The sequence below is a fragment of the Patiria miniata genome, unplaced genomic scaffold (assembly GCF_015706575.1).
Source record: "Patiria miniata isolate m_02_andy unplaced genomic scaffold, ASM1570657v1 HiC_scaffold_1, whole genome shotgun sequence".
Lineage (NCBI taxonomy): Eukaryota > Metazoa > Echinodermata > Asteroidea > Valvatida > Asterinidae > Patiria > Patiria miniata.
Window position 1 is genome coordinate 18,583,007 of NW_024037047.1, and position 141,679 is coordinate 18,724,685.

The window sequence follows — 141,679 nt, forward strand, 5'->3', positions numbered from 1 at the left end:
CTCGGGTACAAGAGCAATTAGAGCGTTCCGTGTCAAGCCTGATGTCCTTTTTGGGGTCTTTCTTGATTTTGTTTTCAACAGCATCTTTCATGGTTTGATGAAGGACTTTCATATTGCCGTCAACGTCACATTGCTGACGAAGTAGTTCCACGGCGTGGTCGAGGATAAGCTCTGCCTTAGTCTGATATTCCTTGATCGGTAATTCCCGTTTTGTAGACTCCTGAGGAAAACACATACAAAATGTATTCACTAATGAGAAAGTGGAAAACGAACAATTCGAAAACACATGCTTTGACGTTATTTATGATTTCGTCTTTTTTTTTTTATATTCTTCTTACACATTGCTTTCATCGTAAATCCATTTTTTAACGATCGCATCTCTATACTAACTTGAAATTTGAGCTGATGCGTTTTGGTTTTGACTGAAGGCAATCGGCTTCGAAATTAAGTGTTATGTTCTAACGATTTATGCATGATTTATGGGTACACATCGACACAAGGGAAAGCGTCCTTAAAAAGCATTCGTGAGATCCAGATTACTTTGTTTTTCATTTTAAAACAAAATTTACATTTTTTTTTGTAAATATCATTAGTAAAGTATAATACAACAACCCCAACTGCCTCTGACAGCCTTGAACAGTTAACACTTTCGTGTGCTATTCGCGATGTAAAGAACTTTCTCATGAAAATATTTATATCAAAACCTGAGTCAAACGGTGCGACACGAAAAAGTGGCTGTAACTTAATTAATTGTCAATTGTAATTTGTCACAATTCCTCTCCGACACTTACGGTTAAATGATGGTCTGATCACTTTATTCAGTATTTAGAACCAAAACCTACCTTTTTAAAAATTGTCTACTGCTTTCCGTATTTGTCTTGCTTGTTTATCGAGTGGATCGGAGCCTTTAAGACCATGTAATGTATTTAAGGGGCCATTCAGAATTTTCAATGTTTTAAAATTTCGACTTTTTTTCCAAATTATGTTGACCCACCCACCCACCCCTCATTTAGATTAATAAAAAACTGAACATGTACATGTACATGCATTTGCATGTACATGTACTTGAACACCATGTTCATGTGTGTCTAGTTCAGTGACGGCGTGAGGTTGTCGGTCTTCCTCTTTTGCACTTGTGACCTTCAGTATTCTTGTGTTTTGCCAGCTGATGAAACCTTGTGCCCCCCCCCCACTGAGACTTTGAGTTTCTAAAAAAAATAACATTGATCTACATGACGCCCCCCCCCCCCCATGAAATGTTCCAGCCCCCCCCCCCCTGAAAAATTCCTGGCTACGCCACTGGCTCCGGTTGACCATGCACACCATGGCTCGAACTATAGTGTGATCCGGTACACTCGCTGGCCCCGTCCAGCTGTTGCTTCCCCGTCACTGTAGCGGTCCGCTCCCGCTTCAGTCCGGCCGTCTCTGCGAAGCGAAAGCTCGTACCGTGCCCACTCGGTTCAGCTAGAATCTTTGGCATACTTGGTTCCCCCCTGCAGTTAGTGTTGTGAGACTCCGACACCGGTGTTGAAACCAAGGAAAAGCCTGACGTTAGAGGAATCCCCACGAAGTTAAATAAACCAGTAAAGTCCCTGTGAAAAAGCTCTGTTTCCCGCCAAATTCGTTATCATAGATAATAATGTTGATTCTAATATAAAGTTAATGAACTAATAGGGAATGCAACAATAATTCCAGGAATGAATTGCAGGGCAGCTCCGTCGCACAGCCTTTAACGTTTCACCACTTGAAACTTAGAACTGATAGACACATGGATTACAAGATAAGAGAACTGTTCAATTGCCTCATTGATGTTCTCCGAAGTCACCGTGTTAAAATTAGAAAAAGTTTTAACTATGGAGGGTTGTGAATCTTTTCTTTCAAAACTGAGGGAGGAATTATTGCAGTCATATTTATTTTATCATCAATGTAAAATTGTGTCTTATTTCATTTTTTTCTCGGGTATTTTCTTGTTATTTCTTTAGTGTGTGTATTTAATGTGAGTGTAGACCTATGTATGTCAACGAGGTTGTTTGTTTATGGTTTGCATTTTTCTCTCTGGGCAATGGGATTGCTTTTGTTTCTCGGTTTTGTTTTGTTTCGTTTGTAATAATCTTTTTAGCCCGTTTGGCATTCATTCCCGTTATTGAGTCGGGTTGTTTGTTTTGTTTGTTTGTTTGGTTGGTTGGTTGTAAGAGTATTTATTTATTAGTTCGTATTTATTTATTACATCTTGAAGGCTCATGTCACGGAATGTCCCATTAAATTGTTTAGAAATTATGTTGAAAATAACATCTTCATGGATTCCCAGCACAACTCCTCACAATAAGCCCAGTGTAAACAATATTTCTCGTTGTGGGTCTGAAAATGAAAATTGTCGGTTTGTGTATTATGAATATGATAAAGTGAAATTATATATGCACTATTTTGCCCATTTCCCTCAAAATTGCATATTGCAATATTGTACATTTTTATCAATTTGCTAGAATATGTGATACCTCACCAACAAGTATCTTTTAACGAAATTCAATCAGAATATTTATCAATTTTTTTAAACATTTTTAGTTGTGTAACTTGTTGGTGTCCATGCCACACTGTACGATGGTGTAGCCGTGCGTTATGCACGTTGATTACTTTCGTTTTGACGGGGACTTTACTGAATAGAGTCTGTTGACTGTACATAGAAATTTCTTTGAATAAAAGTCGAATCGTTCATTCATGTGCACTTGTTATGCAAAGCAGGGGCAGTGGTTCAAGGATATCTATGTCGACTTGCAGAAAGTGTGCAAGAACGCGACTTGAATGCTTTTATGTGTTCACAATACAACGACTCTGTTTAGTTATTTCACTGTGTGACACAGTGACAAATTTTGGAATCATAATGGCGTCAGCTACACTTGCTGGGGAGCTCTTGCGTACGACTTTCTGTACTTTGGTACTGTTGTTTCCAGGACAATTGTTTGTACGGTAACCCGATGTACCCAGATTTTTAAAGACGAAATTGCCGACCTCAAACTTGTTAGTGCCATATTTGGCAACTATATGTGCGTTATTAGTTTAATTAAACAAATGAGCAGGTTAATTAAACATAGTACCATTGAAGGTACCTTAAAGTAAACATTACAGCATAGAAGACCGACAGACGAACATAAAATGTTACAAAATAAACATATTTGTCTGAATGATTTTTTAGGGCGTTACCGGCAAGTTAACACAAACTTGGTGTCAAATAGATCACGGGAGTTACTTTTCTTTGACTTTTCATGCAAGTTTACATAAACTTTAACTGTATGACCTGCAGTGGCGTAGCCACGGGGGGGGGGGGGCGTGGGGGGCGACAGCCCCCATGAAACCTTGTCGCCCCCCCCCCCCCAGTCGCCTCCCCTACAGAGATTTTGAGTTTCTAAAAAAATTATCATTGATGTACAAGACCCCCCCCCCCCATGAAATGTTCCAGCCCCTCGACAGGTCAAGTGATTAAAATGGCTACCAGTACCACTGCGGTGATGCTGCAAATTAGGTTGTATGTGGACATTGTGAATGAGCGGCGTTCGCAAAAATGTCTAAATGATTTCTCCAACATCGGAAACGTTTTCACGCCCTAATTTTCTAAACGGTATCGCATTTTTCACTAAACTGAGTTAAAATAATGGTTTTATGATGTTCGAAATGCTGAACTCCACGACAATCATGACACACCTGCGGATTGTCATCTATTTCCAGTATTGAAACTGCGCTTGCGTTTTAAAGTAGGTCATGTGACATTTGGGTTGAAACATATTAAACACCGACCTCTATCAGTCTTTAATTTTAATTTCAACTTTAACTTATTTATTCTCATCACGTAAAACGTGAAATTGGTCTCCTCGTTCTGTACATTCACATTACAAACTTCACATAACCGAATTTATGCTAAGCAGGGACCTCTGTACATGACTCCGAATGACATTTGACCTCAGTGATCATTGTGCGGTAAGAATACACCTGAAATTGGTCTGAAGGGACTTTCCACACCTTCCTTTTTTAGTTGAGGAAAAACCTACGATTTAATAAACAGCACGATCGATTCCAAGTATCACGCTTGCTCTTTTTCGTGTTAATTTTAGAAATCAACCCAGTATATGTAATTTTTACTTAAAGTAATGCTGGAATTAAGTAAATATATTTTTATCTAATAATCGGCAGTCAAATTGTATTTATATAACAGGCTTTGTTGTTTGCAACTTGTAATGGGTCTGACATTAGAACCTCGGTATTAAAGCAGGTGTGAACTATAGGGATCTTGTGGATTGTGTTCGGTTGATTTCGGCACAACCCACACATGTATGTATGTGTTATTCACTGCAGACTAAAAAGGGCCTATACGTTCACAATTTGGGTATGAATCAACATTTCGTTGAACTTATAGAACCCGGCCGTGTGTCTTTCAATGGCCCTGTGCTATAGAGCAACTGATAAAGTGTTCGCGAACTCTTGTCATGTCGCCGGTGTGTTATTTTTATTTATGAATCTCTTATTGTACTAGGCCTATATATACCTACATAATGTACACCATGTACTGCTATACAATTTCAAACTGAAATACACTTTAAAGAGAGAACTCGAATGGGTACTGTACCTGACTTTTGTTGTGTTCAACGTTCCTTTGTATTTTTTTTGCGATGAAGTCAAATGCTATCAGATCACCTGTCCTCGAGATTCCCTCTATTTCGTTGTATACTTCAAGGGAAGAAGGAAAAATTGACGTGTCACAATACCTCACCGACACAACCATGGGCCGTTGTTCTTTCTTGATTTTCACCATAAGTGTCATATCAGTTTCAAAGTCATTCATGCCATCGTTGACGAAGGCATCGGTGACAATCAAGACGACGGTCCAGGAGTTTAGTATGAGCGATGTGCGAGATTTCAGCTTGCTTTGGCCGGCTATGAACTCTCCATACGATTGGACCTTCATGTTCCGTTTCTCAAGTTCGCTTCTGATGCCATTGGCTTTGTCTTCATCAGCCTCATTGTAAAACAAACACACGTCGTTTTCTTTGCTGCCAGGCATGATACTAGTCTGTACTTCCGCGAGTGATTCTGCTGTAATTCGCACGGGCAATTATAATGAACTCAACGGCGAATGATGATGAGCAGCACGACGAAAATCTAGATTGTAATGCCTTCTCAAATCGGTATCTTCAGATATGCCACCTGTGATTCTTCACGAAACACGAACAGGAAATACGGGCACGCCTTAATACCATACCATCAGTTGCAAGTCGGGAATGATAGGTGCGTACATGCGCAATTCAAAGTTCAAAGTTAAACGGTTGTACGCCGTGTCGGAAACGGGCTGCGGTGTTTTTATTGCAGCACACATTGTCAATGGATCATGATTATTCAGCTAGTTCGATATTTATTCATCAGAAAATAACAAAGACGTCACACCATTGCTATACTCAGTCATGCATGTACATTATTAAAGCATTTCAACTTGACGGCTTTCGTTGAGCAGCCACAGTGGCATGGTGGAATGAACTTTGGATCGCAAGATCTGTGGTTCGTGCCATGCACCTATGCATTTTCATTGAATATTTTTGTTCGTTAGAGTATAAGTTTATTTGAAGGGAAAACACCACGATAACCTTAATGTCTTCCTTCCACACTGCGTGATAATCTTTCATGTAAGGTTGCGTGATGTGATTGGTTAAAATACGATGCATGCCACAAAAACCAAAAACAACATACGCAAGCGGGCTTCAGAGCTACGGCCACGTACGTTTACTGCCAGCCTGTTCCCTCTGCATTAAATATAAAATATAAAAGTTGTTTTTTAAGAGGAAAAAAGTGATGATGGGAAGGGCTGGCGAAGCAAGACTTATTTTTTGTATATTCACAAACGTAACAAACAAACGAGACATGTTCGTCGTCGAAATCATGATTCATAGACAATTCAATTGTGTTTGTCAATGCGTTTCGTCGAAATTAGTGCAATAAACGAGCATTGTAATCTCATTGATCTAAACTATAATGTGTAGGCCTAATGTGCGCAGAGGAATACAAAAAAACCTGTTAAGTTTTGTGGCTTTGGGTATGGAGCTTAAAGATGTGTGCTCTATTCAAAAATATACATTGTTTCCTCATGAAGTTTTAATTTGATTTTTTTAGTTTTAATGTCACAAATGTATAATTTCCTTTGATTTTTCACGTCTGCGTCCCTCTGAAAAGGGCATGATGCGAGCCGAATTATTTTATGGTAGCCATTAATGTAAAGAAATCAATACCTAATCTCATACAAATGGAATGAATAATGACTAGTAAAACAGAAATTGAAAACACAATTCGAGATGAAACTCGAAATAGCATGGAGAATGCATTTTTAAAGTGATCATCCGCTTTCCGCGAATTATCAGGGAACGTCCAACTGAGACGACTTTCCAATAAAATAAACGAAATCTGAATCGACGAAGGAAGGACTGCAGACTATCACAGCTATAGTTGCGAGTCAGTACATTGCACTCTATATTTGTCAGATATGCGCGCAGATTTGTCTGCGGATGTGAAGGTCACTCGGTCCAATTTCATCAAAATTTATTCATAACCAAATTATGTAGCCCCTATCAATTATTGAATTATTGAATAGAATATGGATGTGTTGGTTTATGCGCTTAATCAACCGAGCACAATGATGACGTCACAAGTCACATTTGCCCTATATCAAGGGAACTTGGGCAGGATTTTGTGAACTTGGGAAATTTATTCACGAAGTACCCAAATCAAAATACCGTCTTTTTTCTCTCGAATTATTGAATTCGATTTCTTTGTGTGTATACATAATTTCGTTGTACATAGTTTGTCTATTTCGTGTCCAGTAATTAAATATATTTTCATCATCCTTAAGTTTTCTACAAGGTCCTTTTCATCATGGTTCATTTTCAATTAAAAAATAAATAAATTAACTAAAATACATTTAAGGAACAAGTCAAAGCTCAATCTTAAGTTAACAGTAGTTATAGACCCCTATAAATTGAACTTCTCGGTTTTATTGAAGCATGCTACCAGAATGTAGTCTGTGATCCATAATATTTGAACAGATTCACTGATTAATTATGCAAGACAGCCACATCTTGACCTCTAGATTTTGACCAATCAGTGGGCGCTTTCTATGTCGGGTATTCGGTCATTCGCCCGTTGTCGCATCATCAACTCGTAGGCATCCGTCAATCCCGGGGGATTATGGGGTTCTGCCCTGAATGTCTGGTTGGTGAACAGCGTCTGCTGTGGCTGTAAAGTCCAATGCGGGAATGACAGTCCCGGCCACAGTGAGCGCAGAGGAACACTGAGGTGGGTCTGTCTGCCGGTCGCTGTGCCTCTCTATGTTGTTTTTTCTCCTCCGCCTGCCGCATCACCTCACTCTCGAGCTGCTGGATCCCCTTGTTCACTTTGTGCCTCCAGGCGCATCTATCTGCTGCTACTGTCTCCCAGGTGTTGGTATTGATGGCGAGTGCCTTGAGGTCACGTTTGCAGGTGTCCTTAAAGCGCAACAGGGGTCGCCCAGCATGCCTCTTGCCCGATGCCAGCTCTCCGTAGAGAAGGTCTTTTGGGATGCAGCCGTCCTCCATTCGTACGACGTGTCCCAGCCAGCGCAGGCGTCTCTGTTTCAGGAGAGTGAGCATGGAAGAGACTCCTGCTCTCTCAAGCACCGCTCTGTTGGTCTCATCTCCATGAGATGCCTAAGATGCGCCTCAGGCAGCGCATGTGGAAGGCACTGAGCCGTCTTTCCTGACGAGCGCGAAGGGTCCATGACTCGCATCCATAAAGGAGCGTACTCACTACGCACGCCATGAAGATCTTGGCCTTGGTGTGCTCTGTCAGCTTGCTGTTTGTCCATGCACGCTTTGTAAGCCTGGCCATTGTTGTTGCAGCCTTTCCAATGCGCCTGTTAAGCTCGGTGTCAAGGGAGAGAGTGTCAGAGATTGTAGAGCCCAAGTACACAAAATCGTGGACTGCCTCTAGCTCGTAGTCTGTGATGGTTACGGAGGGCGGCTCATCGACATCATGTCCCATCACCTGGGTTTTCTTCAGGCTGATCGTGAGGCCGAAAGCGTTGCAGGCTTCGGCGAAGCGATTCAGTAGCTGCTGCAGGTCTTCTGCTGTGTGGGTGGTAATCGCTGCGTCGTCAGCGTACAGGAAATCCCTGACAAAGCACTAGACAAAGCAACAAAGGCTGTATCACGCGCTCTGTATTATGCTACACGATACGCGATCCTGATTGGTCGATCCATGGCAACAAGCCGTGCTACATATAACTATGTAGCACGGCCACGGTCCATACCGCACTCCGCGTATTACGTAGTCTGGTTCCCAGACCAACAGATTCCAATATTCCTGATGAATCTTAGGTCAGGTAGCCTCCGGTAATACAATGTATTACAATTTACATCACGTGACTAAAACGGGAGGAATTCCTCCTTTTTCCGAAACTGTCCGAAGTTTGCCGAATTCATTTCGTCGACAATCGGATAGTGTCCGAGTATTTCCGAATATAATATAGGTTTCATTAACTGCTAATTGCTTATTAAAAACTTTAAAAAACTAGTTGATAATTAATATCCATTGCTTTTATTTAGAAAACTTGAAATTCAACGACGATTTTGCACTCGGATCGTATACGAGGGACGAACTTTTTGCTGCGTCATGCACTAGTTTGAATTTGACGACCGTTACCGGCATTTTCCAAAACGCGGCGTGGTCTCAATTCGGCTCCGCCTGCTAACAGTGCTGTTTGGGTGTCCAACTTTAAAGATTCCAGGTTAAAATTAGTCAATGTTTTTTACAGAAGTATTAAACTGTTTATCATAACTGTATGATATATGAAGCAAGTGATTTATTTTTTAAAAAATATCGGAACGTTAAAAGCTTTATGTGATAAAGCGAATTCGGAAACGGAGTCGAGCTTTGAAAAAGGGCCGTCAATGTCGTCATGTTTATTTTTAGCCACGGAGGCTGCCTGACCTACAATTTAGACGTGTAGACGTCGGGGGAAATTGTCAGGTCGGGGAACCAGACTACGTATTGCGCTATTCCAAGATGCGCACGCCATTACACGCACGTGTAATAGGATAACCGCTGAAAATCTTTTTAGTGCATCAAGTTTGCTTGAAGATAAATTGTGGTATGTGGAACACAGACGCACTACATTATTCCGTGTTCCACTCGCGCTCGCGGGATAACTAATAGTATTCGAATTGACAAATCAAACATTTAGTCCTGATTTGGGAATGAAATGACGTCACGATTTAGTAAAGTCGGCTCCGATTGGCTGAGGCGCGAGATCGCATAAATCTGCGTGTTTTGATGTATCAGACGTTAGACAGGGGACTGGGCTCTGTGGATAACGGGTGATACTCAGACTACCAGAGGTGATGGTTAGTTAAGGAATATTTTAGGAGCATTTTCGTTTGAAATAACAATTCTTTTATTGGCGCTGCCTTTATATAAAACTACAAAATCTGCAAATTCCTCAAACAATATTGTCCAAAGTAAAATTTCGGGAGATGATTGGTGTACAATGATTCATTTTTACTACAAACATTAAAAGTAGAAATTGGTTGGCATGTAAATTTAGTTCTTTTTGTAGATATTCTACAAGCATGGTAGTTTTTTCAAATTAAATATGAAATTATAGTTGTTCAAGATTTTGAAGAAAAGGAAACTAATCAACATCAGGTTGTTAAAAACCTACTCATGTTATTCGACCACGCTCTCTATATTACCACGCACGAAGGTTCTTTATGTGACTACGAGTGCTGCTTTCAAAGCTCACTCATATCTGAAAGAGCGGAGTCGGAATTACTCTTTATTTATTCAATTTCTTTACCCAGGGTATGCCCAAACAGTTTAAAAACTAGTTTCCATTTGGGCCCTGTATACATTAAACATTACAAATTATTCAATAACGTTAAGTAAAGTTAAACTTTTAAGGACAAGTGCATATGGTTTATATACAATGAAAAAATAACAAATAGTTTACAAGTACAATATTTCAGAAATCTTACAGAAATAAAGCTATATGCACCACACTAGTTCATCTTAAACATTCCAGTATAATTAAGACATGATTTACTGATCACGGGATGGGCGAAAACCCCGCACAAACCCTTTGGGGAAAAAAAACACGGGGAAATTCCCAATCCGGCTCCAAATTTATAAAGTCAAGTTGGCAACCAAGTGTATAACTCCGTAGATCAGCGCATTTTGAACATGTGTGGTTTTTATTGGCAGTAATATCAGTTTTGTCGGAGGTGATTACGGTTAGAAATCATTCTGTCAAAAATTACAGCATGAGAAGGGCACCCGTGTAAAATGCCCGTAGAAGGGTCGCGGAGGGGTCCGGAAGCTTAAAGACAAAATGGCGGACTTTCAGGCTCTACTTGGTCCATTCCTGGCTTCGATATTGTGTTGGGGAGTGGGTGTCGGTAGCTGATTGAGATTGGTTGGATGCTGATTCGGATACGGGTAGTACAGATGGGATATCCGGAAAACCGTCGCTCTGAACCGTCGGAAAACCGTTCTCTGACAAGGGATGCAATCATGCAATGTGAAGTCGTGCCTCTAGTGTTCTTCGGTGAACCCGCGAAGTGTTATATAATGTTCGTGGCAAGTAGACGTACTCCTGCTGAGTTGAGATGTAGCGTGCACGCTGTCCGGGACGACGTGGGATGAGTTTAATTTTCCATTGTCGATGGTGACACGATGGACATCCTCCGTCGCCAATAATGCAGCGAAGCGGTTGGTTGTTGACACCGCTGGACTGGCTTGGCCCGGTAATTGATAAAAGAGCTTATCGATAGATATAAAAATACACGCACATTAATAAAAAGCTTGTTTTAAAAAGGTGAGTCTTCAGCACTGATTTGTGCACTATACCACAACCTTAACACAACCTACACGGTAGTCCAGGAAAATACCATCACCAGTCCTGCGAAGGCTAGGGCCGTCCCAGTCTTGTTAATACTGCTTTCGCAGTTGTGGTGAAACAAGCCGACTTAAATACGGACGTCCACGTTGACCATCCAGTGCGTGAACGGGTCCAGCAAAAAAACACCCCATTTGTCTATTTAACAGATTTTCGAACTTTTCATTGGATGATGGGATTGATGGCTGGCACTTAGGAGAGGGGGATCGGAAGAGGCTTCTTTTTTTTTTTCTTCTTTTTTTTACGTATTTTTATTTAAGTCTCGAAGACGTGGGCGAAGTGGCGCGTGGGCGAGCAAGGCGAAGTGGAAAATGGGCGAAGTAAAGGGAGTAACAAGTGACTGTATTATTATTATTATTATTATTATTTATTGGCGGCCAAGATTTGCAACAAACATATACAGAGAATATGACAATGTAACTCCAGAGGAGACAAGATTACAAGTATAAGAAGTCATGAAACAATACGAAATAAGTGTAAACAAAAGCAAGGAGCTATGATTAAAGGCAGCAATGATAAAAGGCAAGGTTGTTACAGAATAAGACAAAACAAGAACAGAACAAAACCCAAATTAAGATGGCCAGGATTAATAAAAGTGAACTTAAACAATATGACTCGAAAGCCTATCAATCCAATCCTAAAAGGGAACACGGAATAAATATAATGAAATCTGTGAACAGAGCAATAGTTAATAAAAACAACACACATTCATAAAAACATAAAGTTAATATTGTTCTTGCAGAATTTTCTATTAGGCCAAAAAAAAAAGTCTCCGGTTTCTGGTATGCGCGCGCGTCGCCGTAGCCATGCGCGTCGGCAAAATGAAAAAGTTTTTTTTTTTCAATGAAAGATGACGTCTCAAAACCGCCAAACTCACTGGTTTGACTGGAATCCTGCTGCTGCACAATTTTAACGTGTTTTTAGATTGGGTTATGGTCGAGAATAAGCTTTATGTGGCCTCTCTGGACTCCCATATATTTGCACTAAGTTTAGTCGGGCACCATTTGCAGTCATCAGCCGACATTTGATGCAAAAAAAATCAGGTAAAAAAAAAAAAAATCCGCGTCGCCGCACGACTTTTTGGGCAAGCTCCATACCAGAAACCGGAGACTTTTTTTTTGGCCTTATGTTTGGTTATAATATTTATGACCCAGACCTTTTTGTTAACTATGTAATTATCTTGGGTAAACAGTACGTTTATAAATGTAAGTATGAAGAGAAGCCTCCTCAAATCAACCATTTTATGAATTTAGTAAGAATGATGGAGAGAATTGAACTTTATATTGCTACTAGAAGGGATAAATTAGCTACCCATCAAAGAAAATGGTATCTATTGATGTAAGTCAATGTTTTTTCTTGCTCTGTCACCAATATCTCATTTATTTCTGCCATTTCTTAATTGTATGATCATAATATCAATTTATTTGTTTGTAATTATTGATGCACTGATGAATTAAAAAAAAAAAGGAAACTTAGCTTTTTTTATGGAGTCGCCATCTTGCTGGATCACGTCATGGTGCTTCTCCTTTGCAGACTCGAAGATCAAATACAGATCAATGGCAAATAGGGACAAGGGCGGATCCGGGGGGGGGAGGCCAAAGGGGGCCATGCCCCCCCCCCCAAAAAAAAAAAAAACGAAACCAATTTTTTTTTTTTTTGTGACATCACAATAAAGGCAGGCAATGAGTACACCACCATCTTTTCTTCAAAAAAACATTGGTTAAAGTGGTCAGAAATCGCCTCAGATCGCACCACAGAGCATCTAGAATCCAAAAATTTTTCGGGGCCCCGAACCCCACGCCGTATTTTTTTGACCCACTTTTTGGGGGGACCAAATTTGTTTTGGCCCCAAAAAAATTGTGTTCTGGATCCGCCCTTGAACAGGGACAGGCGGTGAACTCTTAAGTTTTAGGATGATTGTCCTATCTTAGGGTCAATTTCTGTGCCTCCTCCGGTGGCTCAAGTGACTGCCTGATGAATAAGTGTCGTTTATGTTGTGAAGCGACGATTTCTAACTTTGAGGGGCCTGTGGCTGGGGTACGGTCTGGGGTAGTGTCTCAATGGCTCCTGTATGAGAGATGAATCAGTATTGTGAGTTATTCAGTGTAAGCCTATCATCCCTTTTTGCCTATAGTAACAAATGAGCACGTTAATTCATAGTGGTACCTTAGCTATGTTGAAGCATGGAGCTAGCTCTATGGTTGAAGCCTGGACTCAAAAAAGTATGACATTGATTTGCCACGGTTTATACATGAGAAAAATAATAATCTTCTTTCTAATGTTATTTTTTATAAATTATCTTTTGGGCCCGGGGCAACGGATGGCTTGAAATAACAGACTTTATCCACAAGAGCATCAAAACGTTAACACTACAACTTCAAACCCTTATGTTGAGAAATAAAAATGGTAAAATATTGCTTAACAAAATCGAGTCACGCCCATTCGGGGTCAACATGCTGTTGTAAGTGTAGGGTCAACGCGCACCGACGACTCTGACGAAGAGTCACGAAAACTCCAAACATTATGAGAGTCAAGCGCGGTGTATAAAGAGTCGCTTGACACCGCTAGAGTCGGGCGCCAGTGTACTCTGTGTATAAGGAGTCGCTTGACTCCGATATTCTGGCTTTAGTTTGGGGTGTAGTATTTTCATAATCCTCCGGCATTAAGTGGTTAGGATATTCCACTTCTAGTTCCAAAAAATGTCAGTTGGCAATAATGTATTTCTTACTTTGCCTGCAGTAAAGAATGGCCAAAAAAAAATGAATACAAATTTGCTACCCGGATTTCCTTTTTCCATCTGCTATATACTCGACGGTCACTTTTGCCCCCATCACCTAAAAAGGCAAAACAGGGAGATTAAGGAAAAAAAACATATTGATTATCAACCAAGAATGTCCATGTCGGGTCAAATTCTACATCAACAAATTGAAAAAAGTCAAAAATTTCCGCAAAGATCATCATAGAGGAGAAACAGAACTCAAGAACAAGTGGACGTGACAACTTTCATAATATACCTGTTTCTCCTAACGAAAGCATTTCATGCTTTGTTTGAACAGGGACTTTCCCCTCATTCAAAAGTGAAAACTTTGCTAGGAAAATAAGAGCAATTTAAAAAAGCAATATATTTTTCGAGGTGGAACTCGAGATACCACGGGGAACGCCACGATGAAACCCTTCTCCCAAACATTAGGCCTATTCAATCGCCAATAACAAGCGGTAATGAATTGAGGCTACCACTCCGAAAAAAACTACTAAATGAACATTATTTTGCAAGCAAACAGATACATTGCCCGCACCGAGGATGGGTGTTCAGAATAAGTGTCAATGAAATAACACTGCTTAACTTTGATTTGGTCATTTTAAGATTATGCGCCTATTGTTCCCCCTCCCCCCCCCCCCCCCGGGCTGCCCCACCCAAGACGTGGGGATTGTCACTTTAAAGTGGCAAAATCCCCACCCCTCGGGCAAAATTTAAGTGACAATCCCCGAACATGCCCCTACCACATATGTTGGGCGTACTAGTGATTGTCTTTCCATGTATATAGTGCGCCAATGGTAATGTAATTTAAGTGACCAAAATCCCCACCCTGGGGCATGAAAATGTACGTGATATCCCACAGGGAGTGTGCTATTAACACGTGATCGTTATAGGGCAATGAAAATACAGTATTCAAGACCGTACAATCTCGGTTGAGAACCGACATGAAAGCTGTTGATTGGTCGCTGGTTGTCAGATGACCCGGCTGCGGCCGGGTCATCTGAAACAAAATGTATGATAACATGCCTGATAACAAAATATACTGACTAGTAGCTAGGCCTATACCTACCTTGTCAATACTTTTTGTCAGGTCCTCGTAGAGTTCAGATGGCAGTAATGTGTGCAGGGCACTCTTTACCCTGTCGGCAACAGAATGGAGTAGTTTCTTCTGCTTTGCCACCGTCGACAGAAGGGGAATATGGGCCAACTCGTTGCGAATATCACGCACCTAAGTAAAAAAAAATGGCGATTGTGTATACGGTTACTGGCCCCGTTGAGAACGATTATAGACCACTTAGGCTTCTGGACTAAAAGAAGGGTTTGATTTTTTTTCTGACGTCGGATGTGTTGGTGAGTAAATTTGACAAATTAATGATAAATTACTGAGCGAAACTGACAAATAAATATAATCTAACTTCATACTGTAACGGACAGTCTATGCACACTTTTGTTGTCATTGCTTTCTAGCACTAGTGCTCCGGCGGAGGGCCAGGGGCTCCGGCGGCGCGCACCTGACCTGGATTTTGGTCTGGCTAGCGCGCGCTCCGGAAATAGGCTCTACACATAAGTGGGGTTCTTTTGTTCAATTGCGCGGGAAGAACTTGGCTGGATTCCAGGGTTGTGTAAAGTTGCTACATTTGTATACATTTGTTCAGATTGTGTGCATGTCTATGCTGGGAATTGATCAGTTGCAGTTCTGGTAGCGGTGCGGCAAGTTGCCCGCAGAGTCCGCTTGGCGAAATAAATGAGATCTTTTTTCAGAGTTAGAAATCCCGTCTGTCTGTCCCCTTTTCTTGCGTTTGGCCGGATTTGGCGGACAAGAGCCCAGTAGGATCCCGCTACAAATGGTGGCAGCGGTGGGATATTGACGGGATTTTTTGACTAATCACTGGAAATGACGGAAAGCCGAGCCGTAGTTGAGATCGTGGACGCCATCAACGATGTCATCATTGACGTTCGGAAGGTGGGAGACTCCTTGGAGCGGCAGATTTGTGGATCAGCCCATTCCTCGGACAGACGTAATCCACAGGCAACTGGTTCAGCGGTAGGTGTGTTGCAGAGGATCAATAAAATGATCGCCGAATTGGAAGCGATGTACATACTGCAGCTCCAATGATTCTACCAGTGCGGATCAGGATGAAGATGAACGACGAGCAAGCCTGTTCAGCGGTCCTGGGGCAGAAGTTGATGTTCGGCCGGGTTGTCTCGTGAATGGGGAAACCACGAGTAGGGAGGCCGCTGCGAGCGATGATAGCCCTGCTGTTGACGTGGAGCCCCGTCCCGTGATACTGGCGAGCATGGCGGCTGTCCATCGGATCGAGGTTCGTGGATGCACCGACTTTTCCAGTCCTGATCCAACTGCTGCGGAGAACTTTAGCTGCACATCGATAGCTCAATCGTTGCGGACATCTCCATCGATGCACACTGATCCACCGTTGTGGACAGCTCCGCTGGTGCATGCCGATCAGCCGGAGCACGCTGAACTCATCGACCGCCGTACTGCCGGGACAGCAACTCAGACCACGGACAATCGACCACAAGACACTGACCTTCATGTTCAGGTGACGGCAACCGAGCCGGAGCGGCACTATCCCCCGGCGAAAGCAGCCCCGCTGGAGCAAGCAACGACATTGACTTTCAGACCGCAGGTGCACGTGACAGGGACAAGAACGGTAAGCCAACAGACTACGGATCCGGCGATGCAGGACGCATCAAAGAAGACGAGGCCGAAGGTACAGGGAGTACCACAGAAGACAGGATACCCGTTGATGCAGAGAGCATCAAAGGCTGGGAATCCGCCGGTGCAGGGTGCACCACAGAAGATGAGGCCGCCGAAGAAGACATGGAATCCGCCGGTACGGGGTGCACCACAGAAGACGAGGCCGCCGGAGACGACAACAGTGCGTGGACAGACACCACGGAAGACAACGGGGCCAAAGCAAGGTTGGGGAGTCAACGACCAGGTGGCAAGAGTACAGCGATGTGACCTGTGTACTTGGCTGAAGACACTCAAGCTTGTGAAGTGCAACACAGACGGAGACTGGAGAGAAGTTCTTTCTTGGATGGACATTGTTTTGTGAAATAGTGAGGACATAAAGGACAGTTTCCAAGTGAAGTGAACAAGAAAAAAGGAGAAAAAAAACTGTAAAAGAAGTGTTGAAATTGTTGTAAGGTAGTCGTCACGGTTTGTTGTATCATTGTTTGATTCTGTGCACCAGTCTGGGGACTAGAATCAACACTGATCAACTTCCATTGAGGACACCCATTGATAAACAAAGTAAAGTGTTTGATTTCTCATGTTGTTTCTAAAATGTTTCCCTGTTGAAGAGGTTGTCATCATGGATTGCTGGATTAATGTTTGATCTGAGTAACCATTTTGGGGACCAGATCAACGTTGCTCCACATCCTTTGAGGACACCCAATGTTGGGTTAAAGAAAAAAAAGAATCATGTAAAATGTGTTGTATATGTGCCCCTATTCAGGAGAATAGGCCCAATTTAAGGAGGGGGTAGTGTAACGGACAGTCTATGCACACTTTTGTTGTCATTGCTTTCTAGCACTAGTGCTCCGGCGGAGGGCCAGGGGCTCCGGCGGCGCGCACCTGACCTGGATTTTGGTCTGGCTAGCGCGCGCTCCGGAAATAGGCTCTACAAATAAGTGGGGTTCTTTTGTTCAATTGCGCGGGAAGAACTTGGCTGGAATCCAGGGTTGTGTAAAGTTGCTACATTTGTATACATTTGTTCAGATTGTGTGCATGTCTATGCTGGGAATTGATCAGTTGCAGTTCTGGTAGCGGTGCGGCAAGTTGCCCACAGAGTCCGCTTGGCGAAATAAATGAGATCTTTTTTCAGAGTTAGAAATCCCGTCTGTCTGTCCCCTTTTCTTGCGTTTGGCCGGATTTGGCGGACAAGAGCCCAGTAGGATCCCACTACAATACCTTACGTATGTTTGCGCTGAAGGTCTCTGGTTGTTCTCCTGTTTGGAACACCTTGCATCTGACAAGAAGCTGTAGAATTCCATCTAGATCCAGACATTCTAAGATGTTCTGAATTTGCGATAGATCTCCTGATTGAAGCTTTTTGAACAGGAACGCAGAGGTGAGTTTGATATACCCACCTACCCTGTAAAGCTGGTGGATATCATCCATGTGCGTGTTACTGTTCGGTTTTATTTTCTTTTTGTGAATACCAGCGAATGGGTGCGGAGGTACTACTGCCCAATACTCCTGTTTACTGATTTCTTTATTCCAGAGTTCACCTCTGCGACACGAGCATCCGCTGTCGGTCTCCTGATCAGGGGAGTCGTCGGAGATTTGCGAGTCAACGACACATTGCATTTTCTGCTGAAGATCCCTCATTTTGTCGTCAATTTTATAATGCTTATCGAGTGACGTCGTGGCCAGGTGGAGAATTTGCAGAGCTTTTATCACATACTCATTGACTTCCATTCGCACAGAGGCATCCTCAGAGAACCTCTCCTACAACAGCAGAGATAAGCGAAAACAAACAAATTCTCTAAAACGTCTTAAATTAAAAAAAAAACACCAACTAAATATGTTTGAAAACTTTGGACCTGTTGCATAGGCCATTCGAAAAGCGGGACCCTCATTTTCCACTTCTTTCTTTCTTTTCACGAATCTGCGGACGAAAAGGGGAACTTGAGGAACTCCAAAGGATCGATTAAAAAAATCGTCTTTACTCCTTTTATTTCAAACAAAGCAAATCTCTCTTTGCCCACAAACCAGATCAACAAATGATTCTAGGGGGCGGGGGTCCTCTTACCAATGATGCCAAGTGTATGATTTGAAATCATATCAATATTGACAGCTTTTAACACTTTCATTAGTCAGCAATCAGAGTTGTAATGACTCGAGTCAATGACTCGACTCAAGTCCGACTCGAGTCATAATCTTTACTCCTCTGATAATTCAAACAAAACAAATCTCTCTTTGCCCCTAAACAGGATCCACGGATGATTCTGCTGATTTTTTTTGGGGGGGGGAGACCTCTTACCAATGACGTCACGTATAATTTAAAATCATGTCGATACTGACAGCTGTTAACACTGTGATTAGTCAAAAGTAATCGCTGGTCATGGATTTTTTTTTAACCAAACTTACCTGTTTGATTCTTTGTTCACCGTGGTATATTTTTGCAGCTTGATCTTCAGGGCGTGGCATTTTGCTGCCGTCTATCTTCTCTAATTCTAATCCATCAGGCAGCTTCTTTTCTTTAAGATAATCGACCAGGAAGATTTGATGGAGACCGGTTTTGGTGCTGCTTTTGAGGGCAGTGTAAAGCTCACGCACTTTGTCTGCGTCTTCGAGAAAGCAATCCGTCAGGATCACCACCGCACACCAACTTCGTTTGATGAGCTCCGTAATACTCTTCTGACGATACTGCCCTAACTTCGAATCGTCGTAGCATTGGACTGTCAAATTGTGATTGTTCTCTAAAGCTTCTCGCAACATCTTCGCTCTCGTACTTTCGTCATGTTTTTCATCGTGGTAAAGCAACGCTACATCATTTTTGTCAGCCATTGTCATGGTGATGTCGTATCCGTATGGTATCGAAAACCAAAGTGGTAAAATATGTCTCCCGCTGTGGTATTGTATACGGAAATATGCTACGGTGGCTCAGACTGGAAATACACACGTTAATTGTGATTGTTTTCATGTTATCGCAAATCGTTCAAGACATTGTCATTTTGTTTCCTGCCAACGCACATTTCAAGACATAGCGAACACTTTTACTTGATCCCATTTTCTTCTCTCAGAACTGCAATTTTTACGTGAGAAAAAAACTCAATGTCGTAAAATGACGTGTAGGCCTAAGTATGTTTCTTTAGATCCACCATACAATACACTGCCAAAAATTACTAACTTGCCCCCTGCATAATGTGACTGTCGCGACATTTCACACAATTTCTCTGCGCGCAAAGACGCAGTGACCGTAGACCTACAATCAATCAGGTGCCGTCTTCTCGCAGAAGGTTGGCTGCAATGGATTTCCCTCTGTCTCTGTCCTGAGATGCCCTTGCACATTCCATGTAGCTAAGGCTAGTCCAGTCTCTCACATTATCAAACCACGATGTTCTTCTTCTTCCTCTTGGTCTTTCCCCCTCTATTTTGCCTTCCAAAAGAGTCTTCTGCAGCATTTGGTTTCTCATCATGTGTCCAAAGTAGTTTGTCTTCCTGTATGTTACTGTTTTTATGAGGGATTTCTTTGTCAGTGCTATTTGAAGGACTTGTTTGTTGGTCATTTTAAATATCCAGGGAATGCTCAGCATTCTTCTGTATGTCCACATTTTGAATGCTTCGAGTCGGTTGATTGAATCTTTCGTCAATGTCCATGTTTCTGGACCTACAGCGCCGCGTATATAGCGTCATCATTGCCACATAAAATCTCTGATTCTAGCATGAATGGGTGTGCACACTAGGTTCGGTTTTTAAGTCATGCAAATGTTTCCGCCTCCCAACCATTTTTTGATTGAAATATAAAAAACAACACAATAGGCTGAAGGTGTTTTTTAAGGGATACAAAACGCGTTTTAAACGAAATGATGTTAATTGGAAAGAGCATTTAAAATTAGGATATACGTCGACACAGCCACCTTTAAAAACTGGGCGGTTTGGGGGAGTTATTCTTGCGAGAACGAATTTCGAGGGTCAAAATTTTGACTCTCAAAATTCGAGCTGTGGAGTGCTAGTTTTGAATCCTGCCGCACATGGGAGTGCATCGCATTCTGCGGACGTGCGACAAGCAACATTTGTGTATTGGTGCTGTGTGTATTATGTGGGATATGACACAAACACGTGCACGATACATTGAATGGGCACGCCTGGAAATACGTATGCGTGTGCCACAAAATGTCCGCCGCGTCCGATGTAAAGGACCGGGTTTTCTTTTCGCTTTTTTTTTCTCGAGAGCGGTAAGACATTAGACTTGTTTCCTTTCACCCAGACCTTTGAAATAGGATATGTAAACAATCCGAAACATGAAATTTTTAGGGGATTTCAGGCCATAATGCCCCTTTAAGTGATGTTGTTGAATTAAAATTGTTTTTAGAATTACAAACAACAGTCAAATTATATACCAGAGACTTTGTAACTTGCATTTGGAAGTAATCGTGTCTGCACTGTACTGACTGGAAAACCTCGTGTGAGGTCTGCATATTGTGTTCGGGTAGTGTATAACGCAGATACGTACCATTCAATTCATGCGAATGATTTGTGTATTGATTTTTCTTTTTGTTAAATTTTGGACCCGTGTGTCCTTCACATCCCCACATGACCCTACATAGCAACTGACAAAACAGCAGTAAGTAGTTGCCATGGCACCGACTCGCAACTATTGTTGTCTCCGGTGAGCTATAGACTCTCTCTCAGTGTATGCCGTCTCAATTATTTCCAATCCGACTAGACTAGTTCCCAGTCCTTCCATCGTCGACTCAGACTTTGAATATCATTGGTTGGCGGAAACGTATACCAGAAAAAAAATGTTGGTGTTCTAAAATTAGTAAATTAATAATGTTGATGGTCTTCATCTGGGAATTTCCATTTTCCGCGCAATATTGGCCCCACGGCTAGCACAGCCATTTACTGACTGTTGGTTTGTGCACAGTCGGGACAGCGGGTGCATAATTTTGGAAACCTGAATTCTCAGTGAGTTCAGGTTTTGCTAGAGGCATTTATAGGCAAAAGTTTTCTACGGTGCATACAGTGATTTATCTTGAAAAACACATCTTGTGCAACTTGCTACTCCTCTGAAATGTATGGAAACTGTTTGACATCCCTTTTTGGTTAATTTCATTGAAAAGTGCACTTCTTTAGTTCCATGCTTTTTAAGTTCTGACGATTGAGGGCGCTGTTGCTGTAATATCATTTCAAGAAGACACTGTTCAGTTTAGGGGTTTTTTTTGTTCAAATAGCTATTCAAAAATTTGCTCATTGAAAAAAATTTAGAAGGGGTTGCTCATCGGCTTACTGTCATTTTTTACACGACAACGAATCACCAAAGAAAAGGAAATTCATGACAGCAAAATATCCAAAATTCTAGCAACAGTTTTTTTCTGAAATAGCTGTAACATTGAGGTTTCTGCCCAGAATGACATCACGATGCTCATTAACAAGTAAATTTTCATTAGCATAAAAAACCAAAAAAATTAAGCACGCAATTTAGTCACTCGATTTTCTATGTGACAAACATGGTAGGTTTTCAAATTCGTTATAAAAGTACAGATGCTCATCATTTTAATCGTTATAAAAGTACAATAAATTGCTTATGATCCTCAAGCAATATACTTTGTAAAATAAATTTCAGGAGCTCATTTATTTACAATGATTTACTTTTTACTAAAAATGTAAAAATAGATAATGGTAAGCACGTAAATTTAGTTACTTTTTCTGTATATGTAGAGCTCTATATTTACAAGCATGGTAGTTTTTCAAATTAAGCATAAAAGTAAAAATTGTTCAAGATTTGATTTGCCTGAAAATATGCAAATTGTTCTAAGGGCATTATTAGTACTGGTATATTTGCATTGTTGACGCCTCAAATGTGAATTACGTTTTTAACTACCAACCTAAAAAATTAAGTATGAAAGTAAAAAATTGTTCAAGATTTGATTAATCTGAAAATATGCAAATTGTTTTAAGGGCATTATTAGTACTGGTATATTTGCATTATTGAAGCCAGAGATGTGAATAACGTTTTAAACTACCAACCTAACCTAAGGGATTTCCGGTTAATTAAGTTAAAATATGCATTCATTTGATGGGCCAGTCCATAAAATAATCCACCCTATGGTGTTTTGGGCCAATCACAGACACGTGTCCGACACGCAACATTTGCATATGACGCGCGCGTCTGGAACATGGCTTTCTTGGGTCACTTTATTTGCAACCTCGTTTCAAATAGCATCTCTAGGTGGGAAACGCGCTTCCTGTATCCTAGTTTTGTAGTTATTTGACAAACATGGTAGGTTTTTAAATTCGTTATAAAAGTACAGATGCTCATCATTTGAATCGTTATAAAAGTACAATAAATTGCTTATGATCCTCAAGCAATATACATTGTAAAATAAATTTCAGGAGCTCAGCTATTTACAATGATTTACTTTTTACTAAAAATGTAAAAATAGAAAATTGGTAAGCACGTAAATTTAGTTATTTTTTTCTGTATATGTAGAGCTCTATTTACAAGCATGGTAGTTTTTCAAATTAAGTATGAAAGTTAAAATTGTTCAAGATTTGATTTGCCTGAAAATATGCAAATTGTTCTAAGGGCGCAATTAGTACTGGTACATTTGCATTGTTGAAGCCAGAAATGTGAATTACGTTTTTAACTACCAACCTAACCTAAGGGATTTCCGGTTAATTAAGTTAAAATATGCATTCATTTGATGGGCCGATCCTTAAAATAATCCACCCTATGGTGTGTTGGACCAATCACAGGCACGGTGTCCGACACGCAACATTTGCATATAACGCGCGCGTCTGGAACATGGCTTTCTTGCATGGGTTACTTTATTTGCAACCTCGTTTCAAATAGCATCCCTAGGTGGGAAACGCGCTTCCTGTATCCTAATTCCACACAGCAATAGCAAGTCATGGATTTATAACGTGTAACTCGTGATATTATTTCCAAAGTGTTTTACGTGTTTAAACGTTCATAACCGGGCAAGCACACATTTACTCTCATTCATAAATACCTTTTCGGTCAAAAAAATCAAAACTTTTCGGTCCAAAAGTCAAAACAAGTCAAGAATTAAAAATTTCCAACAATTTTGTTCAACAATTTTACTTTATGTTTTCGAAACACATTGCCCATGCCTAACCGAGGATTGTGAACGTTCAACCAATAAAGGGGTAAAAGGCACCGGCTTTCATATAGGGGTCCAAAATTCATGCGACACTGGAAAAGTGTTCAAGACCTGCCAGCTGGTTTTTATCAACCATTTAAAACCGGTCACGTGACGGGCTCTCGACTATAAGGAATGGGCAAACTGTCTTATATATTTTTGAATGTGAATTGTAACATCACTCCTAAAAAAAAATCCCACTGCAATTATGCATATGGGATAGACTGCAACATTTTAACTTTGAAAATAAGTCATGTTTTCGGTCCTCCTCACGCGGCGACGACTTGATCTCGTCTGTAACCCAGACACCACACACCAGAGGTGGGTTTGCGTTACCAGAACAAAACATGACATATAAATGTAACAGACAAACAAAAACATAAGAAACCCGCTTCGTTTGGGAAAAGAAAACTCGCGTACGGGTCAATATAAACCACTGCATATAAACCCTCATCAATTACTTGGGATGACCGTCACCATTGCTCCCAGCAACTCCGTCTCCTATGTTGAGACCCTCGAGTCTTGTGAGAACATCGTTGAAGGCTCCTTCATCTGGACTGTCCCGCTGTCTTCCTTCACTGGTTACTTTGACCGTGGTATCCTGATCCCTCACCTAATTATTAATTAAGAAGGGTAAAACAAATTTGCTCATTTCAAATGTGACTTATAAAGTTGTTAAGTTAATCACTTTGGATGGAAACATTTCTTCTTCTTTTTACAGAGGCTGAAACATTAATCTGGCTTGTTTTTTTTATATAGCCTATTTGTACTCTGTAATTGCTGTAAAGGTTCGAATTCGTCGACTTATATTTGTAGGATGTTTTGGAAACATGTTAGTTTTGGGATTAGGGCTAGGGTTAAGATAAAATTAATATGCGTATATAAGCAAATAAACAAAATACATCATTTTGCTCCAATGTTCCTTTTTCAGAGCTGAAAAAAATGATTTTGACGTAAAGTTTCACAAACTTGGGAGAATTTTATAAAATTTCATTATAGCATTGTTATTCCAAACACTAAATTCTAAGTCGTTCAGTATTTGAGGTTATACGGAAACAATCAAGGCACGTGTTGTGCATATAGTTTTACAAATTGGCATGACTGATCTTTGGCTGAGGCAGTTTTGGCAGTAACGTGATTGAAGTCGAGTTTTTCACCTCTCTGATTTTTTGAAGTAGTGACTCCCACTTCTCTAAAGTGAGTAAGCCATAGCAACCTCGCACCACCTTCTCGACAACCTCAGCAACAAACTTCTCCTGCTGTTCAGCAGTCTTCAGTTCCACTGGAATATGGGCCACCTTGTTGCGAGCCTCGCGTAGCTTAATGAATTGAAGAAGAAAATAAAAACTTAAGTTGGAAAGGAGATAGTGCTGGCCCTCCCTATACCTAAACAAACGATACGTTTGACATTTTCCTCAAAACGTTATGCTGCTGTTTGCACTTGTATACTCTTTTTCTTTTTGTTTGTTTCTGTTGTTATTGTGGAGCGAATACATGCTGAAAATGGAACCTATGAAATGTACCATTATGTTGAATATGTTCTATATATATTGCCATTTCTATATAAGACGTTTAAATTTTATGTTAATATTTTTCATATCCATGATCAAACAGTGATACAAGTATAGACACTGATTTACTTCAGTTTTGCTTGTGCTACAACATCATCCTTGCCACAATCGGGAAAGTTTTTCTTCGTTTATTCTCTGTTCTGCGGCTTTCTTTGTAGAAAAAGTACACAAATGATGACAGTCTGCCAATGAACAATAATGCAACAAGGATTGTTTTTCAAAGAGCTTCCGCAAGTTTCGTCATGTCGTTTGTACAAACAGTGTGCCTATCACATCAGCTGTTACTACAGCAACACTCTGCCTTGATTGGCGGGAAATATTACGGACATATTCGGACACTTCAATTGAATTGAATATTTGGCACAAAATCCATGTCTGAGTAAAATTCATGTCTCTAGAAGATCAATCGTTTATCTTACTGTTTCATCTTCAGTCACAAAGGTTGCAGACCAATAAACAAACTGCCATATGCCCCGGTACCCCCACTTCCAAACTTCATGAAAAATACAATATGTTTGAGACACACAATTAAGCTTATGTCATCAGCTTTTGTTGTCTGCAAAATTTGAATGCAAGCTCACACCCCCGTTCACGGCTTCCACCCTTGTTTTTGTTTTTACAAAACTTCAAAATCATGGCAGCGCACACAAAATGTTCTAAAAGAAAAGAATTTGGGGGCAAATCGTGATTTGCCCGCCTAGTTAATATTGGGCCTAATTATATACTAGCCTCATTGCCACATAAAAAAAGATGTGTCTTTTATGACATACGTTTTCAATCGATGGTCTTTTCTCAGCAGGGATGTCGAACACACTGCATCTGTGTAGCAGCCTAAGAAGTGCTTCTCGGTCCAGATATCCACACAAGCTGGGTATCTGGGAGCCGGAGAGGTCCACTGTTGGCATCGGTTTCTTGAACAAGAACACCCAGGCGAGTTTGATGAACCCACCGGGCTCGTACAGCTGATGAATGTCATCCGAGTGTTGGTGTCTTGAGCCTCTGTCAATGTTATTGAAAGGTTCTGGATCGGCGACGGCCCAATACTTTTTTTGCCTGATTTCCGTCATCCATAATTTGCCTCGGAGACAAGAGCATTCCGTGTCAAGCCTGATGTCCTTTTTTGGGTTTTTCTCGAATCTGTTTTCAACAGCATCTTTCATGGTTTGATGAAGGACTTTCATATTGCCGTCAACGTCACATTGCTGACGAAGTAGTTCCACGGCGCGGTCGAGGATAAGCTCTGCCTTAATTTGATATTTCTTGATCGGTAATTCCCGTTTTTTAGACTCCTGAGGAAAACACATACAAAATGTATTCACTAATGAGAAAGTGGAAAACGAACAATTCGAAAACACATGCTTTGACGTTATTTATTATTTCGTCTTTTTTTTTTTTTAATTCTTCTTACACATTGCTTTCATCGTAAATCCATTTTTAACGATCGCATCTTTATACTAATTTGAAATTTGAGCTGATGCGTTTTGGTTTTGACTGAAGGCAATCGGCTTCGAAATTAAGTGTTATGTTCTAGCGATTCATGCATGATTTATGGGTACACATCGACGCAAGGGAAAGCGTCCTTTAAAAGCATTCGTGTGATCCAGATTACTTTGTGTTTCATTTTAAAACAAAATTTACATTTGTTTTGTAAATATCATTTAGTCAATTATTAATACAATATCCCCACGGGCAACTGCCTCTGACAGCCTTGAATAGCTCACACTTTCGTGTGCTATTCTCGACGTAAAGAAATTTCCTATGAAAATATACAAAACCTGCGTCAAATGGTGCGAAAAAGTGGCTGTAACTTAATTCATTGTCAATTGTAATTTGTCACAATTCCTCTCCGACACTTAAGGTTAAAGGATGGTCCGATCACTTTATTCAGTATTTAGAACCATAACCTACCTTTTTCAAATTGTCTACTGCTTTCCGTATTTTTCCTGCTTGTTTATCGAGTGGATCGGAGCCTTTAACACCTTGTATTGCATTCAAGGCGATATTACCCTTCGAATATTTCACTGGAATAACCTTATACTTGCATTCGTCTATGCTATGCTGTAGGGAAGCATAAGTCTCGAACTTGTTAGTCTCATCCTTGACAAAACGATCAGTGACTATCAGCACCACACACCAGGAGTGTTCTATGAGGTCGATCTGATTGTCAATCGTGTACGTTCCCGCTGGGAAATCATCGCAAGATTTAACTGTGAAGGTACGCTCCTGCGGCTTCTCTAAAGCTCCTCGTAGCTCCTTCGCTTTATCCTCATCGCTGTCGTGGTAGAACAACGCAACATCCACTTTTTCTCCTTTCGAACTCGCCGTGGCCATGTTGTAAAAATACTGTTTGGAACCAGGGTCGACAGGTCAAGTGATTAAAATGGCTACCAGTACCACTGCGGCGATGCTGCAAATTATGTTGTCTATGTGGACATTGTGAATGAGCGGCGTTCGCGAAAATGTCTAAATGATTTCTCCAACATCGGAAACGTTTTCACGCCCTAATTTTCTAAACAGTATCGCAGTTTTCACTAAACTAAGTTGAAATAATGGTTTTATGATGTTCGAAATGGTGAACTCCACGACAATCATGACACACCTGCGGATTGTCATCTATTTCCGGTATTGAAACTGCGCATGCGTTTTATAGCAGGTCATGTGACATTTGGGTTGAAACATATTAAACACCGACCTCTATCAGTCTTTAATTTTAATTTCAACTTTAACTTATTTATTCTCATCACGTAAAACATGAAATTGGTCTCCTCGTTCTGCAAATTCACATTACAAACTTCACATAACCGAATTTATGCTAAGCAGGGACCTTTGGACATGACTCCGAATGACATTTGACCTCAGTGATCATTGCGCGGAAAGAATACACCTGAAATTGGTCTGAAGGGACTTTCCACACTTTCTTTTTAGTCGAGGAAAAACCTACTCCGATTTATTAAACAACACGATGGATCCAAGAATCACGCTTCCCCTTTTTCGTGTTAATTTTAGAAATCAACCCAGTATATGTAATTTTTACTTAAAGTAATGCTGGAATTGAGTAACTATATTTTTATCTAATAATCGGCAGTAAAATTGTATTTATATAACAGGCTTTGTTGTTTGCAACTTGTAATGGGTCTGACATTAGAACCTCGGTATTAAAGCAGGTGTGAACTATAGGGATCTTGTGGATTGTGTTCGGTTGATTTCGGCACAACCAACACATGTATGTATGTGTTATTCACTGCAGACTAAATAGGGCCTATTCGTTCACAATTTGGGTATGAATCAAAATTTCGTTGAACTTATGGAACCCGGCCGTGTGTCTTTCAATGGCCCTGTGCTATAGAGCAACTGATAAAGTGCTCGCGAACTCTTGTCATGTCGCCGGTGTGTTAGACTAGTTCTAGTCCCTCCGTCGTCGGTTGTGGTTGGCGGGAATTACGTCGTACTGGACAATAATCAGTTTTATGAAAAGTACTAATTGTTGATGTTCGTTTGTCTTTGAAGTTTCATTTTCCAAGCGACATAATGCCTACAACAAAGCCATATTATTCAAATCAACGATTTTTTATGGGGGGGGGGTGGGGATTCACGAGGGGCAGCTATTTCAACACCGTGGGGACGAGGTTGAAACCCTAGAGCAGTACACAATGAAAGTCACTAGTAACTGAAGGGAGATCTTCTTATAATACATACCGTCTCCAGTCCCCAATCGTTGATTCCCCTCCCCTCGATTCCCTCGCGACATAATAGGGAACGGACCAGTAAAATGGCCAAAACTGCCTAAACCGATCATACCAATGCACGATTTATATTCTGTCGATTTCTCTCTTGTATTGTGGTCCCTGTACTTGAGGGGTTAAAGCCTTATACGCACAGTCTTAATGTGTTGTAAGCGCGCCAGTGTGGGCCAAGTTTGGGCAAGGACCATTAGTCGACTAGTGGTTGATTTGTGACGTACCTTACGCCTGCGCACTGATAGCAAAGTGCGAACGTCTCCAGTCAACGCTGGTCAAAATGTCATCGCAAAACTTCTGGATCCTGGCTCTCTGCTAGCGTTATGAATGCGAGCGGCTATTAGTTACCAGCGAAGCAACCAACCCCAGTAGGCTGGTTCTAAATAGTCGACTAGCGTAGTCAACCACCGTCGACTAGACAGAGTTCGGGCAAACGTTAGTTAACCATTGGTCAACTATAGTCCTTGCGCGGACTTGGCCTAGTATTTAGATGCTCATTAACAGCGCCCTCTAGTGCCATGAGGTGCCCACCCCACCCCCACCCCCACCCCCACTCTCCGGTTTTCGAATTTCCACCACCGGGTAAGTTTAGGATTTTGGTCACACCCCCCCCCCCCCCTCCCCACTACCAGCGTGGATTAACGCCATGGTCCCACCTCTAAAACGGTCCATATCTGAGTATTTTGGGATGATATCAGACACGAATTAAAGTTGCTCTGTTTTCCCTAATCAGTGAAGCGATCATTTTTTAATATAGCCATTGGCTTGAGGACTATTTCTATAGGGATGATCATCTTGGATGGGACCAAGGACCCGCCCACCCCCACCCCCCCCCCCCAAATGAATTGACTCGACAGTATAAATGAGGTTGGATCTAGCTTTAATTTGATGTACGTCTGGAACACCATTCAGCCTGTGAGAGGATTTTTTTCTCTCAAATATGGGAACGTATTTACCGTTCTGCACCCATTAAATCTGAATCGCCCGACAGCAGGGCCACCCATGCGTCTATCAATTTCCTAGCCCCACCCCCTTCAAACTTTTTTACCATCCAACATTACAAGAAGACAGTGCCACACTGAATAATAGAAGGAACTTTTATTAGACTAGCATGAACGCAGAATGATTTACAGCATCCAAAGTGACTTACAATATAATCCGTAAGATTTGAAACTTTGCAAGGCGGTATTACAAAAGCGAGGTTTGCGATAACACGTACTATGTGGAAGCTCTAGAATCTCTTGTGGGTTTCACAACCAACCAGATCGTTTTTTAACCACATTTCTTTTGAAAAAAAAAGAGAAGAAGGGATTATTCCACATGGTGTTACCACAAAACCTCACTAGACAATCAGAATAAAGCTAAAAGCATATAAGTAAACCACGTTCAGTGTTTAAAATGAAATTGCAGTTGCATAAAAAAATCCATCAAAAAAGAAACCGTTATCCTTTGCTGACCCGTTACATATTAAAAGAGTAAAATATAAGGACGACATGCTTTGTTTACATGTGCGCTTTCCTATGGCAGCCAGATGGAGGCGAGATTCACTCATCTCCCATAGGAAAGAGCACATGTAAAAAAAAAATGACGTCATGTCTTACGCACTGGAGGGCTTCACGAACAGTATACGTTATCAGTATAGGAATACGTTCGAAGAGATAAACTTTAATAACTATTTTTTCTATGATTTTTTTATAGGCCTATATTTCTCTGATCTCTTTCAGAGGCAGTCTATGTGAATTCACTGACGCCATATTTTGGTCACTCAAAAAGCCTCACGTGGTATAGGTACGCACAAGCTGCATACGGCATAGGACTGAACAACGTGTACGCAAGCACGATATCTGCTTGGGAAACCAAGATGGCCGCTTGGCAGCATCAAGCCCAATGGGCCAATAAGCTAGTAAGCAGCGATCGCCGCATATCCTCGTCAGTAATACAGAACTATGGCTTTGTACAGCGACTAAAATGTATTTGGAGTCTCGTAATACACTTACCATACTATTAGGCCCTATATGTATAAATATTACATAAGGTATATAACTTATACGGCCTAGTATACAGCTGGGCCTAAAACTCACAAACCTATATACATGTATGCATCTAGCTCTGTGATGAGGACGTCACATTTTGTTTACACGTGTGTTTTCTTATGGGAGCCTGGTGCTCGAGGACCATGGTTTCGTAGCCCCATAGAAAAGCACCGTAAACAAAGTGTGACGTAATCAGTACAGAGGCTTTTTTCAGTCGATTTAGAATGGCTATATAATATTTTACTCTTTTCATACATTCTGGTTTACACAATGGGGCTATTTAGCCCATGGCATCCATTGCCATTACTAGTTAAACCTATTTCGGGTTAGACTCTTGGACAGAGTGAGGCTTAGGCAAGTTTAATTCACAAGACAGTGACAGTCGGTGAGGCAGTGAGTTAGTCGGGTGCAAAGAGGATTGTTAGTCTATTTTTAGCGCTGGGTACAAAAGACTTTACCCAAATCAAACAGCGCCCTCTATTGTGTCTGCCAAACCTCAAATAGGCTACTAGGCTGGCACCTCTTGGACTAACATAAATAACTAGGCTGTGTCCGAATTACTTGGCTGCGGCTTGAAATAACACACGAGTCTATTCCAACTGCCAGTGTGAAAATGCCAACTGCAAGTATCTCCCATAATGCACTGCCTCTCCATGGTAACATCTTGGCAGAGCGCACTGAACTGTAAATCGATGTCATAAAAACCTGTACATTATCCATTGACGCCCTCAGGTACTTAACAAATTTGAAATTAGCAATAAAAACGAGGGCCCAGTGCTCTCTCTTGTTGAGAGGATAAAAAAAGAGAGACTCGAGGGACCAAGCTTCGCTTCAAAAAGATTTGAAACAACACTGCAATCACGCCTGTGTACGTCACAACGCTATCCAGAAAAATATATAAATGTTTGATTGAAGAGAACGGTCATAACATTTTGATCCCCACCCTCGAAAAATATCTTCGCCACGCCACACTGCTGACAATATTTTTCTAAATATCCCAACTTATCTCTGACCAAGTTAGTTAACTGAAATCAGTGCCTTACTGGTAAACGAACTTGCTCAACAATTGTACTCAGTGTCGAAGATGAGGAAAATGAAGATGAAAACTTGATAAATGACAACAACAAAAATGAAGAAATAACGAGATTAATCACTGTAAGGACGAATCAAGTTTAGGCTTCTTGCGTTGCCTCGGTTCATATTTAGTTATGTTAGTCTTTTCTTCCAAGGTGTTCGATCTGCAAAATCTTGCCAACTGCTCAAGCACCTGTCCGAAGTTTCTCATTTCAGTCTGACCTCTCTGAAAGATTTCTCTCAAACGTGCCTTGACTGGCGATGGTAAGTTCTGGACAAATGTTACGCAATCACCGACCCATGAGAAGAATCTAAATGTAGCTACTACCTTATCAGGGCGGTCAATGTTGTTCCTAGTTGCAGATTCTGTCTCAAGAATAGCAGGTTTCACAGACTTGTCAGCGTTCTCGATTCTGATCCAATGCGGTCGGGACGAAACAACCACGAAGACCACTGTATTCATCAGGTTAGTCTCTGACAGGTCGGTTGAACCACACAATTCATCACGAGGACTACCATCCATGGTATTCTGATGACAGGTACGAAGATTAGAAAAGCGAAAAACGGTAAAATCAGTAAGATGAGAAAGCAACTCAAAGACGAAAACATCAATTTTGCTTATCAAACGAACTCTGTCGATGTGGGTCACCAATTTTTCTCTTTCGCCTCTTCCGTTCTTCAACTCGAGGTGTTGTTCCTCAACATCTTCGACACTTTCATTTCTAACTTGGATCAGTACATCTTTAGTATCGATTATTTCTTCTTGCTCTGCGATCAGTTCATCTCCAATTGTGATTTGTTTATCAGCAATATCGATTATTTCTCCAGTTGGGATCTGTTCGTTGACAGTATCGATTACCGGCATTTCTCTTTTATCTGTTATCTCTTCCTCACTAGTGTCGATTCTTTCTTGTTCATTTGTGTTCTCTTCATCGTCATCAGTTTCGATTCTTTCTCTTTCACTATTGAATTCGACTGCTTCTTCTGTTGACCCAGTCTTCCCCGCCGCGGCTTGAGTTGTTTCCGAGTCATCCTCCCCCGTCTCATCTAGTGCTTTCTTATTATCACTAACATCTTCGTCGCCACACCCACCAAGAACAGACTCATCAACGACAGAAAAATCGTGGATGTGTGATGTGATCATACCACCATCCTCCACTCCTGCCAAATCTTCAAAGAGCAAGTTCTGATAGCCGGAATCATTTTTGTCGGAATCAGTTTCATCGTGCTCATTAATAACCTGCAGAACAAACTTTTTACGAACTCGCGCTAACCACAGATCGTTTGATCGGGCCACCTTCCTGATACATTCAGTTTCTGCTTCCCCAAAATTTTCATCATCGCCGCCATCTTGTTCTTCGTCAATTGCATGAATTCCAGCTTTCACTGCTTGCCCTTCACTTGCAGTGACGTCACACAAAATGACGTCATCACTATCATGGACATCAATACATACTTCGTGTTGAGCAGGCGAATGTACTGAGACTTCAACAAGATATCCGCCCTCATTTCCATCGCTTGCCCCTCCCCCAATCTCTGCCCCTCCCTTTCCCCCATGTTGCCCCAGTTCAACCTCCAAATCGTCACCACTAGAACCCATTTCAGAATCGTAATCCAAGATATCCCCGTCACTATCCACAACACTCATCCATTCATCGCTTTCCTCGTCTCCAGTCGAGCGGACGCTGCAAACTCGGCAAGTATTTGCAAACGGGTCATTCGCAATCGGGTGATATTTCACGGTTTGGACGCTGCTCGGTTTATTCGGGCTTAATATTCGTACAACTGTCGATGTCGGTGGCGCGCTGGCTCTGACTCTGGGAATGCCTGCCTCAGCTCGAATCACTGGGATTGAGGGCGCCCTCATCCAATCTATACAAACCAAAAACAAAAGTAGCAACAATAACATGTTTGTTTGACAAATATTCAGCAAGAAATCTAACACGCTCATTTGGACATTTTCTTCAACCAGTGCGTCAAATAAAATTCATCCCCTGTATTACATAATTATTTATACACATTTGCCTTTATTCAGAAAATTGTAACTTATGAACTTGTTTTGTGTAGCACTGACAAATTGAGGAACTGCGCATGTCTTAGCAAACAGGAAATAGAGACCTGGATTCACAGGGGTCACAATATCATATAGCACCGGCGCAGTTTCCTTTGAAAACAGTTATGCCACATTGTTCCTCTTTAAGAACGTAAACAAAGGCTGCATTGTGCTGTAGTGAACAAACAAGGAAATAAAGTACTCTCTGTTACTCTATAAAACACACGGTATGCATGCAAAATCATACCAGCAAAATGAAAGATATTTCTTGTTCTGAAGTAAGCACGAAATTTCAAATCAAAACAAGGCTTGGAGAGCGACGTGTAATGTGCCAACGTTTGTGCGAACGAAAATTTCCATCGTGTTTTTGATTGCATGTAAGATTGCAGATTGCAGATTTGGTTACCACGTCCCCCATATGCTTTAATATTGTGCATTATTTGATGCATTTATTATATGATACGCTTATCCTGATGTAAAAAATCTGGTTAATAATATTTAATGAAGATGTGAAATTGGAATGCTAATTATTTTCAGACAATTGGGTTTTTTTTCAAACACCGGCGTAATGTTGTAAATTACTATGTGCTAAAATTTAAGGATCTCTGCAATTTTGCGAGGAAAAACATTACACCCCTGTGAAGTTCTAGTGTTTGGGTGTCAATTTGGGTTACTAGTTACAAATATCAATATAATAAGATTTGGAATCATTTTACGTAAAAGCAAACTGTTCTTGTCCTCACCTCGCCTTCTGAACCACTGTGGTCGAAACCTTTGAATGGCGACATATACATAGGTCATGGCAACGATCACAAAGAGAGTCCCTGAGGCGATGAGCAGCAGGTCTTGATATCCCCAACCGTCGTCAAGGTTTGCCTCGACCGGGAACACCTCTCTTGTTTCTCCTGATGGCTTTTTTTCTGAAGACATCCAGCTGATTGTGCCGGTGTTCTGATCCTCTGAATCATCTTTTTCATATAGCGATGCTTTTACTGGCATAAGCATATCTGGTCTTACTGACTCCTCGGTAGCGCGCGTCGACAACACCTTACCAGAAGCACTGGTGCGAGACGTCCGTGTAAATCCAGGCCTCTGAGTGGATCCCACTTCTGACACCAAATCGCTAGCGCGCGTACGCGCCTCCTTTGCATCCTGCTCGGCCAACCACTGCCGCAGCTCCTCGTGATTGTAGCCTTCGTCAAGGACCTTCTCGTGTTGACATGACTGGGTCCCTTCGTCAAATCGGTACCCCGGCTGTTGGCAATTTCTACTACAAATTATGTCGTGGTACTGAGAGCACTTTCTTTTGACCTGTCCACAAAGATTACAAGATAGATAATCAGCAAGCTACTTTAAAAATTGTGCAATATTCTGATTTCTGCTGGTTCCAGAGAGGACCAGCGTTATAGTCCTTTGTATTATAAATAGTTGAGTGGGTCATTCTTGACCAACTGACTGACACCCCCCCCCCCCCCCCCCCCAGTACCTGCATGTATGGATACGCAACTGGGATCATCCAGCTAATAAACACTCAAACTGTTACAAAAACCTAGATTTTATATTCAGATTACAGTAAAGGTTCAGTCCATGGTAATTGTTGCTCAGGTCATGATCACTTGCAGTCGCGACCATTTAGTCATAATGACGTCATAAACAAGCAGCCACTGATCCCGTAAAGTTTCAGACGCTAGGTGGCGCTGTATACATTACATTACGATTCTAGTTCTGCCATTACATAATTACTTTTCCCACCTCCTTTTTCCTTTCTTACCTCCGCCCGTCCTAGCTCACTTCTGGTGCATCTCTGACCCAATGACCTCTTAAACATTGACTGATCCCATCATAAAGGTTCAGACGCTAGGTGGCGCTATACATGTTTATTACGATTCCATGTTTAACCATTACGTAATCATTTTTTTCAACGACCTATTTTCATTCTTACCTCCACTCCGTCGTCACATCTCGTGCATCTGAGACACAACTCCGCCGTCTCCTCCGTGATATCCCTGCCATTCGGAAGGTAGAATTCTCCAGGTGCAAGCTTATGGAGGAAGTAATTCTCTGGACACTCGTGTTGTTGGATAACGATCTCGAAGGTGTCATTGTCTCTGCTTACCATGGTAAAGACAGTGCGCTGCGACGGTTTCTCATCAGAAGAACGAACGCTGAGAAAGAACACAATTAGAAACCGAAAATGAATTTTGAGAAACATGGTCCCGACTGCAGAAGGCTCGGTGAAAATCCCAACATATGGCATCCTATACTACATGCGTACATGTACGTTACTTCCTGGTATAAATTTATGCATCTTTGCTGAGGAAATTCAGTGTTTTGTTTGCGCAATACTTGTGTAACTTTATTGAGTCTGCCTAGAGTGCAGTAGTTTTTGTGATATAGGTGTAGCTTTGACGACAAAGACCACGGCTATTTGTTGTCGGAGGTGCCGCCAAAAATATACGGGATTTTCCCACATCACGCAATTGCCCAATGTTGCAGTGAGTGTATAGGCCTACATGCATTAAAATAGCGTGGGCAAAGGCCAACGGTCACAGTGTATGCGCACTACAGTGATTATTGCATGGCCATTGCTCAAAGGGGAAAATTGAAATCCACACAATAATACGGGTGGCATTTATCCTGGACTCTTTTTCCTGGTTTCTTTTTTTCGCTGCAGGATTTTCTATTTATCCCGTAGTATTATAAATAAATTATACATTCAATTCCAATTTTATCAGTCCATGCATGGACGTGCTTATGTGGAAAACGACTTATTATTAGTGCAATTATTAGTGTTATTTTAAGAGGTTCCCCAGAAATACTGTGGCAGAAAATTATGTCTAAATTATTTCTCAACTGCATTGGAGCCTTGGTAGAAAATCAAGCTTTTTTGGTCAATATGTAGGCCTAAGTGGAATTTTTAGTCAATAATTTAAATAAAGTGCTCGGCATCGAATCATATTCGTCATAAAATACACTAAATTATATACTGGATTACAACCGTTACATTATGAACTTTTTAAAAAGATGAGCAGCACCAAAATATCGGGATTAACCTTCGATCCTTATGAAATGTGTGTTTGCATACAATGCAAATAAACTCAGCCTATTATGACTCGACATGGCGTGAACGCGAATCATAATGCATGCAACGTCGACAATTTTTATCAAAACAATCTTCAACCTTTGACATGATCACGGGATCACGGGTAGACTTGTCCCACTCCCATCAGTATCTTTCTAGACTGAATGCAGAGAACTGGGGTTAAGTCGATCCTGCAGAACAGGGTTCATTGGTGCAAACAAATCATCCCCGTTAACAAGAGCAGAAACAGTTTCAAGTTGAGAAACAATTATCATAAAAATCTTGAACCTTTGGATTTAATCACATGCTGATCACGGGTATAGACCTGTCCCGTTAATCGTTTTGATCATTGAATGTAGATCGAGGGTCGTGGGTGAAAACACAAAAGTACAAGGGGGTATTTATACCTCCCCAATATTTGCTAAGGACTGAACTTTTCTACAGATGTGCCCCTTTTCACCAGCGTTTATCTCCCCTCCAATTTTTTTAGAGACGAGTGCCCTTTTTTAAACATTATTAAGAGCCCTTTGAAGGAGAAAAAAACAAGTGCCTTTCTTTTTAATTTTACCAGCTGCCTTTTCTTGTACGAGCCCTTTTTGGGAATTTCGCGCGACCGTCGGCAATAGAGCCTGAAAGTACGTAGGCCTATGCACCATTTTGTCTTTGAGCATCCGGACCCCTCCGCGACCTTTCTATGGGCATTTTACACGGGGTTGCCCTTTCTCTTGCTATAAATTTTGACAGAATTATTTCTAACCGTAGGCCTAATCACCCCAAGAAACATTCATTTCATCTTGACATTCCACAAGAAAAAAATGATGAGAAATCAGTTGGAGATGGGTAAAAACGAATTTTACTTACGACCTTTCACATCCGGATTTTCGTATGCCTATATAGGTCTCCTTGTTCGATCACGTTTGTATTCACATTGCGTAATTGCGTGAGAACGAAAAGGATAACGACGCGAAGATTTACCTACCTACATCCGATGGATTCCAGATTGATTATCATGCTTTAATGCAGTTCTTATCAACAACTTATTATACATTATTTGTAAATGAGAATTAGTCCTTCAAGTTTATTCAAACCAATTGCTTTGTCCCAAGAGACATTTTATAAAGACTCCTATTGAAGTTTCAGTTTTTACCCATTTACCGCCACAAAATTAGTTTCATAAATGTTCGTCTTTGTACGAGTGCTCCGGGTTCCACTTGTTCACATATATTTTAGATTTTCGGAAGTGAGAGGTCAAGTTCTGGCACACTATTTCTCTTTTACGTCATGCGATTTTTCAATTTCCATAGATTGAGATGTAAGTAACGATTTCATATAGGCCTTTTTTTCTGAGGGTGATTTTCGTAAGAAATCAATGTACCAAAAATAATTTCAAAAACTCTGACTTTTACACGCTAATTTTCCTATTCGAAGGGTCACCTATGGTCATTTGGTTTGAACAGCGCCCCAGTTGGAAGATGGTACCATCAGCCCCCCCCCCTTTTTTTTTACAGCGGCCAAGTGTCATGGGAAAAAACCTGTCGACATTTCAGCACCGATGTGCAAATGTCCTTTTTCACGAACCCCTTCCCATAAAAATGGCATTGCTCATGTGTACCAGCAAAGATATATTTTCTGTCCCGATTACACCAACTGCCTACTTAATTACACCGACTGATTGTCAAATTGCATTGATTATGATTTTATTAGGGTCACAAAATATTTTTTTATCAGAAAACAAGATTGGTACGGACCAATACAAAGGCACCCACATACAATACGAGAACAACTAATGATCTATATTTTTATTATGAATCTTAATATCATAAAACAACACTAATTAGCCACATCATAAATCTTACTGCCAATACATAAACGCGCACGGCACGTTAATGTGAGGGTCTATAGACCAAGTTTCTGAGCAATTTAGGCCTACGTTTCGTATTCAGTCTAGGCCTACTATCCTATAAGATACGAACAAAAAGTAGTTGGTGTTTTCATATTTGCAGTGTTATATGCGTACTATCCTATTGTGTCTTTTTGCAAGGGTACTTTTCCATAGGCCATAAGGTACTTTTCCATAATATTGCCCTCGATGTACTTTGTATACCGTATGCAAAATATGCGCATGTGCAGATGTGTCTCAACGTGATTTGGTGGGCGATGCTTTGCAGCTTGATCTATGATTGGCCTAATAGTTTCATTCATATTTTTTTTCACTGACAAAAGAAGTACAACTGCGCGCCGGCCAGGTGGCTCAGCTCGCCCATGGTCAACCCGAGTTCACCCACACATGTGGACGAGACACGAACCACGCATTCATAATACGGCACCAGAACTGCTCGTAAAACTATTCAGTCAACACGGCGGGACTTTAAATTTCAGGCAAAGATGCTCGTTTGCGCATAATTATTGTGTCTTCTGCGGTAAAAATAATCTCCTTTTTAAACACTTTATTGGCACGAATTTATCATTCGCCGTTATAATTCCTGCGACACGAGTCACACAGATGAACGGTAAGTCCAGCTATATGATAAATGTGGTCCTCTGTTTTTTTTCTGTCTGTCTGTCTGTCTAGAAATGTTCACAAGGATGTTCGTTTATTAATTTGATAATTCGTTTCTCCTAATATACTGCTTTATATACGTATCCAAGAGATCAACGTGCGAAAATGGCTGTGTGAGGGGTTGCATTTTTCTTTGGAAATATCCTATCAAAAAAGTGGCATAACTTGATACAGTTTTATAATGATATCCTGTCATTTTTGTCGTTTGCTTACACACGAGCAAATCACGAGGTTCATTAAAAAAATTAATAATTAATGTCCTTGACGTTTAGTTATGATAACAAGGTGCATTTTTTTTTCACCTGCGCGAACGCGTATGATCAGGCGGGCCTACGTAGAAATCCGCGAACTCTGTACCTTCGCTGAACGAGTACTGTACATGTACATGTACATGTACATGTTTGTACATGTACATGTACATGTACATTTCCACCAGAGCGCGTGCATTCAGAAGCCCGTGGACGATTCCATTTGCCCTAGAGGTATCCAGAACAAATCATTGTCGCAGATGGGGGATTTGACCCTTGTAAATTATCTGAAACGCAGCAGGATGATTTGACATTTTTCACGGTTTCAACATTTCTTCGTATTTATATACATGCGACCTGGGCTATATTTGGCACCGGTCCAATTTTTTCCCCCATGGCGTAAGTAGACGCGACACGATCATTCTACGGTCTGTGAATTTATTATGCAAATAGCCTAACCGCACTGACACGTGATCAAAACAGTGACGTACCTACACGTCCATTCATACTTTTACATGTGCTATCGCAGTGTTTACAACGACACATCAGTTCCCTTTGCATCATTGAATAAGACATGCACGTGTGTTTTCTTGTTAAAAGCTCCGGAAGAAATTTGGCATTGATCCTCTCTACTTCAGTCAAGAAAAGTGTGATCTATGCCAAGTGCCTACAATAATCACATGCCTTTATCTGCAACATTTTTTTTTACAGTCGTGTATAGCGATCTTTGACGTTTCTCCTGGACGCGGTATCTGTACTTAAACACGTGGACTGCGGCGTTTTGGTAAGTCCAATATTTTTTCTCAATGAAAACAGAGTGTGTTTTGTATTTGTATTTGGGGGGGGGGGGTCTTGTCAGATTGTAATTTTATAATACTTAATTGTGTATTTAGTTAGAGAGCCGACCCCTAAAAAAATGGGTGCATGCTGTTACCGATACCATTAATTATGATGGTTTACGTTTTTGCTCAGTATTTTCCAGACAACTTTCTCACCAACTCTGCAGGCACGGTCGCAATGTGTGGTTCATTTAAAAAAAAATACCCTTTCTAAATTCTAGACACAAACCCTAGCTCATTAAATTTACTTTGAATGTGAATAAGTGGCATATATAAAATAAAAATTCCCTTCCCGACCGATTTTGTTTTCAATCTTGAGTGATAAACCTAAAAATTGATGTTGAGTGGCCTTATACTTGGACTGTGGCGTTTTGGTAAGTCCATTTTCTCAATGAAAAACCGTGTCAATTGTATTTTTTTTTATTTGGGGGTGGGGGGTGGGGGAGAGGTTTTTGTCAGAATGTCATTTTATAATTTTTTAAAATTGTGTTCTCAGTTAGAGAGTCATCCTATTCCAACCCCATTCCCCCCCCCCACCCCAGCCCCCCCCCCCCAAAAAAAACACCCACCAGGATGCATGCTGTTAAATATACCATCAATTACATTCTATAACCTCTTTAATTATTTTGCAACTGCTCTTTTGAACCATGCACTGAATGTAATTATATTATCTTTTTTATCCACAATCAATAGACTAGCTTACTTATCGAATACTGAAATTGACATTGGGTCATTATCAAAGCACTGCATTATAAAACTTCACTGCAGCTGGACACCACCTGCTATCTTAATTTGTAGCCACAGATGTCATGTTCATTTTACGCCACGGGTTGTGGAGCATTTGTTGCCAGGTTTTCAGTCTGTCCATAGCTCCATGGTCTGTCTAAATTGTTCGTCAAGTTTCCTGTGCAGTTTTTATAATTCAGTTTGAGGTGTTTTTGTTTCTTTTTTGCTGAAATAGTCTTGTGGTAATTCTGTATTTTTCCACCGTTTATTTTTCCACGAAAGCACTATGCCTATACGTGTGTGTTTTTTTCTAAGCAAATTATTATGAACACGAAATCACGAGTCTTGTTTTTACATTTAATTCCTTTTTAAATGGCCTTTGACGTGCTGATCGCGGCACGAAGGGAACGCATGTTCGTTGTTATTGTTTATATCCGGTTGCCGAACACAAACTTTGGGGCAACATTCCATGGCATTTCATCTGAACCTTTAAACTCTTTTTCTTTACTCAAAACTCGTGACTCTGACTAGACGGTATAATCCCATCCACGCAGACTATAGACATTCTATATAAGGTCAATTATGTTAATACGCACACACCATGCACGCGCAAGGGACATGCCTCCAGTTCAAGACGGGCATGCGTGTTCTTTCTGAATACTGTACATGTACGTATAACTAGCCGCGGAGTAATGAAATGACAATAATCGCGGTTGGTAGTGTGCCAGAACTGATACATGTACTGGCAAGAAAAGGAACAGCTGGCTAGCCAGGCACAAAGGAAAAGGCGGTATTGTTATTATTCCGAAAAACCAAAACTTCTACCCATATGTATTCTGTGTCAAAATTGATGCACTTGTTTTTGTTAATTGATTCCATTTTTCTTCTTTTTGACTATATGAGTTTTTGGTATCAATCAGAGATAGTTATAGTGAGAAGCAAATAATATGAGAAATCGTACCTATTTATGAGGAAAATATATGAGAAAATGTGCTCAAAACTATTCATTTACTATTGAAAGGTTTATTGTAGTCTTTTTTGCAGAAGATGCATTTTGCACAGCTCTGTTGAAGGAAATGTATATGTCTACAAGTAGTTTATTCTTTTAATTAATTTTCTTCGACTTTTAGTTCTTCTGTTAATTATTTTTTTTAAAGGACACAAAGAAACACAATTCTTCTGATGCGAAGTGGATCGAAATTTGGCTGTCCGTTTCCTTACCCAAATCTTACACTATTAAATACCCCAAAAATCACGTGCACGCATAGGAATTTTCTGTTAAAGTACCACTAGACTCTGTACCAGTGTTTAACTTCCAGGGCACAAAACAAAGTCGGGTGTTGTTTTTTTTCAGGTAAAACCGCAGGTACAATATGTGTGCTCGCCCACGCGCAGGGGAGATTGTGCAATGGATTTAAGGGGATTCCCCTTGTACAATTTGCGTTAGACTTAAGGACAAGTCGTTAGACAGTCGTGTTTTGTCCGACCAGCCCCCATATAAACTAGCACAGCGCTCACTTACGCTATGTATTGTGTTTTACATCGGCATGTCTAAATGGAATCGACATATGCGCATAATAGGCCCGAGGATAGGAAGAAACCTGGCATCGACAGTAGTCCACTGGCTTCGGTAGTACGGTGCAGAACGCGGTATACTGAAGCGGTGGCGCATGCGGACTAAACCCGGTCAATTACCGACTTAATCCAAGTCTCAATTTGCCTGATTGCGAAATCCTTCATCGTTGTATAAAACACTTGCGTCAGCTCAACACGAAGTGTCTAGGAAAGTCAACGGACTTTCAGAAATTCTTGCTGACTCAAAAATGAATACATAAAAGGTATATTCTGGGAAACTGTAGGTTTTATTCAGGGAAAAAAAGTATTAGATATCCATCCAGAATATTTAATGTAAATTCGTTTACGTGATTATGAAACTCGCTATATAGGGCAGTAAATTTAGCTCACCACTGCCGATTGATTGAACGCAGTGAAATACGTTTTGCTAATGTAAAAAAAATACAGTGTGAAGTTCATTGATACTCAGTTCAAAAGAAAATCTTGGCTTACATTGGCTATTTATCGTTGTAAACTTCGAGCGCCATTTTCGATGCCAGCTACACTTAAAGCTGTCGACTTTGGCACGCAACAGATCATGGGGGGGAGGGTAAAAAAAGTTGATAATTATTATGTCATTATGTAAGAGAGAGGCTTTTTTATTCTTTTGAACGGTTTGATGGTATATATTTTGTATTTTCAACAATCCAATGTTAAAAAACATTAAAAACGAAATGTATTCTTTTTTGCGATGTTGACCTTCCATAGTTTGCAACCCATTGTCGGCAAAAGCATATACATGTAGTGCCAAACAAGTTGGCAAACAAAGGTCTATCTGTGATTCCGGTCAGTAAAAGTATTTTAACTCCATGTGTACTCACTTCTGTGTATACAATGTCAGATGCTGTATAATCTTTTTTTCTTGGTCATTTGAAGAAAACCATGGGATCAGAAATCATGAAGCTGCTTCCTCTGTTCGCCATCGTCTTTCTAATTTCATGGAACGTCATGGGCGTCCAGGCTGGTGAAAGGCCCGCCATTTTCAAAAAATGGCCTGCGTGCAAAAGAGACATCGAATACGTCTTGGTCGTGAAGGCGTCGGACCGCAGACCTGGCGAGCAATACAACGAACGCCACAAAAACAACAAAACCTGGTAAGTAGAAATTTTTGTTTGCCATATACGCTATCTGATCGAATTCTACGATAGGGTCAGACAACGTGGGCGCGACATGACAGTTTCTTGTTCTCATGAACTCTGGGACTGGGTTGACGTAATTTGAATATCCGCGCGAAGTGCCTTCCGCGCGTCCACGCGCACTTGATGACTAAATAACCCATTTTCATAACTACAAAATTCTTAGGTCGTACGTGGTTACATTATGCCTTTACAGCCTAGAAAACAGATTTCTTTTTTACAGAATCCTCCAACAGGTAGCGGCCAACACAGTTTTGGCCGCTATCTGCTTTTGCTGGGCAACTGTGCAGCTTCTGATTATCAAAATTGCTGTCTCCGTGCTTGTGCCCGTATTTATTGCGCAATGTAAAGATGATAATAGAGTTGCTCTGCTAAAAAAAGGCAAAATGTCGTAAAGTGATTAACACTTTAGAGCTTTTAATACACCTCTCTTGTGTTTATAGGCTGTACGTCTGCCTGCCCTGCACGCAGTGCGCATCAGGAGTGCGTCAGCTCCAACCATGCACGACGTACCAGGATACAAACTGTTCAGCCACGGAATGTGCCGTACCTGGATGCGTTCTAGACGACATGTTGCACGCCTGTAGACTGCCAGGCGACCCTAACGACTTCGCCGGTATCGCCGCCATGATGGACCCGTGTGATCCCACCAAAGCCCCGGTCAACCCGACTCCAGTCCCGTCAGAAGGTCAGAAACACCAACGTTTTGACGGTCATTCAGACTGATCCATGAAACCGTACTATATATACTCACTGCACTGCGCACAGAATGGACATGGCAAGAATACGTGAGTCTCTCCAATGCAAAATGCATGAGCTAGACGCGCGCGTCATATGCAAATACACGCATGTCAGGCAGTTTTGCGCACGCATGTCAACCATTAATCACGTTTGTGATTGGTCAAAACGTCTAGGGCGGGACTCAGTGGATCGGTATATTAAGGCAATGCCACAAGTCGTCATTACATCTTTTAATAGTGGGCAATTCCTCAATTAAGAAAGTGTACTGAGTCATGTTGGTAAAGTGACCTACTCTTATCGCCCTCTCACACCTTTCCCCATTGAGTCTCGGGTTTTCCTCCCCATTTTAAAACTGAACAATTAAGTCTTCTTCATCTTCATCTCTGGGTTTCTTCAAGCTTGCAAACCACAACAACATGGCCTTTTTAAAAAAAATGTTAGTTTCGATGCAAAACAAATAGAACATTACCGATGATTATTTTATTTTTCGTTTATTTACAGAAGATACCTCTAATAGACCGCCTCAACTTGTACAATCCACCGCATCGACCCCAAGCACAGACCCCTATGTTCCCACCGAGCCGCCCGCCACCAAATCGCCGTCCCTGCGCAAGGAGTGGGGAATACTGGAAACGGTCCTAACCGTTTCCTTGGCCTTGCTTAGCCTCATTCTTGCGGTAGGAATCTTCGTCCACTATCGTAGACCCAGGCGCCAGCTCGAGAAGGTGGCTCAAAGTGGGCGGGGCGACGATCTCAGTTTGAGTGGGATGCCGATAAAGGAAACACCTGTATAGTATAAGGATAATAATCAAACCTTGTATAATAGCTTCCACAAATATAAGCTAATAATGAGGTGCTATCAATTAAATTAAAAGTGAGGCTTAACCTTGGAACGAATAAATAGTATGGCACCATCCCATTCAACAGCTTACAATTTCGAAAATACATTCAGGATGATTCAGGGAACACGACCAAAATGGCTTCCTCGTGAATATCGTCAAGGCCGTGAGTGAACACTGAGTCTGTGCCATGATTTTTGGTTTTCATAGCCTTCCTTAAGCCTTCTTCTAGCCTTGCTCTATCCATGCTCTTTAAGCTCCATGTTTCTCCGAACGGATGTTCGATTTGTATGTTTTATCCAAACTGGAAAAAAAATTGTCTTTTGTTTTTCGATTTTGCACGTGTTCTATCCTCTGAAAAAAAACCCATTTTTTTTGGGGGGGGGGGTGGCTTTTGCGCCATTATGCACAAATAGTTGCGCCTTAAGTATATTGTATGTCAACATATTTAGAAAGTAAATATTCCACAGCTTAATATGGGTTGAGTTTGTTGTTTTCGATGCCTCAATCAGAAATGACTGTACATTTTGTATTTAACTTGACATATCACAGGGAGAGTATGCTTAAACGTAATGCAATGTACATAATAATTATTATTATTATTAACTGCCTATCAATGCAAGTTTTGGTATACATATTTATATACTTTTCTAATGTATTTATTCAGTATATTTAAAAGTTTAAAAAGACAAGAAGATAATTGTTTTGGAATCATGATAGAGCCAGAATGAACTGAGTCGCGCATAAATTTGATTTCTGTCGCTTATCAGTGGAACGGAATTCTTGTGTAATTCAAACACCACATTTTGTATGCGCAACTTTGTTACACAAGAGTCTAGCAGGTGTTATATAATAAGTGGATATATTAAGCAGATTGCTTTGTACATAGCCATATTCAGAATTTTCCATGTAACCAAAGATGAACAATTAAGTTAAAGTAAATCAACTCAGAAAAAAGGTATTTAAGTGATCCATGAGAGGTCTATCAACGAGCTCCCAATATGCAACGCGGTCATTACGTTATTAGGTCAGTACTGTTTATGCATTATTATTTAAATGAGCATTATTGGGCTACGTTCTGTACAAATTTTTTGCCATACTGCCTGCCTTGTGTTTTGCTCTGTATTATTTTGAAATATTTAAACAATTTTTCATGTTTAACAGCTTCAATTTTTTTTCATTTGGCTTGAAATGTCGGACTGTATAAATTTTGTATTTGTACATTTTGATTATTATTTATAAAAAAAATAATGCCTCTTCACTCTATCCTTTTTTTTTGCGTTTCAGTCCAATTGGTATCAAGCCCTTAATTAATTATTCTCATATAAGTTAAAGGCCCAATTACACAACGAGCACAAAACAGTTTGAAAACGCACGCACATTTTTTTTTCTTACAAATGTTTGGAAGGTGGCTTAAAGACGATGCAGCCGACATCCCAACTTAACAAGATTTTTGGAATTTCGGGTCCAATAAAGTGTAAAGTGTAACAGTCATTGCCGCTGTTGTTCGCTTGGGTAGTGTGCAATGCCAAAGGGACAATGGTATAAGTGGTTATCAAAGGGGACTTCCTGGTAAATCATGGCTAAATAAAATTAATTTGCAAGTTCAAAATATGACTTTCTTGGTATCCTGTTCGTCATACACACGCGCCGCGCGCACCACTGATTACAAGCACCCATTAATTGGCTGAACACACAAGTTGCGTTAACTTCCGTTTCCGACGGTTCCAATACTATTAAGAAATCTCTTTTTTTTACTTGACACGAAGCTATATCGCCCACTGTCGCCATTTACGGTCATAACACTCAAAGTCAACCGCGACACGAGTACAAAGAAATAAACGGTGAGTCCTTCATCTATTTTTGCCAGTCTGTCCAATGTCCTCAGGGTTTTTCAGTAGTAAAAACTGAAATAAAAAAAAAAAAATCGGACTTATGGAAATTGATCCAGACATGTTGCAATTGTTTTAGGAAGTAGAAGATGCCTGTTTTAATTCAGTACATTTGTAATTTTATAGTCCTATTCTGTCAGTTTGTCTTTCTTTCTATCTATCTGCATGGCAATGTCCACACGATTTTTTGAATTATTCGTTTCTGCTGAAAACTTCTGTTTCCAATTAGAAGACAATTTGCAAAAAATCGCATCCGGCCAGGGGTGGATGGGCCATTTGAAAATTCCAATCAAAAGTGACATGTATCTTAACACAATCATATCTTGTAATGTGGTCGGTTGCAAACACTCGATCAAATCACGAGATTCATAATTGGTATTTAAAGTCCGGCTATGCATTGTGGTGCGGCGGAACGTGTGTTTTACTGTTGACATAATCCGTGATTCACTCGCTGAATAAATGGAATTGAACCAGTACATTTCCACTAGCACGTAAATATAGAGTCAAACGTCATTCGATTTAGTCGTGGGCGAGATCATTTAGCTCTCAAGGCAACAACATTGTCGCGGATGGGGGGGTGGGGGGTGGGTACTACTGCTTATTTTGATCCCTGACTAGACTTTTTTTCAGTTCAAGTTCGAGATTTCATCATCCCGGCCGAAGCCGAAGTTCGCGGCGCTCCAATTTGTTTCTCCATAACATAGGTCACAGTACGCACAATCATTCTCCATAGTGTCTGCCTGTTGTGCAGATGGTCTGCATAATTAGCCTCGTACCTGGTTCATTCATACTTCCACAGCACTTCCTTTTGGCTTCGTATAATGCACACACGTGTGTTTTCTTGTTAATTGGCTCCGGAACAAATACGGGATGATTATATCCTCATTTTCAGTCCAAAGAATTGTGATCTTTTCCAAGTGTCTACAATATTCACGTCTTAATCTGCGATATTTTTTTCACAGTCGTCCATTTAGTGATCGTTGACTAAAACGTGGTATCTAGGCCTACACTTCACACGTGGACTGCGGCGTTTTGGTAAGTCCAGTATTTCCCTCAGTAAATCCGTGTTTTGTATTTTGTTGTCTTGCCATCTAGGCCTGATCCTGTCATTTTAGTTTTCGTAATTTTGATTTCAGTTCGAGAGCCATCCCACTTCAAACCCCACCCTCCCAACCCCCCCCCCCCAAAAAAAACCCACCCACCCCCCAAAAAAACCCACTGCTGAGACCGATAACATTAATAATAATGGGTGAAAACAAACCATTTTATTAACTAACAACTGTTCTTTTGACCCATGCACTGAATATATTTCTTTCTTTTTTATCCATAATCAGTATATAGGCTAGTTTACATGTCAGAATGATTATTGATATTCGGGTCACAATGCTCACAACACAAGTAAATACTGCATTATAAAACTGCACTGTAGTTATCCACGTGGTATATTCATTTGCAGCCACACATTCCTTCATGTTAGAGGAGATTATTTCTAGGTTTTCATTCACTTTGGTCGGCCGGTTTGTCAGTCTGTTTATCTGAAATATTCGTAAAGTTTCCTGTGCAGTTTTTTTTGTTAAATGTATACTGATTTTTCTTTTCTTTAAGTTTTGGTGAAATAGCCTTGTGACAGTTCTGTATTTTTCTAGCTTATACTTTTCCACGCAAGCGCCATCATGATTCCTATAATTTTTATATTATTTGACAATATCTGAACAATCACGTGTGCCCTTTTTTCTAAGCCTTTTTATAAACACGAAGTCACAAGTCTTGTTTTAAAATTCCGTTTTAAATGGCCTTTTGCCTTCGATGATCGAAGTACGAAGGAGCACATGTAGGCCCTGCGTGTTTGTTATTGTTTACATTCAGTAACAGAACGCATACCTTTAGAGGGGCAATTTTCCATCACGTCATCTGACCTTGGTTTAAACTCTTTTGTTCGATTCTCGTGACTATGAGTCAACACCGACCGAACAATCAACTGAGTACGAGTCCCAGGCACTTTGCTCGGTCGGTGTTGACACAACACGCGCACGCACAAATAAAAGGACACAATCAGTACACGGTGCATGACCCCCCAAAAGTTTGGCAAGCAGATACCTTTCAATTTCAAAGTATCCAACATCAGCATTTCATTTTCATTTGTTTGTACTCTTGTGTATGGGCATAATCACAGCGAAAATTTGTTGAAAATCCATTCATGCAAACCAGACATAGAATTGGCAATGTGTTTTTTTCACACGTTCCAATGTGATCTGAAAAGACCCAATGCAGATCGAGTGCCGTTTGAGCGAATTCCAATGCCATTGTAATTCCCATGGAATAGGTGGAGTTTGAGAATAAGCAGCTGAAATAGATGCAAAAAAATCATCAGAAACTCTATTAGTCAAAAAAGAAGAAAATACATGGAATCGAAATAATATAACTAAGTGAAGTACATCAATTGTAACAAAATTAGATACACATGTTACAGCTCTGGTTTGCATGAATGGTTTTCCATGACATTTTCACTGATTAAACACAAAAGTAAAATTAATATGCTCCATCAAAATGAAATACTCATGTTAGGTACTTTTCAGAAATTTAATGATATCTGCTTGCACAACTTTTTTTTGGGGGGGGGGTGACCCTGTATATTGTATTCAGTTATGGTATATGATACGGGTCCGTGACGTGACACGTTTATTCTCACCACTGACTGACGGAGCTTAAATCACAATTTCAGTTGGTATTTTAGTGAGCCAATTAAACCTAAATCGCATGGAAATACTGACAAGAAAAGAGGTACAACAATTACGTCGTAAGATACAATTCCAACAAAAACCCAAAACTTCCACTCACGCATCTCATTTTGTTACAATTAATGTTCTTCACTTTCGTGATATTATTTGATCCCTGGTATTTTTTTAATTTTTGAGACTAATTGAGTTCCTGGTGAGATTGTATCAATTTACTCAAAACTATTCATTTATCATTTGAACGGAATTACTGTATTCTAGTCTTCCTTGCAGGAAATGCAATGCATTTTTGCACCGTTCTGTTGAAAGAAACTTGTATCATGTCTTTACAGTACTTTGTTCTTTTAATTAATTTTTGAAAAAATTTAAAGAGAAATTACACATGAACCCAGTGAACTGGTTCGCTTCCGTTCCTATGACAACCCTAATACCTCACCATTCCACGACCCAAGAATCACGTGCACGCGCGATGGTAATTTCGAGAATTTGTTCTGCAGTACATGTAGTACCACCCTGTACCGAACTTGGCACAACACCAAGTCTGTTGGATGCGCTCATCCACATTGTGCAATGAATTACAGGGAATTCCCCTTGTACGTGATTGCGAAATTCCTCACCGTTGCTCTGCACTGTGAGTCGAGGCGTACGCGTACAAAGCATGCGGTGCAAGGTTGAGCCCGTGTTAGACTTGCTGACAAGTCGTTAGATATAGCCGTATCTTGTCCGTGAACTTCAGTCGAACTCCATCGGTACAGCTGGTATAAGACTAGTACGTAATCGGCCGGGTTGGGAGTGGACATACATTGTACATTTTGCCTGCGTGGAGCCTGTTGTAACCGGTACCGTATGCGCAAACAATTACCGACTTGGCACCAAGTCTATGCCCGTGTAGGCCTCCCGTACAACATTTCGCCATCATGCAAATTGTAAAAGGGGAATGAATTAAATTACTTGTGGGGTTATTTTTCCAGCGTGTGGGCGAGCGCATAATTATTTAACCTGCCATTTTTTAACCAAATGAATAATAAACTTGGTTGCCAAGTTCAACCGGAGAAGTACATACAAGAGTGTTTGAGAAGTCACCGGACTTTCAGGAATTTTTGCTGACTAAAAAATGCATACATTTAAATTGTACTAGGTTTGATATTAATAGAAACAGAACAAATATAGAGGATTTTAAAGGTCGTTCTTTTTAGAGACTTTTTTTTACATGATTATAAATCTCGCTGCACGACATCGACAGCTCACAAAAATAGCTCACAAAATAGCTAATATAAGAACGTTTTATTTACGCAGTTTTGCTACTTAGTAAAACATCAGTAAAATGCATTGCAGTGTGCATAAAGTTAGCCATTTTGCCTGCCACTCAAATTTGTTATAGCAATAATGTTTTCTGCTAAAGTTGCATGAAGCGGACAATAAATATCACCAAGTGTGTTTGAGTGATACTTAACAACTTCTTTTGGTCTTGTGTATTTGAAGAAAAACTTGGTACCAATGAAACTACTTCCCGTACTCGCCATCCTCCTGATTTCCTGCGATGTGCTGAGCGTCCAGGCTGGGAGCGAAAAACCGGCAATTTTCAAGAAATGGTCCGCTTGCAAGAAATACACCGAGTACGTCATGGTTGTGAAGGACTCCGATCGCAGTCCTGGCGAGAAATACTACGAACGGGAGATGAAAAAAGGAAAAACGATGTGAGTTTCAGCTTTCTCGATCCGTACACGTCATGACCCATTTTCTGCCTTTTTGCAGGCTAGTAAAGTCAATTACCTTAATATGCATGTGTGACACATGTCACGTGATTGCATTCAAATACATTTATCTTGTGTTTTGAAATAATGTTACTTTCCGTCGGAGATCATGGCAGAATTGTGGACTTCTATACGTAGGCTAGAACACTGGGCACAATGTTGCAATGTTGTCTGTGACACGATTCAGTTCCAGGAATTGTACATTTTTATTGTTTTCCCCGATAAGTAAAGTTTCTTTCCTTATTGTGTGTAATCAAATTCCGTACTGATCGATGAAGTGAATTTAACTTTTTAGTTACTCTTGGCTTTGGAAGATTTTTTTTTCAAAAAGGGAATTCCGAGAACCATTCCTTTACCAACTTACGCATGCGCACTATGGTAATTGACCATAGTCACCATACGTGGTTAAAAAAAAGTAATTGCTGCCCAGTTTGATCTAGACTGTTCCCGGCCCTCCTATTTTTGAAATCCAAAGGATTATATAGGGTCAGGGAACCAGACTAAGTTTGATCCACCTTCAATGAACTTTGGGTCAAGTTTAAGATTGTCACGCGTACCTGATGGCATGACCAATCAGATTTAAGGGAGGAAGCACTGTGATTGATATTCATAATGTGCTATTGAGCTAACCCAATTTCATACCTTTGTTGTCGAGCTTTGTTGTCAGTGACAGTTTTGGCCGCCACCTTTTTTGCTGGTCAACTGCGATCTTCTGTGCTTATCAAATTGCCCATTTGTAAGTCTCTGTAGAGCCATGGGCAAAAAAAGGCCAAGTATTAAAGATGATATTTTTTTCTTACTCATGAATTAGTCTCTGTGGTCCCTTGTGATTACAGTCAGTACTACGTCTGCCTGCCTTGCACGCAGTGCGCATCAGGCGTTCGTCAGCTCCAACCGTGCATGAAGTACCACGACACCAACTGTTCGGCCACTGAGTGTGCCGTAGCTGGATGCGTTCTAGACGAGATGTTGCACGACTGTAGACTGCCAGGCGACCCTGATGAGTTCCCCAGTATCTCCGCCATGATGGACCCGTGTGATCCCACCAAAGCCCCGGTCAACCCGACTCCAATCCCGCCAGGTTAGCGATACCAAAGCTTTGTCGGGTACAGACCACAGACGTAGACCAGACTGCTTAAACCCCGCCCACGTGCGTCACAATGCAGGTGTTTTGTGAAAATCCGACTCCTATTAAAATCGGCCCCCTTTTCCCTATTATTGGTTAATCCCTCGCACGTGACAAGTAACTCTCCTATTATAATCTTAAAAATTGCATATATCGTACTTACGCATGCGCAATACTACCAATGAGTTCACATTTCACGGAGTCGGATATTCACGCTACACATGCATTAGGTAGCCTGACGCGCGTGTCCAGCCTCGACTCCAGGGTCGCGGTCGCGTTCCTGCGTTCCTTACACTAACGATCGCGCAAGGCATGATGGGAAACAACATGGCGCAGCAAGATCGTACAACTCTATGGGGCACGAGGTTGGTGCGTGTCATGCTAATACACGTATGTCAGACATTCTGCGCACGCATGCCATGCATGTCATACATTAATCACGGTTGTAATTGGTCAAAACATCAAAGGGCAGGACTAACTGAAGAGGCACAGGTCGTCATCGTCGTCAAAAATTATAAGGTTGGTAGCCTTTAACTCTACTACCGGTTCGAATCCCACCCAAGTAACTATTGCTCCCATTGTGGTCTCATCTCGATCTCCTCCCTACTACTATAGTAAAAACTGAACCGTTGAGCCTCCATCGACTTCATAGGTTTCTTCAGCCTTGCGAGCTGCAGCGACACTTTTGAAGAATCGTCACAGTTTCGGTACAAAAATAGAATAACACTGACCATTTTTATTATCTCTTAATGTTTTACAGAAAATCCCTCGATCGGATCGCCTCAGCTCACAAAATGGAAGAAATCTAGCACTCCTCTGCCCGAAGAAGGAACGAACGGGGCGGCAGGTGGCAGTCAAAAAGTTCCCAACGAGCCGAAGTTGGTCGAGTCGTCAGGGGGCAAGCATGGTGGCGGATGGGGAACACTGGAGACAGTAGTCAGTGTTATCGTGGTCGCGTTGACCGTGAACGTCACGGTCGTGGGGATGTTCGTCTACTACCGCAGATCCAAGAACGTGAGGCTTCAGAGTGGGCGGGGACGTGGCACTGGTAGCTCGAGTGGGGGGATACTGGAGACGACTGTCTAGAGTCTATAGCTTCAGGCTATTGTCTTTCCGTATTGAAGTTAAGAGAGACGAGGTATGATGACGTCACTGTTTTTTTTTAACTTGTTCACTTCCCTTTGGAAGCTTGGTGGTTTTGGCTCCCATCAGGAAGCGCACATGTAAACAAAGCATGACGTCATTATTAGGCCCAGCATCCTTGAGATGATGGAGGACGCAATAGGAAGGCGTTTTAATTTTTAATTTGAGTAAATGCCAAACGTGTTTATCAACTATAGCGCCCTCCTATTTCGACCAGCATATACTGACTATTATGTCTGAGGATTTTGCAAATAGTCAGGAGAGTATGGTCTGGACGACAGACAAACTCTTTACTATGCAACAAAAACAAATGCCAAACAATGCAAACGAGTGTACATAATTACTTTTGTAAATATGAGGCATGTGGAATGTATTTATTTACAACAGTGAATATTTCGTATTTTAATCAAATTTGTTACACGAAGAGGAATATTTTCTTAAACCACCAAATGAAATTGTGTGTGAAATTGCAGAAATTCCTTGTTTACACTCTAAAAACTGTGTTTAGCAATTAAACACAATCTTGCTATCACTTTGTAAACATGTTTAGAAGCTAAACATTATGTGTCCAATTCCTAAACATCAATGTTAAATTACTTAACACTTTCCATCCTTAATACTCTAACATGCCTATCAAAAATGTTAACAAACTGATAGCAAGAAAGTGTTTAATTACTTATTAATAACACAATTTTTGCAGTGTACGGCTTCGGCGTTTTCTGCCAAGCTCAGCTCGGTGCGACGGACGTTTTCTCGGAAATATTCGGCGCACATGTACAGTTAAAATGATTTGAACGCAGCATTGTTATGCCCGACTAACGTTGTTTCAAGAGAGTGTTGGATTAGGTGTAATACATGCATGTAACGATTGTATTGTATGCTATACAAACCATGTATGACGATTGTACACATATTTGTTTTCAGCATATTTTTTACGTAACCAAAGAATGTGCAACAGGACAATCGTTGTATTTGCGATGTTTTCAACTCAGCAAAAGTATTCTGTTGCAATTGTATAATGCTTTATGAGGTAACGATCACGTCACACCCTCTTCACCGCGTTTGAGCTAAAGATTCAACTTTGAACCGTGATTCCCCCCAAGCTCATGATTTAATTCTTCTGTTAACAAAAGCAAGATATTTTCCATTTTGTATTCAAGAAAATTAGACCCTTTAACCGGCCTTAATCTTGTGAATCAAACATCTTCAAACTTCGACCCTTTTACGGATAGATAGAAAGAACTGTGAAAATGGACCGATCCAGTAAGCACCGCCCCATGGTGTTCTGACCAATCACAGCCGTGATTTATGTCCAACATGCGCGCACAAAAGTCCGACATGCGCGCACAAAAGTCCGACATGCGTGCACGCGCGTATGATGCGCGCGGAAGAAAAATGCAGCGTGGCATTGGAGAGGAACACGTGTTAATTTGCCCACGTGCGCAGTGGGAGGGGCTTACTGGATCGGTCCATTGCAGGGATTAATTGTTTGCACTGCAAACTGTCCCACAATGCAATGCAACATCATGCCGTCACTGCACATTTTCGGTCTGGTAACTATCCGTAAAAAGTTCGGCCACCTTGCTCCCACTATTCTGCAAGGTGGTCATTCACGTTTGACTTGTCAGTACCATTTATTAATTTTTATTTTACATAACTGTTGCAACGAAAGCTGTTCATTTTAGGCCCCGTTTTGCCATGGCGCATGTAAGCCTATATACTCTGTATTTTGCTACTTTTTTGCAAACTTTAAACAACATCAACTTTTGACTATTATAGTAGCATTGTTTATCTGTGCCAAACTCTATTTTGCTTCAGCTGAAACCATACAGTTAGTGCTTTCACAGACTTGTTGACGTGAAGATGATGACGGTGCGACTGTTAATAAAAATGTTGTAAATAACATTGAAGCTGCATTAACTTACAGATTCACTGCAATTTTTTTTTTCGAAAAGCCTCGTGATGACTTTATTAGTGATTTACAATCACCTGACCCATATTACGTGTTTTCATATACGGTTGGTAGATACCATTTTCGAAGAGCCCTTGAGCAAGTTTTAATTGAGGTTGCTATTTTTTGTAATGCATAGGGCGAGTAAAAAAAACATACGAAACCCAAATGATATGTCAGGACCAATTTTAATGAAATTTTGCCCTTAGCACTAAAAAAAAAAGACTAGTTAACTTAACCAATCATTGGTTGAAATAGCAACAATTGGTATATATATCCAACCAATCGATTGGTTGAACAAATATTAACCAATTAATTGTTGGTTATTTCAACCAATTGGTTATGTTAACCAAAGTTGTTTTTAGGACATGAAAGCACAGCCATTAAAGCTTTCTATTAGTGCAAGAATCTAATCACTATACTTTTCAAGAATCTAATCACTATACTTTTCAAGTTACGGAATTTTAAACACAAATACTGATTAAAAGTTTCACAAAAAGGTAAAAGTGTTCTTTCAGCAAAACGAAAACAATATACATCCCTATAAATGTGTGCAACATTTCGTATTTTGAAAAGTACATAAGTGATTCGAATGATTCTTAAACTGAAAGAAAGTTTAAAGACCGTGGCTTTATATCCTAGATTTTGAAAGTGGTGGAGGCAAAACTTCATTCAAAGATTGGTCCTGACATTTGGGTTTGGGTTTTTTATTACTCGCCCTGTCCGGGTGGCAGGAGAAGTTTTTGTTTCACCAATATACTGTGATCAGTGTTTTTAATGATAGCCAACATGTAAAGCTTCAGTATATGCCTACTTAAAAGCGCCACTCACTTTGCTATAGATGGTAAAGCCAAAGAAAAAGTGGGTGTCCCTTGTTTATCCGGGGATTGCAAGTTTGGCAATAGTGGTGACTGTTATCAGGATCACAGTACCTCATATTCGGAGTCTGTGGCCAAATGTCATTACTTAATTAATTTTACTCGTATTCATCTATGCAAACCATGTATGTTAGTTGGTTATAATTACTAACAGAGGAATTGCGAACACCGCCAGTGCCGCGGTGTACGTCAACTTAAGCTGCTCTGCATTGTTACTATATTTGTGTTTACTCTTTATGGGCAAAGAGACATGATTAATCCGCACTATATCCATCGACTCATTGCCTTTGTGTACTGAATTTTGTATGTGTGTATTTTTCCAACTTTATCAATACTTGTTGTCATTCGTATTTTTGGATGAGATTGTATGGTGTTATACCTAATGCCTTTTAGAATTTTGTGTATCGCATATTTTACTTTAAAAACAACTTAGTCAAAATATTGACTGGTTTTCCTGTGTATTAAAACTTGATTGATTAAAATTTGGTTGAGCAATAATTAAAGTTTCATACTATGACTGGAAAAAGTAGTTGGATTTGACTACAATTTCAGTTATTTGCATAACTGTTTTTCTAAATTAAATAATACAGACTGGAAAAATCAATTCAGATTGACTGATTTTTGACCGGCTGGTCAAATTTTACTGGTTTCTTGTCAAATCTGAATAATGTTTTTGTTTGTACGGATAGAGCATGTATACGTTCATTTTGCATCATGACTTATCTTTATAGTTGCATGTTTAAGCAGATGCTTTTATTCGGGTTTTTCAAGGCAGCTGGTTCATGGAGACTGTTGGTGGTATTTCCACTAATTTGTATAATTCTCTTTGATTGATTTTATAAGGGATGGGAACTTGTGTGTCTTTTTTGCAGTTCCAAATTTCTTCACTAAAAACGTTTAGTAACGGGATTGTAGGTTCCAATATTAGTGTAGCTGCTAAGTGGAATATTGTCAGCAACTTTGTTTGGTGTATTCCAATATTAATTGTTTGTATTCACCGATGTATGGAACATTTGGAGTGAGGTTGTTTTTGTCTGGTTTACGTTCGAAGGAATTAGGCTTCGCCACCACTGGGTGACGAGGCCAGCAATAAAGGGGAAATTTTTAAGGTTATATATTTCGGAAGTTTGTCATTGTTGTGCAGTGTCGTTTGTGACTAAGGAATGTGTTTCTCACACAAAGCGTCCCCTTAATTCTGACCCATACATAATTCAGTAGATTTTAAGATGTCGAATATTTTGTTGAATTCACAAAAACGCCATAGGCACTGTAGTTTGCAAAAGCAGAAGAGAGGGGACAATGAGAAGAAATCACAGCTTTAGCGGTGGGAGGGAAAAAAACCAAAATAATATTCAGGCAGGGGTAACCCACGCAGGGGCGGAACCAGGAATTTTCACCGGGGGGGGGGGGTTCATCAGCAAAAAAAATCTGAAAATGTACACAGTTTTTTTTTTCTCCGGACGCTTGGCATCCGTAAAATCAAAAACTGGGGGGGGGGGGGGGGTACCACATTTCAATGGGGGGCGCTGCGCTGTTCAAATTCGACGATTATTAACACTAGATTGCAGAATGGTGTGCTGGATTTTGAACAGGCGGACATTATACCAGTATAATTTTTAGGGGTGTCACAGCAGGGGGGGGGTCGAATTATTTTTTAGGAATTTGTTTGATTTTTTTTTTTGGATAGAACCTGCCACGGAATCAGGCAGGGACTTCCGTCGGAAACTCATTCCACAAAAATAGTGGCCCGGCCAGGTCGGATTCGAACCCGGATAACAGCGGTGGAAAGCAAGAAAAACGCTAGGCTGCCTCCTGACTCCTAGCCGGACTCCTTTAAGGACGACTTAATTCTCATTAATTTAGTGGCACGTCGAAGTAAAGTAGAATTGGTTTGTCCACCCAAGACTTCTAAAAATGTAGAGCCTGAGACGAATTAAGCCAAAAGCTAGAGAAGAAAGAACTGAGACAACGTCTACTTCACTTGCAAATAGAGGATCCTCTTTTAAATTTAAAGAAAAAAATACCCGTCTTCAATATAATCCTTTTCTCTACGTTCAATAAACAACGATGGCCTGGCTTCATCAACCTTTCCAATCCTTCAAATCGCAGCTTCACACACATGCTTTTATTTCAAATGGAAATCCCTGCTATTCAAAAGCGTATTTTTTTTTCTAAACTGTTTTGTTTTAACAAAAACTACTTTATTCCGATTTTGGGCGTTTGCAACTCTCTAAAAAAGGGACTTTCATTTTGTTTTTGCGAACCAAATTTAATGAACCTGGGCCCGCCTATGATACTTTTACGAGAGCTGAATGACTGGCAGCCAGGTTTCGTTTTTCCTTTTCCTGTTACCCTTTTTCGTGTTTGTTTTGGCAAAGAAAATGTTGTCTTAGCTTTTAGTTGTTTGTGTTTCAGTGGAATAAAATGAAACAAACATGAGTGTGCTGCGTTTATTTACATAATGTTAACTGTATACAAAGGAAAACGATTGATGATTTTGTTTTATACGCATCAAAAACGGAATGCTGTAACTCGATGCGTTGTCTCTTTTTCTAAACACAGACTCCAAAACGGTGTGCGGTAGAGGGTTTGCTTTTCCTTTTTTTCTCTTTAAAATAAAAAAAAAACGGTAACTGGTAAAGGGTTTGCTTTTTCTTTTCTTTTTGGTTTAAAAATTTCAAAACAAATACGGGGAAAGGGTTTGCTTTTTCTTTTTTTGGTTCAAAAATTTCAAAACAAAAACTGGTAAAGGGGTTGCTTTTTCTTTTTTCTTTTCAAAAATTCAAAAACAAAAATTGGTAAAGGGTTGGCTTTTTCTTTTTTCTTTTCAAAAATTCAAATACGGAAATTGGTAAAGGGTTGTCTTTTTCTTTTTTCTTTTCAAAAATTCAAAACCAAAAATTGATAAGGGGTTGGTTTTTTCTTTTTTCTTTTCAAAAACTCGAAAACAAAAATGGGTTAAGGGTTTGCTTTTTCATTTTTCTGTTTAAAAATTCAAAACGAAAAATTAATAAAGCATTTGCTTTTTCATTTTTCTGTTCAAAAATTGGAAAAGGGTTTGCTTTTTTTATTTTTCTATTTACAGATTCAAAAATGGTAAAAGGTAAAACAATTTTGTTTATTCTGTTTTCGTTTTTTAGACGCATAAACGAAAACTGGAAACGATTTCCGTTTTCTGTAGTAAAAGTGTATGCATAACTTCTGGTGAATAAAAGTGTACACGGTACTATCCTTTTGTGTCTTTGCCAGGGTACTCTTTCATAGGCCATACGGCACTTTTCCATAATGCCCTCGAAGGTTGTACAAATGTACTTCAGCTCATGCGCAGGTGCAGATGTGTCTGAATCTGAGTCGGTGGGCGGAGCCGGTGTTTATTCATAAGAAAATAACTATGACGTCACACCATTGCTATCACTCAGTCATGCACATTTCAGTAAAGCATTTAAATAACGGCTTTCATCGAGCTGCCACAGTGGCCTAGTGGATATAGTGGAATGAACTATGGATCGCAAGAGATGTGAATCGAAACCACCTATCTCCATTTTCATACAAGATCTGTGTTGGTTGGGATCAGTTTAATTGAAGGGAGAACCTAAGTCTCACATATCAACACAGCGTGATAAATATTCATGTTAGGGCGCGTGATGTGATTGGTTAAAATACGATGTATGCTGCAGGAAAAAATACGCGGTGCTGTAGTTCGATCTCTGATTGGCCAGCGCCAATCGGTGCATATTTCATTCATTTTTTTTGTCCCACAAACGGCGCGCCGGCGCGCAGTAATCAGTTCAACCCGAGTTCACGACCACACACACATGTCGACACAGTCGCTGCTGAAACACGGACTTTAAATTTCGGGCAAGAAAAGCGCGTTAGCTCAAAATATACCAACTATTGTGTCTTCCTCGATTAAAAATATTGTTTTTAACACTAAGTCTTGGCCCAAATTTAGCGGTCGCCTTCATCCTTCACACTCAACGTTAACGACACGATTCGCACAGAAAGAACGGTAAGTCCAGTCAAAATAAAACGATACATGTAGGCCTCTTTTCCTTTTTTTTTTTTAATTTGTCGATGCTTTGTCCGTTATTTTTTTCGATATTATACTATAATTAATTTATATTTTTCAGAAGGCCTATAGTAACAACTGCTACGAACAAATAAAATTTAGGTCTTAATACGGGAATTTATCCACTCGTGTTCTGCAAAGCTTTCGTTTACTGATATCTGTTTTAATTCAGTAAAAGTGTAATTTTGTAGTCCTGTTCTGTCAGGTGGTCTTTAAGCTATCTGTCTATCCGGCAATGTTCACAAGAATTTCTTTGTCATTCGTTTTCCTTGAATATACTGTATAAATATCCCAGAGGCAGTTAATTTGACAATGTGCGAAAATGGCAGAAGACTGTTATGACTGTATTTTTCCATTGGAAATCTCCTATCACAATTAAGTGCAATTTCATAATCATAACTTGTGATGTTTGTCTTCAGCAAATATTTGTCCACATCCCAGGCTGCACTGGTATTTAATGTCCTTGGCGTTGACGTTGATAACACGGTGCACCGTGAAGTGTAGCTGTGTAGTGTTTACATCACAAACCGTGAACTTTGCAGCTTTGTAGCTTCGCTGAACTTGGATATTTCCAATGAATAAAAGGTCTTTTGTGGACGATTCCATTTGCTCTCCAGGTATCCATCAGAACAAACCATTGTCGCACATGGGGGGTCGGGTCGTGGGCTTTATTTGACCCCTGTAAATTATTTTTTTCAGCAGCCGAGGATGATTTGACATTTTTCACCGTTTCAAGTTCGAGATTTCATCATGACCGAAGATATTTCATCATATACATTGTGACTAAAGATATTTGGCATGGATCCAATTTCTTTGTTCGATATATGGCATTAGTCTGGTTCCCAGACCAAAAGATTCTGACTATTCCTGATGAATCTAGATCAGGTAGCCGTCAATAATACATTATTTTACAAATATCGTCACGTGACTAAAACGGGAGGAATTCCTCCTTTTTCCGAAAATGTCCGAGGTTTGCCGACTTCATTTCGTCGACAATCGGATAGCGTTCGATTATTTCCGAGTATAATATAGGTTTTATTAACTGCTAATTGCTTATTACAAACTTTAAAGAACGAGATGATAATTAATATTCAGCGCTTTTATTTAGAACACTTGAAATTCAACGACGAGTTGGTACTGCGTCATGTACTGTTTTGAATTTGACGACCATCACCGGCATTTTGCAAACTCGGCGTGGTCCTCTTCGGCTCCGCCTGCTAACAGTGCTATTCGTGTGCCTAACTTTGAAGATTCCAGTTCAACATAAGTCAATGTTTTCTTTCAGAAATATCAAACTGTATTATGATATTTTAAAGCGAGTGATTTATTTTAAAATTTGATCGGAACATTAAAAGCTATACGTGTAAAGCGAATTCGGAAACGAAGCCGAGTTTTCAAAAAGGACCGTCAATTTCGTCATGTTTATTTTTAACCACGGAGGCTGCCTGACCTACAATTCAGATACGTGTAATAATTGTCAGGTCTGGGAACCAGACTAACAGCATCACTGCACGATCACCTTCCATACACGTCTGTGAATTATGCAAATAATGCTACCACCCTGGCACGTGATCAAAACAGTGTCGCACGTATTTTATTCATTCATACTTTTCATGCAACGCAATTTTTACTACGACACACGCAGCAGTTGTCTGTTTTCACCGCAGAAGGCATGCACATGTGCATTCTTGTCAAAGCTCCGGAAGCAATTATGGGCTGATTATCCTCTTTTCAGTCAAGAATAACTGTGATCTATGCCAAGTGCCTACAATAATCACGTCTTAATCTGCAATATTTTTACAGTCGTACGTGTATAGCGATCTTTGGCGTTTCCCGGCGGTATCTGTACTTAGACACGTGGACTACGGCCTTTTGGTAAGTCCATTGCTTTTTTTCCAGTGACAATCGTGTTTCGTATATTTTGTCTTGCCATGTCATTTTAGTTTTCGTAATACTTGTGTTTTCAGTTTATAGAGAGCCACTCCAACCCCCACCCCCCCCCCCCAACGGCCGACACCCCCCCCCAAAAAAAAAAACCCTGGTGGGTGTTGTTATCGATATCATTAATTATAGTGAGCGAAAATCTTTTTATTAATTGACAACTGTTCTTTTGACCCATGCACTGAATCTGAATGTATTTCTTTTTTTTCTTTCTTTTTTTAAATCCGTAATCAATAATCACAATCATCAAATTGATATTAGGATCATTATCAATGATCAAAACACTGCATTATATATTAACTCATTTTCATATACTGCTTATTTGATCCCTGAAGATATCTGCGAAATTATTCAGTAGGGTGATTTCTTTTTTTTTTTTAACTCAAGTTCGAGATTTCCATCATGCAGCCGAAACTATTTTGGCGCCGATCCAATTTTTTTTCCGATGTCATGATCTCCACACTGTATATGAAAAATGCAAAACAGCCTACCACGCACTTGGCAAGTGATCAAAACTGTTTTACGTTTCACGGTCGGAGTGTGCATTATGCAGATAGCCTCGTACCTATATTTCATTCAGGCTTTTAGATGTAACGCAATTTCTACGTAAGTTCTCTGTTTTCTTCCGGCATGTACATGTGTTTTCTCAAGTGTTAAATCTTAGAGCAAGTATATGGGCTGTTTCATCCTCTAATTGCCTACACTAATCACGTCTTAATCTACAATTTTTTTTCAGTCTTGCGTAAAGCGATATCTTTGACGTCTCTCATAGACACGGTATCTATACTTACTTGTTTTGGTAAGTCAAGTGTTTTTCTCAATGAAAAATATGTTGTTTCTTTCTTTTTTGGGGGGCGGTGTCTTGTCAGATTGTAACATTTTATTATTTTTAAATGGCATTTTCAGTTAGAGAGCCCCACGCTAAACCCCCCCCCCCCCGCAAATGGTGCATGCTGTTACAGAAACAGTGTGAGATAACATTAATATTAATTATTGACAACCCTTCTTTAGATCCATGTACTATACGAACATGTACTCCTATTATTATTCAGAATCAATGTAGGTTAGTTTAAATGTCAAATGATCAAATTGATATTTAGGTCATTACAGAAAAACACGTGCATTATAAAACTGCACTGCAGCTCGACACCACTCGCAGTCTTGAATTGCAGCCAAAAGAATTTCATGTTCCTTTAATTTACCATGGATTGTGGAGCGTTTTCGTTCTCTTTGGTGGGTTTGTCAGTTTGTCCATCTACAAATTTTCATTTGCAGTTTTTGCAATGCATTTTGTTAAGTGAAATAGTCTCAGTGTTGCAAATCTGTATTTTTCCACTGTTTTTTATTTGACAATATAGAACAATCACGTGTGGAATGTTTTTTTCTAAGCCAATAATTATACACACCAAATGAAATCACAGGTCTGTTTCAGAGATCCGTTTAAATGGGCTTGATTTGCTGCTCGATGTAGGAAGGGAGCACATGTGTGGGTTTTTCGTCTGTTTGTTATTATTTACAAAGTTACCGAGCGCGTGACTTTAGCACAAAGGACCCATGACGTTTATCTGAACTTTAAACTCTTTTTGTTCCCTCCTTCTCGTGACTCTGACTAGACGGAATATTCCCAGGCACGCAGTCCGATTTCTATAAAGGTCATTATGCGGGCAAGCCATGCACGCGCAAAGTGCCTGGGTGTCTATGACGTCACTTTAGTTTCTCACTACACTGTAAACATGTAAAATGGGTTGACATGTAGACCAACGTTGGTCGATGATATCAACAGGTTAAACTCTTGGACAAATTCTTCTCAATTGTTTGAAACATTTTACCCAAATTGGGTAATTTCAAACCAGTGTTGGGTAAAATTATATTGCCAAACAGTCTTTTTACCCACTATTTTTTATAGTGTATAAATACACCTCATACCTTGCTGAATGATGAACAATAATCGGTTGGAAGTGTGCCCTTGAAACTGACAATTAGGAAAGAAAAAAATCCAAGTCACAAAAATTTGGTATGTACTACAGGGTAAGTCAAAAGGAAAATGAACCGGGTGACAGTTTTTCCCTTTATACGCTATCAAATTTGATACATCAGTGAGTTACATGTCTTAAAAAATGTTCTTCCACTCATCTTAAAAAAAATAAAAAATTACTGAAATTGATCAACGCCATCATAAGTTTATGCGTGTTTTACTAAAGGAACCGATTTAATAGCTGTCCATGCAATGCCATTCAAATTCAAATGAGATTTTTATTTAAATCAAGACTCGAACATTAGTTTTGCCTTCAGATTTTGTATTTGGTAAGGAACAAGTCAAAAGAAATCTGAAATGATGATGGCGATTTGTGCATGTTTCCCCGTTTGGATATTCATCCGTTCGTCGAACGATAATATATTAGTAATGGACAGCTGAGATCTTTTTATTGAAACTTGGGAATAGAGTATGCAAATCATGTGAAACTTTCACAATTAAAAGTCAATAAGATGTATTTTATCCCTATATGTGTTTTTTTTAACGAAATGGAGCAAGCCAAATATTTTAAAAATGTTTTTCATATCCGGTCACTTTCTTTTCGACTCAGGTCCATGGTTATTCGGTCACAAAATTGATGTATACTTATTTTGGTGATGTTGATTTTGTTTCCCCCCTTTTTTCGATTTGGAGTTCTTGGTGAGATATTTTTTGTACCAATTTGAGCTGCCTATATCAGAAGCAAATGATGAGAAACCATCTCGATACTAATCACCGAATATACAGGGGGAGTAAAAAAAAAGAAGGAAACCCAAATGGCAGGAGGCTATCGAAGCCCAATTAATAAGCTTTTTTTAGTACAAGAATCAGTCAAATCACTCATGTACTTTTTCAAGTTAAGGAATTTTAAACACAACCACTGTTTCAAAGTTTTGTCCACGGATCACTTTTCAGCAAAACGAAAACAATTCACACATCCCTATGAGAATTGTTTTCGTTTTGCTGAAAGAACATGGTTTTTTTTGTGATCCGTGGACAAGGTTAAAAACAAACTGGTGCTGGTGTGTAATATTCCGTAAATTGATTGAAAAGTACATGATGTGAGTACATGATATGAGTGATTTGAATGGTTCTTGTACTTGGGCTTTCATATCCGAGAATTTGGTAATGCGACATGCAGAACTTCACCAAAAAAATTGGTCCTGCCATTTGGGTTTCCTTTTGTTTTTAACTCAACCCCCCCCCCCCAAGTTTTGGCTAGCCCCCCAAAAATAAATTCCGTAAAAAAAAAAGAAGGATTGTGATGTACATGCGAACGGTCTCCCCCTAAAGAAGAAATAGCCGTGACAAGGGTGCATTAGTTAATATAGTGTAAATGATTTTAGGATTTTATTGGCGCTCCCCATTGAAAATATGGCATGAGCCCCCACTTCCCCCCCCCCCCCCCCCCCCACCCCCCACCTATTGATTTTCGGAGGCCTAAGTGTCTGGAAGAAATAACCGGTCTACATTTCAGCACGCCTCCCTGAAAAAATTCTGGATCCACCGCGCTAGCCCCCCCCCCCCCCCCCCCCCCAAAAAATGTTGGTTCTAGAACCGCGCCTGCACCCTGTGTATATATAGTGAATTCTTAATAGTAGTCAATTCTTGCAGAACTCAGTTTTTCACCGTTCTGTTGAAGGAAATAATCTACACTAGTTTATTTCATGACGTCACATTAATTATCTTACAGTAAAACTATAGAGACCGTGTTTATTCGACTGTTAGCGCTTGCGTGGCGTGCAACAAATTCAGTACAACACAAGGAAAAACACAATTCATCTGGTACAAAATTGAAATGAGTGAACTTCGACCCTAACCCAGTAACCGTACAGTAACGATCACGTGCATGCACGCAGATAGTTTTGGGGTTTTTTTTATCGTAGTAGGTACCACTTCGTACCGGTTGTATAAAAGTTGGCACAAAACCAATTTTGTTTTCTTTGCAGATGAAATTGTATATAAAATGTACTCGCGATCGCCCACTCGCGTGCGCAGCGGAGATTGTGCAATGAATGTCGGGGGATTCCCCGTTTACGTACGTGTACACAAGTTGCGCGATTGCTCAATCGTTCATCGTTACACAGTAGAAACCTGGCACGACCTTGCGCGACATTTACAGGGGATGCCGTGCGTACCACCGTGTCCCAAGTCAACGGACTTTCAGGAATTGTTGCTGACTCCTAAATGAATACATGCAAACGTGCCAGGTTTGATTTAGAAAAACCGATATTGAGTTTTAAAAGGTCGCTAATTTTTTTAGAGATTTTTTTTGTGGTTATATGAAATCTCGCTGCATTGCAGTTAAAGCTCGCAGCTAATGAGAATGCATTTTACTGAGTTTTTTAAGGTAAAATAAAAAATAAAATACAGTGTGAAGTGCATTACCCCATTAGCCTAGCTACTTTCAGCCATTTGAATTTTTGTTAAGGCACTGAATTTGCTATAGCAGGGTTTTGTCTGCTCATTGTGTACATAATTGCGTGAAAATGGGCACAAAACAATTACTCTGTTGTTTTATAACTTTTTGATTTCTTGTTCAGTTGAAGAAAAGAACAAGTGGAGCTATGGATGCCATGCAACTACTTCTTCCAGTCGCCATCTTGCTCATTTCCTGTGCTTCTATGGGCGTCAAGGCTGGGAAAAAGCCCGTCATTTACAAGAAATGGCCTGCCTGCAAGAGAGGCAGTGACTTCGTCTACATAGTGAAGTCCGACCGTGTACCAGGCGAGGTTCACGAACGAACCAACAGGAATGGCAAGACCATGTACGTCAGATAACTATTTGCCTCCAACTATAATATTTTATGCATTTTGTTCACGGCTCACAAAATTGCTAATAGATAATATTTCACAAGTCAATCACAAGTTGAGGTCTGACTTGTGATTGACTTAATAATAATAATATTACTAATAACGGGGTTTTATATAGCGCTTTTAACTGAGATCAGAGCATGTTACATTATTATTACCCCTGATCATTGGGCCAATTAATCATTCCAAATACCATCTCAGCTCCCTGGGGAGTACTACAGCTCGACGCTGCCTGTTATATAGGCGCAAGGAAGCTATTCAATCACAATAACTGCCCTAATGCAGGTACCCGTTTCCTGGGTGGGGAAAAACAATGCATAGAGTGACAATACAAATTGCCTTGCCCAAGGGCACACGCAACATGCATAATAACCCCAGGCTCGATCGACTTGTGATTGACTTATGACTGATAATAATTTGCTCCCCCCCCAAAAAAAAGTCACTACCTAAAATGTCACAAAGTGTGATTTTGTTGTCAGCTGCCTTGCTTTGCATCTCTGTGTTGTCTCTATTGTGTTTGCAGTTGGTACATATGCCTGCCTTGCACGCAATGTGCATCAGGCGTTCGTCAGCTTCACCCCTGCTCGACTTACAACGACACCAAATGTTCGGCCACTGAGTGTGCCGTACCTGGATGCGTTCTAGACGAGATGTTTCACGCCTGTAGACTGCCAGGCGACCCTAACGACTTTGCCAGTACCGCCGCCATGATGGACCCGTGCGACCCCACCAAAGCCCCGGTCAACCCGACTCCGATCCCGTCAGAAGGTCAGAAACACCAAAGTTTATCGGGTGTATACCGCCTTCCATCTCTGTAACCCGAGTTCGAATCCCACCCAGGCACACAACATTGTAATTGAATTTCCATTACATAAAATCATACCGATTTTCCGTTAAACTTCTTGTTATACCCTAAAGTTGCGCGCATTTACCTCGTCTCCGGATATCATCAAGTAGTCTTGCCAAACCTTGGTATTGATGAGCTTCAAATTCACCATGCTGACTGGTACAGTTATTCTATTAAACCTTATGGAAAATAAGGTTATGTTTTATTTCGTCACTTATAATGCTTTAGAAAGGAAGTAAGGAAGTGTTAAGTAGACTCTCTAAAATAAACTTGTTAAAAATATATATACGATGTATATATACTCAAATATAGAAACAAAACGACAAGTATCAAAGATTTATGCAAATTAGGCATTATTTCCACTAATGTTCATCAGTTTGGGATTCAGCACCCTCGAATTAAGGAAACCTTACCAACTGCTACTCAAAAAGTCCTCTTCTTGCCCTCAATGACCCTTTTTGAAATACCGCCTATACTTTGAAACTCAAAGATTAAGTCTTCATCATCTGCACCTCTAGGTTCAATCTAGTCTATGGAATATCCCCTTGCATGAGCAAGGTCTAATTATGATGCGATGAGAACATGAGATTCGGCGATTATTATGAAAAACAATGCTGCGTTGGGATCCCCAGATTATGACCACTGTGGCAGGTGCCTTCTAATTCTATCGGGCCTTCCGTAATCCGTTGTTGTAATACAAAACATGGTAGCCAAATTGACCAATCAACAGCTTAGTCTGCATTTCGAAATGACGTCACATTTTCCGAAAAATCGACTCAAATTGGCTGGCGCATGTGGTCGCATAAAATTTGCTTGCTTATAGACATCGGACGTTCGTTCGTGTGGCTCAGCACACGTGAATGTTTGATACACTATGTTTCTTTAAGCTTGCGAGCTACAATACATGACCATTTTTAAGAATCGTAAGTTTCGGTACAAGAACTAAAATAAAACTGACCATTTTCATGTCTCTTACTGTTTCACAGGAGACCTTTCTAACGGAGACCTTTCTAACGGACCACCTCATCATATACAGTTGAAGAACTCCAGCTCATCGCTATCCAAGAAGGATAAGAACGAAGCTGGTGACGCACAGAATGGTCCCAACAAGCCGAATTCGGCCTACTCGTCGGGGCGGAGGGACGGCTACGGATGGGGAACATTGGAGGTGGTACTTATTGTGGTCTTACTAAGTGTGGTCTTAATCATGTCAAGCGTGATTGGGGTGATGGTTTTCATCTTTTGTCGTAGGTCCGAAGGGAAAGCTCAAAGTGGGCGGGGCACTAGCAGCTCGAATGAGGGGAGGACAACTGGGGAGACGGCCATCTAGCATTAGGTTATCCCACCTCAGTTGAGGTAGGGTGCGCGTTGCATCCTGGGACAGGTTGCGCAACGAATGGGATTGTGTGTAGCGCAGCCTGTCCCATGCAGTGCAACGCATACCTCCGCTGCACATTTCCGGTCCGGCACCTATCCGTAAGTGTCCGGTCCATGATCTAGAGTTGCGTATCAATATGACATCCCATCATGCTCTATTAAACATAATATCCGAGTTACCGCAGTGTTCAATGAATGGGAGGTTTGCGGTAACACCTTGTGAATGATATCTCGTAGTGAGTTGTGTGGTTCTGAGAAGAACCAGTTGGTTTAACTCGACGTTTTCGAACAGTTTGCTATGTTCGTCATTGGATACTCTCCGATAAAATCAGTCTCGACGACCAAAGAATACTGTTCGAAACGTCGAGTCAAACCAACTGGTTCTTTCTCATAACGACACAATTCACTTGTTGCCATTTGGCGAAGTATCTATACAATAGCTAGCACAGTACTTCCGCCATTGAAGGGGGGGGGGTGTCTTCGGAAGGGAATTAACGCGGCGGGCCCGGATTGGCCTTTACACTTAAAAGTCACGCAATGTATATAACCGCCAAACAATGCAATGTTTTGTACATAATTATTAAGAGGCATGGGAAATGTATATTTATCTGAAACAGTATATTGCTCTATTAATCTAATTTATTAAGACACGAAAATAAATATTTTGAAACTATTTAATTGACAGTCGCTTGTAAAATTGTATATAGGCCAAGATAATGTCAGCATTTTTTCATGTAACCAAAGCTACTGTATGTGCAAAAAGCGATGTTCTATTCAGTGTCAGTAATGAACTCAGTAAAAGTATTCATGATCAAGGCTGAGGCGTAATAATGACGTCACACTCTCTTCACCGCGTTGCATCCTGGGAGCCAGCTTGGGATTGTAGTGTGTACATTTGGATAGTGATGTTTCTTTCAGTGAAGCTCACGAGTTTATAATCTTGCCAATCAAAAGCAACAACGTTGAATTTATTCCAGCAAATGGGACTTCTCCATTTAAATTTTGCGAATCCAACATCTTCCTATTTTGACCCATTTATGGATAGATAAGAAGTGTGCGCAGGCAGAAAGCATTTGTGTTGCGTTGCATTAAAAAGGATATTTTTTGTATATACATATCTCGCAGCGCAAACTGTCCCACAATGCAACGCAATATATTCTTGCACTGACATTTCTGGTCAAGCGGCTCGGACACACCTACCTCCCAGCATCCAACGCGGTCATTAAAGTATGACGTCATTACGTGCCAGTACCATTAATTTTGTGCTGCTTAAATTTTGCTTTACATAATTATATTGCACCGAACGCTGTTGTATATAAGGCCAAAAAAAAAGTCTCTGGTTTCTGGTATGCGCGCGCGTCGCCGTAGCCATGCGCGTAGGCAAAATTAAAAAGTTTTTTTTTTCAATGAAAGATGATGTCTAAAAACCGCCAAACTCACTGGTTTGACTGGAATCCTCCTGCTGCACAATTTTAACGTGTTTTTAGATGGGGTTATGGTCGAGAATAAGCTTTATGTGGCTTCTCTGGACTCCCATATATTTGCTCTAAGTTTAGTCGGGCACCATTTGCAGTCATCAGCCGACATTTGAAGCAAAAAAATCAGGTAAAAAAAAAAAAAGCCGCGTTGCCGCACCACTTTTTGGGCAAGCTCCATACCAGAAACCGGAGACTTTTTTTTGGCCTAAGCCTCTACTGTTTTTACCACGTATACATGCTCTGCATTTGGATAATGTTATATTTTTTGCAATAGCCTACTTTAAACAGCTTTAGCTTTGACAAAACTCATTCAGCAACTACAATTAGAAGTCAATTCTGAGGTGGAACCAGAGGCTCATGTTAGGTAGCGCGCTAGCACTCCAGGCTCCTCCCACCAATAGGGTTATCCGGTTCGTTACTGTGACGTCAGTTCAGTTAAACCACGCCCACTGCATATTAAGTAGCATTGGAACCATTGGAACCGGAAGTTAATGCAACTTGAGTGTTTATCCAATGGGCACCAGTAATCAGTGGTGCGCGCGCGTGTATAACGAAGTAACAAACCGGATACCCAACTTATGGTTCGCTGGTACCCCCCCCCCCCCCCCCCCCCGCCCTGCAAACAGGACGCTGCGATATCCAAGCTCTGGTTGCTTGGATTTTGCGTGACCAGCGACCTGCGCGTCATCACGGTCATGACTCTGCAAGGTTTGAAACGGCCGTTAAGACTGATTCATTACTCTTTTATTCCAGTTTAGAGATGTTTTTCTCGTTGAAAAGCGTAATAATGTAGGAAATTCTGTAAAACTTATCTGTGTTGTTAATTTACAATTCCCGTCACTTGCTCAGGCTCCGTTTCGAATCACAAACGGTCGGATCATTATATTTGCGACACTCAAAATTTTGTCCACATGGAACGCAATGAAACAGAAATCACATCCGGTATGGAATGTGCGCATTTCTATGGGAAGTTTTTGGATAGCATTTGCGCACATTGTCTAACTGCGGTCTTGAACAGCTGCAGCCAGATGCTTTATACATAGGTCATAGGCACTTCCTTCCCAAGATTCTGTGAAGCTCATCAGAGCCCTGTTTGCAGGGCGGGAGGTACGAGCAAAAACTTATGGGCCCATCTTGTCATTGAGAACGCGTACGGCATGAACGCAGTTGTGGTTCCGCCTCAAACATGGCTTCTAATTTGTTGTTCGCCGAAATATATGCAATTTTTTATTTTCTCTTGCCTTCTTTTGTAAATTGTAAATGATAGGGGCCTAATTTATAACTGTTAAGCATGTACATAATGAGTCCCCTTTTTCATGTAGGACGTACAGCGCCCTCTCTAGGGGCAGCTTTTGTTATTCAACTAATTCAGTGACAATGGATGTCGAAGTGTCGATTCATGCGTATGTTTATAGAAGGGCCTAAGTTGGAAGGAGTCTTTGAGTTTTCAGTGCGGTTTTTGTTCGTTGAGTATTCAAAACCATTATGATGATGGGACTGTGCCTTTGATGCTAAGCATGAAATTCAGCACACAGTATGTCATGAGAAAGATTTTTGGCTATTATGGACATCGCGGATTTGTCCTTTGAAAAAATATAGGTAGAATAACAAGCACTGGCAGCCATTTTGAAAAATTTGAAAATTGCTTGTTATTCTACCTATATTTTGTCAGAGTAAAATCTGCAATGGCCCTATAGCTAAAAAGTTTCTCTAGGGCATGTTCTTACTGTGTGCCAACTTTCATGCTTTCATCATTAAATAAGCAATTCTGTCAATTTTGCACCAATCTGCCTGACTAATAAACTTTTGGCTCAAATACGCATGGACACAAAACGGTCTTAAACGGTGTTTGTAGGGGGGATTCCACAAGACCCCTTCTGAACAACAAGTCCGCGTGCGGCGTTTCGTTTACTTGCTAGTCAAATTTAAAACGAAAAACAAAAAATCGAGAAATAATAATAATAATAATTTATTCATTTATAAAGCGAAAATTCCAATATGATTTTGTTCAAATGCACTGTACAGTAAAAATATTAATTAAAATACAGGAAAATACACTCTAAAAATGTACCATGACGCGCTATTACACACATTAAAAATAAAAAAGTAACAGCAAAAAGTTACTCGCAAGGAGCTTAGAACGACCCATGTTAAAATACGAAGAAGTAACGCAATGATTCGTTTTGCTTTTGTATTTACACAGACCCAATAAAGCGTACATTTTGAGAAAATATGCTCTGTTCAGTGTTTTTAATCATGATTGTTGTGCGGGCCAAACATGGTGTCCGGTCACTCCGGCACAGCACGCCCCATAAGAAACCGTCCCCCCCCCCCCTTTCCACTGGAAATTTGGCAGTCGGAGGAAATCAAAGCCCTATGAGTTACCAAGCTGAGCGGGTTTAACTTAAAGTGTCTTTTTGTCACGTTTTCTGTTTATTTTTCATGGAAAACGTGTTTTTCGCGAATTAGCTTTTTATTTTAACGTCCTGTGAAAATCGAATAGCGGTACTGTATGACATTGACCATGATGTTGGGTTTTGAACAGAGCCCCCCCATGGGAAGATAGTGTAAAATGGGTCTATTTCCACTTTGGTTTATGTCATTGCCATACGAAAATGTATTGCTGAAGCATAATGATTGCAATTGGAAGACCTGAATCTATATATTCCACTTTTAACCAAAATTCTCAGTTTATGACAGTTTTTCTTTACAGACTATTACAGTCCATACAGCAATCACAAAGGGGAGTCAGGTTGGCGGGGCGGTACTCGCTTTCCTCGCCTTCCACCGCTGTTACCCGGGTTCGAATCCTGTCTGGGTCAATACGTGGATTGGGTTTTCAGTCCCTACCTGATTCCGTGGGTTTTTCCCAGAATATTCTTCTGGGGTTTTCCTCCCACCTCTAAAACTGTAACTTCTTCTCATTGTCATCTCTCCACAGGTTTCTTCAGGCTTGCGAGCTACAGTGCCTAGTGCGCGCTTTTGAGGAATCCTTGGTTTCATTACCAGAAATGATTAATATCATTGATAACAAACTTGATTTTAATTATTCAAAATGTCCATAAAATCGCGGCTTTCACAGAAATACAGCAAATAAGAACTTCAATCCCACTGACCTACCCCCTCGTTAATGTTTCCCACCAAATGTGCCCCGCCCACTTCCTAACGGTGTTAGTCAAGAGCGCCTCCAAGAGGCATAATGTTTCAACAAAATATAAATACTGCTTGATCGCGATGGCTACATTTTCCTGGTGATTTTTTTACGATGTGAATGACAATTCTGAGGTCAGTTTCACTCGTTTGTGATATTAGACAAGAATAATGATGCGACCAAGCGGGAAATTAATTCACAAAACGATCAGAAACTTTAGCCTAACGCTGAGTAACGGGAAGAATGCCACTTTTTTCATGTTTTTGGTTGTGTACAAAGTCTATGAAGAGTTTAGACCCGTGAACGTGGCGTTTACAACGCCACGCTGTTGTGTATTTTCGAACCTAGCAAAATCGATCCGCCATACATAATTTCGTATGGATGTTGAGTACTCACGTAGAAATCTATATTTGCCTGTCCGCATGTTAAGGATGTGTCATTTCGACGAAATTTGCCATCAATGAAGACCCATACAGCCATACGAACGTGTGGAAATTAGATTTTATTCTGACAAGTGACCCTGACAAATGACCCTGGACGAGTATTATTAAATTATCGGAGCCCTCCGAGCTACCCGTCTGCTTCATGTGGCACATATGATTGGCGGCGTCAGATTGGCCAATAACGAGACCACGTGATAAACGCAGCTAATAATTTGAAATCGCGCTTATGATCCGGACATCAGGAGTGCCCGGAGCATCAGTGCGATACCAAAGTATCTGCAGCATTATCACGTGGTAAATCACATGCATGATCGGAGGAGGTTGCAGGACGTCGAGATCTTGCCAGATTTTACCTCGAATATCGTTTAAATGCCAGATTTGGCGTAAAAGCAGATTTCAACATGTTCAAGAAAGCTTGATATGTCATGTATGTGTGAATACTTATCGCACTGTAAGGCAATGTTCAGTCTTTGTCACGGAAGGACGATTTCGCTGGGTTCGAACATGTACAAGAGCGTGGCGTAGTTTACAAGCCACGTTCACATGTTTAACATTAGTAAGTGTGTCAAGTGTGTACTGTGCATGCAGGCTTATATTTAGCCGGATAGATTTAGCCGGCTTTCTTTTGGTAAATGATATAAGCTGGCTGGATGTACAGTGCCCTCTTTGATGCGATACAAGTAGATGTAGTACACGTACATAAAAGGTATTATTCGTTTGTGCAGCACCTATCATTGCCTGAAGTGTGACCGAGTTAGTGTGTATCTCTCATCATGAGTGAGAAGTCCCTGGTTCAACTCCCGGCTAGCGACATTTTTAATTTTTGTATTCCCTAAAATCAATAATAGTCTTCTTTTATTATTTTAAATTGACTCCAACATTTAACTACAGAGTTGCCTTTTTGAGTTTTACATTTTCTTTTCTTTCTTTTTTGATTTGTGGCTCTGGAGAATTTTTTTTTTTAAAGGGAAATAAGGTCCGAAATTGTAAAATGATCTGACTCCCATCTCGTGAATACCAAGTCACAAAGACATTGTTGGCGAGGAACTGGACTAAGATTTGACACAGTAAACATTTCTAAGTCCCCAAAAATAGTCACTACGCTGCGCATGTGTTCACTGCCTATCTGGCAAAATATTGTTTTAATAGCCGTACTAAAAGAAAGCCAGCGCCAGCTAAATGTCCAAGTATTTTTAAACAAAATTGGAAATGTTTCTCAGTCCCAGATTCATGTCTTATCAACATTTCTTGCACTCAGTGACTGACCTTCATTGAGATAATAATATGATGAAAAAAAGTGGTGTCACGATGCAACATTCTTTCCGAAATTACTTTTTATTCAGCTGATCAGGCGCAACTAAACACGACATTTGCTCTAAAATCATACATTTTAAATCATAAATTTGTCAACCATTTTTGTGCATGTGAAAATTAGACAAAGAAGTCCACAATGACGGATGGGAGGAATTTCAGATCACATTATTACGAGAAGGTGGGATTTCGTGGAGTGGAGGAGAAGAAATCACTTCAAATTCTGCTTAAAGAAGATCCTTTAGGTGAGTAATTATGAAATCATCATTATCGAAGAACAAATGTAGCTGTTTTTATGGAAGCTGTAAGAAATGCATTTTAGTTATGAAATAGCAACATATGCCTAATTGTGAATTTACATGTTGCACAATTGATCTGAGTAATACTAATAGCGCAAATCCACTGATCCTACCCAAAAAATACATTGACTACTGATGTTGACTATGCTGATACGTATCCAATTCTTTTTTAATAGATGTTGGGAAGTTGTCGATGTTCTGTCTCCGTTTTCCTCTGCCTGCGATGTTCAGACCACTCGTGTGGAAAATTATCCTTGGTAAGTTTAAAAAAAAAAAAACTGAAGGGCTAAGTTTAGTCCTTTCCCTGTGGAGATGGAACTTTGTTTTTGGAGGAGGAGGATTAGTTGAAAATGTTTTTAAATTTTAATACTTTTAAGACGACAGTATTTCTTTTCAGGTAGTCAGCCAGCAATGGAAACATTTGTTGTCCAAATTTACCTTAACTTGAAAAACAGGGCATCAAGGTGCTGAACATTTAACTTGGCTAACCCTAACCCTGCCAAATCCTCCAAAATCTACTAGGACTTTTTGGAGGATTAATTTAAAGAATGTTGAAGAAAGAGCCCATGATGAACTATTACTTTACAGTATTGTGTGATGCTCCTTGAAACTTGGTAGGTACAAAGAGTGCCATTGGGTTCCTGCACAGAAGAGGATTTTGTAGGATTGACCTATTGCGGTAGAATTGCGTTAGAATCGCGTCAACGCAGCTTGTGAAATTTTGTCCAATTATATACAGGTGGACATGGTACACACACCATCTGAGACAAACAAAACTTAGTGTACAAAAAAGGGGCGTGGCTAACTCGCAAACAGCGATAGGTCAATTGAGGAAGGTACTAGAGCCCAGCCACTATTACTTTACATGGGGTTTGATGCTTCTTGAAACTTGGTAGGTACAAAAAGCGTGGCAGCGTGGCATTGACTTTTCTGCAAATTGTTTGACTTTTGCAATTGTTGGATTAAGGAAGGTTTCTAGAGAAAAAATACCTTGCAGAAGCGCAGGTAGTTAACGAAATGTCGAAAAGATTTCCTAATCCTAAATTCTTGTTTGTTCTTTACATTTGTATGAAGGCATAGTCCCACCCCATCCAACCACACATGACTTTGTCATGCAGCAGCGCAGGGAACAGTTCAACGACCTCCGAGGTGCGCTGAGAATCATGGGATTGGTGGACGAGTCAACTCCGTTGAGCAGCGAGTTCCTCAAGATGTTTCTCCTGGAGGAACGGAGATTGCCCTTGGAAGATGATCAGTTAAACATCGAGGTATGTGACCATTGTAGAAGCATTCCTACATGCCTTAAAGACCCCACTCACAAGATACCAGAAATGTCTGAGACGATTCCAGACAAAATATCGGAATTGTGAACAACGACGATCATTGTTCAGTTTCAGACAATTTGTCTGGAACAAAGTGTTTCAGACATTTCTGGTTCCTATTGATTTTCCTGCCTTTAAAGGGAATGTACATCATTGGCTTTTGTTGTAATTTTCAGAAATGAACTATTTGAGGGGTTAGTATAATAGATCAAATATTGTTTAACTGACATGATTGAAGTTTTGTGTTCGAAAATGCCGGAAAAACCAAGAAAAACAAAAATATTCAAGCAGTCTGGTTCCCGTGGCTCCACTAAAGATGAAATAGATCAATATTTATAGATGCCGGAAAATTGTAGGGTATGGGAACCTGTCTAGCCTGCCTGCACCCGTTCATGAACATGTAACCAATAGCAAACTAAATTTGGACTGAAAAAATGGTAAATTTGGACCAGTAGTTGAAAAATAGTTAGGTTTTTCCAACGGTGGTCGGCCGACCACCGTTGGAAATGTATACAAAAATACTATTTTCTTGAAAATGACTTGACACCAGGTGCCATAATTTTACAGGATGCTTTATACTGTCATTTACCAACATTCTAGTAAAGTATTTCGTAAAAACTTGGTGGTTTTATTTTTCGATGTTTGCAAATGTTGTATATTCCCTTTAAAAAATGAATTCCAAATTGTCTGTTTTGTGTGTTTATTTGATAGCTCCTTATGTTTCCAAGTTTACACAGCATACCCTAACCCCCCCCCAAGGCTCTTTGGGGTCAAGGACCACATACCACAGAATACTACATGTGTTGTGCACACTTGTATGGAAAGAAATGCATACTACAGGTTACTACTCAGTAGTAATTGGGTGGTAAGGGTTTTAAACTTGTCTCAGTTTTCACCCGATGCCAAAAATTAATTCCCCCCCCCCCCCAAAAAAAAAATCAACTACTTGTTACAAACCATTTTGATATTTCAACTTCCTATTTCATCTTCTCCCTTTGCAGTGTCTTGAGGAGGAATGTTTTGTCTCGTTGGCTGAGAACGTCATCGATATATTTGATGATGAGGTTGATGCCTATTGGATCGCTGTCAAAATCCGCAGGAACATGATCGAAAAAGACTCCATATTGCAGTTGGTGAGTTTTGTTTTCTGACAAAGTTTTTCAAAGTTGCTGTTGTGAAGAGAATCAAGAGACGGGGTGAACTCAGACTTTGCTGATGAAGTTTATCAAGGATGTCTTTGCATGTTTCCAATTTTTTTAAAAATCTTTCTATTAGATCTTGTAAAGTTGGAAGGTGGTGTTAGGCACAACAAGAAATCAGCTGTTAAAGATTAAAGGGGTGGCATAGTTCAAGACTTATAGCTAGATCAAATAGGCACCTGCCCCCTCCCCCACACACACTGCATCCACCCCTGCATCCCCCCCCCCCCCTGCATCCCATACCATCTCATCCATGGACTTGGTGTGCATGTGATTGTCAGCTTAAGACCGGGACGTGGCCCTACACACCCAGCACTGTAGGGGCACAGGGAAGACCCAAAAACAGCGCCCTCTATAGTTATTCTACATGATGTCCTTTTTTTCTGCAGTCGCAGCGATTTGTCACGCAGCTTCAGAAGGACGATCCCCAGTTGATGCAGCACCTAGAGAGTACGGGAACCCTTAGCCGGATGGGTCCAGTCTACAAGGCGTGGTTTGGCGGCATGTACGCAGGAGCAATCCCCTCAGGACCGCTAGGAAGGTAAAAAAAACTATCCAGGCGATAAAATGAAATCTAGATATCGGACATTGTCTGACAATTTAATAATATACAAATATTGAGTGGCTCAGCGTGGAATGGTTTTGTTCAACAAGTTGACTTCATGCTTTTTTAAACATCCCTCTAGCAAAATAATGGAGTGTTCAGCTGGCAAGTAAGATGTAAACAACCCTTTTGTGGAGATTGACGAGCGCGTAGCATGTTCTGCGCGATGTCGCGCAGAATGCACCTGGGGTGTTGCGTTTTGAATTTAGAACTATAAAATTCTGACTCGCTGGTAGTGTTGCGCACGCTTAGTGAGGATTGTGAATGTTCAACCAATGAAATGGTAAGAGGCACTGGATTTTTAGGAGTCCACATTTTATGTGACACTGGAAAAGTGTTTAAGACCAGCTAGCCATGTCTTTATCATCCATTTAAGACCGGCCACGTGACGGGCTCTCGACCAATAGAAATGGCTAAACTGTCTGAGGTATTTATGAATAACTTATAAAGCGCTGGTATCTAGGGAAGCCTATTCACTGCGCTGGGGTCTGAGACGATTAATAATAAGGTTCAATGAAGAGGTAAGTTTTGAGACAAGATTTGAAAAAGTAAGTGCCACATTTGTGCAAGCAAAAAGGATATTCTCATTCAAATTTTGTACTTGTAAGTTTCTGACAACTCTAAATCGACAGTGGTGATCAGTGTCATACCTGGGTCCATCACAAGTCCATTACTAGTTCAAGGCATATAGGATCATTTGCTTTTCTTGCATTTTGTTCGTTTCCAATAATGACACCACTCAAATTCCAAAGAAGAATGTTCAAAACCTAACCTGTTGAAGTTTCAGCTCAGTGGATATTACACTTTATGAGAAGCAGTGAAAAAGCAGGCACAACCTTTTGATCACAAAACATGATTTTGTCTATATACATGTAACTCCTTTTTTTGCTAAATCAGTCAATGTTGACTGATCGTTGGAAATCACCTACATTTCTTGGTTTCTTCTAAATGACAGCAAGCCAGACGGACTAATTTCATGTGGTGTTTAAAACCAGTACGATCTTTGGTCCAAGCAACCTTTGATAAAAAATTTGGTAGGTTACTTTTTGAATAAATTTCAATGATGCTATATGCCTTTAAGTCGCTAGTCAATCAAAAGTCAATTCACAAGTCCAGTCACAAGAAACAGTGGATGAACAATAACAAAGGAATGCCTTCGTCCAAGCTCATTGGAATAGCTTGTGAGTTGAAGTGGGACTGGAGGACTAGTGATTGCGTTTGATTTAAGAGCTCAATCTCTGTGACCTTTGACCTTTGCATAGGGTGTGGGATCGTTTGCTAGGAGGAGCAGTCTACATCACCGCCTACGTAGCCCATGTCTTTGTAGTGACCTACCGCAGGCAACTCCTAGGCATGACCAAGTTTGACGCCATACTCAAGTTTCTACTCAAGGTATATCAATGCGCCCTTTCTTGAAACCTGGCTGTAGTTTGGGCTCTGGCTACAACTAAATTCAGTGCCCTTTCTTGAAAACCAGGGCCACTTTGGTGGACATATAAGCATATAAATTTCCTTTTCGAAAAAACTATTTGCTTCAATAAATTTCTTAATTTTAGTAACCCTCTTTATGATGTCCATTTGGATTTCTGATACAGTAGAATGGCACTTTAATACTCCTGTTGTCTGAACAGTCACAGACAGTCAAAAAATCAGGGAAAACTCAGAAACTCAGGGAATTTGACAGAGACCAAGAAGGGAAAGGTTTTTGCCAGTTTGGCGTATGTGCATCTTGTTCCATGTGTCCAAATTGTCCATTGACTGACTGGCTATGGTGGCTTTTTAGTGTTTATGCCGTGTGAATATAACACACCTCTCCAGACAATAACAATTGGCAGCGCTACCACCTCTTGACTTCCCAGCAACCTCGTTAAATTGAACATATTTCTCATGAAATTTTGGGGGATTTTTCATGGAAACTCAGGGCATTTTATTTTCATAAAGTGCTGGGAACCCTGGCATGTTTGATATTGCAATTGTTGCAGTGGCGTTCTACTGTATTCATTTTCTCTGATTTTTTTTTTGTAGGTTCCTCCTGACAGTGCTGAAGTGTTGGTGAATGATGCTATTGACAGATGGGAGAGTAGTGGGAACCAGACCAAACCAGATGCATTATGATGAAATGAAGAGAAGGCGCCAGACTAAAATGGGAGTCGCCCGACTTGGATGAAAGTGACCCACTCGAGAAGCTTTGTAGTGGGCGTGGCCAAGGTGTTTCTGTGGGCGGCAAAGGCCATGTGTTTGTGCTGTGTGTGAAGGACACCAGACCAATGAAGCATATTGTAATGCATTGAAAAGACGGGAGTTCATGGTGCCACACTAATATCAACTGATTGCGATCTTGTTTGTTATCTGTTTTGCCAAACGACTCGCTCAGCAGATGCTCAGCAGACGCTCAGCATACACTCAATGGCACAATAATTCAGACGCGTTATTATTGTTCCAATGATCATCAGGTCAGGGAACTTAAGGTGATTTCAACTCTTCCAAGCTATTAAAGGCAAAGGATCATTTGCATTTATCCCAAACAGGAACTTCCTGAATTATTATCCAATAGCTTACTTGGATTAAAGATTGTACTGGTACTAAACACCCTGATTTTGAACAATCTTCTTTGGATTTCGAGTCGTGTTATTAATGTAAACCAACAAAATGCATGAAAATGATTCCCATATGCCTTTAAAAGGTTTAGTATATTGTGTAGGAGGTTGCAAAGTGTTATTGATTGAAGGTGTGCCATGCGCCTGTGAAAGCTAGCGCAGGTCCGTAAGCTGGGGCCGTATCAGAAGTCCGACGCCTCTTTTAAGTCCAATGCCTCATGTGTCCGACCTATGAGGCGTCAGACTTATGGGCCTTTATTTGGTTAGGGGATGCGATTTTGCCAGACTTATGAGGCGTCAGACCTATGAGGTGTCAGACTTACAAGCGGACCCCCATAAGCTTTCTGTGTAAAATCTAACCACTTTTCAATTGGCATGGGGAATTTTCAAATTCATTTGTATAACCATACATATTCCTGAATAATGTTCCAGGGCCAAGACAATTTTTTGAATTGATATATGTCATGTCTGTGTGGCACTCTGGCAAAATGAGATGGAACTGGGCACAGGTCGTAGTCGAGAAAAATGAAAGAAAAAAACACGAACGGGGTAATTTGTTTTTGATTTCCAGATTTATTGTTATTTGTTACACTTGATACTTCACTACACATATTTGAAAGAAATAGTATAAAAATGAAATAATAGTGTTTCTATGGAAAAACAATTAGCATCTTTTATTTTCACCACTACAAAACATAATACTTTGAAGGCCTTTTTCTCAGTTTTTTACTTTTTTGACTTTGATAACTGCCAACTTTAAACAGCCATAAACTTGTCAACGGAACGTCCGATGGGAGTGCAACAAACAATATTGAACGGAGCATTTTACTCTCTTTCCTTATACCTGCAAACCCTCATTTCGACCTCTGCCCAGTTATGTTTCATTTTGCTAGAACGCCTTACATATCTGTATTGGCCTGTTTGGTTGTTAAGTGCAATGAAAGAATGCTCAAGTTTTGTTGTAGATAAAGACATGTAAAAGATAAGCAGTTGACACAAATGCAGTTAAGTTTTGTAACAAAATCTTTATTTATATGATATTGGTACAAAAATACAATATGATTTAAGTGAATCAAAAAACATGACTGTGAGTGTTTACTCCGACTTTCTCCAAGAGCCGTCAATTCTGACTCATCAAGCAGCGGGCTTATCCTCAAGTCCCAGAATGAAGTCAAATTCCTCTGAAAAGAGAAAGGCAAGAAAATTGTCTAGAGCTGGATTTGAACCAGAAAACCCCAGAATAGCTACTATTTTTCTACTATCCTTGAAAGTTTGCAGATGTACCCAACCCACCCTCCTTCCCCAACGCTAAACTCCCCCCCCCCCCCTTCCCCTCCCCTAAAATAAAGCATTAACAAATTGAGCGACCTAAACATATTTGAATTTCTCCTGCAAAAACACATTTTCAGACGCTTATGGTTCAAGAAGAGACAACAAAGATCACCTTCGGTTACCGGCTGAACAGACAGCCTGGCTCGTGTGAAGAGCGCCAGGTTCTTCAGTGGTCCCCCGCTCTGTGCATGCTTCTGATAGAGACCTTTGAGTTCGGCCAGTGAGATGAAGCGTTTGGTGTCACATATGTACTTGACGTCCACCATGAACCAACGTGGGTTGTCTTTTGTACTAGAGCTTTCAGGAGCAACAAAAACATTTAAAGAGTTAACAAAATAAGCAAATCAACTGAATACCAACAAACAAACTATGGCTGCTAAAAATGGACCCTCCCTGACTGTCAATCAAGCATTGTGCACTGACCAATTACATCACTGTATTTGGTCAGGTGACCACAGAAAGCTCATTCAAACACTGTGAGGAATGTATACAAACCAAAAGTGGGCAGGGCTTATGGCTTCTGCCATTTTGTCGTGAGGGGCAAGAGTAAGCGCTATGAAGTCCAAATGAAAAAATATGATTAGAAAGGCAAAAAAAACCAAGCATATATTTACCTATCATAGTGGGGATCTTTCTTGTCAAACTGGGTGTGGTCCACGTAACCCTCTTTCGTGATCTGGAGAAAATCAATGGACAACCTTCAACTTTACAACTTGATGAAAACAGCATCTACTTGGTCAATAATTTAATCAGAACGTTCATATTTCATGTGAAAGTGAAAGCAAAGCGAATTTCACGACCTCAACAATTGAAGTTTCATAGTGACGTTTTTCATTACCTTAATTTAATGCATTAATTTTGCACTGATGTCTACATTCAGTACGAACCAACCATTAGAGGGTATTCCCTGGTATGAACCTTTCAACATTTTGGCTTCATTTCCAGTTTCGGCTTATTGTAGGCCCCTGACTCACTTGGGGAACTCCGGATCAGAAACACCAATTCCATGAGGCTGTTACGCCCCAACTAGATCATCGTCTCAACTAAAGTTGGACCAATCCCAACTATAGTATTCCAACCAGAACACATAAGTTGGGATGCTCCCAACTTAAGTTGGAACTGTGGTGTAGTTGGGGCGTAACAAGGCAAAGTTGAGAGTATCTCCATTTTTGGTTGAACATTAAGGCATTCAATGATTCTGGAGCCACAGATGTAGCTGAGGCTGGAGGCGAAGCCAAGGTTTCGTAATCATCACAGCTATCTGTATGCACCTTGATAATGCCAGCAATCCCAGGCACTTTGGTGTTGCTGTGATAGAAGAACGCAAGATGGCCGACTTTCATCTGATCACGCAGGAAGTTCCGAGCTTGGTAGTTCCGCACGCCGTCCCAGCATGCAGTCTGATCCGGCTCTTTCTTTAGATCTTCGAGGCCGAACTAGGACAAAATCAGGGTGACACGAGACTAGACATCTACCCAAACTGTCTGTGATACTGTTATGTTCCAACTACACACCAATTGTCCTAACTACCGTTAGGATTGTCCTAGCCCCATAAATGTGGCCTATTAACTGGACTGCCTCCGTAAACATAGGCCACACATCCACATGTACAAAAACGTGTCGCACTTTGCCAAATTTTGATTTTCACATTTAGGATTAGTTTGTAGATTTTTTTGCTTTAGAAGCATACTCACCCTCTTTATAGGCTAGTCAGAAAGTGCTGCCTTTTTCAGATGTCTAATTTTCGTGAAATTTCATGTTGAAATTTTGATACGCAAATGTGTGCAAATGAATCTGGAAATTTCACGAAAAATAGACATCTGAAAAAGGCAGCACTTTCTGATTAGCCTATAAAGAGGGTGAGTATGCTTCTAAAGCAAAAAAACCTACAAAGTAAGCCTAAATGTGAAAATCAAAATTTGGCAAAGTGCGACACGTTTTTGTACATGTGGATGTGTGGCCTATGTTTACGGAGGCAGTCCAGTAAATAGGCCACATTTATGGGGCTAGGATTGTCCCAACTACAGTTGGTTTGTCCTATTTATACCAGTTGGATGGCCTCAACTATAGTTGGGACGATGCTATAGTTTGAGTGTAAGTTGTGTAACGATAGGCCTACCTTATAAAAGCACACAAGTTTAGGGAGGGGGAGGGGGAGGGAGGTTATGGTGATGAATTGGAAACTGTCAAGAATTCAATACTCTGTAGAACTAGAATGACACCACATGTGCACAGACAGGATGCTTTATAGTTCTAGAACACAAAACACACATACTTTTACATCGACCCCCTTTTCAATACGGCTTTCGGGCTCAGACTTCATGAGCCATCTTGTGTAGACCACACTCACGCCATCAGTGCTGCTCTTTGATGATGAAGCTGCTTTCGATCCACTTTTTGTCTTTTTCTCTGCTGGCTTATTGGACGGCTGGTCTTTGAAAAAAGAAAATGACATTGCTGATAAATATGACTTTAAAGTTTGTGCAACACTAGCTCTACTGAGTGGAGACCAATTGAAAAAGTACAATGCAAAACAGCACACTTTGTTGCCAACAATTGCAGACGTGAAACCAGTGTCACCTAGCTTCTTCAACAACTTGAATGGGAACGACTTGATGTTAGACGTTTGAAATCTCGTCTAACCATCATCTTCAAAGAACTGAACCATCTAGCTCCATCTAACATTGACCAACTGAAGTTCACAAAGGAGGAAACAACCCAAAACAGACAATCCAGAAATAATCATCCAAATAACTTTAAAAGAATAACAGTTAACAAAGATTGCTACAAGTTCTCACTCTACCCATGCACCATACCGGAATGGAATCGTCTACCAGCTGACATGAAACAAACGACCGACTTGAAGTACTTCAAAACCAGACTTGATGCCATCCCCCTAGTGGACCTGGCGGTTGACCCAAAAAGCTCATTTTAAAATTTAGAAAGCCTGCCGCATGCATTTAAAAAGCCCCTGTTGGAACTGTGGTACCCTCTGACTAACACCCCACCAAATAGGCATACTTTGACTACACATAAATACTGACACACTGTATGCATTTTTTGGTTGCATACCCTGGAGGACAAAAGGCCCAAACAAAACTGGTAAAGAGAATACAAATGAGAAAGACAGTCACCCTGGATAGATCTACACATTCATGACATTCCCTAAGACAAATTGTTCACAACAACTGGTAATTTTGAAATAACATTTTGTTCTGTTTTTCAAAATTACCACTCGTTCAAGTTGTTGGGAAAAATTTAAAGGGGTCTTCAATGTCATTTCTATCCAGGGTGACTGTCTTTCTCATTTGGTAAAGAATGTTGCTTCCTGACGCTACTTTCGAAACAGAAAAAAAGACCTTTTTTTTTGGTTTACCTTGTATAGAGAGTACACTTTCTTGTGAGAACTGTAAGGAATATGTTGGGAAAGTCTTTAAGAGACATTTATTTGTCGATGAATGTGTGGCCAACTCAAGGAATTTTTACATGTCACTGCATGTTGACGCCCTCATGTCGACCGACGTGTGACATGTACAAATTCACTAAATTGACCACACTTTTTTCCTCAGTAATATAAATGTGTAGTCAAAGCATGCTTTTACGGTGGCCTGTTACGGTGGGTTCATACCTATCTTCCCCAATACCGATGTTCCCCGAAATCCTAGCCTTTGACTTCAAGCCTTCAGGATCTAACTTGTACTTGCTGCACATGTAGTCGAAGTCAAACATGTCGAAAGGCACAGGCATTATTAATGTTGTGCCCATTCTTGAAAATCACGCATTCTCGAGAATGGGCATGCACATTCTTGAGAATGTGCAACTGGATCCTTGCTCAATCTTGGCAAAAAATAACTCTTCCAGATTGAGCGCACATTCTTGAGAATGCGTGACAAGATAACGGTCTTGTCGATGCCGAGCACCGGCTGCGCTTGGCAAGTCTAGCTGCATCCTCGTTCACTGATTCTCAATAATTATACTGTTGCAACGCAAGGCGCTGAAAAGTAGAGTGGATATGATAAGTAAAGGCGTATTGATATGGGGGGGGGGGGGGGACCGGGAAAATATAAGAGACATAATAATACTAGTGCAAAGAATTCTGATTTTTGGGATAATAAAAGCGGGGGGGGGGGGGGGGGGGGGGCGTAAGAATGAAGAATGTGAAGAATGAGAATGAATACTGCGACATCCCATAGTGCTAATGCTATTTCCCATTTAAATTGCCACCAATTTATTGTTCACATCCCACCATAACGTCGCAGAGCTGGATTCTATCTAGTCAAAAGAGCAATTTTGGCAGCTTCTGGACATCGTTTTTTTTCGTGGCACGCATATGATACATGCAGGGACTTGTAACTTGTCTAGCCTAAACAAAGCACTTCCCAGACTAGTTCCCAGTCCTCCGTTATTACAAAACTTCCCATAGTGGGCAGAAAAAAGCAATAATAACAGGTTTAATTTGATTCAAATTATCGTAGTTATACGAGTACAGAAGCATAGCACATTTTCTTTCCTCTTTATATGAATTGTTTCCCTTTTAACCGCTATACAATTCATTTAACATAATTATGTCGTGCAATGTTTGTTAAGATTGGGCAAAATTCATAAATTGTGCACGTGATATTCCCACCCAATCTTAAGAATGAGCGCCCATTCTTAAGAACGCGTGCTCGTTCTTAAGAATGGGCGCTCATTCTTAAGAATGCGCGCCCATTCTCGAGAATGTGCATGCCCATTCTCGAGAATGCGTGATTTTCAAGAATGGGCACAACATTAATTCATTCAATAGTTATTATTTTTTTTTACCACTACCAGAATAGCACATCTAAAATTGTGGCAAAACTAACAAAAAAACGTCAGTAAGTGAAGATTTACCTGTTTTTGGTCTCTTCCTTGGAGGCATTTTCGAAACAATTTAGAAAGTATTTGCAACCAGGCGCTCGAGCAGTAGCACGTGGAGCAGACGAAAAACAATAAACTACGCCCTCAAGAGTTTATCGTAGAAAAGGATTTGACATATTTATTTTAGTATTTGGACCATGTATATCGTGTCAACTAAGATAGTCTACTTTCAAATCATGGCGAGAAATTAACTGCTTTAGTTTCATAAATTTACAATTGAATCATATGTATAGTCCTGCAAAAGTATGACAAATGGTGACTTTTACGAAATAACATTAATCTGAGAAAAACGCGAACTACATGAAATATTACTACATTTTATCAAGCAGCGTGAGCATGCGCAGTATGGTTGCCATTACCAACCATCCACGCCGTGTTGTAAATAGTGCAGCATCACGACTTGAAAATTTTGCCGAATTTAACGATAAAAAACTCTATCAAATCAGGTAAGTGAGTTGAAAATACCGAGTTCAACTTTTGTATTGTTTAATTTCTTTCAGTTGTTACAGCTTTTGGTGCACAGGGAACTTTGAATACATGGCGAAAACACCAGTGAGTGTAATGTAAAAAAGATTGTTATTGACAGGCGGCGATAGGCCGGGCGTCAAGGCCGCCTTCTGTATTTCCGACACAATTTGGCCAAAATGAACAAAACAAATACAACGTAAGAAGAGAGGACATTTTAAATAACATTTGTACATTTGTTTGTTTCTTTCTGCGTATAAGATAGAATCTCTTAAATTCAAAAGTCCCAGAACATTCTTCTTTAAACATGTTAAAATTCAAATATTTTTTCAAATTATTTACGGAATTATGGTCTTCTTTGGAAAAGTCAAGGACAAGGTCATTAGAGGGGGGGGGGGGCTCATTTTTTTTTTTTGGAATACATTTTCTTTGTGAGTTGTTGATGTGGTTCTGTAGAAAGAGTCGTACAAACATTTCATTCAATTTTAAATTCTATTACTATAGACTCTGCAAAGCAAAGCAAGCAAAGAAAACAATAGTTAGGCCTAGGCCCTATTTAAACTTTTAATGTTTTAAAGAAAAACAGATTTGTGTTTTGTGTTTTGTCCCTGAAAAATGTGTATGCATTAGCCATGACTTTAAAATAAAAGAGTGATTATTTGGCAATTGTGTAGTGAAGGGCCCCTCTTTAGTTTTGATAAAATTAGAGTCAGACTTAATGTGTTTTTTTTTATCGTTCTAAAATGACCTTTTCAACCTAGAGCAGACTTCTCTTCCTTTAATATGACAACATTTTTGGGGAATTTTGGACAGTTTCTTGCGATAGAAAATACGATTATCTTACGCGTTTACCCTTACGCCTTCTCTCTACGGCATACCTGTTGGTTTATAATTTCACTAACTAGTTCGGTAAAGAGTCTGATACCTGAAATTGCATGTTTGTTTCCTTAACCCTTACTCTCTGAGGGTAGTTTACTGCATGTCAGTTGGTTATGCCAATGCCCTCCAGCTGCAGTTTATTGGAGGATACTTTGATGTAGCAGTGAAGGCTCCAAATGGCAGGAGTTGGAGGCCCTGGAGGGTGCCTGATACTGACCAGCTGGGGGCACTCACTTTGTTATCAGAGGACTCTCATTGTTCTCTGTGGCATGTATTGGAGTGCCTGTCCAGTTACCCTTGAAATGACATGGCAGATATTGGAGGGCCATGCAAAAAACATAGGAGATTTTCTTGAGGCACATATTGGCATGCGTTGGAGGGTCTAGTAGGGTAAGGGTTAAGTTATTAAGGCAACAGGGCCCTACATTACACAATCACCATTACTTTGCATACAAAATTGGAGTGCAGATTATGTCAAAATTGCCAAAAACTCAAATCTTTCACTTTAAAATACCTTCACCAGGGAGGTTTTGTTTTCATTAGATTTAGTTGGTTTGTTGATTGGTTGGTTGGCTTGTCTGTTAACAAGATAACTCAAAAAGTTGTTGACCAATTTGAAATTTCTTTAAGTGGTGGGCCTTGGTATGAGTTATCGATTAGATTTTGGAAGTGATCTGGATCTGGATCCAGGATTTTTTTAAAGGATTCTTCACCATTTATGCGAGTGTTTCTTTTGGGTGTACAGACAATATGGCGGGGACTTATTTAGCCTTGGTGGATGTTTGCGCTCTTTGAGTGCTTTCTAGTTCATGAGTCAAATGCAGATAGCAATCATGATTTCACAAATTCTAATATTTGAATTTATACGGGACATTAAAAATGGGACGTCAAAATCCAAAATTTTAATTACAGTTTATTGTTACAAAAGTCTGTCATCAAATAAACAGCACCTCAGCTCTTACATTTTTGAATCTCCCTATCAAAGGCCCTACCAGGTTACAATTCTTATTTGCGCTATTTATTCCAGCAACTATGCCGGCTGTGGGGGACGATGTTCCGATGTACTGCTCACAGCAGATCAACATCCCGCCCGATCTTCCTGACATTTTGAAGCAATTCACCAAAGCTGCCATCCGCACCCAGCCCAACGATGTCTTGCAGTGGTCATCAGCGTAAGTAGGCCTAATGTTAGGCCAAATAAAAAAACAAAGCATGTTTAGAGTCCCTGCCTGTTTCCTTTTTGGAGGCCGCCTCCTTCTTTTTTTTTTAATTGAAAAAAAAACCCTGAAAAAATGATAAAGTTTAAACGTGACATCATTTTGGCCTCTTTGTCTGTTGCATCTAGCCCATATAAACCTTTCCTGAGTCCATGTGGTGGCCATTTAAAAAAAAAGAAGCTGACAGCCATCTTAAAAAAATAGCCCGACCAGTTGTTTTGGAAAATGAGTCAGGCGGCCATTTTTGGAAAAAAAGGACCTCCTTCCTTTTTTCAAGAAGGCAGGACGCTAAAAATGTTTTTTTTTTACTTGGCCTTAGCAAGACCAGTTTCAATGTAGTTCTCAGCACAGAAATTCACTACTCACTGAAAAAAATTCAAGGAGCATTGCGTGTAGCAATAAAATTATGCTAAGTTTAACAGAAAACTGTTATATAAACCTCAAGCATATTTTGTGAATGAAGTTGGCCTGATGTTGTCGTGCTTGTTTTTATGTACTAAGTATTTAAGATCTTCATCTTTACAAGTCAACCTTGTTCCTAGCCCATGCAAATTCTCATGAAACTTCTGTTTTGTGTTTTGTTTTGCAGGTACTTCCATGCCCTTGCCAAAGGTGAAACCCCTCCGGTAAAAGAACGGCTTGAGATGCCCATAGCCACACAGAAGACAGACACTGGCCTGACCGCTGGAATATTATCAGTCCTTAACCGACAGGTGAGACTCACATACAGAGGTCGAAGGTCACGCTGCGGAAGTAAGGGGTATTTAAGAAATCTCGGCTTTGTCTCCAGCATCACCCCTAGGAAAATTGTATGTTCTGCTGTGTCCTTGGGCAAGCCACTTCATCCCCACTTGCCTCTCTCCACCCAGGAGTATAAATGGGTACTGGCATTAGCTGGGGAGTGACCTGCGATGGACTGGCATCCCATTCAGGGGGAGTAGAAATTTTCTCAGTCGTTTCATGCCAAGGAAACCGGAGATAAACACCGGCCTGATGGGCCATATTGGATCGTGACAGACTTTACTTTACTACTAATGATTGCACAAAAAATCTACTTATGCTGTTCCAGCAGAACAAAATACGATCCTTTGGAAATAGCTGCTTATGCCAAAGGTCTATTTCACTTCTAGGCAGTCCCCAGGCTTGTCCTTTATGGTGTCTTTAACTCCACCCCTCCAGAGTATTTTGGCTAGAAACCCTGCTGAACAGACCACCATGCAACACTTGTCTAAATGACAAGCCTGCCGAGATCCATCAGGTCAAAAGCCTCAAGGCCAAACTGCCTCAGAGTCTGTGGTCACCAACTGCAGCAGGATACAACTGTGGCATTGTTCAATGGGACTAGCTCTCATTGTCTCAGAATTAGCCGTTTACGCTCTGGTGTTGATGGCTCAATGCAGCAAGGTCCCACAGACTTTTACACCTGATGCACTGTGTTGCGTCCGCCAGGGTTAAGGTTAATGTGTTTCGAAAAATGATGCCTTGTGGAGACCCGGATATAATACGGAACAAAAGATTGTAAAGGTCTCCACGGGGCAAGTTCTAAAGGTGAATAGGTCTCCTCAAGGATTTCACGAAATAGATATACATGTATGGATTTTACTCGAAAACTAGGAATTTTCAAGGTATCCTTAAAGTATTTGATTTAAGGAATGTTTGTTCGGAATTTCAACCCAGGAAAGTATCATTCTGGTTAAAATAGGAGAATTAAAAAAATTGCTTTCGACCCTCTCACGATTTTGTAAAAGAGAATAAAGCGATGACTCCATGAGGGTACACATTTGAGTACGGGTGGTTTAATTGATGTTTTAATAAGTTTAGTTATTTTTTGTGCTTCTCGTAAATAACTAAAATGAATAATACATCAATTGATATAAACATCATCTTATGTAAATGTTACAATTTTTGTTATTTGAAGCTTGGACCAAAGAAATTGGTGAAGTTGGCCGATTTGGAGCAGAAATGGAAGGATAACTGTCTGCCGAATGAGAGACTGTACAGCCTGATTCAGCTGGGTAGCTTCGGTGATGAGATCGAATGGCTCAAGTTCTTTGCATTGGCGTGCTCGGCCCTCGCTGGGGTGAGTGTTTGAAATCTTTTATTGTGTCTGTATTTGACCCACCGGGGGCGCCATACCACCTATTTATGAGAAGCAAACAAGGGCATTTTTAAGGTGTTCACCAGAATTTTGTATTTATAGTGGGTATCTTACATAAAAATTAATTCACAATCCACATAGGAGTGTGTGTTACAGTTGAAGGTAGCGTTCATCATTTGTAATTTGAGTATTATGTTCGTCAAAATCTAAAGAAGGGTGCTAAACAACCTGATGAAGTTTTAGCTCAGTAAATGTTGTATATTCTGAGAAAACGATACTCTAGGATCTTGATTTCAAATCAAAAGCTGCTGAGTCATTTTTAAATTGGGCCTGAATTCAGCGTCCAAGACACGTTTTCACTGAGTTGATTGCAGCTACGCGATGTCACGCTCTGAACTGACAATTTATGGCAACCGCGCGCGTGTGCGTTGTGTCAACGCTTGCGCACTTCGCTGAATTAAAAAAGAACTACTAACGGAAATTCCAAAATCAATTACAAAAATACAATTTATCCACAGTAATTTGTCATTTCGGGAGGACATTTCTCAAGGATTTCCAAAGTTCTGAAATTTTTCTGTGATATTTGAATATTTTCGCATTTTTATACGGTACAGAAATTAAATTATGTTCCCGCAAAGAGTCCCTCAAATTTATTGTTTTTTTACCTCAAAATTCTTACATCCCCAAACTAATGATGTAGAATCATGCAATCCTATAATGCCATAAGGTATCTTTTCCTCTACTGATTGTTTTTGCAGAACATCACAAGTGCCATGAAGGTGATCTGTGAGATCTTGACCCGCGACCCTGAGGGTGGAGCTGCCAGGATACCCTTTGACCTCTTCAAGGAGCTGTACACATACCTGGCCCAGATCGATGGAGAAATCTCAGAGGAACAGATCGAGAGCGTCTTCACATACCTGCAGTATCATGTGTGAGTATACCAGATAAGAGCAAAACATTGGAGCACAAAGAAGGACCATTTCCATTGTATGTCCACATTCACGTGCATTTGTCTTATGTTAGACGCTAAATGTTTGTACACATTCAGTTCCAAATCGGTTGCCCAAACTCGAGGGTGTATAGCAATCGCGGGGTGTTTGTGAGTTTGTTTCTGCATTCAATAGGGGACGTTGAACAATAGAAGACAATAGGGTCCCCAATTCCTGAAGGTTCCCAAATTGGGCGATCGTGTACAAAACATATGGGAGGTCTTCCTAAAAGGTTAGAGTACTTACAAACAAAAGAGGGACAATAAGGGCCCCTGATTGCAGGCAAATACACACTTGCTAGTGTGGAAGACGTGCCACCCCCCTATGATAATTTCTCTCAGTCGGCATTTAGAGCCTTAGTCTGCAAATGAACCACCACAGGTGATGCTATAATAGGGGTATGGGAGGGGTGTCATACCCCCATTAATCGTTTTCCTTTGTCAGCAAAAATGGTTGTCCTTGTAGTAAAATCATGTGTCTATATGTCCAATAGTGTCTGATATCTTTTTGTAAGATGGAAAAGTTTAATTGCAGTACCTGCTGCTACATCAGACTCGAACTATCAAATCTGTCTCACTGTACGCCCCTGCAAATGCTGTGTGTCCCTCCTGCAATTTTAGACTTAACTTTTCTAAAAACATGAGAAGAAAATATAAAATTAGAAAAAAAATGCATTTGAACGTTATGAAATTCGGACTTTATTTCCCTTTTAAAAAAAAATCCTCCAAAGCATCAGGTTAGAAAAGGAAAAAAATTTGTGTGCAAAACCGAGATTCGAACCCGCAACCTCGCGGTGCAAAATCCTACCTTCCATCGACTGAGCTATCGCACTGCTCGCCAAAACTTGGGGAAACAAATAATTTTATACCTGCGTGCGTATCATAAAAGTATTGTAGAGGGCGCTAAACAACCATGTATGCGGATGTCGTTTGGGAGAAAAAAAATCGCGGCCCTCCTTGGTTCTCATGAGAAGATCAAACAGCCCTAGCTAGATTATCTGCACAGTTTGCATCGATCACAAGCTTTAATCTCACTGCATTGTCTTTCTCTTTTTTTTCTCTCTTCACAGTGACAAGCAAAGTGGAGTTGTGCAGCCACGAAACTTCCTAAATCCCGACTGCCCCAAACTGGGTCCATAGAACATGCTTCCCAAAATCGACCTTCCTGTATTAATGTTAAGTTGATTTGTTTGTATTTTTATTTTATTGCAAAAATGTATTCACTAAAAGTAATTTAAGTTTTACTCCAGTGACACTGAACTATCTTTTAATAGATTTGATTTTTTTTTTTTTAATAAAGAAATTATTCTTGGTTTAGATGACAAAAACAAAGCAGTGTAAGAACTAAACGTGATCACTTTTTTGTTCATATGTTGTTCAAAGCACTAGAAATTAATTTTGATGAATATGTCCCTCCACAAGTAATAAATGTATAAACTTGCATCACGTTCATGTTTAGAACAAACTTTTTCAAATGGATCCAAAAAGTGGCATTTTTTTCCTAGTAGTATGTATATATTAAACTAAATTAGCAGTTTTAACGTAATATTTGGAGTTAACAGAATGTACAGAAATGTACCGCTTTGAGATGAAATAAATTTGTTGAAGCTTTTAGAAACTGTTTGAACCTGTACTTTTACTTTCATCAAAATAGTGTTCATTTTCAAAAATGCCACTATCCTATTGTAACCCCACCTGGAGATGTTCTTTTCCTCTGAATTTGTGAGTCTGTTGACCGGCCCAGAATTTCACTCCAGGAGCTCTGTTGGACATGTACAGCATCAACTCCTCTCTTCTCAAGCATCATAGCCTTGACCAAGGCTATCAGCTTGTTCCCATACGAGCTTGTTCCCGCTACCGCACACCGCGCGCGCTGCGACACACTAGTTGTACTATACCGTTAGCCTCAACGACCCTGGTGTGTACTTTGTGTGCATGTATACGTACGCCCCACACACACTTCCACAAACACAAACACACATACTGAAATTTGTATCCTTGTGGAGACATTTCTTTGTTCTCGTGTAGTAAAGTTTTCGAGTTTGAAAGTGAAGTTTCAACATGCCCTTATTTTAACCAAAATTAATTTCCTTGGCTGAAATTTGGACTTAATATCCCTTTTCTAAAACTCTTCCATTTGCGACAGATCAACCCACCTTGGAAATTCCTAGTTTTTGAGTAAAATCCATATATCTATTTCGTGATAGCCTTGTGGAGACGTATTCATCTATAGAAATTTCCCTGTGGAGACGTATACAATCTTTGTTCCCTATTGTCACGCGTCTCCAGAGGGCACGGTGTATCAGATCAGCCCCACACACACTTCCGCACACAGCCGTACTGTACGGCTGTGTGCGGAAGTGTGTGTGGGGCGTACACCCATCATGATGCACACAAAGCACACACAAGGGTCGTTAAGGCTAACCATATTATAGTACCTAACTAGTGTGTCGTGTGCAGTAGCGGGAACAAGTTGAAATTAGTTTTTGCAAGCATGATGTTCCGACAAACACAAATGCCGAGCCAAAGGTATTCTTTCTCTAAATTGTGTATTGCCCACTCACAAATTTGAATTTCCAAATACAAAGACTAAAACCCAGTTTTATTTCACGTGGATATGCCAATTCTATTTGAATAATTTGATGGCAATTTTATTGTTTTAATCATGACCTGTGACCTCTAAATTCAACAGGCTTCTATGGCACCCCAAGACCAATACACATACCAAGTTTGAAGTTCATATGCTAAGCCCAAATTCGATTTCACAATATAACACCAGACAAAGTAGAAACCGTATAAAAAACCCTCGAACATTTTCTCTCTTTCAACAATTTTATTTTTGAGAACACGACAACTTCTAAGAACATTATTTACATTAATGTGCAGATGAAAGTTTAAATAGTTTTTCTAAACTCTGTAATTAATTTAAATGAACAGTTAGTAAAAATGAGAATATTTTCAACATGAACCAATTAAACACACCATACTGCTTTTAAAATAACAAATCCATTCTTAAATAATTTTTGAAATATACCTTAAACGTGTATTCTTAGAACATAATTAACATTTATATTACATGTACTATAATAACATTACATTTTAAAATTAAATTATTACTTATTAAGGAATACATGTGACTTTTCACATTATGTCTTCTTTTTAGACTGGAATAAAAGAGCTCTGGCTTATTTCTTAAAAGTAAAGCTCAGCATATTTCTTGGTATCAGTTATCCGTCTTGCCTGTTTGACCTATCAATAAAAACTGGCAATAATTTCTGGAAACATTTTAAGACTTTTTAGCCACTGAAAGTGAAAACCACAAAACTACCAACAAAAGCCCGCAAATACTTGTAAGTTATTTCAGAAATCAGGTTTAAAACTCTGCTTCAACTTTTTTCAAAGAATTCAAAAACTGACATGAATTTCAACAAATCCTACAAAAGGCCACTAAAAACTTACTTTACACTCTTAATTAATTCAATATTTCAATAAAACTTGTTCAAGGATTTCATTCATTCTACTCAAATTTTAACAGATTTTTGAATTCTAAGTCTTTTATAATTTTTGCATTTGAATTTAGGTCTATTTATTATTTTATATATTAATTTTTGATTCAAATTTATATTATGTATTAGGCTTAATTAATTACACCTTCAAAACATCAAAAAGAAAGTAATCCACTTTATCTTTGTAACAATCTTTGCTGAAAAATTCCTTTTGTAGAAATATTGCAACTGTTGCAACTAAGAATATATCGTAAAAGCAAAAGTTTGCATTTTAACTGATTACTTAATTTGCTTTCACGAAATTCCCCCCCCCCCCAAAAAAAAAAACAATTGACAAATCAATTGTACATTTACCGCCAAGTTTAATTTAAAAAGAGGAAATTTCATGCTTTACAAGAATTTATACATTTTTTTTTAATCTTTGGCATAAGTGTGAAGTGAAAAAACAAAGAAATCGGATGAGCCGAGGAAAAGTTTCATACCTTAAAACTTTTTAAAACTATAAAAACAAAATATCATTTTCTCATATACAATTTAAACTAAAAAGAATGTTATCGAAAAGAATAATTAGATTGCAACCGGAGCTTAAACTTGCGACTTGGAAGACATCAAAACACTGACGTTCACATCAGAAAATTGAACTTTATTTTGTTTTTTGGTTTTTTTTAAGTTGGAAGTGTGTTGAGAGATGGAAAGGGAAGGAAAAGTCGAATGTGACTTTCTTTTATTTCATACCATGACTGTGCGAGTAACGATGCTGGACTTGCGACGTTTGCGTCCACGTCCTCCCAACTCCTGATGGTCTGGATCTTGGCTGCTGGACAACTCAAACTCGTATCGCTGTAAAAAAACAACAACAGAAATCATGATCACTTTAGCCAGTTAACGCCGGAGGACGTGTTAACACGATATATGCATATACGCAGCGGCGGTCGACGGGTTAAATCGCCAAGCTTTCATTCCCTGAGTCTCAGGCAGTTCACAGTCTATCGTCAAAGTAAATTTTGCTCAATGACAGGGTCTCGGAGTGTTGCAAAATACGAAGTGAGAATACAGTGAGAATTAAAAGTATCAGACAAATATTGTACAACAAAGAGTCAGTATTTGTGGTGTTTGACTCAATTTTAAAATTTGGCCGATATACCTCGTCTATTTAAAAAATTGTGTTTTTCGGCCAAAGATAATCCCAGCGTCAAGTGGTTATTGTTCAAGTTCACAGTTCACGGTTAACTGCCTTTCTTAAGGCCGGTTCATACTTGATGCCACTGTAAAAGCAAAGCATTTTGACGGCAGGAAACAGTCTCTGCGAAATTAGCCAGAGTTAAAATGTGTTCAACGTTTTGCAAAATTTGCAGTGACGTCTTAAATTTACGGTTATGAACCGGCCTTTAGATGTAACTTAACTAAACAAATGCAATATGATGTCAGAACCCAATTCATCTCCTGTAGGTGATGCCATTTTGGTTTGCTGCATGAAAAGAGTTATTAATCCACGGTACGAAAAAAAGTAAACAACGTGTAGAAACTGACTATAGGTTCCCTTGAACAATTCCTTGATGAAACCCCCCCCCCCCCCCAAATAAAAAAAAATTGACTTAAATTCAAATTTGTTTGCCCTCCAGAATACTGTAGCAGTGTTCTACCAACTGAGCTATGCTGCTCTATATTGGCTGGCTGTCAGCGAGTTGACTTGTGACGCACTTGTGATGGACTTGTGATTGGTTTTGGATTTGACTTGTGATGGACTCAAGATGGACTTGTGATGGACTTATGATGCACTTGTGACGGTCTTTACAACTCTTGACTAACGAGTAAATATATATCCATCTTACATCATCGTTCAGAGGCACTGCTCTCTTCTGCCTTGCTTGAGCTTTCTTCCCGTCTTTCTTCTTGCTCTGCTGAGAGGAAGCCTTTGGAGCAGTTGATGATGCGTCTTGTTGAGAGGATGCAGAGGAGGCAGGTTTAGGAGGAGCATCTTGAGTTGTCTGGCGAGGCCGGAGACGTCCAGTCATGGTCAGCCCGGCAGTTTGCTCAGCAAGCTTGTCAACCTGTGAATTAAACCCAATTGTTTTTGTTTTTAATGATAACAGGGGTAAGTTTGGGGGAAAATGAAAAAATCAACGAAACTATCGGCAGAGGGTTGCTAAAGGGCCAGGTTTGACTAAACGCAATCCTAAAATTCCAATTTTTTGTTTGTTCAATAGATGCTTTTACAGATAAAAAACTTTTATCGATAAAAACACTTTTATCATAGAAAAGATTTCACGGATTTCAAAAGGAATTTTTTTTAAATCCTGAAGCAAAAATTTCTGAAATCAGGAAAACTTCTAACAAAACCTGAAATCAGGAAAAATTTTGACAAAAAAATGAAATAAAGGAAACATCTTAACAAAGCTCATCCATGTAATAAAACAATGCATGAAACTGTGTCCGGCCAAAGACCCTTCAAAATGGTTCATTTCTGCTTGCAAACAATAGATCTCAGGGATGTGAGTGACCACTGATCAAAATAGCTGAAAACAGCTGGAAAAGGTGTAAAAAAACCTGAACTTTGGAAATCTCCTTTACTTTTGTACAGTGAGGGAAAAAGCTAAAAAAAAGCTGAAATCCAACACAAAAAAAGCTGAAATCAGCTTTAAAGCTGAGATTTCACACCCCTGAGATCTGCATAGCAAATTCAATGTTCTAATTTGTTGCTGAACCAAAACCGAACCATTTTTCTGATAACAATATCCAAACCTTTCCGAACTGAACCCCAACCCAAACTTGAGAGTTGACTATCAGTGCTGCGTTGCTCATACTGGTTCCATTCCTTATAACAACTGACTGGCCATAGCATAAGGATCAGTCCATAAATATGGTGTCCAAAAGTATGAATTTTGTGTGTCCCTGTTACACCTGACCTGTGTAATTTGCCATGTATTACAGTTAACTAAATTTTCATGGATTAAGCCAGATTAGGAGTCCGTGAAAACACCCTTAAAAAAGTCCCTTGTTTACCCATGGAGGTAGACCCAGTGTACCATTATGTATAACCAATGATAATCCTCAGTGGCCAGGGCCATTAAAAAAACGTGAAAATACCCTTACAGGATTATATAAGCCCCATGTAAATGTCCATGAAACATCTCTTAGAGATTCTTTTCACGGAGAAATGGACTTTTAATGAAAATTTAAGGGATCAGATGTTCACATGTGCGGGTACTGAAAGTGTGGTGTTTTGATATTTTACCTGTGTGATTTTTTGTTTGGCTCTCTGGGACGCAGGTTTCTGACTTTTTGGACTTTCCTGGCTCGGCTTGGCTTTGTCTGGTTTCTTGGCGGGGATGTCATTGCCTCGTCCCTTCTTCTCAAAGTACTTCTTAAATCCCTCGGACTTCAGTTTCTCCTTGTTCACGAGTCTGCCGAGTCTGTGTCCGGAAAAGAGAAATGATCGATGGTTATTATTAGTCAATTCGAATGTATGATGTCATTATCTGTACTTACGCCAAATGGTTGATTTTCGTAAAATTTCTTTAGTGAAAGCTTAAAGACTGTAACACTTTCAGGTACTTAAAGTCAAATCTAAGGGAAAACAAAACTTCAGGGTGACTCTTTTAACGCCGGTCTCAAGATATCAAGTGTAAGATATACTGAGGCTGTGTTCTTAGACTGGTGTCAAGTCCCAAGCTATTCAAATAAACTTTGAAGAAGGATCCCCTGTCTCTTGTGACTAGACTTGCAAGTGATATACTTTTGATAGGACTTGTGATAAACTTAATAGGCCTGATGCTCCAATAAATGATAAGGGCGCTGAACAATGCCATTTTAGGGGTTAATTAGATGTGCGTCCAATTTTAGTGACGTAAGTTTATATATTTCTCAAGGCTAAAAAATTACGTCAAGTTAAGTTACTACACTGCTTCAACAAATTCCTTTTTTCTCGTATATGTACACAGAAAGTGATGTCATTACTGATCCTAATTCAATCACAAATATTACCTATTTCCTACTCGATCTCACCTCTTTCCCTTGGCATTCTGGCAGTATCCCTCCTTCTCCAGCCGATTGATCAGCCCATGAGCAACGGTGATCTCCACGCCCAGACGACGGGAGAAGTTGGGCACTAGGATGCGGTCCATCTCAGTGGCGGCAAGCAAGGCGCGGCGCCAGAGACAGGTTGCCTGGAGCACCACGGGGGCTAGGGTGGTCAGGTAGGGGTCTGTGGGCTTCATGTGACGGGGAACAATCTGTCAGGGATTGGATCAACATTGAACGTTTAATTGAGGCAGGTGAGCAAGGCGCGGCGCCAGAGACAGGTAGCCTGGAGCACCACGGGGGCTAGGTTGGTCAGGTAGGGGTCGGTTGGCTTAATGTGACGGGGGACAATCTGTCAGGGATTGGATCAACATTGAACGTTTAATTGAGGCAGGTGAGCAAGGCGCGGCGCCAGAGACAGGTAGCCTGGAGCACCACGGGGGCTAGGGTGGTCAGGTAGGGGTCGGTTGGCTTCATGTGGCGGGGAACAATCTGTCAGGGATTGGATCAACATTGAACGGTCAATTGAGGCAGGTGGGCAAGACGCGGCGCCAGAGACAAGTAGCCTAGAGCACCACGGGGGCTAGGGTGGTCAGGTAGGGGTCGGTTGGCTTCATGTGACGGGGAACAATCTGTCAGGGATTGGATCAACATGGGACGTTCAATTGAGGCAGGTGAGCATGGCGCAGCGCCAGAGACAGGTAGCCTGGAGCACCACGGGGGCTAGGTTGGTCAGGTAGGGGTTAATGGTGGGCTTCATGTGACGAGGAACAATCTGTCAGGGATTGGATCAACATTGAACGTTCAATTGAGGCTGGCGAGCAAGGTGCGGCGCCAGAGACAGGTTGCCTGGAGCACCACGGGGGCTAGGGTGGTCAGGTAGGGGTCAGTGGGCTTCATGTGACGGGGAACAATCTGTCAGGAATTGGATCAACATTGAACGTTCAATTGAGGCAGGTGAGCATGGCGCAGCGCCAGAGACAGGTAGCCTGGAGCACCTAGGGGACTAGGGTGGTCTGGTAGGGATCAGTGGGCTTTAATTGTGTGACGGCGGGGGGCAATCTGTCATGGATTGGATCAACATTGAACAAGTTCAGTTGAGGACCATTCATGGTCAACTTTTGGTTGATTCGTGTCTCAGGTTCTTAAGATATGTGTGACAAGTGGAGGTTATGACTTTGCATGAATAGATGACGGTGCTTTGTGATTGATATGTGGGTGACGGCGGTTCATTTTGATAACGCCATCTTTCAGCAGGTGCATGACCAGTATCCAATATAAAAAAAATCTTGATCTAATTGTGTAAACGAGTAAGGGTACTTGCTTTATGTGCATAGATCCTAAGCATACACCAACCTTTGCACACTGGTTACAGACGTGTTGCTCTGGGGCGTCATCTTCTGATATGATTGCAAAGCACACGGCGTGTTGCCACAGTTTACACTCCTCGCAACGAATCATCAAACCGTCATCCTAATGACCATTAGAAACATACAATAACGTTTACAACAAAAGTACTGCCTTCATTATAGACTGAAACAAAACAACAAGTTTTGACATCAAGCAAAAAACCAGCCAGACTTTCAGACTTCAAACAGGACAAGCAAAAGCATTTTTTACACCCCAAGGAGATAACGTCAGAGTTGTAATGAGTCCGACTCGAGTCACAATATTTGGTGAGTCGACTCGACTCGAGTCCCTCATAACACTCAACTCAACTCGAGTGAAGGCTAATAACAATCAAGTCCTAAAAAAATATTAGTAAAACTTTGTGAAAATATTTGCAGTGAATTATTGTGCAAAATTTATGTTCACGTCACTTAGCGAATACAGTACAGTACAGCGGCCGCTTATCGAGGACAAACGTACACCGTGTCACAGACTCCCAAATTGTGGTTCTGTAGCGCACAAAATACTATCGCGTAACCGGACTCAGTGGCCTCGGGCGATTTTCTTATTAAGCTCTTGGTGGAACGCCGGCTAAATTTTTGCCCTCCTTTTAAAAGACAAATAGATGCCCACTTTTAAATAATCAGAAAAAGTTTTGTAAAATGCAATTTGGTTTTGATGTTGTCAGCGATCAGCGGAAAAAAATTGTAGACTCGAAGCCCAACCAAGATATAAGACCGAAGTCTCAATTCTTGTTAACCGTTAGTGATACAATGACTTTCACTCGTCTTCATTTATTAGTGTTCAAATTATTCATGACTGAAATTGACTCGAGCTAATTGTATTTGACTCAGCTCGACTCGACTACACAGTACTGTGACTCAACTTGTCTCGACTTTCTTGACCTGATTCCATTCGACTCGAGTCACTCCTTTAAAATGACTCTACTCGACTCGAGTCACAAAATGCAGTGACTCGTTACAACTCTGAAAAAAATTCACAAGTTTGCTTAAGAGGGGACTCGAACCAACAACCTCCTGCTCACTAGTGCAGACGTCTTGACCAACACTGCAAGTTCATTCACATAATTCAAGAGACAACTGTGAGGATGACATTTTTCATACCTCATTGCATCCACAAGGGCAGCGAACGATGTTCTCTTCTTGTTCCTCGTTCATGAATGGCATGTTGGATGAGGAAGATGAAGCAGGAGTTGATGCTTCGTCCACTTTGGCTGTGTGGAAAATGCAAAATGTTTGTTCCTTTTTTTTCTCAATTTTAATTCAGTGAAAGAAAGGGTTAATTGATATTGTACAGGAGAGAAGACAATGATATGGAAATGAAGAAGGGCCACAAGAGATTAAAATACTTTTGTTTTTTGTATCTAGCCGCAGTGTGTTACTTTCTCGCCACAGCAACTTACTATCTCGAGCGAGTTACTGTTTCACCAAGTTCAGAAAACAAATCGCCCTCAGGCGAGATTGTAGTCTCCAATAAGTGAGATACACATACCAATCTGAAAACCTTTTTTTGTACTCTACCTGACTCTCCACACATCCAAACAATGAGGAAATTTCAGTGCAGGAAGGAAAATGGCCAGAAATATATTCTGGGACAAAACACGATCACAGAATCAGGCGGGGACTGAAATGGGTTGATGAACTGGAACCAGTCAGACATCTTTTGGCAGGCTTGTTTTAAGTATAGTCTGATTCCGAGTCGAAGTGATCACTCTTTTCAAGTTTTGAAGTGGTGAACTAAAAAGTCACGAGTCACCAATCTGATATATACAGATATTTTTTTATTGTAAATGTGTTTCTTTGCTTTGTGGAACAGTCTGCCGCAAGCTTGAGTCTCAATAAGACCGATCCAAAGCTCCGCCCAGTAGTGCTTTGACCAATTATTGCCATGATAATGTGTCAGACATAAGCTTGTACGAAAGGTCACAATGCGTGTAAGTGCATATGACGTACGCACGCGACTGGAACATGCAGTATTGGAGCAGCGAACGTGTTGTTGCGCTGTGTTGGGGTCTAACGGATCAGTCTATCACAAGTCATGCCTCTAATGCTAGAGGACAATCAAGCCTCAGAAATCCACTTACCAGGCCTATGGGGGCTACTGGCTGGTACATCACAGCTAACAGGTTCAGTCTGGCTCTTCTTTGGTGGTTTCCTCTGGGCTTCAGACCGATCTTTGTCTTTTTCCAGCTTGGGCGCCTTCACGTTGACTGGTTTTGCAGCCACCTCCTGTAATGTTTTGCAAGTTTGATCAAGGATATGGTTGACCATTGTTGCAACGCTTTTCAGGTGAAGTGGTCATGAGCCTTACTAGGATTCGCGTCTCTCATTGATTAAAAAATGAATGTCAATCTCATGTTCCTACATATAGCCAGAAGAGTACTATAGGGCCCAATTTGCAAAGAACACTTGTAAAAGAAAGTAAAGTCTACCCCGAGCCATATTAGGCCGGTGCTTATCCCCAATGTCCTTGGCATAATGAAGTGACTGAGAATATTTCTATTCCCCCTGGATGGGATGCCAGTCCATCGCAGGATACTCCCCGGCTAATGCCGGTACCCATTTATACTCCTGGGTGGAGAGAGGCAAGTGGGGGTGAAGTGGCTTGCCTAAAGACACAACACACGGCCAGCAGCTGGATTGGAACCCCTGCAGCCTTTGATCTTAAGTCACGAATGCTAACCACTAGGCAAATTAAGAACACTTGGAGACCTTATTTTTTAGAGAGTGTAATCAATTAATTAACAACATTAACAAGCTCTTTTTGGCTCTTCCAAATTGGAGGGGGGGGGGACAGGCCTCGAGGCGCCATATGTTGCTTAGTGATGCCACTATACTCCTGGCTCCCTTCTGTACACTTCAAAAACACAGTTGGCTTTTGGTAACCAGTGATGCGAACAAACTAGCGTTTAGGCTACCGACTAGTGCCCCTTGAACAAAGAAATTGACAAAATGGGGAACCACCAATATATAGGGCTCGATAGCTCAGTTGGTAAAGCACCAGAACGGCAATCCAGAGGTCACAGGTTCAAAGCCTGTTCTAGCCAATTTCTTTGTTCAACTGTAATTTATCTATAGGTTGGCTAGTAGTTTACCTGATCTTCCTCAAGAAGAATCACATCAGCTTCCTCCTCGTCAAGTGCCGAGTTGCTGACCACTTCTTCATTGTCCGTCTCCATGGCAACCGCATCACCCTCTTCCTCTGCTTTGTCCTCCCGTAGCTCGAATTGCTTACGGTCCGTCTTGATTCGTAGCTTCACACTGAGGGATTGCATGATGGGGGCGAGAGTTTTAGTAATTTAACCTTTCAGTGGCCTGGGCCGAAACTCAACACAAATGAGTACCAGGGCTGGTTAAATCATCTGAAAATGTACTTTACTGTTAAAACATATGAACAATGTTTAAATGTGATCCAGTCACAGTTGCAACCCAGTCAATCCCAATGTAATCACAAGTTATGGTTGTAATAACATGAACACTTTACAAGCACTTTTGAATTTTAAGGCAGTACGTCTCTTAACCAAGTCCTGGGGTATTTTGACATTGACTGGACCCAGGCACGGGATTTTTCATGTTTTTCATGAACCTCAATGCCAGACGGGTTCAGGTTGTCATCTGCAGGTAGCACACCCTGATATTTCCGGCCTCGCCCGCTGAGAGCGGGTCGCGGACAGATATTTCCGGCCTCGCTTGTTGCGTGTTTATCCGTCATATCCGTTCCGACATGAACTGGTTAAAACCAGTTTGCACTTCACGTAAATGAAATTTATGCCTAGCAAGTTCAGAGGTATTTCTTGAACTTTGGTGAATTTTCAGTGCACAATACAGTCAAGTCTCGTTAATACAAACTCGTTTGCACCTAGCCAAATTGCTTGTTATATCAGAATTTTTTGCTTCATTGCCTCACAAATGCATTTCTGTGGCGTATGAACTTTATGCAGCCTGATTTGTAGACAATTTACTACAAAATATATCAAAGTATAAAAGCAAATAAAGAGATGACTTACGTGTGAAATGACTGTTGTAGAAGTCAAGATATTTCGCCAACAGGCACATCCACATACAAAATAAAGAGGACCAAAAGGCAAAGAAAATATATTTCAGAGGAAAAGTACTGAAAAGTTCATTCAGCCCAAAAGTTGTGGGCATTTTTGATATACAGGGATGGTGTAAAAATGATCTACCCTATACCTTTAAATAGAAAATCACAGTTCAGGGATTTCTTGATGTACAAAACTGACTTAGTGAATTATCCAGGGATTTAGTTTGAACAAACTCACAGTTGACACGTCTCCAACTTTGATGTTCATAGGCTCCTCTTCAAAGTGGAACAAATCATTCTCAGCGGCTTGGAAGCCTGGCGGCTCATAGTCAGCTGGGGTGACTGTTGATGTGAAATACGTAACAGAATTGTTACTGGATGACCAAATTGCACCCATTTAATTACTTAGCATCATGAAAAAGTATTTCGTCTGAATGATATAAGATGGTGCTTCTGAGAGAGACTAGTAGATGACACTCAATGTTTTGAAGTATATGTTCCTGTCATCATCAGGACAAGATCTGTTTATTTCCCTCTCTCCGACACAACCCAACGTTACAGAACCCTTAAATAATAACGACAACAAACAGCACATAAAAATCATCAGCTTTTCAATTGAAAAACAATGTAGGAGAGAAAAAAAAATATTGTTGCTTAATTAATTTCAGCTCAAATTAATTCACTTATGAAAAAACCCTGGGCACTTAAAAATATGTCAACATGGGTATTTTGTACATGCATGTTTTTTTTTTCTCTGTACTTGATAGCATTTTTAAGGAGTGATTAAGATCGCTTTAGGCAATCCTTCAGGGGTGTTTTCAATATTGTTTTTGTTTTTGCTATATGTTACCATAAATGTTTGTATTGTATTCTGTGTCTATGTGTGTTCTTCCCTGAGAAATAAAATGACCTGAAATGAAATTAAATAAAACAACAAACAACTTTCTGTATATTTACCGTCGTCATAATAGAGAAGTTTCATGGTGATGATGACATCATCAGGGAGAGATTTGAGGCTCTGTGTCAGTACGACGATGGTACGGAGCAGGCGAGTCGTTGCCTTCTTGGTTTCTGCCTCCGTGGTCGCCCCGGCAATCTTCGTATCATTCCTAAATCAAAACAAATTAAATTTGTGTTTTCACAGATGCCAAATTACGGTCAAACATCAGACATTAGCTCGCCTTGAACTCCAATACAGGGCAACTTTCTTTTTTACTTACGGGTAATCCAACCTATCTGGATTTTTTTTCTTTTTGGCCAAATTGCCGACCTCAAAACATTTTATTGCCATATTTTGTGAATTTTTTTATTAAACGTATATTTTTAATATAAGAAATCTTCCCAAATATACAAGTTTCTGGTGTGTTTTCAGTTATTTAAACAATTAAACCCGTTATACAGAATAATGTTAAAGGAACTCTGAAGCAACAAAGTAAAGATAAAAGACTAACGCACAAACATAAAAAAGTTACAAAAATGAGCCAATTATAGTTTCCTACATACCTACCTGGGTAATTTTTTGGGGTATTACCATATATTAAATACACAATTTTTTGTCTTGCTTTTAGCAGTAAAGATATTGTAATCAAGTATCATAACTCAAGTCAATCATCACTCATCCAATCTCAGGTCAAGTGACTATAGCTACTCGTTAAAGATGTGTTCCTTGCACTATATTCAAGTTTCACCTCAACAAATAAATGTCTTTGTTCAGTTGCTATTTTCCTAATGAAATAGTAGTTATTAACTTTTTAATGAGACATCAGTTAAAATATCCACCTATGACTTATTTCTTCCTCAAATGAATACTTGCCAATTGCCAGACAAAATTTCTGCTCTGACAGGGCGGGATCATTTGTGCAAAAATTAAAAGCCCTTTTTCAGAGGGTTGCAGATGCCCACTATCGGAAAAAAGTAGTTTCTTTTTGTGAAAACAAAACACACAAATTGAAAATTCATGAGAAAAACATCAATTATGTAAAAAGCATGTGGTATATGCAACTTGAAAGAATTGTGACGACAGCGGTCTTTAGTTTGTCTCAGTTGATGCCCTGTTTTTTTTAACTAGCTGCTGAATGCACAGGGTCTATAGGTAAAGGTAAGATGGTCATGGGCGTCACCAGGATTTTTCCTAGAGGGGGGCATAGTCCATTTCCCCCCCCCCCTCCCCCCCCCCAAAAAAAATCCCATATTTTCCAGCATTTCCCTGATTGATAATTTTTTCAAGGGTTTGCAGGGACATTTGCCCCTCCCCCTAGCCCATAAAATTAACCCATTGAACAATATGATTTCACGACTTTTTTTTGGGGGGGGGGGCCTTGTCCCCCCTGGCAACGCCCATGAAGATAGTTTATATAGCCCCATGATGTCATGGTCTTTACCTGTATATCTTGATACCTTCACCTTTGTAGCAAAACTTGAAGGTGTAAGACTCAATCACAGTCTGTGGGATACACAAAAATATTGCACATAGGACGTATTGCACAAACGTACACAGAATAATTTCATTTCATTTCAGAAACATTTATTTCCACATGAATAAGCACTTTAGAAAACAAAACAATTGTTACATGAAAACTACTAAGTGGAGGCATTACACAAGAAGCCGGAGCTTATAAACGGAATGCCTTAAACACAACAAAAAATATAAATATATACATATAAACAATACTGAAAAAGGAAGACTAAATTCAAAGACAAAACACAACAAAACAATGAAAACAGAAACAGACAAACAAACAAAGTGGACATAAACTTAATAAACTTTACAGACGGACATACGAAACATACTAGTGATACAACGACACAGTTTATATAATGGATGATGCAAGCAAAAGAAAGCACAATTAAAGCAAACGGTATGAATGTAGAAAAACCAACAAAAGACAAAGCAAACTATGCTATATACTGGGAGATAAGATAGTTCTTGTTTTCAGCTGTGATGTTTTTACCAAAAACAATTAAGTTTTCTATTCAGATATTCAACTGTACTGCAGAAAAGACTCAATATAAACACAGGATAAGTGTTTTAAGCTGTGCTGATTTTTTTTCTGTGAAATACCAAAAACAATTAATATATTTTTTTGTATATATTCAACTGTATTGCACATAGGACTCAATAAGAACACGGGATAATTGTTTTCAGCTGCGATGATGTTTTTTTTTCTGTGAAATACCAAAAACGATTAAGATTTCCATTCGGATACTCTACTGTACTGCACAGAGGACTCAATATAAACACAGGGTAATTGTTTTAAGCTGTGGTTATTTTATTTTAAGTTTTTTAATTAAGAGTGGGCATATGAAAGCTCTCAAAAAAATTTCAATGAATTAGTTTCAAAACTTTGATGGCACATACTTACATCAGGTTCATTTGGATCAACGTAAATCTGTAGACAACAAGACAAAACAATTGGATGCTTATCACTGTTTTGACTCAGGTCTTCAAATAAATGAAAATGTAGCACTTCAAAAATAACCAAAGAAAGAAAATCTTCAATTAAAAGTTTGATTTTGGGTCAAAGGTGCGTGATCTTTAATTTATGGTTCCAAAAGAAAAGGTTTTGGCATGAAACTTTCGTCTCATTTATTTGCATTGGGAATGTAATTCATATTTCCTCTTCAATCCAACTTAATTAAGTATAAATTCTGATTGTATGAAGAAGAAGAAATGTACTCACCCCAATGGTAAGTGCTCGAAGCTAACAAAAAATGAAGGAAAAAACAATGAAACTGATGGTCAACATGTCAATATTCAATAAACATTTTCAAACACAATTATTTTTTGTGCTGGGCATATTTCTTAGCAGCTTCCCGACACTGGCCTCAGATCTGTGCTTATAGGTCCCTGACACTGAGAGGCATATAGGATCAATTGTTTTAAATGCATTTTGTTCGTTTCCACTAATGACACCACTCAAAATCCAAAGAAGAATGTTCAAAGCCTAACCTGTTGAAGTAGTTTCAGCTCAGTGGTATTACACTTTTCAAGAAAACAGTGGAAAATAAACATTGTAAGCCTACAACATTTTAATCATAAAACACAGCTTTGTCAATAGTACTCTTTATTCCAAAATCTGTCAATTGACTGATCGTTGGAAATCACCTAAATTTCTTGAATTCTTCTAAATTACAGCAAGCCATAAATGGAATAATTTCACGGGGTGATTTTATAGTATCAGCACGATCTTTAATTAGCAAGCTGTTAGATAATAATGTGGCCGTAGGTTACTTTTGGGATAAATGCAATGATCTGATATGCCTTTAAATGAACTTTAAACATCAGACTATAAGCTTTCATTAATGCTCTAAAGAAAAAACCCAAAGCAACTCACATATTTCTTGTCCAGTGCATCAAAGCAACCTTTGACCCACTTGATCACTTGACATGCCCCAGGGCACGCACTGTCATCACGCAATATCTTCAAATTCAGATCTGAAAAACGTGGAAATTACACAGAATATTGTGATCATCTCATGTCGGTTTTGAAAAAAAATACTGCCTGTGAATATATATGATTCAAGTCTCAGGCTGATTTTAATTTCTGAAGTGTTTTCAATGTAGTGTCTCAAAAATCTTTAAAGGTCCTTGTTCTTTAAAGTGCAGTATGACATGATTGCTATTGTTAGATCCGCGTTATAAAAGTTTATTGTAAAATTGTATATGAATGCCCAGGCTGTTGGGGCTGTTGGGGCTAGGTCAAATTGTACTTTTTAAAAATCTTTATTGTGATGGAGGGGAGGGTCGAGAGATTTTTATTCCCAGAAAATCATCTTTATTTTTTACCTTCCAAGCATCGATCCCCAAAGGCATGCTCAGGAAAGATTGTCCTGAGGTACATGATGTTGGAGACCGCTACAGCCAGTAGTTTCTTGATGAAGAGAGCCGATTGTGTCTCGGATATCTGCTGTGGAGGGAAAATGGACGACCACTGGCAAAAGAAAAGAGGTTAATTAATGTTACATAAGTTGAAGTTCAAAAGCTTCTTTTTTTAAGGGGGGGGGGGGGTTGCACTACTATCCTTCAAACACAATAGTTTATATTTTTATCCCCGACGTGGGAGAAAGCTTTAAGACTAGTCACAATGTACAACATCCAATTTATCTATCTAAGCTCACCTAAGTTTTTACATCATTTTGAGACAATTTCAAAAGAAACATCTTCCCATACTCTAGACTAAAGAATGGAAGGTTTGCGGTAACACCATGTTGAGTTGTGAGGCTCTATCTGCTGAGAATCTGAACCAGTTGTCTTAACTTCATGTTTCGAATAGTTGGCTCTGTTCGTCATCAGAACTCATCATCAGGAAACTATAGCCTAGTTGCTGTCTAGCCTTGGGCTCAAGCCTTAGGCCATGGTACAACCTGACAACCCAAGTTTTAGAATTGTCTCGTATTGAGATTTAACTTTAGCTTGCTTAAGCCAAGGGGCCTTTGTAAAAATAGAGCTAGGCCTATAGCTCCTCCAGCATCACCACTGAAGTATAACTGGCAAATTTCAAACATTCACAATCACAGAGAAAATTATGTTATGTTTCTTATGAAGTCTTTTGAACATGTTGAAAGGCAGATTGCACTTGACAAATTTTGAAGGCAAACTAGGCCTAGGGCAGTAGGGCGCCTACACAGTAACAAGTAACATTAACACACTGAGTTAGCTGGTTAGGCCTAGGGCTCGGCCTAACTTCAGGCCTAGCCCCGGCATATGATTTAGCCTAGGCCTAGGCACTTGAGAGCATGGGTGTCGCGAGGGGGGGGGGGGGGGGGGCAAGGGGGGCACTTGCCCCCTCCCCCCCTGGAAAAGCAACAACAAAAAAGGAAGGGGAAAAAAAGAGAAAAAAGAAAAGAAAAAGAGGCGCGAAGTCATATGAATCATATGACTTCGCGCCTCTTTTTCTATTATGATAGTGGTGTAAATTTAATGGGGTGGGGGGGAGGCAAAATGTCCCTGCCCCATAAATCAAGAATGTGTTGAGAAATAGGGCCTACAGGTAGCGATGTCAAATGGGTGCCGCCATCTTGGCTTCCTATTGTTACTGTGTACAAATAATCGCTCAAACATCGATCAACATCCGTCAAATAAATAATTAAAATAATCTTTTTTCTGTCGATAACAAAAGAATAATGAATAGGTTTTACCTTTATGTTGTTATTTTTCATGTAAAATTATATTTTAGTGGTGTATTTTACATTTACATCCGAGTAATTTCCGGGGTAAAAATTTTCGTTGGCGGCCATTTTGAATTTTTTTCAGACGTCGGATGTCGTCACGAAAACGCGTTTTCTCGCGAGATTGGGGGGTATTATGGGTAATATACGCTACGATCATGCACGTAACATGGAAACCTACATTGACAGTGTCTACAGACGATCTTGGTCACCGAGAACGATTTTAAATCGCTAAAAATCATACAGATTTACGAAAAATCTTGTCAAAAAAAGTGAATAAACTGTCAATTTTTTTTAAATGGAGAGGGTTCGCGGTGAAATTAAAGCTCTAGAAATGATTATTGGAGTGTAATCTTTGAAATTATAACGGGATTGTTTGCTGCGACAAGCTGCGCTTTTTTGTAAAATGGGATTTTTTGTCATGTCATGCGCGGCCGGCGCGGTATTGGCGCATACGCGCAGTGCAGTGGCGGGTAATTTAATATTTTTTTAGTGAACTTGTAGTGTCTTGCTATACCAAAAGTATACTTTTAAATGTTTTTGTTGTTGTTGTGGTATGTATGGAATAGAATAAATGATGAGCCAACATTACAAATAAATAATAAATTATATTTTATATTTATTTAAAAATTAGTTTGTGTCCTACTACTACTAGTTTTCATGGAAATTTGGTGGAATGACCAACCTTCCTGGAATTTTTTTGGCCATCATGACCATTGACATGTCAATCTCGTAATCATATATTTTGTGGGTTATACATGTATTTGACCAGAAAAAAAAGGAAACCATACAATATATTGGTACTAGTAGTACCCTAATAATATTTGTTGTAAATAATTTCAAACTTTTTATTTCTAAAAGTTACAATTTACCTTAGGCCACTAAGATGTACATTGGACGGTTTGTGTATTAAGGGGGCCTACAGACTTTAATAAGGTAAGGATATGCAAATATGCTAATTACATTTTAATTATGAACAAATGTAATCAGAAATGTGATATTTTATTCATGCAGCTGTTTTGGTTTTCAGCAAATCAAAACAAAACAAGATTTTTAAAAATTAACTACATGTACATGTTGCCCAATATTTCCCCACACGGTTGTCGAACTCAACTAGTATAGGTAATTAACATACGTGGATGTTGGCTAATTAAGATAATATGCAAATTTACCATGTATAAATGGGCATTCAGTAGTTATACCTTCTGGCACTGTAATGGTACAATTTATACCCATAAAAATCAGAGAGAATATTGAAATTGATACCAATATTGATACATTAGCAGCACGGTGAAATATCAGGAGACGGTATATGCGTATACGCATAATTAATTAGTGCTAATTAGAATACGTTACATTTTTTTAAAAAAACCGACATCTCATGAGATAGAGGACATCATAAGCTTCAAAATGAGGGGTAGTGTGATATAGTTTACTTCAATATTAAAATTGTGTTTGGCATTGCTACTACAGGCATTTTTTGGCAAAAATATGTTTTGCCCCCCTCTAGAAAAAAATCCTGGCGACGCCCATGCTTGAGAGGCCTAGCCTAACCAAGGCTAACATAAACAACATGCCTAACTGTTTGCGGCCCTACAAAAAAACTCAAGCATGTCAAGTGAGTCGACTTTTGCTAAAACTTTGCTCACCACCTGCTCACCATGCAGGCATGCTCACTCAGCACAGCATGCTCCGACTTACAAGTTACATGACTTAGGCCTACACATGCTACATACCTCTCCTGTCTTTTCTCTCACTCTCTGCGCAGTTGCAGTCATGTTGGATTTTCTATTTGCACTCCACACGCAAAGACAAATCGCTGATGCTAGGCAAGAATTGACACCGAACACACTAACGTCGTATAGGCCTAACGTTGCAGCATGCACACGCTCCGAGTTTAGGTCATGCCGCTCAAATCCTCTTCAGTTTCGCTCTCAAAGTTTCAGTTTCACAGGTCCTACTCTCCCATAGCCAACACTTGAATTTATTTAAAGCTGAGGTTTTACTCCCAATTATATCACGATCTCAATAGTTCAGTCTAGTTTCGGCAGACGGGCGATACACAAGCGAAAAGGTTGTAGCCTAGTGAACTCGAGTAAACAAGAAGTTGTCGACTTCATTCATAAGCCTAGCGCGCATGTCCGTCGTCCCAGCATTTAGCTGCGTACACACTTTTTGTGTGACGTCAAATGGAGTGCTTCCCGCCAAAATCTACGTCAATGTCGTCTGCGAATCAGGATATTTAGCACACATTTTCTCAGGTTATCCGTTCTTTAAATTCACGCGCAGTGATGCTTTCTTGATAGGTTTTGTAATCTCTTTCCACATGTATTGCCGTTTTTTTGCAGAAATACGACGAAGTCACAGCTACGGGCGAGGCTTTTTCGAACGGTGGTGCCGCTGCGGAAAACCTCAAGGAGGCCGCCATTTTGAACTATATACATGATATATACCCAACTACGTCAACAGAGGGCGGTTTGCATACTGTGGCGAAACAGGGGTACAGGTATATGTAGACTTGTGTAGGAGTCTAGGTCATAGGAATAATTTATGCGCGTGATCTAGGACATCCGGTGCGTGCTTATAATGCCGAAGTGCGCGTTGACCAATCAGCAATAAATTGTGCTGCGTGATCAGGAGATTAATAATTCATGGCGTGCATTCGACCAATCAGTATCGCGTATTGGGAAGACTGTGCGCAAATTAGCATGCTTTAGCGTGGGGTCCTGAGATCATCTCGTTAGTTCGCAAGATGGCGTCAATGCAGTAGGAACGCGTTCTGGTGCTGTTGTCAAGTCGCAAGAAGCCAAGCTTCGGGGTTCAGGGACGAGTCAAGTCGCGGTGCCGTTGCTGGGGTCTTCGTTGCTGTTGCGTACTCCCCGGTCGGGAGTAGGAGCTCATCTCTGACGGTGGATGCTCTGGTGCGGCTGGGTTCGGGAGTTGATGCTCTGGGTTTAGCTAGCAGTAAGCTAAGTGTTGTCTACATGTAGTTTATATTGAGTGAAGTTGTAGCTCAAGGTCTGTTATTCAGTGTCTATTACCTAAAATAATTGGGGACAAAGATTATGACGGAATACTAGTTGTGAAATTAAGGCTGATAATTGTGTCTTGATTAGTGCTAGAACAAAAGGGCTAGGAGTTACAGAACTTGGTTTGAGAGGCTGGTGAGACTGTGATTCGGTGGTAGATTGCTTGTCGTGGGTTGGACACCATTCGGCGGGGTTTTACGACAGAGGCGATTATTGCCGTAATCATTGAACTAGTTTGCCTGACGAGTTTACTCTCTGCCGCGTTCTGAGCACTTGTGAGGGTTACCTGTTTTGTGTGAGGTTTATTGCACGTAAGGTTTATACTGTATAGCTCACTCTGAGGGTAATTGGTTTCCCGTGAGGGTTATTGTGACCGCTCAGTTCATGTGAGGGTTATTTGGATTACATAGTACAGCCTGCTTTGACGCTGAATTGGGTTGAGGGTTACCTTTCCTCTGTGAGGGTTATTAGGACAGCTCAATCTGTGCGAGGGTAATTATTGGAACTGTGACACAGGGATTATAATTGTATAAGTTCATTATCATGTGGTGCAGTTGACCACGTGAGGGTTACCTAAGGCTACGTTTACTACAAAGGGTGCAGTTGACCCTTGTTACAAGCAGTGAGGGTTACTGTCTATATGTGAGATATTCATCGCCTCGTTAATTGCTGTAATTATTGACCAAATCCATTAATGATTGAGATTCTTGAATAAACCCTATCGATAATCGTCTTTGGAATCACTAGTCTCTGTGAGGTTTACTCAGGTTCTCTGTGAGGGTTACCATGTTCACTGTGGGTTACCTAGGTCTGCCGTGAGGGTTACCTGAGTTCACCTTGAGGCCTATTGTCGTTACTTGTATATTGCTCTAATTACATTCAATTGATTACTCAATCACAAAACGGTGGTATATTTCCACCAAACGAACAGCCCCTAGGCTTAGTCCGCCGTTCGTTAATTGTCCCCCCTTGCGTATGGGTAGCCGCTCACCCGTTCGTTAGGCTAATAAATATTTTTGTGGGATAATAGGAGTTGGCTAGAGTCCTGGGATAAATAACACCAGTCCCCCCTGGGTTCTGCCAATCACCGGTTCCGCTACAAATAGTGTCAGGGGTCGGTTTCGCCACAAATGGTGTCAGAAGTGGGATATTTTGTGATTGTATAAATTAAACTCGTGTAAGTTGTGAACTAGTAATAAAGAGCAGTAAAGAGAAGTTGATTGTTTTTTGGTTATTGAGTGGACCTCAGTGAGGTACACTGTGAGGATAATTGGTCACAAGGTCAGCAGTTTATGCTAACCTGGGTCGTTACTGGTTTCGGGTATTGTTTTGTTGTTGCATTGTTGGTTGTTGTTTGGATTCTGTTGAGGACTGAGTTTCCTAGTCAGGAGGAAACGTCAGTATGAGTCAGGGCATCACTTCGGATGAGGTGGACAAGGGTTCTGTCGATATCCTTGATGAGCTGAACCGCTCGAGAATGGAGGTTCAGTGGTTGAAATGGGAGAGAGATCGTCTTTCTTCGGAGTTAGAGGCTGTCAAGGGGGCACGGCCTTTGGTCGAGATAGATTCCGAGATAAGTCGGAAGTTTCCTGAGGATATTTCAGGGCATGCTTCATTTGAGGCATGGCATCGTTTCAGCGTTGGTTCGTCGTCCAAGGTGGTTCCAAGGGACGCAAGGCACGTTGAGGGTACACCTTTGAGGTCTATTCCCACGCGTAGTCCTTGTACCAATCCCTTCTTGAACCGTGAGGATGATTGTGCTATGGAGGAACGAGGTTTACACAGTGAGTCGTCGAGTTTTGCAACTAGTCCCGCTGTGGGGAAATCCAACGAGTTTGTTGGTGAGGTAGACTCGCCTGGAGTGGGCCTATGGCCACTTAAAAGGGAGTCGCGGTTGGTGGGTAATGAGGTGTGCGGTAAACCTCACGGTGGTGGGCCTAGCAGGCCTCCAGTTACCCCCGATCGTTACAAGGTTCTTTGGGATGATTGTTGCCGCCGCCTGGAGGCGTGTAGGTATGTGAATCATTGTGAGCAGAGAGCCGAAGGTAAATCCTTGGAGTTTACCAAGGTGGTCGACTCTGACACAGAGAGGCGTCTTCTGGAATTAGAAGAAAATGCCGGTCATCAGTCGAGGAAAATAGACCAAGTGGTGGAGCTGCTGACACAGCTTACCAAGCAAGGTCTGGGTCCGGTTGGGAAGGCGGAAGTTCCTCAGAGGCAGTCCCCAAAGCCTGGCAGGAAAACGCCTGGTGTGTTAAAGTGTTTCAGGTGTGGAGAGGTCGGCCATTTTGCAAGGGCTTGTGCAAGACCTCGTAAACGTGGACTTGAAACTGAGACAACCGAAGTCAAAAAGAGGCGAGGATCAGAGGGCATGTGCAGAGGTACTCGGCCATTGTCTTATCTTCGGCCTAGGCATGGAATGTATGTCCATGGAGTTGTTAGGGGAGCAACTGGTAAGTTCCTGATCGATTCAGGGTCGACCGACACGCTTATTAGCAGTCGAGTCTACCATGCAATTGCTAAGGAACGGCGGCCTTCGCTGGAAGCGGAAAAGGCCGGTACATGTATTCAACAGGTTGATGGCAGCCCACTGTCTGTAATGGGCGGTGCCTTGGTTGAAATACAGTTGGGTAAAAAAGTTTACCCGGTTCGAGCAATTTTTGCTGACATCAAGTTTGATGGTGTATTAGGCATGGACTTCTTGTTACCTACTGGAGGCAACTTAGATTTCCGAAGCCTGGAGTTGAGGTTAAACGGGGAACGGATTAAGTGCAAGAGCTGTGCTGGTGACCCGTTCATTGGCCGAGTAGGGGTGGTCCAATCCACCGAGATTCCGGCCAGCCATGAGGCTGTGATGCCTGGTACTGCAACCAGTACTGCTGAGGCGTTGGAACAGCCGGCAATCGTGGAGCCCGTGGAAGGCGGAGGCGAGTTGGCTAAGCGAGGGTTACTTCTAGCCCAGTCGCTGGTTGAGCCACAAGCCACGACTCTCAAGCCGGGGATATTCAATCCAAAAGAGGAGAGTCAGGTTGTTCACAAGGAAACAACAGTGGGAGCGACTGCAGAGTCAACCTCAACTTGGGCAGTTGTTCCAGGTCACGGTCGTGTAGGTGAGGTCGGTAGGGACCTCCAGATTCACCTGCATGGTTTATATGGCCGTGGGAAGGTCAACCTCAATGAGGACTATCATGCAGAGGTGAAGTCTTTCAGTTTGGTGGAATCTCCAGACATGCTTCTCTCTGGTGAGCATGATGTAGGGCGGTCTGATGTGGATGGTGTGACAGAAATTGTTGGTGCATCAGAGAATGCCAAGGCGCACAAGAACTCTGCGTATGTGAGGTCTTTCAATAGACGCTCTGGAATTTGTGGGAGGAGGAAATCTCCTGTGAAGAGGAGAGATCCCCGCTCAAACGGGAGTTGGTAGGCGAGAACTTGAAGAGGTGGTTATGGGCTTGCTGGGGCCACTGCCCCGGAGGGACAGTGGCAACGTCTGAATAGTTGTGGTTGATGACTACTGTTCCAGTTAAAGGAGACGCTGGGCCGGGCACCCCGATTCCCGAGTCCAAGTGATCCTTGTCAACCCAAAACCTGATTGCGGCAGCTGATCCAGAACCGGGAGCCGGGAAAAGAGGACGTGTCCGAGGTGGTAACTACGGATCCACTGGCACCGTCGTGGAGGAGAAGATCTTCCACAACACTCACGTCGATGGCGGCAACCTGGTATGCGAGGAGCTGAGCAAGCCGAAGTACAGGAAGCCTGTGGAGCAATCCGGTACAGTTCGAGCATACGTGGGACGATGGACAACGACGCGTTGGGGCAACATGTTCATACGAACTCTTAATAAGCATGCAAAATTAATCTGAAATTACCTGTACTATATGATGTGATTCTGGTATTTTCTCATTGATTCTATAGATTTTCTAACACTGTATATAGTTTGTTGAAAGTTGCTTGGTTTTTCTGCATTAAACGTTTCATAGAATTTGCTTAGTTTCGATTAAAGACACGAAAAAAGACCAAGGACATTTTAATTGTATACATTGTAATTAGAGATTCAAGCTACGATCAACGATAATTAGACCGGATAATGTCAGATATTTCCTGTTGTTTATGTTTAAGACTTAAGAATGAAATTGTCTGATTTTTGATGTGAGATAACTTTAGAGTTAAAAGGGAGTGGATTTATGGAATGTTAAATACTAGCGAGGTTAAGGTAAACCTCACATGTGTGTATTTTAAAATTAAAGTGTTTCCACTCTTTTTGACGGTTGTATTAATAATCTGAATTAACTCACATCATTGAGGGTTATTAGGAATGTGTACAGTTTGTACCGGTTGATAAATTACATGTGGGGTCAAGTAAACCTCATGGGTAGGCGAGGTTAGTAAACCTCATGTAGTGTTAGTGTTTATAATTGTATAAAGTTATATAGCCCTGTCTCGTATAATTTGAATTAAGCTATTTAATCCGGGACGGATCAAGCTTAGCTGGGGCCTGTGTGGCGAAACAGGGGTACAGGTATATGTAGACTTGTGTAGGAGTCTAGGTCATAGGAATAATTTATGCGCGTGATCTAGGACATCCGGTGCGTGCTTATAATGCCGAAGTGCGCGTTGACCAATCAGCAATAAATTGTGCTGCGTGATCAGGAGATTAATAATTCATGGCGTGCATTCGACCAATCAGTATCGCGTATTGGGAAGACTGTGCGCAAATTAGCATGCTTTAGCGTGGGGTCCTGAGATCATCTCGTTAGTTCGCAAGATGGCGTCAATGCAGTAGGAACGCGTTCTGGTGCTGTTGTCAAGTCGCAAGAAGCCAAGCTTCGGGGTTCAGGGACGAGTCAAGTCGCGGTGCCGTTGCTGGGGTCTTCGTTGCTGTTGCGTACTCCCCGGTCGGGAGTAGGAGCTCATCTCTGACGGTGGATGCTCTGGTGCGGCTGGGTTCGGGAGTTGATGCTCTGGGTTTAGCTAGCAGTAAGCTAAGTGTTGTCTACATGTAGTTTATATTGAGTGAAGTTGTAGCTCAAGGTCTGTTATTCAGTGTCTATTACCTAAAATAATTGGGGACAAAGATTATGACGGAATACTAGTTGTGAAATTAAGGCTGATAATTGTGTCTTGATTAGTGCTAGAACAAAAGGGCTAGGAGTTACAGAACTTGGTTTGAGAGGCTGGTGAGACTGTGATTCGGTGGTAGATTGCTTGTCGTGGGTTGGACACCATTCGGCGGGGTTTTACGACAGAGGCGATTATTGCCGTAATCATTGAACTAGTTTGCCTGACGAGTTTACTCTCTGCCGCGTTCTGAGCACTTGTGAGGGTTACCTGTTTTGTGTGAGGTTTATTGCACGTAAGGTTTATACTGTATAGCTCACTCTGAGGGTAATTGGTTTCCCGTGAGGGTTATTGTGACCGCTCAGTTCATGTGAGGGTTATTTGGATTACATAGTACAGCCTGCTTTGACGCTGAATTGGGTTGAGGGTTACCTTTCCTCTGTGAGGGTTATTAGGACAGCTCAATCTGTGCGAGGGTAATTATTGGAACTGTGACACAGGGATTATAATTGTATAAGTTCATTATCATGTGGTGCAGTTGACCACGTGAGGGTTACCTAAGGCTACGTTTACTACAAAGGGTGCAGTTGACCCTTGTTACAAGCAGTGAGGGTTACTGTCTATATGTGAGATATTCATCGCCTCGTTAATTGCTGTAATTATTGACCAAATCCATTAATGATTGAGATTCTTGAATAAACCCTATCGATAATCGTCTTTGGAATCACTAGTCTCTGTGAGGTTTACTCAGGTTCTCTGTGAGGGTTACCATGTTCACTGTGGGTTACCTAGGTCTGCCGTGAGGGTTACCTGAGTTCACCTTGAGGCCTATTGTCGTTACTTGTATATTGCTCTAATTACATTCAATTGATTACTCAATCACAAAACGGTGGTATATTTCCACCAAACGAACAGCCCCTAGGCTTAGTCCGCCGTTCGTTAATTGTCCCCCCTTGCGTATGGGTAGCCGCTCACCCGTTCGTTAGGCTAATAAATATTTTTGTGGGATAATAGGAGTTGGCTAGAGTCCTGGGATAAATAACACCAGTCCCCCCTGGGTTCTGCCAATCACCGGTTCCGCTACAAATAGTGTCAGGGGTCGGTTTCGCCACAATACTGTGCTTGATTGACTCGACTCGACTCGCACGCGCTATAGCTCGCTGCAGCTGTTCGTTGATGGAGAATTTTGATGGATTTTTTGTGTGAAACTAAGAGGAAAGTTTTTTTTAAAAAATGAGATTGTAACTTTTGGTCAAGTAATGTTCTCACCAATTAAACTGACTTTAGCACCCCACTCTAGTGTATTAACTTTTAGCATACCGGTAATATGGATTTTAGACGAGCAGTGTTATGTTCAGAATTCCCGCCGGCACGGTGTCGACGATACATACAGCAGCTACATTACTGCGCAGATATCAGATACCAAGGGAACTTTTTTTTTTAGAGTTGACCTTTCTTTACCGGTGTTTGGCTCCGATTTTCTTTTCTTCAAATGACAATTATTGTTGATGTCCCAATATAAAAATTATGGCGCGGCCCGCGCCTGCGCACTAAGTTGATTTTTCGCCTCTAACGCCCTGCTAGAGCAAAAGTTTACCTGAAATTTTACAGAAAGTTAAATTTCATCAAACTTTTCACAGTTGCTGCCGTTCATAAATCGTGAGTTTATCTACCCGGGCCGTTACAAAGTTAGCAAAGACATTTTTTTTTTTGACTGTATGATTTTCCGATTTTGTCTTGCCGCAGTTGAACCCTTTAAAAAGCGCCCAATTAGAAAACAATTTTCTGACAAACTTCTCGTTAGATTTAGAGATAATATTGGTTTATCAGAAATTACCAACTATAAAGAAAGTTTTAAATGTTAACTTGGGATTTTCCGAGATGTATTCAAGCGCGCCACGTTGCGGGAACACCGATAAATTGTGCCCAATTTCCAGAGACCGATCGAACCGTATCATGAATTTCGGCCTAAATTTCATGACACTGAAATTCAGTACAAATTATGTTGAACAACAAGCATTATTAAGGTAAAGGTATGTTTATGTATTTTGAATGAATTTGAAGTTTGGCAAAAGTGCATGAGGGGTTCGAAAGTCAGGGGACACGTTGAAGTGTGCCACGACCGTAGCAGATGTTCCCGTCCCCGGCCGAAAAGCTTAAGGCTATATGGGTGTTGGGGCGGTAGGTTGACGATGACGTAGCCAATTAAAGTGCATGTATTGGACCCTCAACACAAAATAATATAAACTAATAATATTAGTGCCAATTGATTCTTAAAGTACAAAATAAAACTGCCGATGATTTAAGCCCTTTATTGTGATGTGGGTTTTTAATTTTTAGCGGGGATCTTCGTAAGATAGAGCGCCACCAATGAAGTAGCGCCCTCTCGCGGCAGAATACACACCACGCGGCGAATTCATTGATTGATCAAGCGCATCGGGGAAAAATCGGGAAAATTAAGAGTTCCAAACTACACGAAATAAGCAACTTGTAAGCATGGTAACCATCGAGCAGTTGTACAAGGACTACGGAGTGCTTGCTGATGCTGGAGATAAGGCAGGGGAGGTAAGATTGTCGAATAATTAACGGTTGAAAGATAAAAATTCTGCTTTGGATTGAAGTTACAGCGTAGCAGTGTATTTAGTCTGGTACCGTAATCGGTGAAGTTCATAAAAACAACGTGCGGAGTCAGGGGAAAATCACATTGATTACTCGATTTGGGATTATGGGATTAATCATATCTAGCTGGAGTTACCCAGCCCTAAATTTTATCATTGGGTTGTCATTTAGGGCTGGAGATAACTTTTCACGTAACCCAGCAGCGTAGGCAGGTCCCAAAAAAAATTGCGAAAATGTTCAATTTTGTCCCCGTTACACACTAATTCATTGCAGCTGCAACTCACCCAAAACTTGCCCGGAATAACCATTACACAGGTCCTTGAAGTAAAAAACGATCCACGATGAAGATTCAGCCTACAATTGCAGTGAAAAAAGGAGGAATAACCGTTAACCTGACAACCTTGCAGGCATGGCCAGGACTGCAATTGGTTTGTGCACAAAAAAAAATTGTGTACAATGAATGGCAGTCGATTACCATGCACAGCGCGCTGATACTAGCCGTTTTTGCCGGCTGCGCGCGCTGGCTGTTGGCGCATGACGTCACGCGGAAGCGTAACACCCGATGACTGTTTCATGCACTATCGGTTGCCGTTCCAGTACCGCAGCTGTGATGCGAGTGGTAAACCTCATATTAGTGCATGAAACAGTCATCGGGTGTTACGCTTCCGCGTGACGTCATGCGCCAACAGCCAGTGCAGCCGGCAAAAACAACTAGTACCAGCGCGCTGTGCATGGTAATCGACCGCCATTCATTGTACACAATTTTTTTGTGTGCACAAACCAATTGCAGTCCTGGCCATGCCTGCAAGGTTGTCAGGTTAGCGGTTATTCCTCCTTTTTTCACTGCAATTGTAGGCTGAATCTTCATCGTGGATCGTTTTTTTTACTTCAAGGACCTGTGTAATGGTTATTCCAGGCAAGTTTGGGGTGAATTGCAGCTGCAATTAGTGTGCAAATTTTTCGCAATTTTTTTCTCCAGCCCTAAATGACAACCCAATGATAAAATTTAGGGCTGGGTAACTCCAGCTAAATCATATCCATATAGCCAGGGCAGCCAAGGGAAAAAGGCTTTTTATAGTTATAATAAATTGTAGTTAATGCTGCAGTAATGAAAACGGAAAGAATGTTGCAACCTGACGCTATTGACAACATTGTCTATGGAGAGTCAAGAAAAGTTTCTAGTAAGTATTTCCTAACAAAATTGGAAATGTTTCTCAGTCCAAGATTCATGTCTTATCATCATTTTTGCAACGAATTCATGACCTTTATTGAGATAATATATAAAGAGAAAAGCAGCGTCAGGTTGCAACATTCTTTCCATAAAAACATTTTTAAAGAGGCAGTGCATATTTTGCCGGCACAGTGTTTCGTAAACATTATTGGAATGGCACTGGTCGACCATGCTGACCATCCATGCTGATGTGCTATCCTTTAGCAGGAAATTTGGGCGTAAAATGACGATGACAGTGCAGCGACAACATGCAACCCGAAAATAAAGATGGTGATCACTGCCCGATGTTTGAGCACGCACGGCGTGCTGAATTGCAAGGCACAAACAGCGCAGGAAAATCATGATTTCTACCCCCAAAAACTGTTCAAAATTACAAACGGGTTTCCTTAGAATTGAGAAAAGTCTGCTTTTGATTGTTTTTTTTACTCTAATTTGACCAAAACAAAACAGGGGCACTACACTACATGATCGCCCATAAATGTGGCCAATTTACTGGACTACCATTTACGGAGGTAGTCCAGTAAATTGGCATCGTGTATGGGGCTAGTCGGGGACCAGCGCTAAATCAAGCGACGTCGCTAGACAGCCACTTGATCAAGCGATGATGATGTCATTCTATTCGCGCGATTACTACGTTTTATAGCGGGTTCAGCTGCCTAAAAAAACGATTGCCGCAAAAATAAAGTATTGCTGCAACTTACGGTAATGTTGATGTTCCATGCCTTCATCGATCTCGTGGATTAGATTGTATGATTCGTGTCTCGATTTTCAAGAAATAGCCGCCCGAATCTTTTGACTTCACATGTGTGTGGCCGATGTCGCGATGATTCCTCATGCATGCAACTCCCACGGTCGCATTAACCTCGACTCCATAGACTGTGCACGCATTCCTTCACTATGGCACTTCGCAGGAATAAAGTTACTCATGAGATAGACGTGCTCTACTCGGCCACAGGTGCTGTACAAACGATGGTGGTAATTAAACCCTAATTATTACTTTTTATAATGTAGGCCTACTCGTATTGGGGTCCGCTCATAAGTCCGACGCCTCATAGGTCCGACGCCTCATAAGTCCGACGCCTCATAAGTCCAACAAAATCACATCCCCTAACCAAATAAAGGCCCATAAGTCCGACACCTCATAAGTCAACGCCTCATAGCTCCGACGCCTCATAAGTCCGACAAATTAAACGCCTCGTTTTTCCGTTGTCGGACTTATGAGGCGTCGAACCTACATGTATGAGGCGTCGGACCTATGAGGCGTCGGACTTATGATACGGCCCCCTCGTATTAACAGTCAGTCACTGCTCAGATTCCATTTTTAAAACTTTCCAGCATGAGGCAGAGTACCGGTCAATCCTGAGTGCGGTCACGGCCGGGACGAACGAGAAGAAACTAGCTGCGCAGTTCATCCCTCGGTTCTTCAGATTCTTCTCTGGACTCGCGGAGACAGCCATCAATGCGCAGCTGGATTTATGCGAGGATGATGATTGTATGGTATGTATCACTCTCAGAAAGACAAGTTTCAAATGACACATGACAACTGACAGAAATGTTAATGAAGTTTGAGTGCAAATTTGAGTGCAAAGGTGAAAGAATGCATCATGTGCAGTGGTATATCCATGGGCGTGGCCAGGATTTTTGTAGAAGGGAGGCAAAGCACTCGGCAAAAGCGAAGGGAGAGACCACCGGCCGTGGAAAATCAAGATGGGGTGCCAAACATCACTCGACCCTTTGTTAAAAACCGCCCATGCCTCTATCTTTGGTAGATGCAGCTTTCTTGGTAGTCTATGGAATATCCCCTTGCAGTGCACAGCAAGAGTCTATGATATGCAAGCAGATTTAATTATGCAAAACAAGACTGCGTCTTGACCTCAAGATTCTGACCACTCAGCGGGCGCTTGTATTACAAAAACATGTCAGTTAAATTGACCAATCAACAACTTAGTCCAGATCCATATTTCTGATTGAAATGCCGTCACAATTTCTAAAGTCAACTCCGATTGGCTGGCATGCGGGGTCGCAATTAAATTTGTATTGCTCACATATATCAGACGTTGGCCATGGAGATGGCTCCGTCAGACAACGGTTGAGACTACATTCTTTGATGTTTCCGAGAAATAAAGTGTCTTGGGAGACAAGGAGCATGAATTATGCGTAGCCTAGTACCACTTTTTGTGTTAGTCAACGTTGAACTTTAAATTTATCCAGTTGGAAACAGCCTAACAGGGCCAGTTGCATCACTGGTTACAAAAACTGTTGCACCTTAATTCACGGCAGGGAGACAGGTTTCTTGTTTATGTTTGAACTATTGTTTGATCAGAGAAGTTTGTACCTTGCAATCAGGTTCTGGACTGAACTTCCTTGGTATTAAAACTAAAGAGTTTTTGTAATTCTATCATTTGTTGGGGTTCAGATTCGTAGATCCGCTATCAAGGAGCTGCCCAACCTGTGCAAGGAGAGCACCGATCACCTCCTACGCATCGCTGACGTCCTGGCCCAGTTGCTTCAGTCCGATGACCCCCACGAGGTCTCCATTGTAAACAGCGCCCTCATGTCACTCTACAAGATTGACATGAAAGGTAAGGCTGTGTCCGAACTGGGCGGCTTTTGGCTTTGGCTAAGGCTTTTGCCATTGGCCTGCTAAATTGAGTAGCCATAGTCATCGATTAACACTCCAGATAAGCCTTGACCATGCCCCTGTGTGACCATGCCCACCATTGACCACACCCACTTTTGACCACACCCACTTTTGACCACACCCACTTTTGACCACACCCACTGTTGACCACACCCACTTTTGACCACACTCACTTTTGACCACACTCACCTTTGACAACACACACTGTTGACCACACCCAATTTTGACCACACTTTTTTTTTTTAACACCCACTTTGACCACACCAACTTTTTAACCACACCCACTTTGGCCACACCCACAGGTACCCTGGGAGGGTTGTTCAGTCAGATCCTGTCCGGCGATGACCTAGTCAGGGAGAGAGCCATCAAATTCCTCAATACGCGCCTCAGACTGGGTGGGGCCGATAACCTACCGAAGGAGGTGGAAGACTTTGCTATAGAAAAGACGAAGGAGGTGAGTTGGCCCCCGGGAGGGGGGGGGGTGGAAATTGGCATAGACTTGCATAATTAAAGCTATAGTCCATCATTTGTAATTTGTGCATTTTGTTCGTTTGTAGCAACAAAAGAGTTCAAAATCTAATGAAGGATACTGAGCAACTAACCTGATGAAGTTTCAGCTAAGCTTCAGCTGTATATTCCGAGAAAAACAGCATTCTAAGATCTCAATTTCAAATCAAAAGTTACTGAATCATGTTTTGAATTGTTTTGAATTGCAGCTATACGCGACGTAGCGCACTGATCCGACGAATTATAACAACCGCGTGTGCGTCGTTCCAAACCTTGTGCGCGCTGCGCTGAATAACAAAACGAACTACTAATTTAAATTTTTCTACGGTGCTTCTTAAGAATCACCGTTGGAAATGCCTTCTTTTGTTGATTACTTCAAAATGACAGCTTCCCAGAAAGAATAATTTCACAGGGAGTTTAGTTCCCTTACTATCTTTCAACCAAGTTTGTTTTTCAACAATAATTACACCAGTTACTTTTCGGATGGCTGCAAATGATGGACCATAGCTTTAAGCAACACTCTCGCATCTTGTGGGATTGCATTGGTTGTTATACGCCGTGTTTGATGTTCCAGAGCCGGATAACTGTTTGTTATTTGAACCTTCTTTTTTATTTCGACAGGTGTTGGCGGATGTGACAGGTGAAGAGTTTGTGACCTTCATGCAGCTGCTCTCCAAAATGCCAGCAATGCAGACGCTGACTGGAAGACAACAAATGGTGGATCTAGTGGTGGAGCAAGCTGATCTGGAGTCACCATTTCAGGTTTGTGTTTGGGGATTTTTTTGCTTTTTTCGGTTTGAATTTGAAATGTTAGTTGGTTGTTAACTGACTTGTGAAGTTTGTAGTAATTTATGGGGTTCCGGCTGGGTTATGAAATCAAGACTATTGGTGGAAACTTAGCTTGATGTGTATATTCTTTATACTATATAAAGCCCGGTTCATACTCGGCGCGAAAGCGAACTCGAATTGGTGACGTCATGGCAAGTATTCGTGCTGCGAATTTGTAATAGTTGAACATATTTTAACTTGGGCGAATATCGCAGCGAATGTTTCATGACGTCAAATTCACTTCGCATTCGTGAGAAATATAAACCGGGCTTTAGATGTTCTGGCAAAGTGAGACAGAACTTGTCGGATGAATACAAGCGCTTTTAAGGAAACACAATTTGCATCTTTCATCTTCACGATTTCAAACTCATAAAATTAAAGGCCTTTTTCTCAGTGCAAACTGAGATAAACTTGCGAACTTGCCATAACTTGTCAGCAGAATGTTCGATTGAGGTGCAATAAACAGTATTCTAAGTAGAACTTTAATCTCTTTCCCAAGACATGCAAACCCTCATTTCAAACCTCGGCCTATTTCTGTCTCATTTTTCCAGAACGCCTCACATATATGTATAGTTTTAGCTTTTATAAAAAAAATTAGGGAAAGCGTGGGTGACTTGTCTCGTAACTTTTCTTGATTTTTATTTTTTGTAGCCGCAAGATGCAGACATTGTGGATAGATTGGTGCAGTGCGTCCGTGAAGCTCTGCAGTTTTTCTCTGTGAGTTAAAGGCATATATTATCATTTGGATTTATCCCGAAAGTAACCTTCCGAATTATTATCAAAAAGCTTACTTGGATTATAAAGATCGTACTGGCAATAAACACCCCATGAAATTATTCCGTCTGGCTTGCTGTCATTTAGAAGAAATAAATAAATAAAAATGTAGTGATTTCCAGCAACAATCAGTCAACTGACTGAGTAATGAAAATATAGAGTGCAGTGGGCACCATCTGTTTCGTGATAAAAAGGTTGCGTATGGTTTTCAAAAATTGTAAAATCCACTGAGCTAAAACGTTTTGAACAATCTTCTTTGGGTTTTGAGTAGTGCTATTATTGGAAATGCATGAAAAGCACATTGTATGTGCCTTTCAATAAAGACATTTTCCCTCTGAAATTTCTCAGAAAAACGTCCAGTCCACCAAGTTTGTGGTGTACATGTGCGACAATGTCCTCCCAGTCCTGAACGATGTTGTCCCACCAGGCAGTGGCGAGACAAAGACAGAAGGAACCGAGGACAAAACGCCGTCTGACAAAACCCCATCAGACAAAACACCATCAGACAAAACGCCATCGGACAAAACGCCATCGGATAAAACGCCATCGGATAAAACGCCATCTGACTACGACATCAAGCTGGAGTTACTACGACAACTAGCAGAGATGTCCACGTTTGCGTTGGACATCGGCGGAGACGAGACGTTAGGGAGAGTGTTCGATAAACTTGTGGTAAGTTGAATTCTGACCAATTTTGAAGCCATTGTTGGACTTAACAAAGAAAGAAAATGGAGAGGGCTTTCACACAGCGTCCTCCAGAATGATATGTAACGTTTAGAAAATCATACAAACACATTGATACTTTTGTGGACTGGTACTTGTGCTCCGTGCACAATTACCCCCTCAACGGTAAGAACAAGAGAGTTGGGAGAGACCGCTGGGAGAGACATTCGAACGCTTCGTCGATGACGCCTGGCGCTCACGCAAAGACGCTATGGCATGTTGTTTAATATAGTTGTGCAAACTTCGCACTACATGGCACAAACCAGTGTGCGCACATGGTGTGTCAGGACCACTGGGCTCTCGAAAGTCGTAAAAAGCGCCCTCTGTTGTTCACGCTCGAAGTGCAAAAGTTATTAGTACAAATCCTGTTCCAGTTGAATTATTTGTTCAACCGAACATTGTTTGAAAGTAAAACTAGTAGGTTTCCCTTCGTGCTTTATTGGATTATTAGTTTTGGAACGAACCGTTCCTCAACTATATCGGAGGCACGGAAACCTCAGTAAATTTTACTTGTTTTCTGCCGTTTCATCCACAGGAGTACATGCCCTTACCCCCTGCGGAACCAGAGGGGGAAAACGTGGAGAATGGAAAAGCCACGGACGAACCCAAGCTGCAGTTCTCTTATGTTGAGTGCCTCATGTATACATTTTACCAGCTGGGGAGAAAACGGCCGGAATTCCTGGCAGCCGAAGAAAACTCGGAGAGACTCAAAGACTTCAGAATCAGGTATTTGCAACAGTCCTTCAAACTTTATTAAGAAGAAAATAGCTCCTGGTTTGCCCTTGTAACTGAACTATGTTTGCATTCCCATTCTTTGTAATTTGAAAAGAAAGAACATGAAATAGTAGTACACAGGACTTAACTGTTGACACATGTAACTATTTCATGGGGGATTTAATCTCCCTGTTTACTTTCTGATTGATTTTGATTAGAATAATTTGATTAGGGCTGGGCACACAGCTGCACATGAAACAGTTGTAGACTATGGAAACACCACTTTACTTTTGTGACTGTTTCATGGTGATTTTTCTGGTTGACTCCACAGATTACAGTATTTTGCCCGAGGCACGCAGCTGTACATGAAACAGTTAAGACTAGCTTTGCAGGGTAAAGTTGGCGAGGAAATGAAGAAAGAAGAGAACAGATTGAAGGTTGTTGCCCTGCGAGTCACCACAAACATCAACACATTAATTAAGGTTGGTTCTATTGTTGATGTTGCTACTGTTGCTACTGATGTTGTTATTGTTGTGGTTGCTATTGTTACTGTTGTTGCTTTTGTTGTTGCTGCTGTTGCCATTGTTTCTGGTGCTGCTGTTGCTGCTGTTGCATCTACTGTTGCTGCTACTGTTGCTGCTGTTATTGCTGTTGCTGCGTCTGTTGCAGTTGTTGCTGGTGCTGCTGTTGCTGCTGTTGCGGCTGTTGCATCTACTGTTGCTGCGTCTGTTGTTGCTGCTGTTGCTGCTGTTATTGCTATTGCTGCGTCTGTTGCAGTTGTTGCTGGTGCTGCTGTTATTGCTGTGACAGTTGTTGCTGGCATTGGTGGTGTTGCTGTTGCTGCTGCTGTTGCTATTTTTGCTGTTGCTGCTGTTATTGCTGCTCTTGTTGTTGCTGTTGTTGTTTCTCCTGTTCTTGTTGCTGCTGTTGCTGCTTTTGTTGTTGTTGGTGCTGCTATTGCTGCTGTTGCTGCTGCTGCTGCTTCTGTTGCCGTTGTTGCTGGTGCTGCTGTTGCTGCTGCTGTTACTGCTATTGCTGCTGTTGCTCTTGATGTTGCTGCTGTTGTTGCTGCTGGTGTTGCTGCTGGTGTTGATGTTGCTGTTAGTTGTTGTTGCTGTTAGTTGTTGTTCTTCATGTTGTTGTTGTTATTGTTTGTGTTGTTGCTACTTTGCGTATGATCTTAGATGTAGAACCGAACAATTGCAATCATTTCTCCACCTGTTTGTCTTACAGGATTTATTCCGTAATCCCCCATCCTACAAGAGCACAGTGGTTCTGTCCTGGCGTCCGGTTCAGAAGCATGCAACAAGTCCCGAGCCTGCTGCGCTAGGGTGAGTGACAATTCTCGTTACAGAGATGATTTAGAGAGAATCAAGTAAAATAACTTTAAAATTCTTCCAATAACAAAAACATTCAAACATTGAAAGCTGTGTAATTGTCAAAATTAGAAAATTGATTTGGTATGAATGCTGTAAAATTTGGTAAAGCATTCTGTTTCAATAGGGCAATTCCAACAATTTGGTAGAAAAATCGTTCTTTGTTGAAACCATTTTGTCATTTTTTTGCAGACAGAAGCGGAGCAACATCACCCCCATTACTTTTCCCAGCGACCCCTCCCCCCCTAAGAAGGTCTCGTCAGGAGGGCAACGTAAACCCCACGTGGCGCGGGTCATGTACCAACCACCCTCCGGCAAATACAGCAGTAAGGCAGGAACCGCGCCAAGTGACCCAGAGTTTGGTGTGGGATACATGTATGGTGGTGAGTGAATTCTCTGGTGACTAGGTCAAGTCTATTATATGATACATTAATCAACAAAGGACTAGGTAATCTCTAACGGAATTGAAAATGGTACATGGAATCACTGGGGTCCGGGTCAAATCTATCGAGGTTTGATATGATACGTGAATGCACCAAGGAACTGGTTTACTATAACAAAATTGAATGCATGAAGGACTGGGTTCACTCTAGTAAAGTTGAATACATGTATGTACGCTAAACCAATTAACCATAAGTCTCTTCTGTGTTATTGTTGGATATGGAAAGTGAACACATAGAGGACTAGGTCCACTCTAGTAAAAGTTGAATAATGGTCAGAGAATGTACAAGGGACTAGGTCTTCTCTAGTGGAACATTTGATCTATGTACATGTAGGTGCATGGGACAATGCATTTTTGGCCATAGCAAAATTAGCATAAGAATACGTGCCACAATGATACACCAAACTGCGGTGTGTTATGATACCTGTGTAACCGGGGAGAGTGGAATTTAGTTTGTTAAAATGGGGCACTCTCCTTATGTCCGAGTGGTTCCACTAAAAAATGATTTGGGAAGAGCGAACTTTCTGTAGTCTCACAAATATGAAATGGTTTTATTTATAATACAAATAGAGACAATATATACAAATTATTAGATATTTACACAAGAATTATATTAGAAACTTGGTTGGGTATATAAAAACAAAACTTGGTTGGGTGTATAAAAACGACAGTCAAAAGGGAAATGGGCTAATGAAGTAGCTCCAAGGATGGTATCTGAAATGCATACAAACAATAAATGACTAATGAATTATGGGAATAACTTCCAGATCCAACTACAGTATTAACGATATTTAATTCAAAGAAATTTTGGAAAAACAGGTTTCCTTATTTGTAAATCAAAGAAAACTTTTTTATAAGTACATCAGTCAGTGAACAGAATGTTGCATAAAAAAAATGACTAATGCACAAAAAGATTCAGGCATAAACAGCTTCAGTCATAAAAGAGTTAAATATCAGACAAGGGATTTACTCACCACTTGGGATGGTCTACGCTCATGCCTACTCCGTGTCCGATGTTAAAATCGATGTAGTAGCAGCAAAAATATTGTAAAATGCAATGCCGGCAATGCCGGATATAAAATTAAATTGCTGCTATCGGGGAGCCGCACCCAAAACTTGCAGAAAAAGTGGAGTGTGCAATGCTCGCTGTAAATGCTGGTCGCAAAGCAGGAGCAGAACCAGGCAGATAGATGTCAACCCAAAGCAGAGTTGGAACGGAATCAACAATATTTTGGACCTAGCCCTACAAGAAAAATATACCGAAACGCCCGGAATGTCAACTATTCCTCTTAAACAAAGCGCGGTGGAATGCAAAACTTGCACGCTCGCTACGCCCATCGCATAGTTGAGCAAAATTCTAGGCGGCGCGCGCTGTAAAAAAAAGTTTAGTTGGCCGCGAGAGGGCCCTAGGCAAAAAGCATGATTGCAATGGCTGCTCACATGTAAAATGACATAAACACGAAGTTACAAAAGTTATGAAATGAATACTGGAGTAAGGAACCAGTCGGGGAAAAGTAAGTACTGCAACCCGACCTGGTTACACCTGTATGGGCACAAGTACGCCCTCAGTGGTAAGAAAGGGAGAGTTGGGCAGACCACTGGGAGAGACATTCCAACGCATTGCCAATGATGCCTGATGCTTGCACAAAGATGCTATGGCTATGTAGCATCAAAGCACTATGGCTTTGATGGCAAGGGTGGCTTGTGCGTAAAGCGCTCGCCTCTCACCAAGGTGACCACGGTTCAAATCCTGGCCGCGGATCGCATGCGAGTAGAGTTGTGCGTTGGTTCTCTCCTGTGCCACGAGGGTTTTTCTCCGGGCCCTCCGGTTTTCCTCCCTCCGGAAAAAACAAATACTTTCGATCTCAGGCTGTGCTCCGCGGTCTTATATGGGTCGATGTGGCCGGCAGCCAGAGGCGCCTTTACGTGCCAGAGGCCCGACCACGTTGTAGCCGCGTCCTTCGCAATTCAGCATCCCAGCTGCGAGTAAGGATGATTAGCCTCCCAAATTATTATTATTATTATTATTATGTGCATGATCAGAATAAACTTTATTGTGCATACTTTACGTTGTAGCACGCACTTTGTGCTATATGCGTGCAAACCAACATGCGCATGCAGTAGGTTCAGGTCAGGCATAGGACACTGCAGTTTTGGCCAATGGTATTGTGGCAGCTTGTGTTCCGAATATCAGGCACATCTGTAAATGACTTCCAAGCACGTGATCACTGTACAAACACGAGCCCCCCTTCAATGGAGAAACCATTGAGCATGCTATTGTACCAAGCAATGCCCCATGATGAATTATCTGAGTACTTGACTCGCCATTGAAGGGGGCTTTCATGAAAGAATTCATACTGTGCCCGATTGGTGAATACAGTACATGAAAAAGCTGCAGTGCTTGTAATGTGCTAATATTATAGATACGTTTTCCACACGTAAAAGTTTTATTCTTCTTGTCTTCGGCAGGTGCTGGAGGGCAGCGACAGACTCAATGGAGAGGTGGGAGGGGCCAGGGGCGGGGCCAAGGGCGGGGTCAGGGGCGGGGCCGAAGCAGGGGCGGCAAATGGCGGTACTGATGACAGCATTGCGTGTACATGTACATTGTATACATACAAACGAGTGCTAAGAGTCGAAAATGGGTTGTCACCACCACAAAAAAAAAGGATTTTGTCCACGTTAAAATGGTGGAAGATGGCAGTTTTTAAGAATGTGTTTAAGCATGTGTATATTCATAGAGAAGTGAATTGAAATGTGTCAGGTGTGGTCAACTGTATGCACTCAGCCCTAACTTTACTTAATAATAAAACTTAAAAGCAAGGGACTTTTCTAAATCCCCCAAAATCCATCATTTTCAAGTAACTTTGCAGCTCAGTTTTTGCTTTTCCAACAAAATTTGGACAGCAAGTCTGCATGCATAATATTGAATAGTGTCATCGCTGTATACTTCTGCTTCCTAATTATCGTTTAAACTCAAATAAACAAGATATTTTTTTGGTGGATTTTGTAGGATTTGAGTGAGGATTTGGATAAGTGTTAACTCCGAGTTTGTTTTAATTTTTTCATTGTTTTGTCATAATTTCAGTAGGTTTTTAAAATAGTGTGTCAACTGAAAGATACTTTGATTTTTTTTCTACAACTTTTTCACTTTACATTGTGGCATTAATGTCTTAAACCGAGGTAATGCATACCAACAAGAAATCCTATACATGTACATGTTTGAAGATTTCTGCATTGTGGTTATGAGACTTTGACCTTTGTAACTTTATAACAGAACAGGTGACATTTAGCATCAACACTTCTTCTGTGGATGTAAACTTCAAAGGCACTAAATTCCTGGATCCGCCTAGCGGAAATGATTGCTTACCAAGTTTTTGTGCTAAGCGGAATTTAGCCGAGAACCGGTCACAGGCAACGCACACTGCATGGCAGTTAAGCTGGTAACCTGTTTTTGTGAATTCTGTGCTTAGCTGCTCATGAAATGGCCCCTACAGTTTTGACCGAACACAAGTATGGTGACCTATGTACATGTAATTGTAATTCATTCGTTTTTCAATATTGCTGCACGGAAAGCTTTGGTAATTTCCCTTGTGATGATAGCCAAGCGTTTTCCAAGGACCCAACCCTTAAAGTTGCATTTCCCGTGATCTTAAACAATTTGTGTTTGTTCTATTCCAACAAACAAATCACCTTTTTTTTCCAAACCTCTGGAGAAAAAAAAATTGTTTTTGGCACAAACAGATCCACTTTGCTTTGTATTGATAGAAAAACGAGCATTTTAGAAAAGGAATGCATTTTTCAAGACGAAACTCTAAAAATGGCACGGGGAATGCATTTTTTTATTATGTTACTGCAATTCAAAACTGTAGAATTTTTTGCATCGGTTAATGCAAATTATTAATTCAAGACCTATGTAAACCATTTGAAATCTAAGTCTGAAACTAAAAAGAATTTAAAGAAAAAACGTGTAATGGTAGATATGCAATCAACCAAATGCAGCCCTTTGACTTTTTGCATTTCATAGTGATTCATAATTTTGTACAAAATTTGAGGAATATGTATAGGCTTTGATGTAGACAAAATAGCAAATCTAAAAAATTTTAATCTGATGAAACCTGCTGCTTAACCAGTTCTCGCAGGGATTATTTTGACAAAAACGGAACTAGGCGCGGAATTAATTTTCACTCCACCTCAAGCCAGGTGGGTTGAAGCCATCACTCTTGGGCAGCACACTCATATTTCCCGCCTCGCTACATGTAGCTGCGAGCGGGTCGCTGACAGATATTTCTCGCTCCCTGCGTGTTTATTCGTCATCCGTTCCGAATACCGCAAAACCTTTGCGTGTATACACCTCATCCGGCGCGAAGTGGTTAAATAAGAGTACCAAGTTTAATTACAGTTGACTCTTGTTAGAACAAACTGTTAATACAAATTCTGGTTATAACAAACATAAAGCCTTGGTCCCGACTGTGCATTTCTGTGCACAATGAATGGGACTGATGTTCCTCTTAATACAAAATTCTGATATAACAAACAATTTGGCTAGGTCTGAACGAGTTTGTATTAACGAGACTCGAGTGTACTTCAGCTTGTCAATTTCAAGATTTTTTTTTTTCCAAAACGCGATAAACGTAATTTTGTTGCCTTTTAGAATCCCACCCTCCCCTGGCTGTCCAAAATCAGTTTTGATGGGTTTAATGTAGTTAAATACAACTTGATATTAAATGAATAAAGTAAAAGTGAAGTTTAGAAACAGTTGCCATACTGGTTTTATTTTTAAGTTTTATAATTGCAGAAGGTTTTCATATTTTTCAAATGGATATTTATCGCATTTGGGAAACAAACTGTTCATTTCAGGTGTCATCTTTATGTTCAGTGTTTAGTTTTGCAACATTTTTATCTCGGTATGAAATTACATGTAGTGTGTGTGAGTAAACATTAAGGGATCGTCTCAGAAATGCTTTGAATGTGTTACTGGAATAATTTGGGAAAGAGCATTTTTGCTCGGAGCGGAACTGCGCTTGTTCTAATTTTTAATTTTTTTTTAGAGGTCCCTTTAACGCTATTTCTGATAGAAATTCTCTTAATTTTGTCTTGTTTGGAATTTCAGCAAACTGTATAAATGTATTGTCTCTTGCAGTATCCAAAGTAAAATTTCTTACATAATAAAAATTTGTCTTTTTTTTAAAGCTAATACATGTAAATTGTGTCGTGTTTTGAGTTTTATTACCTTTTCAGTCCCCACTTTTTATTGTTTCACCAAAATAATAAATTTCGAGGCGTTTGCTTTCTTTAAATGACATCTAATCGCATTTTATTTGAGTACCTCCTGATATGATATCAAGGTACTTTCACAAGCTACCAAGTTAAATTTTGTACAAGCATCTTTTTAGTTTCGCATAATTATTTGAAAAAAGAACCTTAGGCCAAAAAAAAAAGTCTCCGGTTTCTGGTATGGAGCTTGCCCAAAAAGTGGTGCGGCGACGCAGCTTTTTTTTTTTTTACCTGATTTTTTTGCTTCAAATGTCGGCTGATGACTGCAAATGGTGCCCGACTAAACTTAGTGCAAATGTATGGGAGTCCAGAGAGGCAACATAAAGCTTATTCTCGACCATAACCCAATCTAAAAACACGTTAAAATTGTGCAGCAGCAGGATTCCGGTCAAACCAGTGAGTTTGGTGGTTTTGAGACATCATCTTTCATTGAAAAAAAAAAAAATTCATTTTGCCGACGCGCATGGCGACGCGCGCGCATACCAGAAACTGGAGACTTTTTTTTTTTTTGGCCTAACTCAGCAGCTCAGAAATTCATAACGCAGACTAATTAAAAAGGCGATGTATATAAAGTAATGAATATTCAATATATGGCTATGAATATGTAATACGTAATATTCATCAAATGGTAATGAACATTTAATCAATGTATTATTCGGCAGTCATTCATTCTTACATACATGAAGTACAAAAGGCCATTCAAATATTTAAATTTATTTGAAGTGATCTTTCCTAAAGCTTGCCACAAATTAACAAATTCAAATAATGGAAAACAATGATTGACAAACTTCTAAGTCAAAGAAATAAGTATGAATTGGAGAGAAAAAAGGAGTTTTGAAAATAACCTTTCTCATGCTCCGTTCCCATCAGCATTTTCTGATTGGACTTTTTTCTTGTGTTTCTTGACTTTCTTGACCGTTTGTACAGTCGAGGATGAATCTGGTGAAAGCGGCTTGAGAGAGGAGTCTACAGCTGTGTGAATTTCCCTATCTTTGTGTTTCTTTAACTTTGTGAACTGCTCATTAAAAAGCGGCAGGAGGTTGGAGACTACATCTTCATCATGTGACTCTTGTAACTTCATTTCCACTTCCTTTTCTGACACGATTGCGGTTGGACCATTAGGAATAAATGACGGCTGGTAACAGTCTACACCTGTCCTGGTTTCACTGTTTTTCTTTTTGTTTTTCTTTGTTGAGCTAGTCTCCTCACCAGTCGTTATTTGTGTGATTTGATGACCAGAGTGATTTGTGAGTGATTTTGGGCCGGGTTCTGCTGCTTCATTTTTTGAGTGCTTCTTTTTCTTCTTTTTCTTAGGACTGGTCTGTTCTCCAGTCGTTAGTTCGGCTGCGTTGTTTTGAGTTCTTATGCCACTAGTTTCATCAGTGGTTTCCAACTGCTTGCGTTTCTTAGACTTCTTATGTTTGGATGTCTCCACTCCAGTCTGTGTTTCACCAGTTGAGGATTTCAAACACAATGACGGCTGCAGGGAGTCTACATCCCATTCCTGTTTCACTTCACTGTGTTTCTTTTTCTTCTTCCCGCCCCTAGCCTCTTCTCCAGCAGTCCTTGATGAACCTGACCCATCTTGCAAGTCTGACAGTGACGGCTGCAGGGAGTCTACATCCAACTCCTGTTTGACATTTTCATGCTTCCTTTTCTTTTTCTTTTCACTTTTAGCCTCCCCTCCAAAAGGTATTGTTAAAACACCAGAGCCATCTACAGAGTCTGATACTGACGGCTGCAAAGAGTCTACCTCTGGCAGTTCCACCTTTGCATGTTTCTTCTTTTTCTTTTTCCCACTAGCCTCTGTTCCAGCAGTCACTGTTGACATTGGAGTAACATCGGTAGTATCTGATACAGATGACTGCAAGGAGTCTGCCTGCTCCAGTTTCACCTTTACACGTTTCTTCTTCTTCTTTTCACCACTAGCCTCATTTCCAGTAGTCCCTGAAGACTTTCCAGCAACATCAGGAGTGTCTGAAAGTGACGACTGCAGCACGGAGTCTACATTGGACTCACTGTCTGTGTCTTTACTTTGAAGACTCATAGCTTCAAGGATCAAATCAGACCTGAGAAAAATGAAGACATTTTTTTATCAATAAAATAAATCAAGCATTCATGGGCTACGTGAAAGATTAACTCAATTAGGCCAGAAATAGAGCGCCATAGCGTTCAAGAACAACTAATCTCTGGCTTGGAGTAAGCACTGGTAAGATAAAATGTCTGCCAACAATGTTTAAATGAAAAAAAGGTGTTCTCTTTAAAAAAAAAAAGCTTTTGATAAAATGTCTCAAACTGAATGAAAAGAATGGAACGTTGGACTGATGTTAGTGGAGTTTGTGGTGGTGTAGCAAACAATGGAGCTTTTTTTGCTGGAGTTTACAAAGCCAGGGTCCTGGAAATCGTAAAGTTTGAGCCAGAGCTGGAGTCCAAGGCAAGGTTTCAGAAATGGCCCTAGGGCAACAATTCAGGGGTTCACCAAACCTCTGCTTAGACTCTATCTCCAGTCTCAGCATTATTTTTGGTTCCAGAATCATTTAAAAGCCTTTCATGTCCAAACCAAAACAAACAAAACTCTGAAATTTGGTCTAAATATATGATAGTATTTGTAGTTCCTGAAGACTTGGTCCAAGACTGGATGTGACTTAAAGCTATAGTCC

At 40.6% G+C, this 141,679-nt stretch overlaps 11 protein-coding genes and 2 long non-coding RNA genes across 15 annotated transcripts in view; 7 read left to right on the top strand and 6 right to left on the bottom strand.

Moving 5' to 3' along the window:
• Positions 1-25,735: 25,735 nt before the first annotated feature.
• LOC119724438 lies at positions 25,736-27,865 on the bottom strand. The gene is made up of 2 exons (XM_038195501.1): positions 27,059-27,865; positions 25,736-26,439 (listed from the first exon to the last, which is right to left on the bottom strand). The coding sequence occupies exons 1-2, from the start codon at positions 27,479-27,481 to the stop codon at positions 25,864-25,866; spliced, it is 999 nt and encodes a 332-aa protein (XP_038051429.1). The 5' UTR covers positions 27,482-27,865; the 3' UTR covers positions 25,736-25,863.
• A 3,145-nt stretch (positions 27,866-31,010) lies between these two features.
• On the bottom strand, positions 31,011-36,509 carry LOC119724446. The gene is made up of 3 exons (XM_038195512.1): positions 35,990-36,509; positions 34,791-35,358; positions 31,011-33,866 (listed from the first exon to the last, which is right to left on the bottom strand). The coding sequence occupies exons 1-3, from the start codon at positions 36,302-36,304 to the stop codon at positions 32,071-32,073; spliced, it is 2,679 nt and encodes an 892-aa protein (XP_038051440.1). The 5' UTR covers positions 36,305-36,509; the 3' UTR covers positions 31,011-32,070.
• Positions 36,510-39,431: 2,922 nt separating this feature from the next.
• On the top strand, positions 39,432-47,446 carry LOC119724468. 2 transcript variants are annotated; one of them, XM_038195530.1, is made up of 5 exons: positions 39,432-39,639; positions 40,649-40,721; positions 43,993-44,210; positions 44,696-44,940; positions 45,495-47,446. In XM_038195530.1, exons 3-5 carry the CDS (start codon positions 43,999-44,001, stop codon positions 45,785-45,787), a joined length of 750 nt encoding a protein of 249 aa, XP_038051458.1. In that variant the 5' UTR covers positions 39,432-39,639; positions 40,649-40,721; positions 43,993-43,998; the 3' UTR covers positions 45,788-47,446. The 2 variants fall into 2 exon arrangements, with proteins under 2 accessions (XP_038051458.1, XP_038051466.1); XM_038195538.1 differs by lacking the exon at positions 39,432-39,639 and having other exon boundaries at positions 40,457-40,721; positions 45,495-45,718; positions 45,773-47,446.
• Positions 47,447-48,330: 884 nt separating this feature from the next.
• On the top strand, positions 48,331-55,780 carry LOC119724458. Its single transcript, XM_038195521.1, has 4 exons — positions 48,331-48,759; positions 51,942-52,156; positions 53,050-53,294; positions 54,100-55,780. Exons 2-4 carry the CDS (start codon positions 51,957-51,959, stop codon positions 54,423-54,425), a joined length of 771 nt encoding a protein of 256 aa, XP_038051449.1. The 5' UTR covers positions 48,331-48,759; positions 51,942-51,956; the 3' UTR covers positions 54,426-55,780.
• Positions 55,781-63,167: 7,387 nt separating this feature from the next.
• On the top strand, positions 63,168-71,723 carry LOC119724479. The gene is made up of 4 exons (XM_038195552.1): positions 63,168-63,255; positions 67,879-68,102; positions 68,672-68,916; positions 69,982-71,723. Exons 2-4 carry the CDS (start codon positions 67,903-67,905, stop codon positions 70,323-70,325), a joined length of 789 nt encoding a protein of 262 aa, XP_038051480.1. The 5' UTR covers positions 63,168-63,255; positions 67,879-67,902; the 3' UTR covers positions 70,326-71,723.
• Positions 71,724-75,033: 3,310 nt separating this feature from the next.
• On the top strand, positions 75,034-83,849 carry LOC119724485 (TBC1 domain family member 7-like). Its single transcript, XM_038195565.1, has 8 exons — positions 75,034-75,135; positions 76,880-77,000; positions 77,231-77,311; positions 78,129-78,322; positions 79,378-79,509; positions 79,965-80,116; positions 81,442-81,571; positions 82,205-83,849. Exons 2-8 carry the CDS (start codon positions 76,895-76,897, stop codon positions 82,292-82,294), a joined length of 885 nt encoding a protein of 294 aa, XP_038051493.1. The 5' UTR covers positions 75,034-75,135; positions 76,880-76,894; the 3' UTR covers positions 82,295-83,849.
• LOC119724494 (thymocyte nuclear protein 1-like) lies at positions 83,782-89,099 on the bottom strand. 2 transcript variants are annotated; one of them, XM_038195586.1, is made up of 6 exons: positions 88,981-89,099; positions 86,384-86,541; positions 85,380-85,544; positions 84,723-84,784; positions 84,221-84,405; positions 83,782-83,957 (listed from the first exon to the last, which is right to left on the bottom strand). In XM_038195586.1, the coding sequence occupies exons 1-6, from the start codon at positions 89,006-89,008 to the stop codon at positions 83,911-83,913; spliced, it is 645 nt and encodes a 214-aa protein (XP_038051514.1). In that variant the 5' UTR covers positions 89,009-89,099; the 3' UTR covers positions 83,782-83,910. The 2 variants fall into 2 exon arrangements, with proteins under 2 accessions (XP_038051514.1, XP_038051506.1); XM_038195578.1 differs by lacking the exon at positions 88,981-89,099 and adding an exon at positions 86,925-87,015.
• Positions 89,100-89,321: 222 nt separating this feature from the next.
• Positions 89,322-96,290, top strand: LOC119724509 (ropporin-1-like protein). The gene is made up of 6 exons (XM_038195597.1): positions 89,322-89,453; positions 91,379-91,523; positions 92,158-92,281; positions 93,487-93,648; positions 94,425-94,600; positions 95,728-96,290. The coding sequence occupies exons 2-6, from the start codon at positions 91,384-91,386 to the stop codon at positions 95,795-95,797; spliced, it is 672 nt and encodes a 223-aa protein (XP_038051525.1). The 5' UTR covers positions 89,322-89,453; positions 91,379-91,383; the 3' UTR covers positions 95,798-96,290.
• A 1,253-nt stretch (positions 96,291-97,543) lies between these two features.
• Positions 97,544-115,951, bottom strand: LOC119724518 (meiosis-specific protein PAIR2-like). Its single transcript, XM_038195608.1, has 17 exons — positions 115,539-115,951; positions 112,421-112,565; positions 111,969-112,069; positions 111,315-111,335; positions 110,997-111,023; positions 110,016-110,077; positions 108,592-108,743; positions 107,873-107,976; positions 107,600-107,610; positions 106,688-106,853; positions 105,677-105,821; positions 104,697-104,806; positions 103,540-103,656; positions 102,169-102,395; positions 101,399-101,576; positions 99,996-100,214; positions 97,544-99,003 (listed from the first exon to the last, which is right to left on the bottom strand). Exons 1-17 carry the CDS (start codon positions 115,578-115,580, stop codon positions 98,893-98,895), a joined length of 1,938 nt encoding a protein of 645 aa, XP_038051536.1. The 5' UTR covers positions 115,581-115,951; the 3' UTR covers positions 97,544-98,892.
• Positions 113,619-114,803, top strand: LOC119724525. Its single transcript, XR_005270649.1, has 2 exons — positions 113,619-114,074; positions 114,664-114,803. It is a non-coding gene; the product is annotated as an uncharacterized LOC119724525 (long non-coding RNA).
• Positions 115,952-124,266: 8,315 nt separating the features above from the next.
• On the top strand, positions 124,267-137,827 carry LOC119724529 (apoptosis inhibitor 5-like). The gene is made up of 12 exons (XM_038195629.1): positions 124,267-124,455; positions 127,076-127,237; positions 128,157-128,322; positions 128,684-128,835; positions 129,510-129,650; positions 130,368-130,433; positions 130,839-131,162; positions 131,749-131,939; positions 132,259-132,409; positions 133,161-133,258; positions 133,496-133,686; positions 136,215-137,827. Exons 1-12 carry the CDS (start codon positions 124,387-124,389, stop codon positions 136,322-136,324), a joined length of 1,821 nt encoding a protein of 606 aa, XP_038051557.1. The 5' UTR covers positions 124,267-124,386; the 3' UTR covers positions 136,325-137,827.
• Positions 134,267-135,073, bottom strand: LOC119724537. The gene is made up of 2 exons (XR_005270651.1): positions 134,720-135,073; positions 134,267-134,459 (listed from the first exon to the last, which is right to left on the bottom strand). It is a non-coding gene; the product is annotated as an uncharacterized LOC119724537 (long non-coding RNA).
• A 2,042-nt stretch (positions 137,828-139,869) lies between the features above and the next one.
• LOC119731310 (DNA-directed RNA polymerase I subunit RPA43-like) overlaps positions 139,870-141,679 on the bottom strand; it is a 6,403-nt gene continuing 4,593 nt past the window's right edge. The window contains exon 4 of the mRNA XM_038204460.1: positions 139,870-141,088. Within this exon, the coding sequence (XP_038060388.1) occupies positions 139,870-141,088 (1,219 nt within the window). The remainder of the gene's footprint in view (positions 141,089-141,679) is intronic.

Excerpts from the sequence above, each read along its gene's own strand:
- LOC119724438 (XM_038195501.1), bottom strand. The coding sequence starts at position 27,481 with ATGGCCACGGCGAGTTCGAAAGGAGAAAAAGTGGATGTTGCGTTGTTC. Across the intron at positions 26,440-27,058 it reads CAGTAGACAATTTGAAAAAG|GAGTCTAAAAAACGGGAATT; the intron begins GTAGGTTATGGT and ends TGTTTTCCTCAG.
- LOC119724446 (XM_038195512.1), bottom strand. The coding sequence starts at position 36,304 with ATGCCATATGTTGGGATTTTCACCGAGCCTTCTGCAGTCGGGACCATG. Across the intron at positions 35,359-35,989 it reads GATGTGACGACGGAGTGGAG|GTCAAAAGAAAGTGCTCTCA; the intron begins GTAAGAATGAAA and ends CTTTGTGGACAG. Across the intron at positions 33,867-34,790 it reads ACAGTGGTTCAGAAGGCGAG|ATTGGATGAGGGCGCCCTCA; the intron begins GTGAGGACAAGA and ends TGGTTTGTATAG.
- LOC119724468 (XM_038195530.1), top strand. The coding sequence starts at position 43,999 with ATGGGATCAGAAATCATGAAGCTGCTTCCTCTGTTCGCCATCGTCTTT. Across the intron at positions 44,211-44,695 it reads CACAAAAACAACAAAACCTG|GCTGTACGTCTGCCTGCCCT; the intron begins GTAAGTAGAAAT and ends TTGTGTTTATAG. Across the intron at positions 44,941-45,494 it reads GACTCCAGTCCCGTCAGAAG|AAGATACCTCTAATAGACCG; the intron begins GTCAGAAACACC and ends GTTTATTTACAG.
- LOC119724458 (XM_038195521.1), top strand. The coding sequence starts at position 51,957 with ATGAAACTACTTCCCGTACTCGCCATCCTCCTGATTTCCTGCGATGTG. Across the intron at positions 52,157-53,049 it reads ATGAAAAAAGGAAAAACGAT|TCAGTACTACGTCTGCCTGC; the intron begins GTGAGTTTCAGC and ends TTGTGATTACAG. Across the intron at positions 53,295-54,099 it reads CCCGACTCCAATCCCGCCAG|AAAATCCCTCGATCGGATCG; the intron begins GTTAGCGATACC and ends AATGTTTTACAG.
- LOC119724479 (XM_038195552.1), top strand. The coding sequence starts at position 67,903 with ATGGATGCCATGCAACTACTTCTTCCAGTCGCCATCTTGCTCATTTCC. Across the intron at positions 68,103-68,671 it reads AACAGGAATGGCAAGACCAT|TTGGTACATATGCCTGCCTT; the intron begins GTACGTCAGATA and ends TTGTGTTTGCAG. Across the intron at positions 68,917-69,981 it reads GACTCCGATCCCGTCAGAAG|GAGACCTTTCTAACGGAGAC; the intron begins GTCAGAAACACC and ends ACTGTTTCACAG.
- LOC119724485 (XM_038195565.1), top strand. The coding sequence starts at position 76,895 with ATGACGGATGGGAGGAATTTCAGATCACATTATTACGAGAAGGTGGGA. Across the intron at positions 79,510-79,964 it reads AAGACTCCATATTGCAGTTG|TCGCAGCGATTTGTCACGCA; the intron begins GTGAGTTTTGTT and ends TTTTTTCTGCAG. Across the intron at positions 81,572-82,204 it reads TACTCAAGTTTCTACTCAAG|GTTCCTCCTGACAGTGCTGA; the intron begins GTATATCAATGC and ends TTTTTTTTGTAG.
- LOC119724494 (XM_038195578.1), bottom strand. The coding sequence starts at position 87,000 with ATGGCATCAAGTCTGGTTTTGAAGTACTTCAAGTCGGTCGTTTGTTTC. Across the intron at positions 86,542-86,924 it reads TGGTAGACGATTCCATTCCG|ACCAGCCGTCCAATAAGCCA; the intron begins GTATGGTGCATG and ends CTTTTTTCAAAG. Across the intron at positions 84,785-85,379 it reads GGATTGCTGGCATTATCAAG|ATCACGAAAGAGGGTTACGT; the intron begins GTGCATACAGAT and ends GATTTTCTCCAG.
- LOC119724509 (XM_038195597.1), top strand. The coding sequence starts at position 91,384 with ATGCCGGCTGTGGGGGACGATGTTCCGATGTACTGCTCACAGCAGATC. Across the intron at positions 92,282-93,486 it reads TATCAGTCCTTAACCGACAG|CTTGGACCAAAGAAATTGGT; the intron begins GTGAGACTCACA and ends TGTTATTTGAAG. Across the intron at positions 93,649-94,424 it reads CGTGCTCGGCCCTCGCTGGG|AACATCACAAGTGCCATGAA; the intron begins GTGAGTGTTTGA and ends TTGTTTTTGCAG.
- LOC119724518 (XM_038195608.1), bottom strand. The coding sequence starts at position 115,580 with ATGACTGCAACTGCGCAGAGAGTGAGAGAAAAGACAGGAGAG. Across the intron at positions 107,977-108,591 it reads ACTTCTCTATTATGACGACG|TCACCCCAGCTGACTATGAG; the intron begins GTAAATATACAG and ends TCACATCAACAG. Across the intron at positions 101,577-102,168 it reads CAGAATGCCAAGGGAAAGAG|ACTCGGCAGACTCGTGAACA; the intron begins GTGAGATCGAGT and ends TTCCGGACACAG.
- LOC119724529 (XM_038195629.1), top strand. The coding sequence starts at position 124,387 with ATGGTAACCATCGAGCAGTTGTACAAGGACTACGGAGTGCTTGCTGAT. Across the intron at positions 130,434-130,838 it reads AAGCTCTGCAGTTTTTCTCT|AAAAACGTCCAGTCCACCAA; the intron begins GTGAGTTAAAGG and ends GAAATTTCTCAG. Across the intron at positions 133,687-136,214 it reads TGTGGGATACATGTATGGTG|GTGCTGGAGGGCAGCGACAG; the intron begins GTGAGTGAATTC and ends TGTCTTCGGCAG.